Source organism: Harpia harpyja, chromosome 1, assembly GCF_026419915.1.
Source record: "Harpia harpyja isolate bHarHar1 chromosome 1, bHarHar1 primary haplotype, whole genome shotgun sequence".
In the NCBI taxonomy this organism is placed as follows: Eukaryota; Metazoa; Chordata; class Aves; order Accipitriformes; family Accipitridae; genus Harpia; species Harpia harpyja.
Genome location: NC_068940.1, coordinates 53,354,812 through 53,496,833, shown reverse-complemented (window position 1 = coordinate 53,496,833; position 142,022 = coordinate 53,354,812). Strand labels below are relative to the sequence as shown.

General features: G+C 44.1%; 4 protein-coding genes and 1 long non-coding RNA gene across 12 annotated transcripts; 2 read left to right on the top strand and 3 right to left on the bottom strand.

Moving 5' to 3' along the window:
- The first annotated feature begins 20,654 nt into the window (after positions 1 to 20,654).
- Positions 20,655 to 49,753, top strand: CDCP1 (CUB domain containing protein 1). The gene is made up of 9 exons (XM_052794625.1): positions 20,655 to 20,782; positions 34,205 to 34,408; positions 35,806 to 36,162; positions 37,510 to 37,878; positions 41,828 to 42,055; positions 42,838 to 43,218; positions 43,675 to 44,040; positions 45,348 to 45,429; positions 46,637 to 49,753. The coding sequence occupies exons 1-9, from the start codon at positions 20,707 to 20,709 to the stop codon at positions 47,082 to 47,084; spliced, it is 2,511 nt and encodes an 836-aa protein (XP_052650585.1). The 5' UTR covers positions 20,655 to 20,706; the 3' UTR covers positions 47,085 to 49,753.
- A 12,226-nt stretch (positions 49,754 to 61,979) lies between these two features.
- Positions 61,980 to 70,408, bottom strand: CLEC3B (C-type lectin domain family 3 member B). The gene is made up of 3 exons (XM_052794614.1): positions 70,153 to 70,408; positions 65,239 to 65,337; positions 61,980 to 63,937 (listed from the first exon to the last, which is right to left on the bottom strand). The coding sequence occupies exons 1-3, from the start codon at positions 70,256 to 70,258 to the stop codon at positions 63,537 to 63,539; spliced, it is 606 nt and encodes a 201-aa protein (XP_052650574.1). The 5' UTR covers positions 70,259 to 70,408; the 3' UTR covers positions 61,980 to 63,536.
- A 9,831-nt stretch (positions 70,409 to 80,239) lies between these two features.
- EXOSC7 (exosome component 7) lies at positions 80,240 to 105,240 on the bottom strand. The gene is made up of 8 exons (XM_052794598.1): positions 105,088 to 105,240; positions 103,923 to 104,024; positions 103,144 to 103,238; positions 93,505 to 93,670; positions 89,375 to 89,445; positions 84,588 to 84,711; positions 83,466 to 83,621; positions 80,240 to 80,375 (listed from the first exon to the last, which is right to left on the bottom strand). The coding sequence occupies exons 1-8, from the start codon at positions 105,142 to 105,144 to the stop codon at positions 80,271 to 80,273; spliced, it is 876 nt and encodes a 291-aa protein (XP_052650558.1). The 5' UTR covers positions 105,145 to 105,240; the 3' UTR covers positions 80,240 to 80,270.
- An 82-nt stretch (positions 105,241 to 105,322) lies between these two features.
- On the top strand, positions 105,323 to 141,796 carry ZDHHC3 (zinc finger DHHC-type palmitoyltransferase 3). 8 transcript variants are annotated; one of them, XM_052794565.1, is made up of 8 exons: positions 107,833 to 108,077; positions 108,267 to 108,457; positions 119,225 to 119,554; positions 122,243 to 122,367; positions 125,452 to 125,548; positions 127,425 to 127,506; positions 129,297 to 129,427; positions 137,864 to 141,796. In XM_052794565.1, exons 3-8 carry the CDS (start codon positions 119,249 to 119,251, stop codon positions 138,104 to 138,106), a joined length of 984 nt encoding a protein of 327 aa, XP_052650525.1. In that variant the 5' UTR covers positions 107,833 to 108,077; positions 108,267 to 108,457; positions 119,225 to 119,248; the 3' UTR covers positions 138,107 to 141,796. The 8 variants fall into 8 exon arrangements, with proteins under 8 accessions (XP_052650539.1, XP_052650491.1, XP_052650509.1 ...); XM_052794579.1 differs by lacking the exons at positions 107,833 to 108,077; positions 108,267 to 108,457 and adding an exon at positions 105,323 to 105,550; XM_052794531.1 differs by lacking the exons at positions 107,833 to 108,077; positions 108,267 to 108,457 and adding an exon at positions 107,041 to 107,130.
- On the bottom strand, positions 105,434 to 107,012 carry LOC128145026 (uncharacterized). The gene is made up of 4 exons (XR_008236308.1): positions 106,905 to 107,012; positions 106,254 to 106,329; positions 105,651 to 105,763; positions 105,434 to 105,540 (listed from the first exon to the last, which is right to left on the bottom strand). It is a non-coding gene; the product is annotated as an uncharacterized LOC128145026 (long non-coding RNA).
- Positions 141,797 to 142,022: the final 226 nt, after the last annotated feature.

Here is a 142,022-nt window from a genome sequence, read left to right as displayed (position 1 = left end):
GTTATCAGCAAGCCTTTCCTTTAATTTTTCAGCTCGGGATTTCAGAACAAACTCTGTAAATATGAGTAGGCATGGAAACATGCACAGATATTTCTGTCTCTAACACAAAAATAAGGCAACTAAAGATGACTGCGGTTAAGTGGCTTGTCCAGAGGGGGAAAAAAGGGAAGCATGAGGAAGCTGAGTGAGAAATTACGTGCTGTGATGACTTGACTCCCCCATTTAGCATCCTTGGCAGAACGTCATTGTTTCACTTCATGTTAACGAGAGATAAAACCACTGTCAGGCTCCTTTGCCACCTGCCCCTCTGGCACAGCAGAAAAAAAGAAAACCCTGGCAAATCTCGACATATGTGAGTCGTTTAACTCTTCTTAATGGGAAGCTCTAGCAGTAAAAAGGAGTGAGATGCAGTAATAGGAAAATTCAGCAGTTGCCTGTGATTTTCTCTGTGCACTGGGTTTTTTTTTTTAGCTTACATAATTAACATTTGTTTTCTTACCCAATGATTTTTTGTGTACTACAGTCTCCTCTCATGGGCAACGTTCATCACTTCTCCTGCTAGGGCAGGATTGCAGTCCCAGAAATGGGAGCAAACCATGTCTTGACTCTGGCTTTAAAATCACACTGGCTTCTACGAAAGGCTTTTCCAGCAGCTTTATGGCATGTCACCTGTAGGGACGTCCACAGCACTGAGGAAAGACCCTGGAAAAGAAGTCGGTAAGAAGGACCCTGTGGCACCCCTGCTGTAGTTCTCCAGGGCCTGGTTGAGAGAATTCGTGAATGCCTTCTCCTCTACACGACAGCTGCAGCAAGCTGGGAAAGGTCCTTCAGAGGGGGAGGAGGATTGGGGAAAAAATGTCTGTGCTTTTTTGGGGGTCAGAACCAAGCCCACAGATCCAAATCTTTTGCATTTTGATATGCAGGTTTGATATTTGCCAACGTGACTGCAGGCAGCCCCTGTTACTCTAGTGTGTTAGGCTGGGTTGTCAACTACATCCAGAAGGTGCAGACTGTAGATTTCCAAAGACAAATGGTTCACCAGCTGAGATATGCGTTCAGGATGAAGAACGCTGGCTCTCCATCCTACAACAAATAGCTAATTGCCTGCTATCACCTGCACGGAGATCAAAGGAAGGATAAGGGTTTCATTTTTTCCTGAGGGAAAGCTGTTTGAGGGGGAATGAAATAATGCACTGTATTACAATACAATAAAGAGATATCCCTCTTGGACTGACCCCAAAATCAAGCATTGTTTTTCACACGAAAAGAAAAGGCTGAGAAACTGTGTTTCAGGTTAAATAAAAAAATTTATAAAGCATTTAACAGAGGCCTTCAGCAACTTCTGCTGCAGCCTGAGCAGGAGGAGGTGGAAGACAGCTGGGAGGGAGCGAGAGGAAAGGTGACATTCCTGTTTCTTTAAAAAGTTCCAAAATCTATCAACATCTCAAATCATGCTTTATTGAAGAGAACAAGGATCTTGCCTCTTTGTTTTCACACAGGCTTCAGTTCAAAGCAGCTTGCCTGAGGATAGCATTTAATTGACCTCAGTGATGGAGCACGTGCAGGGTATCTCTTGCCTAGCAACAACGGCCAGGTAGGGAAGCTTTAATAACTGCTGGGATTTAGAAACCGGAGAAGGCTTTTGCGCAGCAATGGTGGTTTCTGAGCAGCCCAAAAGTGAGCCATCAGTGCAGGCTGGCTCCCCTAATACAACCTTAGACCAGGGAGGCTGGCTCGCAGTTCACGAGCCCTTGCATTTCACTGGCTCTCCAAGCACAGCTCTGCTCCCAGGCCCTAGCAGCAGGGTGGTCCCCATGCAGGGGGGGCATTGCCGGCTGTGTGAAGGAAGGTCGCTGCAGACGTCAAAAGGTTGCCCCTGGATCTAATGGCATGCCCAACCCTGCTCTGTCCTGCAAGCTGCAAGGATGCACACAAGGATAAGGTAGTTATCCTTCGCCCGTGAGCTGCTGCCGGGGCTCCTTGGCTCTCCGAGGGATGTGGTACAGTGCTGTGGCTTTCAGCTTTCCACAGACAGCTTGTAGGTCAGGCTGGCTACTTTACCCAAATGGCTTGCAGAGAAGTATGTGGAAGCTTGAAATTTCAGGTGGTAACCAGGACTGTGCCTCTGTGGTAAATAAGCAACTATTGCCTGGCCAGGGTTCATTTTATGCCATAATGTACGTTATGCGACAGACCAACCAAAGCAAAAAACATGGAGAAAAGGGACTGGCAGTCAAATTAAGTGTATCCAAACCATTTTGACAGAGAGCTTTTCTCTGCTTCTTCAGTTCCTAACAAAAGAGAGAATTTCCAAAGCCAGCTAACAGACAGGGTCTTCGCCCTACTGAGCCAATGTTGGGGTCAGGTCCTTTGTCTTTTATATAAAGGGCACTTTGGGAAATGAAGCTGACAAAGACAATATAAGAGAACAGTCAATATTTCCATTTACCCCCATTCCAGGTACAGGTTTATTTTGGGGATTTGCGAAGAACTGTGCTGCAAAGAGTCTGCGTGTGCTGCTAACTAAGCATTTCCCACATTTGTCTCCCTGCTTTCAGAAACGCCCTTCTGCTAATTTTCAGTAGTCTTCTATTAGTCATTTTTGACTGCTTGGGATTTTTAGATTATATATACGTGCGTGTGCTTGTGTCTGTGCGTGTATATAGCTCATACACCATTCTGATGGATTTTGCAGTCTAATCCGGCTTCTACACTTTCTTCCCCCCAGACCATTGCTTTTCTTGGTGTAAATCCTCAAACCAGCCATGACACCTAACGCGATAACTAGAGACAAGAAGCAAATCTGAGAGTTACTGTTGTACTCCTAGTCCTCCTCTCTCTTCCTCTTCTGAGCATCAGCATCCGCAGCCGCACAAGGGGATGCCATGTGAGAGGTGAATGGAGCCAAGCCTTGCTACCTGCTGCTGCTCAAGAGGAGAGGGTGCAGATCCACAGCCACAAGGGCTGAAATGATCTTTTGGGATGGGCTAAACAGGGGAAAAGAGGATTATTTGAACAGAAGGGCTGAAATGATCTTTCGGGATGGACTAAACGGGAAAAGATGATTGTTTGAACAGAGAGCGATAATACCAGAGAGTTCCCCCCAAGTGCTGAAGTATCTCACTTGGACTCTGTTAGCCTCCCTTGCTCTTTTCCAGCTTGTACCTTGCTGCAAAATCTGTTTATACCAGGAATCTGCCCATTTCTTCCCTGCCACCATCAAAGTCTTGGACTACAAATGTCTCAGGACTAAGACTTGCTTCACGTTGTTAGTCAAGCACCACTCATGCCTGTGGTATTCTACCAGCAAAATAACCGCACTGTGTATCTGCTTCAGCGTTGAAGCCAACAGCCCCAAGAATAGGGAGGCATGCCACAAACTGGCTTTGTCTGTCGAGGAGTCTTACCCCATGGCTCGCTGAACCTCTCTGGTCTGGCTCAGCGGGACCTTGTTAAGCCCCAGCAGTTTGTTTTGTGGTGTCTCAGATCAGGATAATCCTGTGGGGAGAAATTAAACCCTGAGCCTCTACTGCCTTGCTCTGTGGCTGTATCCTGACTGACCCATGCGAAGCTAGCCGAAGGTGTCAGTCTTCTGGTCCGCGCTTATTTGGTCCATGTCCTCTGCTGAAACCATGCTTTGGTGTTGGTAACAACCTGAAAGGTAGAAGGCAGAGCCTGCTGTACAGGTCTTACTCTCTGGGGTGCAGGAAAAGTTTCCGAGCTTCCTCTGCTTTTCTTTCCTGCCCTTTTGCCCAGGAATGTATCTCCGTGGGCTTTCGCATCCTCACGCGCCTGAGCTCAGCCCACGCTCTGAGGGTCAGCTCTGAGGGTCAGCTCTGAGGTGGAGGATGGAGAGCTGCAAGCTGCGTGGAGCTGAGTCCTGTGCGGAAGCACTGTCCTACGAGGGGCTGTAGCTAGCACAGGTCCAACTCTGCCCTAACCTGGCTGAGTTATTTCTGCCTGGCTCAGAGCACTACCAAAGCAAGCTAACACTTCCCTGCAAAAAAAGCATGTAATCTTATCGCTGGTTTGTTAGTCCAAGCGTCTTATAGAAACATGTTTTTCAGACATGTCTAGCTCAAATCTGGAGTAGCTGGCCATGAGATTTCAGGGGAAATTACATGTTCTCAGAAGCATGCTCCTTTTGGCTTTTCTCTGAGGCAAAAACAGAGGAGTGGATTTTGTTCTCTGCTGCCTGAGAGGGAGTTTGCAGTGATATTATGGACAGCAGTTGGGTTACTCTCTGTTTTTACCAGCTGAGAGTTGAATCTGGCCTGCAGTCAAGTCAGTAGGTCTCGTGGGATCTTATCTACACTGTTTTTAAAACCTATTTCTTAAGGAAAACAAAGGCAGTTCCCCCTTAATCTGAAGTTCATAAGGTTTGCAGTAATCCAGCTACCCGAAAACAACTCCCCCCCAAGAAAAACTCCATTAGAAAGGCAGCAAACAAGAGTCTTTCCCTGGTACCTTGCTGCTCTGTGAGAAGGACCAGCCCTGTTTTCTTCAGGAGAGGGCAGAGAGGCTGCAGTGCACGTATCCCTCACCAAGAAGGGATGGCTGAAAGGAAGGCTGGATTTGGGCTGGGGGGGAATTCAATCCCTGCTCTTGCACGGGTTGCCTCGTTGAACTCGAGCATCGCTTGGCTTCCGTTCCCCATCTGTCAGATGGGATTATCGCTCTGCATAGGCACTACAGGGATGGGGGCCAGGCAAGAGCCTGTAGCAAGACGAAGGCTCTCTGATCTTGCAGCTGCTGACATCTCTGCCTACACTGGTAACAAAAAGGCCACTAGTGTAGGTGGCTTTTTGATGTGGAAACTGCAATGAGACCTGAAATGAACTGGGACCACCTGCTTTTTTGTCTTAATGAAAGCAACCGAACCAGGAGTAGACCCTTTTTATTTCTGACAGGTTTGGTCTGAGAACAGGAATCCTGGTTCTCTGAGAGCTTAGGATTATCACTTCCCATTAATGTTCATGCTGCTCCCCGGTAATACCTTCTCTTGTCTTTTGCGTGTCTCCTTTCTTCCCCTTCTCCCTCAACTCCCTATTTGTCTTCCAGTGCTCCTGCTTTTCTTTTCTTCCATCCTTCAGTTCTCAGAGTTTTTTCAAAGCAAGGCTAACCGTTAAAATGACAGCCTTCTTTCACAAACTGTGACTCCTGCTCTGTGCTCACATTTTAACGCAAATGTATTTTTCCCATCCCACCTCTGGGTGGTTGAAATAAGCAGAATGCCTGAACACACCGAGGAGCATGTTTCTAAGGGGTAAGGAAGGGAGATTAAGGAAAATCAATAGCCCTGAGGCTCCCAGGGGTACTGGGAGCGGGTACCGCTCCTTTCCCCCAGCACTGCAGGTACCAAGCTGCCTGTTCTGGAACTCAGTGACTGGGCTTACGCTGATGTGATGGTGGCTATAGTCACACTGTAATCAACATCCACCTCCTGGCTATATTTTAAATTGGATTAGGGTGTGAGTTTCCTTCTCACTTTACAATCAACATGAGCAAATGCTTTGTTTATCAAAGCAATCTGAGCGATGCATAATGGAAAGCACTGGATCTATCCGCAACAATTATAACCATGGAATAGGTGCATTACAATAATGGGAAATCTATTCTGCTAAAAGCTTCCTTCAGGATCATTATCTAGAGACCTGCTAACCCTGTAATTGTTCCCTCAGCACAAGCACCCTCTTCAGAAAAAAATAAAGACCATAGCGGTCTGCTGCTGACTATGAACAGCCCGGCTTGCTGGTGCTCTGATGCACGCAGCTCCCCACGGGAATGCAATCCTTCCCTCCTCCAGATGAGAAAATGCAGACTGAGCGCTTTGCACAGGGATTTCCTTACTAGTGCAAATCCTTTGTGTTTAAAAACATTGGGGGAAAGAGTACCTCTGTGTCCAGTAGCCTCCTTGATTTCTTTTTAACTAAACAGAAGAGTTTTACCTAAATCAATCCCAAATGTACCTTTCCAAAGAGTGAGAGACTGATGTCTATGTATAAATTGGTGGTATCCATTTGTACAAAGCAGCATATTTACTGTGATATTTTCATAAAATTGTTTAAAAAAAGGTGCTTGCTTTCTTCTCCAGGTTTACTCATCTTATACACAGACAAGAAATATCTCTGGTATTGCAAGTGAATTTTTACTGAGCCCATCAAATGATTGCCCTATAATGACTTTTATAATGTTTATCACTTTTTTTATTTGACTAATCTTGATATTCAGAGAATAGTTTATGCCAACACACTTTATCCTCAAACTTCTTCACAAACTTGTGGCTATGGCTGTTGTGGCGTGCGTGGTAAAATGGACTCATTCAGCCTAGGAGTGGACATGGCTTGGTAAGAGCAGGGGAGGGAATGAGCCCGACCTTTGTCTCCAGCTGGCTGGAGACTCTGCCTTGGGCTCAGCCTACCTAGGTTACCATGGAGGTCACTGCTGGTCTGTCTCGGCTGCCAAGTGGACCGTTAAAACAATCGATACCTGAATATTATCACAGAAACCTCCTTTAGTTTATCTACTTAAACAAGCATTAAGCCTTTCTCGACAGAGCTCTGGCAATCACAACAACAAGTGCAAAAATAATAATGAGCCAAAATGAAAAAAAATGGACGAATAACAGGAGGACAGTCAGACTTGCAATGGAGATGATGCCTTGCAAGGCTGTCCTGCTTATCGCCCATGATTAATCCCAGGAGGCACCTCAGTTAAATTGGATACCCTTGGAAAGGCAGCGTGTAGTGAATAACAGTTGGAGGAGGTGGAATCAGAGGGGAAGTGCTTTATCAAGCAGATATTTGTGTGTGCTAGCAATAGAAGGGAAAACAAAGGCTGGGCAGGTGAGTAATATCTGTGGTGAAGCAAAAATCTGCAGAGAATGAAAGATAGGGATGAAGCCAGGAGAGAGCTCTGCACCAGTGGGGAAGGAGAAGCTGAAGTCAGGGCGGGAGCTCAGCACCCTGTGGCCCTTGCTTAAAATCCTGCCTCAAACACAAAGTGCCTGCATGCCACTGAGCTGGTCGTTTTGGGCAGGAGATTGCACTAACCATGGCAACCCACAAATCAGAGCTAAAATCATCACTACGTGTCTGCCTGCCAGCATAGCACCTCCTGGTGTGTTGCTCCTCTGCTAGAACCTGTTCCAGCTGTCCTCAAGCCTACACCTGTAAATCAGTGAAATTAAAACAATTTTGTAGCTGTCCTGGCTCTTTCACAGTAGCAAAGCCTCCCACCACATCAGTAATACTCAGTGTTCACAACAGGGTGATATGTGGCATTGCTATGGGCATGCTTTTGCGGAGATACTCCTCCAGCAAAAAGGCTTTCAGCATGTGGAGGGAGGGTTTCCCCATCCACAGTACCTGCAAGTTTCACACCAAAATAGGTTTTTTTGGTGGTATAGTTTTTGGGTTATATTATATTATATTATATTGGTTGTATTATTATTGTATTATTGTATTGTATTGGGGTTTATACATTTTTTTTTAGTAACATTAAGCATTTAACTGATTTAAAATCACTTGAAATCCTCACAAAGAACAAGGGTTAATGGTAATAATTATGCTTCAGCTTTTAGGAAAGCCTAACCCTTAGGTTTCAAGGCACTGTTGCTGCTATGACACTCCCAGGAGCTTCGGGCCATGATGAGAAGGTATTTTACTGAGGACTGATACAACACTAAAAAGCTACTGTCTCTTAAAGACCACAGAGACCTTGGGAAGGTAGGTACGCTTCTCCCTCTGATAAAGGCTGCACCTAAAGAAACGCTGATTTTCCAAGCAAGGTAACCATCTGCTAAAAGGAGCCAGGACAGGATCCATCTGCCACTGAAGTCAAAAGAAAAGCTTGCATTAAAGCAGGTCATTGTGGTCTGGCCACGCAGTATCAGGAAAGTAATTTTTATTTCCCATTACTGCTGTGGACTGGCTAAAGAAGCTCTTAAAATGCCTATCAGCAGTACAAAAGGATGCTGTTTATCTGCTGGGAATGCGTTAGAGGAAAAAAGATGCCAGAATTTGGAGGAAATAATGTCTTTTATATAGCAGTCTGATGCAGAGACCTGCATGCATCAGCTGCACTTGAAGGACTGGAAAACGATGTACAAATAAACAAACCACAAGCCAATACCCATTCGAATTTTAAATACATTCACTCTAGATGTGCTGTCACACCTTTTGTATTCATTTGCTTACAGATATGGGGGAAATTATGGTTTCCAAGTTCAAATAAACTCGGAAGAGAATTTTCAAAGTTCGTCTGCCTGACTATTCAAAAAAAAAAGCATTGCATTCATGTTTATGAATGTCTGTACTGGAAGTGGCTGCAGATTTATTCAGCCAGGGAATAAAAATTACATCACTTGATTTATTTGACCAGCCACTAGAAAACAATGTGCATATTAATGAATGTGAATAATTACTTAAAATTAACATTCAATCTACACAGCAGTAGGATCATTAAGATGTATCAAATAAACTTAACTAAGGAGTAAATTCAAAAGAAATTTGTGGTCCTTTGGCAGTTATTATATAAGTAGGAGAAAAGACTGCATTAATTATATAAATTATTCATTTTTAATTATTTGCTCAGCTGCGGTAAGTATTGATAATAACTTTCTGTCTCAGGGAGGGAAGAATGATGACAAAGAAATTTTGCTTATTCTCCTTACAATGGCAAAGTAAACAAAACTGGGGAACAAACCGAAAAGTCTGCGAGCGTTTCTAAGTGCATTGGGGAGATCTTGTTGTTCATTGTTTCTTCTTCTCTCTGCCCTTCTACACGGCACTAGTGAGCCTTTCTAGCAGGCATGTTTTTTGAAAACTTGACTTGGTTGGAAGAAGAATAACGCAAAATAAAGCAAGCTTTCGATAGCTGCCGATACGCAGTGGTGGTCCCCGAGCTCCTGAGACCTCTGTCCTGGAGGAGGTGTTGAATGCAGCGTGCAGCAGGAATGGTGCTTGTGTAAGTGCCAGCAGATCATCCTCCTGCTTTCTCCTTGCGGGGATGGGCAAAGCTGTGTGCCTTCCTCACTGGGCACCATTCTGAAGACAGAACTGCTGATCTCTGCCTGGGATTTTCTCTGGTATTTGCTTTGGGACCTGGTTGGATGAAATTTTCAGGTAAGACAAACTGTTGTAAAAAATGTTGGTTCCGGAGCATCTTACCTTGATTTACAGCAGCACTGCCCCATCTCCTCCCTTGTTGCCTTTCTCACGTCACCTCTAGAGTTTGTTGCCATAAGCTTGTTGGCTCAGCAAACTGGACACCTGAAAACTATACGGCATCAGCAACAGAAGCCAAGGAGAGCTTTCAGACTGCTGGAAATCTTGGAAAACCCTGGTCAGACACACACCATTTCTAGTTCTTGCTCCAAAGCATGTGAACAGCAGAGCTTTTTGAAAAAAACTCCTCACCATATTTTTTTACAGGTAATAAAATGATGAGTTTATTCGATCAGTTAAATCAATTTAGCTAGAATGTACTCAAAGAATTCAGGCTGAAGTAAATAGCTGGCATGAAAAATTTCAGTACGAAGCGTATAAGCCTACAAACAATCAAAAACAATTTTAGAGAGGGAAGCATCAGACAATCTTAATCAGAGGTGCCATTCCCAATCTGTAATGGGTGAATATCACATATCCCGTTAAATGCCACCTATGATATTATGGTTACCTCCTATGGTACAGAGCTGTTTCCTTGAATGGTGGTGATGATGATGATGGTGATGATGATGATGATTTCCTTGCTGTACAATTATATTTTCAGATATTCAGCAGGGAGTTTTATTAAAGAAGCACTATTCCTTCGTGCAAGAAGTATGACCTTGGCACATCCAGCATTAGTTTATACCACACCTGTATAAGAGTTTTGATGTCTGCAAAGGAACATATGTGCCGGTGAACTGTTGGGCACTAATAATTTTTTCTACTTTCAGCTGTTGTCTAGTGAGAAATGAGAAACTGGCTTTCCATTTAGCATAGTCTCCCTCCAAAATGAACTAGCCATCACTTTATGTAAGTTATCACTCTGCTGAAATAACCTGAGGGACACTCAGCCTCCACACAGTGAATGCGGTGTTCAGCAGAGCCATCAGTCTGAATCGCCCCGACAGTCTCTGTTCAATTCCAGAAAACCTGCTGGCCTCCCCCATTTCCCAGGGACAGTGTGTGAGGAATCACTGCATGAGCAGGAGGTACCACTGACATCATAAGAGGATGCTGTAAGCTGCGACATCTTGTGTAGCTCATAAAAAAGTGCCATCTGACAGCATGAAGATAGTCAAGAATATTTCAGGAGGCAATTAGCATCTGTGTACCAAATGCTCCCGAGTGGTTAAGTTTTAGGAACACTCACCAGGATTTTCAGCTGATTTTGCATCCCAGCTCTAAACCTAGGGAGTTTTTTTACATTTGCTGCATACTGCTGGGAAGGAGGGGACAGAAAAGGTGTCTCACCTCCTTGTTTGTCCCCACAAACTCACACTGAAAGCCTCTCCTGAACTGATGTGAACGTACCTGGCTACCCCCTTATTCTCCCTGGGGACTCAAGGATGCGACACCTCCTCGTGCTGCTCTTAGTACAGGTCCTGGTGCCTCTTAGCCATGTCAGCTCCGCAGCCCATCGGCCATAACCTCTATTTTGAATGTGTTGCAGAATCCAATGTGCAGAATTTGAAGTCAAGAAAGTTTAAGCTCCTAAGCAAGGGATAGGTATAAATATCGTGCCGGGACCTGCCCCTACTCTCTACCATGAATGTGAAATTCCCAGATGAAAAAAGCTGACAGAGGGCTTGGGCTCCCAGCAGGGGATAGACTTGTGCGTGATCCCTCTGCAGAGTGATATTTGCGTTCAGCTCACTTTACCTGTGTAGAACAGCAGGAATATTTGACAGCACAAAGGAAAAGTCAAATGAAATCAAGCAAGGAAAAGAATATAATTTAAAGAATACACTAAGGGCTTATGCTATGTCCTGTCACAGAATTAAGTGGGGACATTCTGCACCTACTTTTCTCCAAGTATTTCTCTGAGATGGAAGATGTGAATTCATGTTTTGCTAAATGTGGAGTGAGAGCCAACTGATTTTTACAATTAATCTGTGGTACAGATGCAGTGTCCTAGAGAATATGCTCTCTCTCCTGTTTTACGTACAGCTTTGCTTTGCTGGAGGAAGGTAGCAGGCTCAGTCTGTAAGGACTCATTTGAGAGGGCTCGGTGCCGTCTGCTGAGCTTGAATGCACAGGCAGTGATCAGGAAAGAAAAAGATGTTGAGCCTTTTCAGGCAGAAGGATCTTACACTGCCTGCCATCACCAGCGCCTTCTCCTTGTCCAATACATTGGACATTTTATAAGTAATATTTCACCTAGACTGTGTTTCTCCTAAAGATATGGTAAGCCTTTTTAGTATAAAGTAGATGTTTTCTGAAGTCCAGCTCTAAAATCCTAGGGGAGAAGTTCTCTTTACTGGAAACATCATTTGCTCTTGGAAAAGCTAGCATCTGTGCCAGGTAAATGCATTCTGATTTGCAGATCCCATGGTATTTTTATAATCACCATTGGCAATCTGTGGCAACTATCTTCCTGAGAAATGCTGATTTTCTAGTAATGACCGCTACTGTGCCTTTCACCTGAGTTTTGGTCTTTAATGTACAAGCCTGGGGATTCATGAATGTGTCATCTCTGTGGCAGAAGTACAGCAGCGTGTATTTTGAAGTTAGTACCCAGAAGAGCAGCGGGTGATCTGTGGACACAAGAATAGAGCTAGACCTCGCCCCAGGACTGTATGTTCTCGGTATTAACAGGTTCTACAGAAAGTTTCTGCTGATCTGTGCCCTTTCAGCATCCAGACTATATGTCTTCTGGTGGGGGGGGGTGTCGGCTCTTCCGAAAGCTGACTCCTCTCCCCAGAGGGCAAAGCAGCCTCTTCTCCAGCTGCTTTTGAATACAAGAGACCTACTGAAGTCCGTAACTTCAACCCACAGCACAATTTCTCACACTTGTCCAGTCTCCGTTGCCACAGCATCAGAGAACACCCCACCACCCCTAGTTTTGAATGGATTTAATCACTGATGAAAAGAGGTGTTGCTATTTCTCCTTGCTAAGCATTTGGCAACTGCAGCACAGAAATCCTTAGAGCAGCATCGGGAGCTGCTTGAACAATCAAAGTAAAGTGTAAATGCAACATCATCGGAGCACCATGTCCAACTCTCCAAGGCTTTGGTGACAACCAGACCTAACTTCAAACTTTTCAGTTCAAACAAAATAAGCTTTAACACTTCACATTATCCTGTTGGGCATAATTTCACTTTTCTGATACATTCCGTGTAACTTAAAATAGCTTCAGCATATGCTCGCTTCTTCCTCGTTAAACGTTTCCAAGAAAGTCTTAGCAGTTTTACATGTGGAATAAGAGCTTTAGCTTCAGTTTCCTGGACAACCTGCTGCGGTTGCACCTAGAACATCACCACAAAATCCCATTAAAGTCCACAATTGCCTTTAATCACTGACCTAGTCCTTTTTTTTCCTTTGTCCACCTGAGATGACAAATGTTTTTCCAGAATGGGACCACGTATGAGTGACAACAGAAAATCCTGGGATGCAATCCGCCTGCCTGGGAGCTTTATAAATCCATGATGGAAAGACTGTCAGTGCCAGGCACAACGGATGTCTGCGTGAACTGGATCATTTCAGTACCTAATACAACCCATTTAAAGGCAGAATATTATGCAGTAGGCACCTGATTCCCTTTCCTAACAAAGCTGTAGACCTTTATGAAGGCATGGGAATGTTAGACTTTGTGCACAACTCAAGGAGGAAACCTCAATGTCTCAAGCTCTTTCCAACCTCACTATGTTTTTATCGGAATACCTAATAGTGCAGGCACATCACTAATAGCTCCCATATATAAAGGACCCATTACACACGTGCCGGCATGAGACCCACGGGGAAGTGCTGGTCTCCCTGTGGAGTCCCTTATGTGACTCATGCTGTCTCTGCTAAGTATACATATAGGCATATGTGCTATTGGGTAGTGGTATCCTATTCTACAAGTTGCTTACCACACCTACTATTTATATCTGTTGTTATCAGAGCTTGAACATCTGTACCAGAGATGTCTGTGTAAACTGGCAAACAGATACATACAGTATGCAAGAAATAATCCTTAAGCGTCGAGGAATGTTCCTGCTGTTAAGCTGGTTTGTTATGATTCCACTTAGCGACAGATAAAGATGATGGAACATGACTTCTCCCTGACAAAAAATTGGGTTTCTTCCCAGAAGCTCAGAAATGCCCGAGCCTTGAGACTCTACTTTGCCTGTCAGTGTGATATATGACGAGCACTCCCTCCCTGCGCAAGCAGGTTACTCCTTTCAGGCCACAGTGTCTCATGTGGTAAGGCAATACGTTTTCTGCTGAACCACCCCTGGCCACCATTTGGGAGCAGATGGTTACAAACCAGCCAAAGAGCCACTCTGGCTTGCTGATACTTTTTTTTCTTCCCCTGCCTTTTGCATAGCACAAAGCCGAAGCGGGGGGCAGGCAGCCCCTCATGCAGTCCTGCTTCTATTTCTTTTCCTGGGTAAACTCCCTTTAAAATGCGGGCAAGAAGAAAAGAAAAACTTGATACCAAAGACAAATGAAATGCGCTGGGGGCAGCAATTTCTCTCCCACACTACTGTAACAGCACCGCATTCTTCACACCTGCTTTCACAGGAAAAAATTGCAAGCTATCTGTTTATTGACTGTCTGTGACCCACCTCCCGCTTCGCTCAGGATGCAGCTCCTCGCAGCCCTTCTCCGCTTTGCTGCTCCATCCAGCCCCACTTGTGAAGTCTCAGGCGAAAGATCGCAGGATAAGACCTTGCACATGTAACTTGCAATCTTTAAGGCAGCCCAATTGTCTAATCGTTTTCTCATCACTGCTATGATGAGAAAAAAGCCCCATGCTAACCCACTGACTGAAGGGTAACCAGGCAGCTGGCGGGGGGTGGGGGCTGTTTGTTCTGCGACATAAAATCATTGAATGAGCTGTAGCAAATGTTTCTGTTCTCGCTGTGCAGTGTACCTGCCAAGTCAAATCAGAGATATCAACAAGAATATTTGAAATGTTTTGGCAAGAGAAAACTTTCTTTAAGCTCTTGGGGTGCTTCGTGGGTATGTTTTCAGGTAACAAGCCCTGGCTCAAAGCCCTGCATTCAAGCATTGCTGAATCTCACTCACATTCAGAAACAAATCAGAATCTGTATTCAAGCGCTGCAAGCAGTCCCTATGCTTCCTACAGTTCATCTAACCACCATGAATAACTTGGAAATAATTAAGCTTTTGACGAAAATTATGTGCTGCATGACTTCAGTCTATGGAAGACTGCTTTGGCGACTCCAGAATACTCCATGGATCATTATTATAGCTGGGCCTAATTCTTTCCTCTTTTTTTTATGATCAGTCATGTATATATTACAACTGATCATGCAGAGCTGTATTGCTTATTAGCATTGTATGTATCCTTGTTACACACTGTAATAGAGTAGCTCCCAAATACAGCAAACACATGTTTTGCAGCACAGATACACTTCAACTCGGGAAACTCTTATTTCAAGAACAGCCTTAAGCCAGTGCCTAACTTGAAAGCAATGGAACTTAAGTACATGCAAACAATTCTATTTTATTGTGGGAAATTCTATTCTGTCCCACAGACATAGACTTAATCCTGTGTCCACAGGGTTGAGTGGACTACAGCCAGTGTCAGTACGACCCTGATCATGCTGATTCCAAAATTACCTAAGTGCATACCTACATTTATCAGAAAGGCCCTGACTTTAATGCACTTTGGCATTTATGTTAGCTCCCTTCCCTTGCTCCTCCTGAGTCACTTGCTTCCCCCGAGAAGCGGCTCACCAGACCTGCTCTGGGGTGCTGGGGCAGACTTACTGTGCGGAATCACTTCAGTAGAAGAATTTCTTTAGTAGAAGAATTGCTTTAAGAAGTTATCAAAGGAATGGAAATGTATGCATATGGCTTGCATTTTCACATATATACAGAAGACTGTGGGGGGCTGTCTGCCCGGCAGGCAATAAAAATCCCATCTCTTTCCATATTTGTTGAGGTAGTCATGAGTCTCCAACTCCTTCTTCTCCACGCAGCTGCCACAAACAGCGGGGAGATGTCACATCCCATGAGTGACGGATATGCTGTATTACTATAGCTGGATATTCCTGCTAGGATTGAAGCAGAGGTAACAGTGACTTTGGTTCTCTTGAACAGAGACAAGGGAACATAGAAAGTTCTTCAGTCTTTCCTTCGTATTAACCTGCTTTGTCTTAATTAGTCTGCTAGGATGATGCAACTATGGTACAGGGGAAATAGATCACTTTCATAAAGCATGGTAAGTAAAACCAGCTTAAAAAATAAATATGCTATTACACATTTTCATGCCTACCTCAGTCAGGAGGTAGCACATTCACTATATTCCAGTAATAAGCTTCAGGTAGTGAAAAAAATACACCTGGAATTTGCTAGGGTTGAAAAATGTGGTATTTCCTGTGCTCTTGCAAGAGATACTGTACTTCTTGCCATCCTCCTACCATAGTGAGCTGAGCTGAGCTTCCAGTCCGAGGAAGCAGATGCTGTGCATCATTGCCATTCTTAACTGTGGCAGAACTGGAGAGCCAGCGCGTAGCAATTACCCCAGTTCGTCAGATCCCGGGAAAACGTAGCTGCACTCACCCCTGTCTGGTGTGGACAGACACCAACAGCCCCAGGTTCTGCTCCCTCTAACATGTCCTTTTCTCCGTTATGGGCTTCTGCCACCTTTTGCTTATATATTTGCAAGCTCTGTGGAGCAAGGCTTGCTCTCAGTGTTTGCACTGTGCCTAGGGTGAAGCTGTCCGTCTTGGGTATGGTCTTCAGGCATAACCAGAGTATCTAGTCATAAAGCAGCTGCTTGATCTGATCTTTTCAAGAACAGAGGAGGTTAAATACTTGGAAATTCAGCTAGAATACCCAGTGAATGCCCTACTTCTCACCAGCGCAGGGTACTCATCTGGTGCTCTTCAGGCAGCTGGATGAGTGTCACACAGCTGGCCAAAAGCTGCTTTGGTTTACCCAGCGAAGGCAAATGCTATCTCATACAGCAGCTGTGTTTCAAGCACGATGAACTGCATCTTGATTACTCTTTTTGAGGCTGCATCAGCTTTTCTGTCACCTGCCTCATGGACATCCGCACTAAATACACACCCCATCGTTTCAGGATTCGCTGAGCTTGTTCTGCTGTTGAGAGTCAGAGCACGGTAGGAACTACCAACCTAAAAATTACTCAAGTGAACTTTCTCTCATTGGGACAAAGAGCACATTTACGTGGGTCTCTCTCAGTGTAAGGTTATTGGATATTTTCTCAGCAGAATTTTCCCCAGGGCTGACTGGGGGGGTCTGTGCCTATGTGCCTGTATGGTTATTACTTTAATGATTTCATTCTAGGTGAAAAAAAGTAGGGAGCGGAATCTCTCATTGACAACGATTGGTAGGAACACCACTGGCTCTGTCTTTGATGTGTTCATTTAGCTACATCACGTACACTGAATGTGGGGATAAAGAAGCTGAAGTGGGAGATTTGCTCCTCAAAAATAGTCTGGTTTAGAATCCTGTGCTTCCATGTATGGCTTTTCAGTGTGTTCTTGTAACTTGCTTTATGTAATTCATGGGGCGTTTCCAGGCAACAGGTATGATTCCCATAGACAAAGGAGAGAAATATTTTTGACTAACCAGCACATACATGTTTTTTCTCATTTTATCCCATTTTAATCTCTTCCCTGGATTCCCTTGCTAAACTCACATTTCCAAGGTGATTAATCCCAGCTCTTCCACAGAAGTGCATCGACATTACAGTGGTCAGCCCAGCAGTAAAGGTCACCACCGAACAATGATACATGGCCCATGTGAAACGGCTGCTACAAAGCACTTCAAGTCACCCGGAAGAAGAATACTATAACAATGACAAATAATGGTAACAAGGATTAAACCCTCTGATTTTCTATACCATTTCCAGCTGGACCAGGGCACTGTGCATTAAGCTAATGAGAGGCGAAAGCCAAATTAGCCGGTTTTGATGGAGCTTTCATTGCGTGTGGGCACACTCTGACTGCAGACGCAATTATTTCTCAATTCGTGGGAGCTTCAATCCGTAGACTTGCATACCACATTAAGCTGATCCCGTAAGGCTGGCCCCTAAATATGACCCGGCTGACTCTTGTTCTTTTCTGGGGAAATGACTGTAGAGCAGGGAGGAGGAATGTAAGAGGATACGTGCTGCTCTTGCTCGCCTCCAGCCTGAGATGGTAGGTCTGCTTACAAACACACATTTAACCCACATTAGGACCAAATCAGGATCCTTCCAGTCACTGTCAATATATAAGCATAACCAAAAAGAGAGGAAAACCAGAAATGCCTTAAGCACACACACAAAAAAATGAAGATGGAAAAATTTAAAAATACATCGTCTTCAGTAAAAAGACTGACTTAAGGAATTGTTCATCAGCTGCATCAGCCAAAATAGACACGTGGACAAATTGACAGTATCACAAGAGTATTCACCGTCTCAAGAAAATACACTGAAGTGAAAGTTGAGAGCTATTTCAAAGGAAATTTTGGTTAAAAGATATGTGGAAGGAGGAGGGTCTCTTACTCTTCCTCCAGTTTTCCTTCTTTCTTAATTTTAAAAACAAAGTTGAAGCAATTAAAGTCATAGCAAAGCAGATTAAGTTGCTTTTATGCTTAGCTTATCAACTCTTGTCACTAGAGTGATAATTCTTCACCCAGGTCCTCACTCTTTGCAGACAGAGAAGAGTCTGATTTTAGCAGGGCACCTGTTTAACAGCATTCACCTTCAGAGCATGCTTTCTTACCTCCTAGATGTTGGAGCATCATCACGGAGAGCGGTACACCTCCATTTGCACTGTACTCTGAGGGTCAGGGTGTTCTGGGGTAGACACGTGGAACAACTCTTTCACTTTAGCCCTGCCAACCCCCAGGACTTCGCTGTAGCATCCTGCCATGTCTAGAGAAAAGGTGTTGATGGAGATTGACTCCTTCATTGTAGCTGATTCTACAGCGACCAGGAGTGCTACTGCTGTAAGGCAGTGCATTAGCTGTGCAAGCCCTAATGAAGTCAATGGAAGACGCCTTCCCTTTGTGTTGGTGGTTTTTTCCCCCCCAGAGTTATGTGTACAGACAGGCAATGGTTTTTGACTTGAAGTGGTCATTTCTGCATGCTTTCCCATGCCAAATATTTTAAGCATCTTAATGCAGCTATCTACACTGTTTATGTAACAGTAGATGTCGAAATCCCCTAGGAAGTGACTCTCAGAACTAGCCAGTCCGTCACTACACAGCCCTCTCAGCCCTACGGAGGAGCACTCCCTCCCCATCACACCGGGGAAGTCATAGAATCATAGAATCATTTAGGTTGGAAAAGACCTTTAAGATCATCGAGGCCAACCATCAACCCAACACCACCATACCCACTAAACCATGTCCCTAAGTACCACATCTACATGTCTTTTAAATACCTCCAGGGGTGGTGACTCAACTGCTTCCCTGGGCAGCCTGTTCCAAAGCCTGACAACCCTTTCAGTAAAGAAATTTTTTCTAATATCCAATCTAAACCTCCCCTAGCACAACTTGAGGCCATTTCCTCTCATCCTATCACTAGTACAGACTGTCTGTCCCTCGGTCCATCGCCTCCAAATCAGAAGGAAGTGAACTTCGGTGTCTCACAGAGGTGATGTCCACCTGGCTAGCTGATGTTTATAGAGCTTACAAAGGAAATTAGATGATGATGTGCTCGTTTGGCAATGCTGGCGACCAGAGGGGCGATGAAGGAGAACGTTAGGGCAGCCAGACGGTGGGCAATTTCTGGTTCTGTGCTCCTACATCAGAATCACAAATGACAGAATAGTGTTAAGACTTATAACGGACATAAACTCACATCCATTTTAGGAAGTCTACCACGCTTTTTCCATGTTTCGATCTGGGAAAAAGGAAAAAGGAACTGTAAGGTAATATAAAGCTGACATAAGAATTACCTTCGGTGAGGAAGTAGTGAACTTGATGTGAAACTTGGTAAGACACAACTAACATAAACTAAAAGCTGTGTGAGTTGGCCAAATGCCTTCCTGTTTCTCAGGTAGGAAAAAACAAAGACCCTAGCCCTTCCTTATTTCCTTATGTTAATGAAGAGGCATCAGAACTGATTTGAGCCCCTAAGAAATCATTCTGCTCCTCCTCGTATGGCTGTAAAACTCCTATCTGTTCATTTCTCTGCAGTCATATAACCAGTTAATTACTTTCTTATTAACAGTGTCCATTTCTAAACACTGATAATTTTTTTTTGCCATACACATTTTCTTTTAATTGCATATTCTTCAGTAAGATGAGTAAAAAGCCGTAGTATGTGGAAGACCACTGAACAACAGATTTATTTATAAAAGAGGTGTGAAGATCTGCCAGGAGAGCTGAGTATCCTTGTTGCCAGCTGAAATCAGCACAAACAAAGGGTCTTCGGTCTTCTCCAAAGCTTGGTCTTAAATATGTAAAGGGCCTGGAACCTCTGCCATAATTTTTACTTTTCTCCTTCTTTGAACATGAATATTCCTGTGTACATTTCTGTAATAGCCAGGTGCTGTTGTGGACTGGTATGAATGTACTGGGTTTTTGTAACGATATTGCCAAAGTAACAAATGTTCCAAAGCAACCAATTCCTAGAAGATGAGCTGTCTGACGTTAGTAAGGTATTTACTCACCGGGCAAACATCTACTCCTGACTATGTCATGATGGTTTCTGCTCAGAGTTTTTCATTGCAAAGCCCCCAAACATTTAACAAGCAGGATACGAACCGCTGCTCTCTGGGAGGAACCTACTTCTGTGTGAAATGTGGCACTTCCCAACACAGAATCGTGGAATGGTTTGCGTTGGAAGGGACCTTTAAGGTCATCTGTCTACATCTGTTTACATCTTCAACTAGACCAGGTTGCTCAGAGCCCCGTCCAACCTGACCTTGAACGTTTCCAGGGATGGGACATCCAGAATTTCTCTGGGCAGCCTGTGCCAGTGTTTCACCACCCCCAGCATAAACAATTTCTTCCTTATATCTAGTCTGAATCTACCCTCTCTTAGTTTGAAGCCATTACCCCTTGTCCTATCGCTACAGGTCCTTCTAAAAAGTCTGCCCCCTTCTTTCTCGTCAGCCCCCTTTCAGCACGGGAAGGCCGCGGTAAGGTCTCCCCATCGCCGGATGAGGAGATGACATACCTGCTCAGAGATGCTTCCGCAGGCAAGGTGCCCTTTCCCCAGCTCCCAACGAGGGTGCGAGGAGAGCCTGCTGGCCAAAACCCCACAACTCTTTCGGTAGGAGCTAATAATGTCGGAAGTGCGGGGGAGAGAAGCGTCCGAGCCAGGTGTAACAGCAGAAATAACACCCTGCGGCGGCAGCAGCACTGACTACGGGCCGCGCCCCCGCCGGGCCGGGCCGAGCCGAGCCGAGCCGAGCCGCCCGGGAGGAAGAGGAGGGACTTCACCTGCCGCGGCCCGCCCCGGCCGGCCCTGCCCCGCCCCGCCCCGCCCCGCCTCTCCCCTCCAGGTGCGAGGTGGAGCAGGAAGCGGCGGCGCTGAGGGGACCTGCGCCCGTCTCAGCGCCGGGCCCATGCGGGGAGATGGCGGCGGGCCAGGCGCTGGCCGCGCTGCTGGCCGCGCTGCTGGCCGCCTCGGCGCAGCTCCTCCAGCGGGAAGGTAGGGACGGGGACGGGGCGGCCGGGGCTGCGGCGGGGCGGCTTCTCCTCGGCCCCGGCTCGCCCGGTGGGGCTGCCCGGGCAGCGGGGACCTGCCCGGTGTGCGGCTGAACCATGCCTTGCTTTTCTTGGCCGCGCCGTAGGCGAGAGTCTGGTAACTCTTGGGTTTAATTGCGTGCGTTGCTGCTCGTTTAATGAGGATTAGTTATTAAAGCGGGGGGTAGAACCGCATCTGTTCCGTTCAGGCGGTGCCCTATGGCACCGGGAGGAGCGTGTGCGGGTCGTCTTGCTCCTGTGTCGGCAGGCGGGGTGCTCGGGCATGGCTTATGAATAACCTTGAAATAGGGACACCCAGTCTGAACATTCCTTTTTCTTTCTCTTTTAAATAAACACTAACAAGATAAATGATTTGATCTTTACGTCCTCGCTTGCTAGAGTATTGATTATGGACTTCACAAAGTCCTTTTCCCTGGATGCCAGCGAAACAGCTGTACAGAGCCGGAGCTTGCAGGATCGTGCTCTGTGTCGGACAGTGCAGTCACGGAAGCTTTGAAGCGAAGAGAATTATATTATTTATATACAGCAATGAATAAACTGTACATGCTGGGAAACAGAATGGCTTGTGTGCCCAACTGGGTCAGATAGTTTAATGGAAGGCTGCTGCTCGCTACCAACTCTGGGTCTCTTGAAATTCCTGGATGCTTGATGCAATCCTGTGTATATTACCCGTGAATAATTTTCTTAAATCCTGTCTGTGACCCCAAAAGAATTCCGGTTATGAACACGGAGACAGTGTGTGGGGTTTTCCTCAATTTCCAAAGCTGCTTGATTGCAAAAAATGCCCGTCCTCAAATCTAAGCAGTCTGTTTTATAGCTATTAGTCCTGTTAAAGACTCTTGAAGTATGAGTCCTTCTAGGCAAAATAACCACCGAGTTACTTGCAGTGACTATGAATAACTTAAAGAGTCTGATGTGCAATTTGTGCCTTTTTAGTGTTTCTATTACCTTTAACCGTGCTGGTTATGTTGAAGTGTAGCTCATGGCCATTGTTATTATGAACAATAGAGTCTAAACCTTGGCCGTGAAATTGGACAGCACTGAGGCTTGTTTCATGCTGTGTAGCCTTTTAAATAAAATATTTGCATTTAATGTATTGCCTCTGAGTCAAGTGAATGACAGCTATTTACCTCTCTAAGCCTCTTCAAAGGAAAAAGAAAGAATATTATAATGTGGTTAATTGTGTGTTGTTTTCAAAGAAAACAAACTTTTAGAACCTTAGATGGGTCAGTGCTAGAAGGAGAGGAGCTAGACTTTCCAAAGATCTTGTGTTGTTGAAATCGCAAATGAAAAAAATCCTCAGCTGCATCTTTTTTCGTACATAGGTCTAGACCTTCACTGGGAGATGCAGCAGCATGAATCATACATTCACACATTATTCCTCACTCTCTGGTCAAACTGTATTATCAAAATCCTTTGTTCCTCTTATTCCCCCCCCCCCAATCTTCTTGATGCCTGACATTAAACTTCATGGGCTTGCTTTTGAGGCACAGTACAGCTCATTTTGAGCCAGTGTCTGATTTTTACTTATTGGCATCACCTGCTCCAGCTTCTTCCCCTCTGTCTTGTTTAAAACATCCAAATGAATTATGTATTCACGTTGGCATTTAAAAAAAAAAAGTGTATACCTGCTTTATGCAAGGTTGAGCCCACACCATTAGTGTGGTTGGGTGTAGTAGTGAGCAGGATACCAGCTGTGTGGTGGCAGTGGGTACAGGCTGTGTCCCTGGAGAGCCAAGCAAGTCTCCTTTGCGTGTGATTGTAATAACTCTTCTTGCGAAGGTGGCAAAACCAAATCAGATGGGAAGGTGCAGGAAGTAGAAGGAAGATGGCGAGTCTGACGAAGAACGTCTAGTCTATCCTTATTGTGCAAACCTTCCCTACAAACGAGATGTCTGTGTGGTCGGGGGCTTTCTTAGCTTAATCTAGAGGAACCGGGGAGAGAGAGCTCCCCAACCACTGGCCTTGCTCTCGGGCAAACAGTGAAGTTGCTCTGTAAAGCAAAGTTAGTAACAGTGAACTTGCACAAAACACCACTGGGAGACCCAGTGGTTTGCTGCCACTGATGGTGGTCCCTCTTCTTACCTCCTTCAGTCCCTTCCTTTCCAACTGTGTGCTTCTGCCCGCTTGTCCCTCTCCTGCACAAGCACCATGGCTCCTGTGTGCCAGGTCCTCTGTCATCCTGTCAAATTCTTTAACTCGGTGCCTTCTTCTTCTTTGTGGACCCCCAGCCCCTCCCCCCAAAAAGAGGTGGCTCAGTCCCGGCTGCATTAGTGGCATGGGTTGGCAGGCTGAAGGTTGTGATGGTGTGAGCAGGACCGGAGAGGGGAAGGGTGCCTTCCCAGGTTTGTTGGCAGATCTCGTGTGCACTTCATCCCAGCGGGAGTTGCTTTTGGTATTGCACAACCAAAACTGTAGTTGGAACATTTCCCCGAGCAAAGGTTTGTTCTGAAAACCCAGGGTAGTTCAGGTTAAGATTTTCCCCCACACCCCTATATAGTTTGTAATTTTTAAGGAGTTCCCCTTGCCCTGGTGCTGACATTGGTACTGGCTCTGCTGTCGCTGCGTTCTGGCGGCGAGTTGCAACAATCTCCCTTTCAGCGAGGCCAGGATCAGGTTGGGCATGCAGAACCACGCATGAGACGGGTATGAGGCACATGTGCCTCTTCTCAGGGACCGGTGATGCTCTGGTGGGACAGCTGCACATCTTGGTGCGCCTATCTCTAAAGCCGTCTCTTGTCATCCTGGATGAAGTCCTTTCTTTTCTCGCGTTCTCCCTCCAGCCTTTCCCAGCAGGTATAGTGTTATGGTGGTGTTCTTACTGTCCTATAGGAACGGGTAGGTCAGGCGTGGCCAGTCACATTGTCTGCAGAGGAGCTTGTGTGTTTTCTTCAGATGCAACTTTATGCATAATGTGAATTATTAAATGAAATATTGGTTAACTTAAAGGTGGAAAATCTCAGAAAGAAGTATTTGGTGTGATAGCTGTGCATAGACGTGGGAGTGTGAATGAAGTATCGCGTACCTGACCTTTGAAAATGTGTTTTCCAACTAAAAACATGTTTCTTTGAAGCATGAATAATGAAGTTAATCAGACTTTTATGATGTCTATGAAACATAAACAAATATTTCAGATTTAAAGTATCCTTATGTGATAAAATCTGCATATGTATTTTGGGGTTTGTCTTTAAAGTGGTGTTGTTATAATAAGTAAATTGGCAGATAATGCCGCGTTGTTTCTTGCTCTACCCTCCAGTTAACTTTTTCTTGGCAACTGACTGGTTTGAGTCCCACGTCAGTGTTAACATTTAAAGGTGCTTCTTTTAATAAAATAAGAAAAAAACCCAAGCTGTTAGCAGGGTCTTTCTGCTGTTCTGGCAGAATACAAATAACCAGCCTGTTTTGTGCTCTTCTGAAAGTTGGTGGAAGCTGGATTATTTCCATTCTGAATCGCTGTTTGCTTACTCGATCAAGACCTCTCCTTTTAAGACCACAACTAATGTGCAAGAGTATTCGGTTGTAACTTTTTTTTTTTTTTTGCTTGCCTCATGCCATTATCAGTCTAGAGTGCTTAGTTTTTACTCTCTAGAAAATAACATGTGTATAGTAAATTACTACTTATTGTGTGTCTTAGTGCTGGTGCTACTACCTTAAATTTTCCACCAGAAAATACGCTTAATTTTTTTTTCTCAATTCCAGATTTTTGCAGGTTTGAGATGTTTGTTTTTAACAGGTGAGCCTTTTCTGTGTGTGGTTTTCATTTGTTTGTCTTTTTTAAGTCTGAAAGGATGTAGAGGTAATGTGAAGGCCCCCGTGGGAATGTGAGGTGGTGGGAACATGAAAATAGTTGAGGATTAATACACTGAATTGAACTTCTTGTCCATAGCAGCACAAACGACCCCCAGTGTGAGTGCCCCCACCAGAGATCCTCAGTTAGGTCATGGTCTCTGAAGTCATGTGTGAATGATGTGTCTCCAACAGCTGTACTCTTGGTCGTGGGGTTGCTTGTATGCAAAACTGGAAACACCAACAAACGGTAGCCATTTGGCTAAGAAGTGGCCCAGGAGAGAAGAAATGTGATGTGGTGGGCCAGCTCCTGAGCCTGGCTCCTTAGGTGGCTGGTGAGTCTTTTCTGCCTGGGGTTGTCATTTGATGAGCTGCAATGGCTCATCAGCCAAAAAAGATTTAAGGAGGAGCAGGCTGAAAAGGATTATTTTTTGGCATTGGCTCAAGGCATGGGCTCAAAGGGCTGGCCAGGTGAGAAACGGGGTGGAAGGGTTGGAGGCTGCTGAAGCTCATGTCCAGGCTACCACCATGGACATGTGGCATGGAGGAAATTATTCTTTATCTAGAAGATTGCCCTCCTCTCATTTTTATTCTGACTTGTGTGCGTTGTCTGGCTACACCGTAACAGGAGTTTCTAGACAGAAATCAGGGCTTGCTTTATGAAATAAAGGAAGAACCTTTCCCCTACCTGATATGAGGTATCCTTTGGGTCAGTTGTGTTCAGGCTTGTTAATTACTTAAATGAATTCATCTTATCTATAAATAATATTGGAATAGAAAAGAAAGTAGTATGAAAGCTACTGAAAAAAATAAGTGTTGACTTGAAATATGTAGCAGCAGTATTTTCACAAATAAATATTGCTGGGGCTCAGTTTATTGGTATAGCCCTTATCACCCAGTTTAATTGATACTTATACATGTATATATGTCAAATAAAAACCTTTGGAATCCGCATCTGCCAAAACCTCAGTCTTAGGTAGAGGCTGAACAACTTTGCATTTAGTTCATTCCAGAAATGTTTCATATTAGAAATAGCATGAGGAGCCATCCTTTGCTGAGAACAAAGTCAAGATACTTTTGGCTTTACCTGTGTTGACTGCTACAGCTATGGGTGGCGGGGCTATGGTGAGTTTGCAAATTAGTGTAGACAATAGGTGAATGACTCTTTTCCTTCTTCACCAGTTTCCCTGTATTGATTAGATGTTCATTTGCTTTTTGTAATTGCTGATGGCAAAACATGGCCTTCTTCAGGTCCTGGGCAGTGATAGACAAAGGCGACTGGAGAGCAGTGAATGTGCGTGGAGTCGCACCCCTTCACGTTGTGGCCGGTGCGGGGCTGCTGGTGGTGCTGGGTTGTTGCTGGGGCTGTGTGGGGGGAAGCTGCGTGTTGCTCACTGCTGAACTGAGCTGACCGGCAATTTTCTTAGTGCAGCAAGGTCCTCCTGCTGTCTTCTGGGTGCTTCTTTGAACTCTCTCTTTGGATGCTTTCTGACCTTGGTCTCCATGCAAGAGCTCCTAGAAAGACTCAGCTGCAGCAAGGCATGTGTTAGGCTGGAGGATATAGGAAAAATGGGCCTTGGATGCCAGTTTTGATCTAACTGGGCTCTTTTTGGGTAACCCCGCTTTTCTTAAGTTTCTGTTAAAATCTTTTTACAATTCTACATCTTTAATAATTTTTATAATTTGTAAACCTTTGCCCAACTGGGGAAAAGACTAAACATGTTACCTTAACAAAGCACTTCCAGCAGTTTCTGGGCCATTTGCTGTCTCACTGATGCTGCTCGGGTATCCCTGTCCTGTCAAACTTCAGCTCTGGACTGGACAACACACCCCCTGCAGCGCGGGTTGATTTGTTGGAGGCAAACCATTCACCAGTTCCTGTAGAGCACCTGGTGACTTTTGGTGGTCTCTTAGTAGGATTCAGCTGATAGAGCCTGGTAACCATCCCTCATCTTGAAAACTTCTTGAATCTGATGGAGGTGTGACCACACAGATTCCTCTTGCTCAACATTTGCTTGTGCTGCCAGGGTGTGAAGGAAAGGACGTGGGTTGTGCTGTGCTTAGTAAACTGTTGACTGCTGTCTGTTTTGTCAGAACAAAATCTTGTGTTTCCCTGTTAGCTGGTGATGGAGGTGAGGGTTCACTGCCTATAGCTGAACCTGCCCAGTGTAGGGACCTCCTGGAAGACCTTCAGGAAGAGCCAGCTGAAGAATTGTGCCATAACGTGTGGTAGATGCATTTCACGTGTGTTAGTAAGGTCTAGTCTGCTTCTGAGTGCCCAGGCTGCCAGTACTGTACTGTGGGAAAACATATATATATATATATATATTTTTTTTTTTTTTTTACCTGTCTCCTATAATGGGGGGAAAAGTCTCACCTCTGCCTGTTCCACTGGATGCCTTTTAACAACCATCCTCAAGGGTGCCATGGGACAGCCTGCTTAAAGCTGATTTCTCGGGGAACAAAGTGAGCATGGTTACTTGCTGTCAGAGCAAACTCTTGAGAGGTACGATCATGCTGGCATTTTGGAGTTGGCCCTGGCTTTTCTGGGTCTGTGGGTGGAGCTGAGAGATTAGCATACAGACAGTGAACTGTGAGGGGTGAAAAAGGATGATCTGAAGCTCCTCAGAAGTGAGAGACAAAGAGCTGTCAGCAGGATGTTTGGCATGGGAGGGACCTCTGATTGTGAAATGTGCTTTTCCACCTTCGTTAAGCAGAGCCAAGACCGAAGAGCTGCTCAGGCATGCTCCAAGATGCTGTCCTCTCACTGGCTTACATCAAGGTAGGGATAAACTGTGCAAGCAACCACCCCTTTGACCAAGGGAGGCTCCTGCAGGGACTTGTGCGGTGTCTTAGTGTTCCTCGTGCCAGTGTGACATTTTCTCATTAAGTCGTGCAGACCCATGTATTGTACATTTTTGCGTGTTGTATGCGAGTTGGCGGTCAGCTTGCAGACAGCTTTTTTTATTTTCAATCTGAAGGTACTTTATTCCTGTTAGGCATTACAAATTATTGAATTGACAACTGAGTGAGCCACCTTGTTAGCCTGGGGTACTGAGAGACCTTCTCTGGTGAATTGTGCTGGGTTGGCTTGTAACATCACTATGCCAGAAATGTCCACCCTTCCCGATAAGGAGGAGAACGGGATGTGTGATATCAAACCTGCTTTGCATCGCCATCCTGGCTATCAGTTTAAACCATCAGTGAAGATTAAGGGGCTGTACTGTGGTGGCTGAGGAATGGATATTCTTCCCCACGTGCCCTCTCCTGAGATGTGGGTGGTTACCCTGGCATAATAGTCATTGGCAGCATCTGTAAGCGTTTACAAGCTTTGCAGATTTTAAGCTTTAATTTTCTGGGTGATGCCCTGAAAGCAATCCCTTTACAAAATATGGACCTCATATCCCACGCAAGCGTGGTGTTGGAAGACAGGGCCAAACATAAGGACATCATTGAGTGATGTCGGGAGTAGTTAGTTTACATTTTAAATGTAAACAGAAAACCTGTTTGCTTTAAAGTCCAACAGGATTTCAGCAGCTTGCAGCAAGCAGGGCTGACTGTGTGATTGTGCTCGTGACCTCCGTTTGCTGCTCACAGCACTGTTTAGTAGGTGAGAAGAGTGTAAACAGTGTATGGGTCCCTGACTAACTTTGGTAAGGGCTTGAAGAATGTGAAGGCAATTACCTGGATGGTCATTGCAGGTGGAATTGGAGGAGCGGGTGATGCTTGGGCAATTGGGTGCTGTAGTTAAACTGGAGAGTTGGACTCAAATTGACAAAGAAAGATTCAATAAGGCAGGTACAAAACGTTTGAGTCAGCAAAGCAGGGAGGTGTTTACTCTTTTAAATATTCTTTAACCTGTTGTTGGCAAATTTGAGTCAACTGTGCAGTGAATTGTGTTGGAGGTGATGGGGAAATGGATGCTCAGGTGCAACTGTTGGTGTGTCTCTTAGCTGAGCCATTGGGGTGTTTGGGGTGTGGAAGCTGGAGCCTGACATCCCCGTCACGCAGGAGACAGCCTTGAGGTCCCCTCACTAGGCGGAGGGTGTTTTGGATGGATTGGTTTGAACGTGTCCTGCTGATGCTGCTGTCTCCTGCACCGAGGCCATCCGTTAGATCGGGGAGAGGAGTTTGTATGGCTTGAAACTGAAATCATTCAGCTTATGGCCAGGTTACTGTGTTAGTGAGTCGTATCCCTTGCTTCCATGACCCTTGCTATAGATTATGTGTAGTGGATCAACCTGAGCAGGATACAAGCATGCCTGTGGGTCAGTATCCCTGCAGGGGCTCAGAAGAGGTGGTGAGCTTTCCAGGAGAGCCTGCTGAGCTGTAGAGGCAAACAGCACAGCGGTGCTATCCCTATTCTGAGGCGGTGGCTCGAAGCGCTGCGGTGGACGAGCAAGTTCTCCGGAGAGGTGTGTTGGTTGTGTGGGTTCAGATCCCCCTTGGGCAGAACAGGAGTTTGGATCCAGGTACTTCATATCCGGAGTGAGCGTTGCCGCTACTCGTCTTCTGCAGCAGCCTGTCTCCTCCAGCTGCCGCCGGCTCGTGAATGGTGTCTGAGTCAGCCTTATCCAACTGTTTTTTATTAAAAATGGCTGTAGTGGAACAAGCCCACGATTTAACCAGGATGAGCAAACCAACAGTTTTTGTATGTTATTTGGGACATGTTAACATCTGGGATTTTTTTTGTTGTTGTTTGTTTGGGGTTTTTTTGTTGGTGGTGACTCTCATGGGCTTTGGTTTCTTGGTCTGCCTGGGGTTTTTTTGATTGTTTTAATCCATCCGGTGAAGTCATGTGAAACAATCCATAGATCCTTATGGATAAATTGCTGCAATAAAATGCAACCCTTTAGCCAAAACTAGTTGGACTCTGTTCTAACTCCTGCTTTGTTTAGCAAGGCAAGTACGTAGCCATAAAAATTGCTGTCCTGCCAAGTCCTTTCCTTGTACATATGCACGCACGCACACACTCTTTGTGAGTGCCGTTGGCTCTACTACTCTCCAGCTGCCTTCTACATTGCACCCACCTCTTGTACAGGAAAAATGTCCTTTTGACATTTGTATATATGTATTAAAAAGTATTAGGAGATTAGTGTCAGGTGCAACCACAGTAGATAAATTTAGCCTAAACTCTGTAGAGTAATCCGACTTGTTTTACACTATGCAGTTTGTTTCCAACTCAAGTCGGAGAGCTCTGAGCAATAAAATTGATGAAAGGTTTGGAAAAATCATACTGTTGAGAAAAAGCTAGCCAAGGTGTGTTTGCGCAGAGAGGAGTGTTACTCTAATGATAAAGGGATGCTGCAATGAGACAGCTGTCATGAAGGCACAGTCCTAAACGAGGATGAGCAGTAGTGAAATGCAGTTGCAGCAGGGAAGGTGCAAACTGAGATTAGGGCGGTTGAAGAAATAGCCAGGGGAGGCTGCAAAACTGTAATTGCTTAGAGGAGAAAAATTTAGGGTGAGATCAGATGTCTACGTCAGCCTGTCAACTGGCTCAGGACTGGAGGCTTCACCTCTGACATCTTCTAGCCCAACGATCTCATTGTTGTGTAGACAGAGACTAGATCCAGCTTGGTAATGCTTCCTCCTGTTGGTTTGGATATCCTGTGTGTCATCCCTGTGCAGCACTAATGAGGCATGGAAATTCCTTCTTTACAAGAAATGTGTACAGTTACTGGTAATCCTAATAAAGGCATGCAGTGGGAATCATAGACAAAGACAGATTAGTGTGAGTCACGAAGAGACTCTCTCATGTTTGTAAAAGCTCTGCAATAAAGGTGCTTTTTAAGTAGTCTCTCTATTGTGCTGCATGTGTGTGGCTATAGTTTGGGGGTTTTAGCCATTTAGTAATTTATTTTTAGTGACTTTGGTGTCACTGGATATACTTTCTGCATGATTCTTTTTTTCTTTTTTTCCTATGAAAATGAGATTTGATAGTCTAATGTAGCTTAGCACATCCCTAGCAGCTTGCTGCTGTTGACATTACAGCACTGTGGTCTTATTTTTCGGCCAAAATTATTATCTGTGGAGTTTCAGCTTAGCAAGCTGTTTGTTTGTGTAATAATCTACCTTGGTGTCTGTCCTTGTGTGGGCTTCTAGCAGACAGCTTTGCTGAGCCTAATTGGGTATAGATCTGCATCCTTGTTGCCTGCTGGGATGCTGATACATTGATCATTGCAGCACTTCTCCGATTTTGGGCAGGTCCTGTTTTGGAAAGCTGAGGCATGGGCCATGTCCATGCTGGAAAGTGATACTGAGCTGACAATGATTTGGTCTTCTTGCAGGGAGATCAAATGAATCACGACATGGTCATGCAGTCTGGAAGAGAAGTGGGGGGCAAAAAGCCCAGGCAGCAGAAGTCAGGTCGTTCAAGGGCTGGGGAAGACGATGCTTTGGTTTGACCACTGTAGGAAGGCTTTGCTCATTTCAAAACACCATTCAAAATGTTGAAAATTTTCTGTTCCTTGGTTTCAGCTCGGGGTGTGTATTTGATTTATTTTAAAGCTGGTCATGTGCTTAAGGTTATGCTTAAACTTAATCCTCATGACTAAAAATGGTCTTGGAGCTGTGTGTGAGCATCTGGTGCAGAAGTGCTGGCCGTTAGTGGCCCTGGTGCGTTTCTCCATCCTGCCAGGTTGGCTGTATGGCTGTGCTGTCCCAGGGATGGGAAAAGGAACAGTGATAACTGTTTGACCAGAAAGTGAGAAACAGACTTTTCAGTTAATACTTGTAAACTGTAGATGAGTGTGACAATTACTGTATGCAAGAAAAGCCTCTCTTGTTCATAGTTATTAATTATTGGTATTATGCTATTAACACTTCATATCTGGATGACATAAACATCAGAAAAACGATGACTGTCATGGTCAAAGGGTATTTTGTGCACTAAGCGTGATAAATAAAAACCCCAAAAGAACTTAAGCGTCCAGTGGTGTGGAAAACAAAACTCTGGGCTAGGCTGGAAGTCGTTGTTTCACTTTCTCTTCTGAAACTGCTTCCTCCCAAAGAACAAGGAGGAGTAGCCCTGGTTGCTGGCTTTGCTTTACTCTTTTCTTCTCCCCACCCCACGGATGTTGCTTCTTTGATTGTGCCCTGTGTGCTTGGAAGATCATTGCACAAAGCAGTTCCTAGCCTGTCTTTTTTTTTTCTTTTTTTCTTTTTTTTTTTTTTCCTTGGGAAAACCCAGATCAAAAACTTCTGCAAAAGCATTTCTAAGGCAGAAATGCAGACGTGGGGTAGTCCCAGCCATTGGAAGAGGCAAGGGAATTCAGTGTAGGCTCTCAGGTCAGAGGACTGTCCTGTCACTTAAAAGCTGTAGGAAAGTTACTCAGTGACCAGGTTTTCACTAATGGTGTTAGAGGGTTGGTAAACTCGTCATTACAAGTACGTGCAGAAATTTGGCAAGCCTCGTGGTGTTTGAGGTTTTCATTTAAAGCCTTTGATCCTGGAGGCAAATAGGTAAAGCAGTTTCAAGGGCTTGCTAAGTCTTTTGACTCCAAGGTTGTGTAGAAAAGCAGGAAAGGCTGGAAAAAGGCTCAAGACCAACAAAACTCAAATAAAAGCATGATGGGGTATCTCTTTAAGTACTCTCTTCTGGCCTACTGCCCCTAGCAGTGAGATTTTCGATGCCTGGTGTTTGCAAACCTGGAGCTGCAATGTTCCCAGTGGCAGGGAAGAATGATAGCCCGTGCTGCCTGCACAATCCCCAGGGCTTTTGCAGAACACTGCAATGAAAGTCAGGCCCTGCAAAACCATGAGATTGCTGTAAAAATCAGGAGATTTTTAAAAGGGAGGTTTAAAAATATGACAAGTGGTTTTTGTGGGAAATTGAGTCACTAATGCAGTATGCTTCTCTCTGCAGCTGCGATGGCTAAAGTTTTGAGTTGGGTGGGTAGGCTGCTCGAGGGTCTCTGGTGTGCTTATCTGCCAGGAGAGGGCTCTGCCGACCAAGGGTTCCCATGGTGTGCTCAGCCCTGCTCCCCGCAGCCCTCACCAGTTAAGCCCCCGGGTCTCTGAGCTTTGGCCAGTGTCCTTACCACCACTGCGGCAATACCAGCTGACACGGACCAGGCTGGATGTTGAGGTGCTCAAGGGATGGTGAGCAGTCGGGCAGAGCCCGCGGCGCCCTGCAGATGTGCGTTTCTGAGCCAGCTGTTCTCCCATGCCGTCCTGGCACGCTGCCTGGCAGTGGGAATGGCTGCAGGGGCTCTCCCTGCGTGCTACTCTTCTGGGTTTGCTAAGGTAAATCTCCCTTTATTGGGGTTAATGAGCAAGAGGATTCCCAACCTGGCCTATGGGCAGAGCTTTGTCATGCAGCCCTGCATGATGTCCCACTCAAGGAACAGACCTTTCTGAACAGAACTTGGGGTACCCTTATTTCTAGATCTCTTTTTTTTTATATACTTTTTTTTTTCCCTAAATACTAAAAGCATAAGTGCTCTAGACACTGTGATTGTATCTTCCGTACTGAAATAAGGAAGGGAGAGTAGTGAAAACAAATAGCAGAAAATTTACTGACGTGTTGCCAGATTTTCACCTGGGGCTGGGCTCAAGCTTTGCTAAGCATCAAACTGATGCTCTTAACTTTTCTAGTCATCTTGAATCTCCAGTCAATGCTCCTTGGTGTCTTATATAGCGTGTGTATTTTTAGAAGACAGTCAGGTTTGGTCCATTTGTTGATAAACCGCTAGCCATAAAATAAGATTATTCAGCAAGCAGTTTATTCTGTGGCCCCAGTATTTCCTGTGAGAGCTGCTCCTGCATTCGGTAGTGCTTGAGGATGGTTGAAACCTGTGAAGATTGCTGAGGCTTTTGTGTATTCCCCAAAAGCTGTAAGTCTATGATGGTCACGTCGGGGATGGAGAGGAGGTATCCAAGCACACATGGTCTGTCCCAGGCCACAGATGCCTTCTGTGCTGCTGAGGGGCATTGCATGGATGTCCTGTACCTTCAGGGAATGAGTTGTAAAAGGTGGGGAGGGTGGGAGAGGGCCACGACCGCATGTATAAATGTCTGTTGGTATGTGTGTTTGGTATTGCTGGAATACCTCATCTGGTCTGCAGTAATTGTTGAGGCATACCCGAGATTCACCTGTTACCATTGTGTGCGATTAGAGTTGAGGCTTGCTTTGTTGTTTGGCTGCTGAGTAAACTTCCCAAATTGAGTCATGACTTCATGGGTGCCATATGAAATGAAGCAGATCGTATGATGGGCATAACAGACTGAAAACCAAAATCGGGACAACAGAAATTTGAAAGGAAGAGCTGAGCTACTTTTTAAATGTGAAAAAATAACAGTGGTGAAGGTAAACTGGAGCAGAACTGGTCCTACACAAATTCCATATACCTCTCTCTGGGCACATGGAGCAAGCAGATATCTGTGTCGTCTGTGCTGGACTGGAAGAGCCAAGACATTTTCTGTACGTCCAACACCAGAGACTTCTGAGGACGTCAATGCGAATATTCCTTCTGACAATGTGGCGTCTGTGGGGATGTATGGAAAGGCTGGTGATACTTGTATGTTCTAGTAACAAAGCACCTCTTTTTTTTTGTTTGTTTGTTTTTTTCTTTCTTAGCTTCCTTTACAATCTCTCCTCGTACGGCGGACAACATCACAGTTATGATTAAACTGAGACCCGGTGTTTCACCAAGCTGTCAAATTCGTGTTAAAAATGTCATCAGGTCTGAACTCAAGATAAAGCCTGGGGAGAACGTGACTTTTACCTTCACTTGTAGTACTCCAGAGAAACATTTCATCATGGAAATTCAGAAAAATATTGGTAAGATACAGGTTTTTGATTTGACAACCCCCTGCCCCCCATGGTAATTTTCCTCCAGTAAAGCCATGTATCATTCTTCCTGTTACTGTATTAAGGTATCCCCTATAATCTTGGGTGAGAAGAAATCTCTGAACACTGATAAATAACCTTGAATTACTGAAACTATGCAAGTTAAAGAAGTCTCTCTTTTGGCTGGCAGAATTAATGTTAACTTGGTTGTTTCAGAAACAGTTAAATAATAGTTTGTTGCACCAGTTCCTTGCTGTTTTCCCTTTTCCCACAGTTTATAAACCCATCAAAGAATCTTTTTTCCTATCAAAAGCCTCTGAGCACTGATAATGATATATTACCCGCATTGTTTGTTGAACAGATTGATTGTGTCTATAAGGACAACAGAAACATTGGCGACATGCACGTGTTTCCTTATATTTAATGAACATTATTGAAGTCAAGAAACCGAAAATTTGGAAGTGTTGTAACTAAAGCTTCATTTGCTTTGAATGTTATCTCTGGTGTATATATGTTAATGTACTCTTTAGTGACACGAACACATGCTACTTCTCAACAAGATCCCAAACTTCATTGGGCATTCAGTCTTTGGTAACATCTTTGTTATTTTTGGGGTGGTGTTCAAGGACAGTTCTCTTCATGTTTTGGAGTTTCAGTCATATGATTCATGCAAATAGTAATGTTCATGGTATTTCATGATATATTTGTAAGATGCACTTGTGATATTTCCTTGAAGTTGGAGCCTAGACATAGATTAAAGTTTGCTTATTTTTAGTGTCCAGCTTGAAATACCAGTAATCTGGATTTTTCAGAGAAAGGTTTTTCTAAGTTCTCCCAGGAATCCTGCAGTGGTAGTTGTTGTTATTCATCACTTCTGCAAAATCTGGGGCCCAGGTTATTCATCAGGGCACCAAGGAAACGAAGATACAGTTCATGGCAAGCACTAGAAAATTTAAAGATGAATGATTTGCCAGGAATTCTCTGGGTGAGATGGGTTAAGATCTTTTCTCTAGATCCATGATTTCCAGCTCTCCCGATATTGCGTTTCTCCCTTTTGCCCATTCAGCGCACTACCCTATTCACTAAATACCTTCTAAATTCTTCAGCAAACAAGGTGGGAATACCAGAGACAATGAATCCCTTCTATTAGTCAGCCTGACTAAAGCAGGTTTATCCTGTCTACTCTATGGTACAATCCTGTTTATGGTATAGTCCTGTTTAGAGACAGCATGTGACCATGTTATAGGAGTGTCTTTTAATGCATGTAGAAGAGAAGTTAAGTGCAACCTAAAAATTGTGAAAATAGCAATGAAGGGGGAAGTGTCAAATTCCTCGTTTACTTGAATGCTTTCCAGAGTGTATCATGGCCATTCTCTCTCTGCATTTAGACTGTGTGTCAGGCCCGTGTCCCTTCGGAGATGTTCATCTTTACCCACCGGGGCTACCTCGCCTTAACAGGACTTTCATCTGGGACGTGAAGGCGAGTACAAAGGCTGGACTTGAACTGAAATTTTCTACCCCGTGGCTAAGACAGATTGAACCAGGAGAGACGTGCCCAGATTTCGTTAGCTACAACATCAATAGCTGTATCGACATGGCCACGGTCAACATTGGCACCTTCTGCAGGAATGGCTCGGTGTCTCGTGTCAAGCTGCTGGGAGGAGTTGTCATGTCTCTGCACCTCCCGTGGGACTCGCCTCTCACCACCTCAGGCTTCAACATAGCTAACAGGGCTTCCATAAAACGTAAGTAGGGAGTAGTGTTTCCTCACCTGTAATCACCTCGTGCAGATTGCAGGAGAATTATTTAAACCTTTCTTCTCGGGTAACCTTCTAGTTTTGGTGCTGCTATCCCTAACTCCCTTCCACTTCATCTTTTCTAAAAGCTATTGTTGTATGGGTTTTAGTTTGGTAGCTGGTGCTCTTCTGGGGTCAAAACATCTTTGGTTAATAATTATGAAAACTGTTGTGTTGCTGCTTTTGGTGCACATTACTCATTTTCAATCTCTTTAAACTTTCTAAAACTTAAACAGACCTGCTCTGTTGTTTTTGTGTTTTCAGCTAGTTGAGACTAGATAGCATAATTAGAATGAGCCAAGAGAGTTATTTTCTGGTTGTGGTGTTTAGTTGGGTTTGTTTATTTTAAAATAATGCTTCCTTAACTTCTGGAGCCTCAAACCAATGCCCCTCTTCAGGAGAGGAAGGTGGGAAAGGGGGAAGCAGTGCCTAGAAGGCACATGAGGCTGCTTAAATAGAGCTATCTGTTTCCACCTGCACAGTAACATAAAACATTATGTAATAATCTTCTTAAAATACCTGGAATATTATATAGCAATCAGTGGGTTACTCTGTGGTCTCCTGACAAGCCCTCCCTGGGAGATGTTCTTGCTCTGTACTTAAATTCTGCAGTTGTTGCTATCAGTTATAAAAGGAATCTGGTCCAGGTTCGAGCTTCTAGAACATGAGTCTTTCTAACTCCTGGCACTCGTCGCAGTTGCACATTGTCGCTGGAGTCCTAGAACAGGACCATAATCTCTGTGTACCCAACTTCATGCTGCCAAGAGGCATCCAAGCACAAAGTGTCTTACACAGCCTCCATGGTTTGCATTCATATTTTATCATGCGTATTTGAGGCTCTTTGTTGGCGTGCTCTTGTTAGATCTGGGAGGTGTTTGGACGGAGAGCTCTGTGATGGTATAAAAGCTCACATCTTTTGTTTCCTGAAACCCAGTGAAACAGAAGCAGTTGTCAGCTTGCGTGTTTGCTTTTGCAAAGTCAGGAGCAGAAGTAGGAACTAGGATCTTTCCTTTCTAAAAAATAAAGGCTTGTCTGTCCACGTGCTTGAAAGGTCAACCCACTAAACTAAAAATGCAGCATTAATATATCCCTTACCTTTTCTGTAATTGAAGACAAAAGCATCAACTCAAGTATATGGTTTAGTATGAGGGTTTTTTAATAACCGAACCTGTAGCTGAAGTGGATGATCTCACTGTCAAAATAAAAATACTCTGCTGCTGGGGTGCTAGATATGCCAGCGTGTCTTCATTAATTGCAACTTGTTTTGTATGTTCTGCCCCCCCCACCCCATTTTAGGGTTATGCATTATTGAATCCATTTTGAAGGGGGAGTCTTCAATCACCCTGATGTCCCCAAACTACCCGCTCGGCTTTCCTGAAGACGAGCTCATGACATGGCAGTTTGTGGTTCCTTCCAACATGAGAGCAAGCGTGTTTTTCCACAACTACAGCCTTTCCAACTGCGAAAGGAAAGAGGAGAGGGTAGAGTACTACATCCCCGGCTCCCTCAGCAACCCGGAGGTGTTCAAGCTGAGCGACAGCCAGCCTGCCAATATCGCTGGCAGTTTCAACCTGTCCCTCCAGGGCTGCGATCAGGATGCCCAGAACCCAGGCATCCTCCGCTTACTCTTCCAAGTCGTCGTCCAGCACCCGCAGATTGATGAGAGTAAGTACCTGCCTGCCCCTTCTGTTGCTTTTGCTTGCAGGTGCCTGGGCTGAGCACCACAAGGAAGAGAAATACTAGGTGTTTTGTCACTTTTCTTGGACCCTCCTTGAGTTTAAGGAGGTGGGTTGCCAAGCAACGCTGAGGCCTGTTTTACTGCCCTGGGTACCACCGGTCATTTTTAGGGCAAGGTGGATGGCAATGCTAAAATTTGCAATTTGCAATGGAGTATAAAGCTCCATCATAGAGTTTACACTGTAGCTTGTAAATGGAGATTCCTTTCCTTTTCCAGCACCTGCATCGTGTAATTGAAAAATGCCTTTAACACCTGTGGTATCAGGTCTTGCATGTTGTATAAACAAAGCTAAGCACCAGCTAGCCTTTCCTTGTGGCTGTGTTTCCTCTGGGATCCCAGTCCAGCTATTGGGCAAGGACTGTAACTGCTTGATCAGAATTGTCTGGGCTCACATGTCACTGCCTGTTGTCCATTACAGAAATCAAGTTCAAGCTTATTTGGACAGTTTTATTTTCAGCTGTAGGATTCTATATTTTAAAGATAATTCTTAAAATGTGAGCCCAAGTTTCTGCTCTGTCTGTAAGCAGTCGCGTTTAGCCAGGTGAAACCTGCTGTCGTGGCTGGTCAGGATCCATAGCATGAACTGGTGAAACTGGAGGTGTAAAATTGTCTTCATACTACTAATTGCATCGATATGCATTTCTTTCCTTCCTTCCTTCCTTCTTCTGAGTTTTATTTTGCTTCCTAGGGAAGCCTGAACATCTTCTAGTGTGAAGAAGTCACACTAGACATGGAAGGTGTCAATAAGATACTCCAATGATAATATCCCCTACGCATTTGGATGTTCTTTGGGTTTCTTGCTGCTTGTTGCTACACTAAGAAAATTTCTTTTTTCTTTTTTTTCCTGGGTTTTTTTTTTCCTTTTTTTTTTTTTTCTGTTTTCTTGCCCCAAATTCAGACAGGCTTAACACAATGACTTGTAATACCACAGCATCTATCTAAAAACAGAAATAAAAGGCCTGGCTAGGTAATGAGCTATGCAATAACTGATTTATCATCTGGCTGCTTAGCTCTGACCTCAGTTTCATGGTGGAGGATAATAGTCAAGGTGCCCTCACTGCAGAGGAGCTGGTGGAGGGAAGTATGCCCTCTGGACTATCACTGCAGCAGGAGCTGCATCTAAGTCATTTTAGAGGGAGTGAAGTTTGAACGGCCTGTACCTTGAAGTCACGTATCCAGAAAGGGTCTGTAGCATCTCACCGCTGTAATCCTTAGTTCTTTGTCTAGTCTGTCTCCATTCATGAACAGCAAATCCTCCTGAAATTGTTAATCAAGTCATGTTTGCTTACATTTATTGTGTGTTGCACCTTGGAAGCCAGACAGAGTGAAAACATTGTATTCAGTTAATCAGCTTTATCTCCCTTCTACTTTGGAAAGCATAGAGGAATTTTAATATATTTATGGCCAGTAGACAAGATGATAATCACCTAAAAAATAAAAAACAGGTTGTCATTTATTGAATGAAATGCAAGTAATAAACCACTTGGATTTAAGAGACAACAGGATTTACAGGTTTTCATGAATGATTTTGTAGTTATGTAAGTTCCATCAAAGATTCAAATTTAGCCCTCAAGACAGTATTGAAACTATTATTTAAACAAAAAAACCCCAAACCAAAACAACCCCAAAAATGCCATCTGCAGTGGGTGAGTTAGACATGGCTCTTATTGAAAATGTACTGGTATCTGTATATTCTCAAAGATTCCCAAGCATTTGGGTATTCCACAGCTGTCTGTGGTGCTTGTCATTAAATAAGAGGAAAATATAGCTCTTTCCAATCAAAATTTCTTGACCTAACCCTCTGTGTTTAGCTGCCGCAAAAAAACCAAACCTCTGAAGAATGAGTAACCTTGTGGTAGAAATCCTAAGTTCTGTGCTTGGTTGTGGCAGTGACTTGGAGATTTCTGCCTGTCCTCTTGCATTTTTGTGTGTCTGATTTCCCACACAGGAGAAGGCTATTTTATTCACCTTTTGTTTATGCCTTTGAGATCCATAGCTAAAACCAGAAAATTAAGAGTAATAATAGTGTATATATTTTTTTTATTTTTTTTAACCTGTCCTTTATAGAATCAAAGAATCACAGAATGGTTTGGGTTGGAAGGGACCTTAAATATCATCTAGTTCCAACCCTCCATGGGCAGGGTCACCTTCCACTAGATCAGGTTGCTGTCTTTGACATCAGAGACATGTGCCTTTGTTAACAGCATACACTGCAGACCCAATGTCTATCTTTGCACATGATAGTTAATCTTTGTGAACTAGGCTACAGCCATAACCTTCAATTTTTTTTTTTCCTCTTTCATTTTGTGTCCCTCTTCCAGATGTTGCGAGTATTTGCAACTGCTGTTAGCTTACATGGGAGGTGGTGTTTGTCATCCCTGCTTACCCCTGTTGTTCTGATTTTCTGTAGCAAGTCATCTAGGATATCACAGACTTGCAGAATGGCTGAGGTTGGCAGGGACCTCTGGAGATCATCTAGTTCCAACCCTCTGCTCAAGCAGGGTGAAACAGAACAGGCTGCCTAGGACCACATCCAGTTGGGTTTTGAGTATCTCTGAAGACTTTACAACTTCTCTGGGTAACCTCTCACAGTGTTTGACCACCCTTGCATTATTTATTTTTTTTTAATGTTTAAGGACATTAAACCACCAGGACCCTCAGGTCTTTCTGCAAAGCTGCTTTCCAGCCCCAGTCTTGCAAACTTGAGGGTGTGCTCTCTCCCACTAGTGAAAATGTTAAGCAGTTTTGGCCTCAGAACATATCTCCTTAAGCAGATCTTTGAGCTGAATCTCACTATTTGAGAGAGAGTGCCAGGGATGATGGTCACTGTGCACGCATGGGCATCTCAGCTCCAGCAAGCTCGGAGGGCATTACAAGGCTTCGGGCAGCAGCCTGTGTGCCGTGGGGTACGTGGAAAGGGGCGGAATGCGAGAGAAGTCGTAGCTAGTGTTGAGGAAGGGGAAGGCGCTCTTTACTTTTCAAGGTTAACTCTGCCAGCTCTCAGGCTTGCTTTTTACAGCTAGTCAGAAAATATTTCTGGAAGAATGCTTTTGAGCAATTAAATGGAAGAGCAGTGTGATAATTCAGTCATGCCATTGAAGGAAACCAAGCAGCCTAGCAAGGCATGGTCCTCAGCCTTCCCACCAGCACGGTGACAGACTTTGATAACCTGTGATAGTTTTCTCTGGATGTTTTGAACTGCCAAATGGAAAAGGCTTTTAGGAAGCGTTTTTGAAGGCTCTAGTGACCTTCATAACAACTGCCAGCACTTCTGCTGAAGTACAGTACTTGGCAGTTTTTTCACTTTTGAACCATATTGGTACTTGCGTTTAAATTAGCTTAATCTTTAACTGACTCCAGACAACCAGATGTGCTTAATTACTGACTTTGGACAATTTTCTTCAGCTTGGCTCCAACAAACCTAAACTGACAAAAAGTTAGCTGAAATGGAAATCTAGCAATAAATACGAAATTTGAGAATGGAGAACCTTTTCCTAATCAACTGCTGTGTGATCGGTAGAACTGACTTTAAAAGAAATACAGAAATCTCTTAGGTAAAACAAATCTAACATAGTTGGCTGAGCTCCTTACATTATAGCCTAACCTGTTCACAAGGGGCTAGTGTACGTGTTACCCTGTTACAGCTGGCAAGTGGCAGGGAAACGGGGTTTGTGTGTGGAAAGGCTCAAACCTCTAAATTAGAAGAGTGATATGATGCTGCCTTTCCACTGATGGAAAGAATAAATAATATTTTCTTAGCTAATATAGAAATAGCTATAACAGCTGCTCATCTGATGGGGTGAGAAGAGACGGAGGAAGTTCTGCTTCACGCCACGCTTCTTGCCAGTAATTGCTCTGGGATGTTTTTCTTTGCAGATGTCACCCATTTGGTCGACCTGAGCAAAGAGTGGAATATGACTGTAACGATACACTTTGAAGGGTGGCCCAGACACATCCCGCTCATGTCTGAACCGATATGCCTGATCTGTAAGGATCCTCGCACCTGCGACCGCGTCTTGACTTTAGTGTCTGGCGCAGTCTACAAGATCTCCTTTCTGTGCAAGGACTTGTCCCATCTGAGGATCACAGCTGAAAAAGGCATAAGTATGACAAAAGTGTCTTAATGTTGTTTTCTAGGGAATGCTTTTGCCTGCTTTTCCCCAGCAGTCAGCCAAACCTTCTCTCTTGCTTGGGCTTTAAATAGAGTGTGGTTGGAAACCAGGCATTGGCCAGTGGCAAGATGGGTACAGTGAATCTGGAGATGACCTTGTTGTTCGCTATGTCATTCTACCTTTAAAAATAGAAACTGCATAGCTATCCTGGAAGGGAAAGGACAGAAGGCACCTAAGAATCTTCTTGCTGAAAACTGCAAAGTAAGGAAACGGAGCAGGAGAGCCATAAATCTGCCCATGAAAATGCAGGACCAAGGTGGCCATCAGGAATGCATCTTGTGCCGTTTGCACATCCACTTGGTGTAGGATTTTCCCAAATGCTTTCAACTACTAGTAGAGAAAGAGTTTTAAAGTATATATCGGGACCTCAGTTAGTCTGCAACAGTGTTCCAGTCAACAAGTGACATAGCAAAAGTAGTATCGAGTGATGGATTTTGAATATGTTTGTATCTGTTGGTTTCTTTGGTGTCCTGCACCCTTTCAAGGAAATATCTTTAAATATAAATGATACGTGTTTGGGTAAAGGTTACTAAGAGAGGATAGTTTCTCAGGTAGATGCTTATCTGGGTCTGTAATGCAAAACTGACAGCACACTCTGCATGTGTGTGTGTGTGTGTGTGTGTGTGTACTCTGGTCCACAGGAAAACTTGCTTTTCCTAGATATTTCCTCTGCAAGAAAAATACAGCCCTTGGTATTTGTTTTTGTGATTGCAGGCTGTGTCGATCTTCGATGGTGTCAGAGGAAGATCTATTCCCTTTCAGTGCCCAAGGCTATTACCCAACTGCCAATTCGACTGCATAAGTTTATTTGGAAGCTCTTGGCTCCCGATCTGATCAACATAGAAATTACATCTCCGTCGTTAAAACTTCAGCAACATGTCCCAGAGCAGAGGTGCAACACAAGCTACAGTTACAGCATTGCTAGTGCCACCCCAGAGACAGAGTTGAATGTTGGTGTATTCTGTCCTGGTGGATCCATTGAAAAGATTCAGATGAGGAATAATATCACCATATCCTTAAAAACATTTAGTAAAGGATTCCTCAATGAGTCTAACCATCAGGATCTGAAAATGTCTTTTGTGCCACATATTAAAGGTAAGGTAGTGGTTTGTACTACTTTGTTGTACAGTGTTGGATCTCTCTATGCTTATTGGAGCACATATGGATAAATAGAAATAGGAGTTCAATTCTTTAGAGTCTAGTCCTGGAGCCATTGCTAGGATCAATCTTTATCTGAATCAGTGCGGTGTTTTATTCCTGGAAGAAGGAAGGAGCTTTGTACTCCAGGTGGTAGATAGTTGGTTGTTGGAAATTCTGCCGATATATCTGTGCTAATTGTGATAATTACTGATGTGGAAGGTATGAGAGGTGAGTTGTATTGCTGGTACTGAGATGCAGTTGACTGTATAAATTTGCTGGTCACAGGTATGAGTGGTGCTTTTTTTATTATGAAGAAAGACCAAATAATTTTATGTGCTAAAAGAGAAAGCTTAAAAAAAAGTAAGTTTCAAACCTAAGTTTTCCTTCCTTTATTCTTTTCCTTTACTACAGATGAGTGCACTTTCACTGTGAGTCCAGATCCAAAAGCTAAAGTTTACTTGCAGACTCCCAACTGGCCTTATGGTCTACCTCCTTATGTCTCCATATCCTGGTACATCCTGGTGCCCAGCAAGCAAGTTGCCCGCCTCGGGTTCTCCAAGGACCGCATGGGCATTGCTTGTGAGACTGGCCGTGCCTATGTCAACATAAAGGAAGAGACGTTGGGGGCAGAGGAGACCGTGTGCCGTGAGGATGAGCTTCTGCCCGAGCCCCGAAATATGTATCACAACTTTTGGGTAAATGTCTCCAACTGTAAACCTGTGGATAAGACGCAACTGACCTTGCAGTTCTGGGTGACTTTTGCGGACAAGCAGATAGGTGAGTCCTGTAAGGTTGTGGTGGTTTGCTTTTTGCTTGTTTCCTTGCTTTCCCTTGGGGCAACAGTAATGGGTGCTGGTCCTCCTTGGGTGTGGGGTTTATGAGATCCCGGCCTTTGGAAATACCTGTCCCTCAAAAACCTCTGAGAGTTACAGCTGGGTACTTCTAGAAGCTGGAAAGGAAGGAGGGGCTTTAATGTGGTGGGTTTTTTGGGGGGTGGTTTTTCGTTTTGGTTTGGTTTTTCTGAGATGGGGGATTGCAGGGCTCTGGGGGAGTAAGACTAGATTTTATTTTTTTTAATTTAATTTAGCTTTTTAAATTGGACATCACAGCCAGAACGTATAAGAAGATCAAGTGATGTTTTTCCCTCCCAAGGTCATGGACCTGGTGAACGACCTGGGATTTGATTATGCAAACTTATTCATCCAAGTAGCCCTTACTTCATGTTAGCAGTTCGATTAGTCTCAGTGTTTGCGTGAGCAAGAAATCACCCCTGGGACAGGTCTGGCCATTTAGTGGAGAGTGCCCTGACTGCTAACAGCAAAATCAGCATTCTTGTTGTCTTTCATCTCCCTGAAACATAAATAGTTTAAAAAAAAAAAAGGGGGGGGGGGAAGCATTTTTAGGGTAGGCTTTGCTTATGTAAATTTGCTTCACATTTGTACTTCCTCTTCACCTGTGGGAGACTGCTGTCTGTAGAAATATTGGCTACATAGGCTAGAACTGAAACAGTATCAAATTAATTTCCAATTTGTCCTCTTTTTTTTCTTTTTTGTAATGGATACTTCTTTTAAAACACGTGGCATTTTTCTTTCCTCACTCATGGACTTTCCTGATCAATTTTGCGACTCCTAGAAAACCCCAGGTCAACACAACTTGTGTATTTCAGAGGAAAGGATGGTATTGAGGGGAAGTTGGTGAAATGTCACTATTTACTCTGTTGAATCCCTCTCTGTCTCTCTCTGCACTTTCTTCTCTTCCCTGCCTATTCATCCAGAGGCACGTGAGATGCTGAGGGTAAGTTTAGCAGTGCATGAGCTGTATTGAACTCTTGGAAGTGGGGTGGATTGGTTGGGTTTTTTGGTTGTGCTCCACTGCTAGCAGCAGGAGTTTGTCATTGCTTGGCCTCCAACCTCTTGGAAATGGCTTGTGTTGTCCTGTGGTGAGAATGACTCGGAAACTCCTGTTCTGCGGGCAGCTAGTATGCTTAGAAACCCTTGAGGAAGTTCAAACCCAGACAGCTTTTAGGAGAAAGCTGGGTGTTTTCTCTCTCTTGCTCAGTGTCCTTGTACCTTGTCTGTTTGCAGACCTAGGAGTGATACTTGCTGTGGTGGCTGGGGCTGGAGTTCTTGCAGCTATTGGACTGACTGTGTGCTGTGTTAAGAAGAAGTAAGTTCATAGTTCAGCGTGTGTAACTTAGCAGTTCAAGAAGGCGTTTTGGGAGAGCTGCTGGGCCCTCTGTTTCACGTGTTGATACAGATCCCTTGAACAAGGGTCTGAAGCATGAGGTAGGCAATGGTAGTGGAAGTAATGTGACTCCGGGAATGCTGCTTTACTCTAAATTGACTGACTTGTAAGAGCAGAGCAGCATTCCCGGAGTCACATTACTTCAACCCCCAGTGCATTGCCTACCTTGGCCTTAGCACAGGCTTCTGGCTGTACTGTACGGTATTGGTTGGACTTCATCAGCAATTCCTGCAAAATGAAATTGCAATGAATGTGGCTGTTGTGGGTTTGATTCTGGAAAAGACTGTTCAAACAAGCTGTAAACTCACCCAGATACACTAGAAGCTATCTTTCGTCTACACAACACAACCTCCAGCAACTTCTCCTGGAGTTTGCACATCACGTGGGAGCATTTTTCTGTGACATGAGCCCTTGGGGAGAGAACTAGGTTGTGCAAAACAAACATGCATAGCATTACTCATGCAAGCAGAGTCTGAAGTCATCAATAGCTTGTGGTTTCTGATACATGTATGCTTAGTGCTGGCAGGGTGATTGGGTCCTGAAGCCGTTGAGCTGGAATGAATTTATGCAGTATGATGACTAGAGCAGTTATAAGCACACTTCTTTTGCCACACAGGAAAGACTTTACAAATACAGGCTTAAAAATCTTCAGTTCAGCCTTTGGTCTTTCCACTCTGGGGACAGTCGCTCCAGAAAGTGCAACCAAGAAAAGTTCATTCGACTTTCATAGAGGACCCACTATCTTACTCGTCTTCAGTAACGTTCAGCCTTGTTTTGTGAGGATCTGATGGCCTCTGGGTCCTATTAATGTCCGTGGATATTGGGAGACTTGGTATGCTGCACAGCTGGGACCCCTGGTGCTTGGGAGGCCATTGGCGTTAATCTTGTGACCTTCAGGGTCAGCAGAGCAGCAGTAGGTAACCAAATAGCATGAAGTTATTTTCTGCTCTGTTAAAAAAGCATGTCTAGACTTGGGAGTTATTTTTCCTAAGACTGCAAGTAAAGCCTTCAATCCAAGCAGACTGCCTGTCACTGCGTAGCTGGGATGGGTAAACAGAAGCTGTGTTGAGTTCAAATGCACCAGCTGTGTATTGTTTCTGACCTGTTAACAATTTCAACTCTGTAACAGGAAGAAGAAAAACCAGAACCCCATGGTGGGAGTGTACAATCCTAATGTGAATACCCAGGTGCCTGGGAAACAAGGCTTATTCACAAAAGGGAGGAAAAACAATGAGTCTCATGTCTATGCAGTTATTGATGATGCTATGGTCTATGGGCACTTGCTGAAGGAATCCAATGGCTCAGTTGCTCCAGAAGTTGATGTATACCGGCCTTTTGATGGACCCATTGGTAGCTTGCCACCTTCTCCACCTCCATTATACTTCAGAAAAGACGTTAAACGCTCTTCTAATGCTGAGGAACCTCCACCTTTGACAGACACAGACCATGACACTTACACATTTGCTCATCAGAAATCAGGGCAATCAGAGGACAATGGAGATACAAATGAAAAGAATAACGGAGATATGAGCGTGTCCTTGCTGGAAAATAAGGAACAGGATGGTTTAGTGGAGTAATATTACGCCAGGTATAGCAGTTTCCTGTGGAAATACAGGTGTAAGGACAGGGGTCTAGGAAAAAAAACTGAAGAGGAGTGTTATTTTTAAATGTGTTTTGATGTTGTTTTGTTTTGTGTGTTGTCTGTTGTTTGGTTTTGTGGGTTTTTTTTAAACTTCAGCTGTTGATAGCTTTCAGTTTTAGAGTGAACGTCTAGCAAACTCAAAACCAGTCAAGACGCTCCAGGACTGCCTGCACTTCTGGTTGCGAAACAGGTGGCAAAGGTACGCTTCTGCTTTTTATTATAAAGACGTCAGGCAAATGAATTCCTAACTGCCAGCTTAAAAGTGTGGCAATTAATAGAGTGGGGAGAGTGTTTTGTCCAGCATTTCCTCCTCTCACAAGTCATTTGTTCCTGGGTGTTGGTTGGTGAATCTTGGAAGATGTAGGCTACATTGCCGTCTCAAGGCAGCTCCAGGTTGCAGAGATGTCTAAGCAATCTGCTGATGTCTGAGCAAAGGAGGGGGACGCTGTCATTTCTACCACTTGCTGCTTGAAAATTCATCATATTTAGGATGTTGGTGGCTATTAAGTGTAGTGAAAAACCATTTATGCTGCCTGGAAGAGCTCAGTAAGCATAACTCAGTGTGAACACTTGAGCTTGGGCTCTTCTAGTTCGGAAGTAAAGGTACAGGTTTTCTCTAATTTCCAACTGATGTTGTTATACTTGGATAGCACTGTGTGAACCTACACCAAAGACTGTATTTTCTTTGATTTTTTTATAAAAACGGTTTCAAAAGTCTAAAGCAATTTGCACTTCTGTTCAGATGCCTGTAGCATTCACATTTTACTAATATCTCATGCTTTTGGTTCAAGTAAGAGTAACGATTCAGTGAAGAAATGATGGTGTGATAATCCAGCTGTTTACTAATGCTTTTCACTTCACCTGTTAGAGATACTTGGTTATTTAATAAGGATTAAAAGAAGGGGTAAAGAAAATAGTTTGTTTCCAGCAGGCGGTTTCTCTGAAATGCAAAGAATGAGAGTGAATCCATAAGGAAAGCCTAGATTTTTTGGCTTTTTTTTATCAGTCTGAAGTTAACAACCATGTTGAAATGATGCTGGGGACAGCTCTCGACTTATAGTGGGACTTACACTTCAGGTGTCTAGCAGCCTTTGAAAGACACCTCTTGAAATCAGATAAATAATAGGTCTCACTTTTAAGTGCAGTAGTTAGCATGCCCCTCAGTTTCTGTGGCTTTTGAAACTTGAGAGCCAGATCTTTGTGCAGAGGACTACGGCTGTATGAATAAAGTTGCCTTTTATATACAAACATCTGGCTTGTCCAGGTGTGCAGTTACTGAGGATGTTTGCAAATTTGCGTGCAGCACTAGACTTGATGACTTGAGAATTTGTCTCCAAATGTCTTACCGTGACTGTTTCTTGCCTAGTGATACACAGGTGCCATAAAAGTTTCAGACAGTGTTGCATGCAATAATGTTAAACATATAATAATGTCTAAAATTAAAATGTCTTTACTAGAAACCTTGCTGTTTACATTTAAAATAAATGCGGACTTCTTCCTGTGTTAACTATGCTGGCATTGCAAATTGGCTATTTATGGTCAAGTGTGTGTATTTAAGAGAGTATATCATTGTACTGCTTGGACTTCTGTAAGATTCAGTATAATGTCGTATCGGTCTCAGTTTTCCGTAGCATATAGCAAAATGCATGCCAGCTAAAAGCACCTATTAATTGTTTCAGGTATTTTCCTGCTTATGTTTATCACTTTTAATATAGAAATGTGTATTCCTAGATATCTGGCTAGTCACTGGAATTGCATATTTCAAAGTGTACTGTGTCATTTTAATGCCATTTGAGAACTTAAAAAGATTTCTGCAATACCGATACCTGTTTTTCTCAGGTAACTGAATTACCACAGTGCATTTTTATCAGAGTAGTCCAGTTATGCGTTTGGTCAATGTTTCTCACTTCTCTTTTATTGAAAAGGAATGAGAAGTCTGCAAGGGAAATTCAAGGCTGTCTCATCTCTCTAGCTCAGTTTCTGCAGTTGCTTAGATGAAATTTTTTAGTTCATGTTCTTTCTAACCAACTGAAGAAAACGTAATGGAGATCAGGCTTTTGTTCACAACTTTTTGATCTTTGAAGGAACAATATGATGCTTGTTGACTGGTATTTTTATTTGTTCTATTTTAACTCAGCTTTTGGCATGGCAATATAAACTGTAGTTTACAGTTGTTTCCAGTCTAAGGTTGACTTTCACTGTGCATATTTTGGTATGTTTAGAGTAAGAGTTCAGACACAAATTCCAGTTTGCTTTTCATTAAGAGAAAGTTGTGACTTTTTAAAAAAATAAATAAAATATAATCATACTACCAGCTGGAGTAACTAGTGCATGTCTTTCTCATGTGTGTGTAAACTCAGCCTCGAGTATTTTGACGTCTGACTGTTGGTAGCTACGCCATCTCCCTGGACGACAGAAGCTGGTTTCTAGAGAATCTAGTTTGCTGGGATAATATACTGCTGACTGTGCATGTCCTTTTTCTCACATAGTCTGTGATATGCCATTAATTGCTGTTTTTAAAGGCATGTGTTTAGATCGTTGGGGAGAAGGGTTGTAAAATATTTGAAGCTTTCATATGAAAATAAATGGCTCAGCGGCTTCTCAGTAGGGTTGTGATGTTTGTAATTTATTCATGCCCAACTGACACATACAATTGAATTCCAAATTAATTTCTTTTCAGTGATAATAGCATAAAAGTACATTTTATGACTCATCCTTCAGCCCAGAAGAGACCTTTATGAAAATGTGTGAAGCCCTTTTTTGTTCTAAATTAAAGTGCATGGAATCAGTTCATACTGACTGCTTTCTTGGTTTATTTTTGTATTTGTTTTGAGGCAAGCTTAATGCACATAGAAAGTGATGTTTGAAATCCTCGCTACTGAGGATCCCAGTAATTGCTGGGAATGGATCCTAGGCTGAATTAGTCATATCCACTCTTGGAAGGCATAGGAGACTCAGCAAAGATCAGCCAGTCCCTAGGCCCTCTCTGAAATTTGCACTTAATATGAATGTAAATGAAAGTACTTGTCATTTGGGTCTTCACTGAGATTGTGCCATCCTGGAGTAGTTCCTGTGCAGTGGTCTTTATCTAAAAATGAAAATTTCTAAGTCTAGTCAACCATTAATTGAAAGGTGGGTGTCCATAGGAGGACAGCAGTTCAGAAACTCCTGAACCGAATGAAATTTGCTTTTGAGGAGCAAAGAGAAGTGGAGGGTTTTGTTGCCCAAAGCAGCAAAGCTGAAAAGATACTTCTTGCTTCTTGGGCTTGGATCTGTGAGGTTTGGAGAATCTCGATCTATCAAAACACTCAGTAATTGCTTTATTTTTAAGCACGTATATGAATAGTCTAGTGCAATTTCCAGATAAATAAAGAGCCAAGTTATTAGTCTTTGGATTAGAGCAAAACTTGTAGAGCACCGGTAAGGAATGAAAAAGTTGGGTTTGTTGTTGTTGACACCAGACTAATATTGAGACTTCAACTCCTTGACCTTAAAGGGAAAAAAAAAAAAAATCATGTTGCTCTGAAGAAGCTATCCTGGGATACCTGTGAGTGTGACAGAGAATACATTAAAGTATGTGACTGTTGCTGGGGGACAGGGAGGAAGCAAAATGCTGAATAACCCTCATCCATGTGCACATCTTCACCAGCCAGCATCTAATTGCAGGCTGCAGTGTACACAAAGATGGGAGCAAATCTGTCTCCCCCAAAACTTTGAAGCCAGAAACTAAAAAAAAAAAAAAAAAAATAAATTATAGGATTCATTCCTTCAGTATAAATGGCTTTCTACATCCAACTTAGTGATTGGTTTATCTTTCATAAAGTATAGCTTCCCAGCAATTAAGTAAGCATGGGTTACCTAATTTTCTTTGAAACTGAGGAATTCTGCCGTGGAAAACTGATCCAGCCTGGAGGAAGGGACAGTCTTTTTACAGGGACTTAGAAACTTCTGGCATGTTGTTCCATCAACACAAGTGAAGCATGGCAAATTGTTTCAATTAGCAACACTCCTAATACGTAAAAGGGTTTGGGTTTTTTTGTGGTTTGGGGCTGCATCCATCTCTTGTGTTAAAGAATTGCTACACTGCTGCACACAAGTCAGGCTTTACGCTTCTGGGCAAGATGAATCTTCAAAAACTGAAGGAACTGCTTTGTTTCTTGCTACGTTTGTGTGTGTGTGTGTGTGTGTGTCTCTTTTATATAAAAGATATGTGTATTTATCCTGGTACAACTGCTATGGTCGCTCATAGCTGTAGAAAGAGTGCCATGATGCATCCTGCAAAAATGCTCTAACAGAGCAATACTCCGGCAGCACACAGTGCCTTTTCAGACATGAGGCTAGAAAAATGGCCTTACTTTCTGAAAGGTGTTTTCTCAGAAGAAAAATGAGGGGAAAAGTTCTGGTGATCTTTCCAGCAAAACTATTTTATTTTTTTCTAACTGGAAATGATTTGATTTCAGGAAGTATTATTTAGAAGAAACGAAATGGTCTGTGTAAAGTATGTACTCCCTTTTTTTTTTTTTTTTTTTTTTAATTTTATTTCATTGTCAGCATAGAGCTGAACTTTGATATTGCTCACCAAGGAGAACATCTGTCCTACACACATGGGTGCAACTCCGTGTTGAAGGGAATGGTGGTCTGCTGGAGGCATGGAGGAGAGTGCCACATGCCGCTCTCAGGAGCCCTGGGCATGGCTTTGCCTGAAGATGCTATCGGGATGTCCTGAACCTTTGCCACTTGCCACTGTGGGAAATGTATCCCTGACTTTGATCTTTATTTTGAGGGCAAAAAATGACGGACAGAGCCCATGCAGACAGCTTCCTCCTCACATGAGATTAATCATGGCAAGGCACCTATTAAGTACGTGCGTATAAATCTAGTTTTCTGCACAGAGGAACCTGGCCTTAAATGAGATTCATCACTTGGCCTCAGGAGTATGAACTGCAGGCTCCTGAGCCCAATTGTTTTAGCATCTGCTTCAAATTCATCATCGCAAATGCTTTTTATTTAAAAGGGTGATTTTTTTTAATTAAAAGAGAAGCAAATTAATGGTGCGTTTCTCCTCTCAAAATGCTACTTTCATTGAATTGCTGGATTCTGGAAAAAGTAACCCCAAAACAAGTACACATGGATGTTGTTCTGTAACATATTGCTAACTACAAAAGCAAAAAAATGACTGCTCTACAGTTTAAGCTACTAAGTAGAGTTTTGTTCATACTAAACTCCACATTTGCACTTTGGGGCATGATTGCACGAAGCTTTCAGCTTCGAAGACCTGCACATCCACTGGTGCCTTCTCACGCGGTAGAAACTATCAGAATTATGCTACTTAGGAGAGTAACGTGACTTCTGATGCCCTCAAAAGTGAGGGCTTTAAAGATGAATGTTGTGATAAATGTTTTTCTATAAGAATAATCATCTTAGTAAGATGCAAACCCAAAAGCTTGAATCTTTAGAGATTTCACGTTTCCACAGTAAATTAAAACTGTTCCACATCCTGCTGAATCAAACCTGTTAATATACTTGGTAATTACTTTCACAGCTTAATGCTTTACCCATTCAAAATCGTGAAGAGGTTCATATGTTTTCCCTTCATTTGTTTCCTTAAGTTAATGAGAGTTTATTTAGTAAGTGGTAAACCCTAAAAAGTAAGCAAAGGCATGATGAAATCTTCTAGTATGATTGTTTGGTGAACATTTTATAGCTTTCAGAGCAATTTAAAAAAAAAAAAGGTAGCAAGCCATTAGATCTTCCTCTATTTTCTTTGGGTTAACAGAGAACAAGTTTCTTAAGTATCTTAAACCAGCCTAGCAAAGCATATGGGTTCATGCATATGTCCAATATCCCAGAAGACAATATTTCTCCTTGCTAGTCAAATATCTGAGGAAAATGGGCAGTTTACTATATACTTGTGTATTCTGACATTTGATTTTTGGCTGATTGGTTCTGCAGGTCAAACTCCTACATGTTCTCCTTAGGTTTTTGTGGCCACCCATCTGGGTTAAAGGACAAGATACAGCTTCAGCTGAAAGATGCTGGATTTCTGTGACAACGCTTCCCAATACTACTTGTGGGACTTGATTCTTAAGGAATCTGTGCCCAGCTTGTAGCTGGGAAGGTAGCACTGCTGGAAGTAAGACAGCTCAACCCGGAGAGGTTGAACTGTGTGTCAACAGAGTTGCTCCAAGCACCACTGAAAGGCGGATTTTTGTCATCACCCCCCTTTCTTTTCCTACTGTTGTATTTTCATGTCTTGTCTTCCTTTTTCCCCACACTCCCAATCAGCCAAATTCAAGACAGAAGTCTCCAGAAACCACTTTTTTGGTGAATGTTCTCTGAGGTTTACACCCAGCAGCCAATGCTGGAGTGAAATACTTTCAACGTCTGTCTACAACATATTTCTCACTATAGCCACACCTGAACCTGCTTGGATTACAGCAAAGCTGCTGGGTGAGGTTTGCTGCAGCAAGGTCCCCAGGTTTTGCTGCCACAAAGCTGCTTCAGCATTGAATGAAGTGGCAGTACTTGAAGTAGTTGTTTACATCTCAGCTGGAGAGGTACTTGGGAAAACATTAATATAGGTAGGAAAACTCAAATTATTCTGGAAACTATTGCTTCTGTTGGCATGAATGACCTCTCGTATGAGTAATACCTAATTAGACACCAAATTAGATGGAAGTGTGCAGAACAATAAGCCAGGTCCACGAACAGTGCAATGAATCATGTCACTACCAGTAACCTCTTTCCAAGATATGCTTTACAAAATCTGTAATTGCTTCACTAACATTTACCATAGTAAAAACGTCTCTGCCAGTTCATACTTTGCTTTAGGTGATGCAATGGTGATGACTCCATGGCTTTCTGTCACCAGGGAATGACATGGAGGAGCCATTCCCCTTCCTGCTACCTTGAAGTAGGAAAAGGTGGTGAGACTAATGCATCCCTTTGCTTTAGAAATATTACAATATGAAGCTCAAATACCAATTTTAACTTTAATCCTTAAGGTGAAACTTATCCCGTATTCTCAAGGTGGGTATTTTCCTGTATCCTACTGAGATGTAAACCTTTTCTTGAGGGTCAGTGTGAGGCTAGGCTTTAGGCTTGTCCTCATCCTGGTCCCACCAAAACCAGGGGAAAGATGACCACCACCCCTAAAGGGAGCCCCTCAGCTTCCTTCCCTAGATACAGAGGCAGTTTTAAGTAGTTCGTTTCCTTGATTTATTTCTAATAAATAGAAATAAAATCAGGTGTGAATGCCCATCAGGTGGATGCCACCTGACTAGTGTGGGAGGAGGGAATGGATTCCAAATTTGAAACTCCCCATGGGATGGGGCAGGGGTGAATTAAAAAAATGTTCTCCCAGAAAGTTGAGGTCATGAAGGGGCTGAAAGACTGAACAGTTTGTGCTGTGCCATCAGCAGTTTCTGATTGGGATGCTGGGATTTCTAGTTTTCAAGGCAGTGCTGCAAAAATGCAGGGCACATGGAGATGAGTTATTGAATGTGGCAAGTGGTAGCAGCTAGTGGGTTTGAGGGATGCATTTGTTCTCCCGATACTTGGTAATAATGGCTTAGGCCCAATGCAGAATTTTGGGGGGTTTCTTATTGTTGATAATTAATAGTCTATGCCAAACTTTGCATTGTCTCACATCATTGTTGTGAAGACACAGACGCAAGAGGGGGATCCCATTTGCCATGGCAGAAGCTGTGCATGAAGCTTGCTCTGTTCCTGGAAAATCACAGCCCTCTCTCTTTCCTGCCAACATCCTGGAGATGCAGCGGGTAAGGCAGGCTGTGCTGTGCTTTCGGGGATGACAAGGAACAAGTGCTGCCCCTGGGCGTTCCTAAGCCAGCATTTGCTTTTGAAGGCGTTAGCTGAAGTTAGCACCCCTCTGACTATTAAGTCTCGGCTCCTAGCCATGATATTTAGTTAAATCACTATTCTGCACTAACCTTTGCCAGCAGAATACCTTTAGATAACTTCATACAACAGTAGGAACATGAGGTATTACTTTTGTCAACATTGTGATAGTGGACCCTAACTAGGGCTGGAGCCCACCCTTTGGGTTTTGGCTAAGAAACTGGTCACATCTAGGTCACAGCTGGGGAAGGCAAGGGAGGGGGGAGGAGCCCTCCTGCACAGTGGGAGGGTGCGCTTGTGCCTGGCTGCTTAAATTTCATCCTTTTCCACAAAGCTACTGCTGTAATAGCATTTGCTGTGGTTACTGCTGCTGTTATGCTTGCAGTAAATGTACCGACTCTGCTATGAAATTACTGGTACAGCTGATATGTGATGATATAATGGAAGAAGGCTGTTGAATCAAGGTTTCCAGGTGCCATTAATTTTCACATTTTCCTGGTTTTGGTTTTTTTTTTTTTTTTTTTTTAAGGTCCAGGGCTTTACAGTCTTAACGTCTCTTCCTTTGTGGGGGGGGGGTGTGTGTGTGTGTGTGTGTGTGTGTGTTGTCTTTCATTGTGCAGAATTCAAACCTGAAGTCCATAACTGCAACATTCATAATCCTCAGGTGCCTTCTGCATCATGATCACAGCCCTAATGCGGATGTCTCTGGGTGCACTTGGGTACAGGTGCCCAGGAGCCCTGCCTCGACCCAGCCTGTGCCTCTAAACCAGCTCCCCACAGCAATGCTTGCACAGCCCGGGCGCCTTTCCCGATAAATAAAATAGCATTAGGATCTCTGGGACGTGAGCGTGGCAAGAGGCTGGAATATAGGTGTTATGACCTGGTAGTCTTTTAAATTTTCTCTCTCCTTTGGCAAAGCTGGATTTTCCCTGCAGCTCTGCTACAAGCAGCTGGGGAGCAAGTCGATAGGAGCTTGTACGTGAGATGGGCAGGAGATGAGAGGGGTTGGCTGCTGTGGTCCCTGCCTGTTATCTCTGCCTGGGGAGGCTTGAATTTAACCAAGAGCTTGGTTCCAGATCAAGCGTGGCTTGAGGCTCCAGGCACATGTAATTCCTTGTGACTCCCATTAGCTGAAATCCCAGTGCTGCGTTTCTGCACCTCAACACTATGCTAAATGTCCCGGCTCGCTCCATGCCGCAGGGATGCAGCTGGGGAAGTGGTAGGCTTGCTGTGAAATATGACGTGTGCACGTAAGCTCTGACATGCTGCAGTTCCTGTGTACAGGTAACTGGTACGCAGACTGGGAAACTGGCAGATCACGTGGTGATTTTTTTTACTAGACAATTTTTATGCGACTTCAAGTCCCTGTGCCTGGAACAACCAACTTTAGTCTCCAAGGACTGTGAATTCAGGGCATTGGGAAAGGGGAAGGAGAGCAGGAAAGGAGCAATGTCCTTGGCCCCGTGGCTGGCAGACACTGCTTCTCCACGGCTGGGGGGAGGTGAGAGGGTGGGTGATGACAAGGCAAGATCTCGGGACCATGAGTTCTGCCTCAGACCTTTGTAGGATCTAGAGCAAGGTAGCTGCCACCCTTGTGTCCTTCTCCCCCCCAAGAGAAGGAGGTCAGCTGGCTTCTCAGTTTTCCTGTGCCTTGGGGCCATCTGTCCACTCCAGGGATTTTGGCAATGGCCACCTTGCTTCATCATGCAAGAACTGGTAAAAGAAGAAACGAAGGGGTAGATGTCTCAGGAGGGCCTGGCAGCTTATGGACATCTCTCTCGTTCATCCCCAAATAGGAGGGGAGCAAGAAAACTACCTTGCCCCTGGTACAGCCGGTTCTTGAGACTCAAGACAGCGATTTTCTATGGACTGCTGGGGTCATCTGGACACCCTGATAGCACATGAATGAAAGGCTGAATCTTTGCATTTGGATGCGCACGTTGCTCACTGCAGTTTGGCCTCCAGGGCTGTCTGCTGTCTTTTTAATGCACATTTATCACCTGATAAAAGCCACGAGGTCGTTTTATATCCGACTGGGGACACTACCTACATCTGCACTTCTAGTAGGCTTAAAAATGGGCTACTCATTTAGGCTGGCATAACAATTTCTGCGAATGTTGAAAAGGAAAAATTATCAGTAATGATTTTTTTTTTGTTTGTTTTCAAGCTTTCCATGTTTTATATGTAAGGTGTTTTTTTTCCCCAGTACCATGCTTTCAGGTTTGCTTATCTTACCTCAGCGATGCACTACAATTACTTGCTGTGTTTGCATCCCTTTTTGGTGCATGCATTTTACTTTAGGAGTAAAAAGTGCTGGTGGTTGTTCTGCTTAATTTTTTCAAAGCAAGTTCAGTTTCTAGGCCGTGTAGAAAACTGTCAGTCACTCGTCGTAGGTACACAGCACCCCACCCACACAGCTCCTTCCGAGTCCTCACTCTTCAATGGAGCCAATTGTTCAACTGTGTTTATAACCAGTGCTATTTCTGGAGCATTTCCTAAAAGTTGACTGTTTGAAGGTCTACCCGCTTGAGCGTTTGGCTTTCTGCTCTGACATTTTATAGAACAAAGTGCAAGAGCTGACCTCCATGGAGGTGTGTTGCAGCACCTCTGCGCTGGTGCACAGGCAGGTAGGACCTGTGGCATCGCCCGTCTCCCAGGATTTGGATCCCCATGTCAGCGTGGCTCGGCACTCAAGGGGTTTGGGTTTGGATCCAAGCCTTCCCAGCGATGGAGCAGTGTCCATGTTGCGCGTGAATCTGGATGAAATTCAAGCTGCCCATGGACCATCCTGCTCGAACAGTAAAGCAAATTTGTCACTGTGGTTGAGCTGATTCACAACTGCAGCTACCCACTCATGAATTTTGTGTTTGGACTGATCATTTAATACAAAAATACATTTCATTTGCTTTTTGGTGCTTTGGTGGAGTTTTTTTCAGTTTCCTTTTGGTTGAAAAGCTATATGAACTTTCAGCTCTTGTCTTCTGATTGCCCTTTGCAGAGCAGCAAGACCTAGTAGCTAGAGCTCTGGCAACGTTGCATCCTATGAGAGATGATTTTATTGGCTTTCTTGATAACCTTTCTCTGTAGGAAGGCTTTTACACGGCAGCTCATCCATCAGATGCCTGAGGTCACCGGTCTCTCCCCAAAATGCCTGTTTTTCTCCTGTGACTGTAGAAAAGGAACCAGCTATGTAGGTAGGAGCCCTTGCCTGGTGTCCATGTCTTCATGGGCTAACTGAGGTTGGCAAGGACCCCTGGAGATCACCTGGTTCCAGCAAGGTCCCCTGGAGCAGGTTGTCCAGGGCCATGTCCAGTCAGGTTTTGAGCATCTCCAAGGGTGGAGACTCCACAGCCTCTCTGGGCAACCTGGGTGAGGGTCTGACCACCCTCATGGAGAAAAAGGATTCTCTTCTGTTTAAGCAGAATTTCCTGTATTTCAGCTTGTGCCCGTGGCTCTGTCTCCCCTACCCACCCCCATCAGGCATTTAAACATGTGGATAAGACCCCCTGAGCCTTCTTGTCTCCAGGACACTCTCAGCTCTCACTCTGTCCTCACACAACAGCCACCCCAATCCCTTCATCATCTTGGTAGCCCTTCACTGTGCTCACTCCAGTACGCCTATGTCCCACCTGTACTGGGGAGCCCAAAACTGGACCTGGCACTCCAGGTGTGGCCTCACTGGTCCTGAAAAACATGGAAATGGGGTATAATATCGAACGCCAGTGACCTTGCTTTTGGGATCCCTGTCCATGGGTGTGATATAAGAAGTTAGTGCAGTGGGAAGCTAAGCTGGCCCTAGGGCATTTCTGCAAAGCCGTAGGTGGTGTAGGTTTTATTTCCCCTCTTGCATTTTATTTTATAAGATGTAGTGCTTCCCAAACACTGTTTTCTAAACAGCTTCTTGAGACGTGTTCTTCATTGCCAGCCTGCAAGGTTGGCAGGCGGCGTGTGTGTTTCATTCCCTTCAATGGGCTCAGGGTTAGCTTTCTAACAGGGCTGAAGCGAAAGCAAGTATTTTCTGCAATTAGCAGTTGGCCTCACCTCTTGGCAGCGTGGCCATCCGTGGGTTTTTGTTTTCTTCCTGGAACGAGGCTGGATGTTGAGGGCACAGCACCGGTTAGCGAGCACCCAGGCTGCAGGCGTTGGGTGCTTTACACTCGCTGCCAGTACCGATGGCCCCAGCCGCTAGCACAAGCGTGTGTGGGGGAGGTTGCAGGGAGGTGATGCAGCCACCAACGTGGTTACACAAGGCAGGATGGAGCAGCGAAGCTGCTGGGTACGAGTCATGGCAAAGATCTTTGCGGTTTTGGTTTTAGCTGTATTTGCAATAGTGCCCAGCTGTTACCTTTGGAATCCCTCCGGGTACTTTTATACCGGAGATAAAGGGGATAAAGCCCTATTTTTTCGCTTTGTATGCTATAGTCTGATATGCTCTCATCCCCTGCTTTATCTTCTATCCCCGAGGAGATTATTTTTATGCTCCCCATCAGTGTAGTGACCCCCAGCTGTTCTATATTCATGCTTCCATCAGTTGTTTGGCTTACCCTCGTTTGCTGATCCTCACAGATCCGTGTTTCTTCCCTGCCTATGGCAGCTTCTGAGCTGGAGAACTGTAACTTTAACTTAGTTTTTTAATTTTATTTGCAAAAGGAGAGACTGAGAGGTCAGGTACAGAAGTGGGGTTCAGTGCTTACGTAGGAGTGGGACCAAAGAGTAGAGCCTATAGGAATAACAAGGCTCGGTGGTGGAAATGCTCCTTCCCTTTTGAGGTGCATCCTACTGACGGCCTCATCCCACAGCCAGGGGTGGGAAGTGCCCTCCCCGTGTGGCAGGCAGGAGCAGAGGTGGTTGGGGGCTGTTCCTTGCCAAAGGTGATAGGGAGAGGGTATGCCTGATGTGGGGAGAGGCTCGGGTCTGAGTAACCCCCAGGCTGAGCAGGCAGGCACAAGGAGCAGTGGCGTGGAGTTGGGTTGCTTGTTCTGAGTGTGAATCTTTGCCCTCTCTCTGCTTGGGGTTCTTTTCCCATGTCATCGAGCTCTCTGGATCCAAATTCACCGAGGACTGCTCAGGACCGAGTCCCACAAAAGTGTTCAAGGCTCAGAACAAGCTTTTGACTCGTGACTCCCAAATTCTTACCCACCTTTGCCCACCTGGCCCTTTTACTGACTGAAGCCAAAAGCAACCTGGCTGCTGGCTGGGGCGCTGATGTGTGTTAATAGTGGGCTGGTCTGGCCCGCCCCTTGCTCGAAAGGATACTCCAGAAAGGTATTACCCATTTTATGGTTAACCATTTTACTTCTAACCATTTAGTCCTTTGCCTGTACTGCGGGACCTTGGTGAATTGGGGTCGGGGCAATCGGTTGGGTAGATTGGCGTAGCTCTGCTGAAGTCAGCTCTGGTCAGCGTAGTACTGGGGTAATGCCTTCTGGGGGCTCACCTAGCAACTTTTCTTCTTTCGTTTATATAAATATATGCACGTTTCCTGCTTTGTCTTTCCTCTGCTGTGTTACAGAGCCGCAGGCAGCTTAGCGGCACCATCAGTGGCACAAGATCTTACGCAACACCTCCTGTTTTAATAACACGAGGTTCATTTGAGATTGCAGGCATCACAATACATTGGTTCAGACACGAGCACTTCCACATTTCTTTTTCTGGGGGGAGAGCTGAGGTTTCTTTCCATGAGTCTGCATGCCTTTGGTTGAGACCGCACTTTGTGGACAGCAGATGTTCCTCTCGGGCTTGAGTGCCAAAAAGATTTAGTGGAAGAATCAAAAAAGTAGTGCTTGTCCCAGCTCCTAGCAGATGGACTGCATCTGCTCTGGGCTGTTCCCATCGGGCCCCTCTGGAGTGGAGGCAGCCAGCATCCCCCGTTCAACCCCTCCAGCCCAGCATTCGCTGTGAGCATAAAATGCGGGGTTGGCCACAAACAAATGAAAAACTAGCTCTGTGGTAAGCAAAGATGAGGAATCTTCTAGAATTTCTTTTTCTTTGGCTTTCAAGGAAAATTTGTAGTTCATAATGTACGGTAAGAAGCAGCATGTGGAATTATATTAAACTCATAAATGCAGCTCTGAAACTGCAAGGTCAGTTTTGGCATTCTGGACCCAACAACTACAGCAGGAGCAGAGCCACCCTTCCCTGTGCTCCTCCCAGCTTCAGAAGAGCAAAACATCTATGAAGAACGGTGCTGGCAGGAGTGTAGCTGTGTGAAACTGGGGAGCAAGAGAGATACAAGCACAAAATCTGCTGAGAGCAACTTGTTATTCTCTGTATTTTGACAGATTGACTCTTTAACGTCCTCTCTGGGAATATCCTTTGGCATCCATCTCCATGGCTGTTTTTCAGATTCGCACTCCACGCAGAGATGGTCCAGCTGCAGCACCCACTTCTTCCCTGAAGCTCAGCATCGCTGGGGTCTGTGGCTTTCACCTCGCCCCTCTTTAGTTCCTGGGCTCCCATAAAAGCCCTCTGTTTATTTCTTTGACCACCATTTGTGTTTTAAGACCTTGTGGTTTACGACCAGGCAGGATCAAAGCCAGCAACGCTTCCAGCTTCACTGCTTTGCATTCACGTGTATCTCAAAACATGGAGGGATTGTCTGCCAATTTGAGACAAGCTGACTTGTAGGGTGTAACCGTGACCTACAGCAAAGAGCCTTGGAAACCTTCAGGATCAGGGTCCAGGGCTGGCTCGTATTTCAGAGTGAAATTTCCCAGCAGCAAGGGGAGGAAGGAAATCTTATTTTCCTATAAAAGGATTCCCTGCCTGTATACCCCATATGGCATGTGACTGGGATGATAATGGGGGGGGGGGAATCCTATAAACCGTATCACCGGGTGGGAGGCTCTCGCTTTCTGGTTTTCCCCTCTGCCTTTGATATCTCTGACCCTCTGACAGATCTCTGGAGCTGCTCTGAAGAGAAATGCAAGGAGAAGAAAGCACTCCAATCACATTGACACAACTCCATTCCTTCAGCAAGCTATATATATATTTTTATTTTATAGTCATTTGAACAGCGGAGAGTTTGGCAATAGTGACAGCCTTGGAAGTGTACACTCTGCATTTGTGTGTGTTTCGATCCCTCCAGCTTGGCTCCCACTCCATGTCTTGGAAGACCCACCATCGTGCCATTTTCAACAAAGCAGCAGATTGAAATACCTCTCCCAGGGGCTCCCCAAGAGCATCATGTCTTGACACTCCCACCCTGGCAGGGCAGGGGATGTGACCCGAGCTGGAGGGGTTATTACCAAGCTCCGAACTGCAAAGAACCGCTGATACCTTTCAGCCAACAGCCAGCAAAGCTTCGTTAAGCTGTCGGGGTGGCCTGCACTTCTTTCCCATCATTGCTCTTTATTTGAATTTATTTTTGTTTCTTTAACCCTTTTCTCAGCAAAAAATTACTGAGGCCAGACCTTCAGCTGGGCATGACTTTATTGGCACAAACGTTTGCTGAGGACTGTGCCTGGACCAACAAAGATTGGACTCTTTCAGCTGGGTTTCCATCACTTAAACAGGTCAGAGGATTCCTAAAGCTGCTAAAGTGAATTGTCCTGGGGTTCCTTTTCAACACACAGTTGTTTTTCCTACGGCAGCATATTCCCTAATAGCGTTACATTTGTTATTTACATAATACTTTCATCTTCTACTTCCAAGAACATATTTGACTGACTATGCTGCAAGTCATCACTGCTTCCCCCAAGCTGCTGGAGCATAAATAAAGCTTCCAATGGGATTTTTAAAAAGATCTGGCAGTGGGTCTCGCTCTCCCACTGAAATCAGTGAAACTGGCTTCTGGCTGATGAGAAAAGGACCAACAAAACGGGGAATGCTTCTGGAAAGGACACTGTCCTTCCCAGTAAGTCAACCCACGCCTGTTACTTGCTACTTTATTCATGCACGTTACTTGACTAGTCGGACAACCCGTTGAGCAGCTGGTACTCAGCCAATAAGCCCAATTGTATCTCTCAATGCAAAGCAGGAGTAAGTCCCTCTGCTCATCAAGACAGGATCTCGATCCCCAGGAGCCTGAATCAGGGCACTGTGAGGAACAAGGAGCTCCCACGGATCGCTGCCAGGGCTTATAGGGAAGCAAAACAGGAGAAGAAAGCAGGAACTAGCTATGCTGGTGTCCCAACAAAGCTCAGCGAGATGGGAAAGGACACTGCAGAGCGGCAGCCCCGGGCAGCCGAGGTGGCTGTTGGCCAGGCTGGACTGCTGCACTGGTTCTTTGCCAAAACAACCGAGCTATCCTAATAAAGTCCCTGTGTAAAAAAATATATCTATAAATCATGCCTTATTAAGAATGATGCAGCTGCTAATGGGGCTGGATGTGGCCAAACAAAATGCTCTAATGCTCTCTAATCCGACACCGAGCTGTGATGACTCCTCGCAAGGAGCGACTCTACTTGAATGTGTGTGCGTGTGCATGCCTATGTACGTGTACATGTACACATACCTATAGCTTTATAATCCTGCTGCCAAGGGGGAAGACCTGGGTTGCGGGTGGGCAGGGGGGGAACCCCCGCCGCTACACGATCATGAACTGGCAGATGTAGGGCAGCTGGTCTTTGCACCTCTTGTCAAACCACTTGCCGATGGCAGCCCCTGACAAAGCTGCGCAGTTTTCCAGCTTGCCGCCATCGGGCTGGGTGGTGATTTCAGTCTCCCAGTTCTTGTAGCGGACAGGGCCGCCCGTCATGTCGACCCACTTGCCCTCCGCCGCCATGTCGTTGAGGCCCAGCCAGATCTCCACCTCTGAGCCAATGCTCTTGCGCATGTAGTCGTAGAGAGCATCGTTCTCCTCCCCGTTCTGGGGGGTGCTGAGTGTGCCACCCTGCGAGATGCAGTTTTCGCTGGCCTCGTGGTACGTCTTGGTCTCCGAAAACGCAAGAAAGCATTTTAGGTGAATTTTGGTGCCTTTCAGGCAAACTGAGCGGTTACCACACAAACAGAACAAAAAAGACAGAAAGGGAATCGGTTTTAAAAAGGGTGCCCAGGAAGAGGCAGCAGCAGCAAAGGCAGTGGCCAAACTACAAACTTCATTTCTCAGGCCAAGCAGCGACCCTCGGCAGCGGGGGGGCCTGGCTGTGCCCTCCCCATCTGCAAACCGTTGGGAAAAAGGGACCTCGGGGTGCCCCTGCCACCCTCCTGGGCTCTGCCGCTGCCGGAGCAGAGGCATGGCGCGGTCCTCCTGCCCCTTCCCCTGGCCTTGCTCTTCCCCAGCTGCTGCTACACTTCCTCTGATGAGTTTGTCGGAGGCAAGGGTTGCAATGAGCACTGCCGAATGCTGGAATGTTTTGGAAAAAAAAAAGTCTGCAATGCCAATTCAATCACCTTAATTGTGCAGGATGAAAAGAATGTCTTTTTTAATAAGCTTTGATCAGAACTGTTGTGTTTGTGTAGCTTGAGGTATTCAGAGGAAGTTTCTACTTCCCTCTGATTTTGTTGTTAAGAATAGCAATTTATTTTATTTTTCTTTTAAGCTCTAAACCCTGAGAGTGCAGGGTACTCTAGCCAAACAATAACTAATCAGAGCCACGCATTAATATCCAAACCGATTACATCTCGATGAATGTGAGCTTGGAACTAAAGCCTTGATTTTGCTTGTGTTCCTTTTCTTTTAAGGAGAAAACTCTCCTTAACTTGCATTTTCATCTCATTTCTGTTTCGTGTTCTGCAAATCCCTCTCCTGTCGATGTTGGTGGACTTTGCACAGAAGAACTGTGGAGCATGGCTGGAAGATGGACATTTTGGAACTGCCCTCTGTATGTGTGGGACTGACGTCCAGTGAGGTTCCCTGGGCAATACTGGGGTATGTATAAAGACCAGGTCACCATTTCACTGGAGTTCAGACAAAAGAGTAAGCTCCATTTGACTAAAGCACAGACTAATCCATTACCCAGCCCTCTAACTTGTAAAGGAAAATGAACATCTGGCTTAGCGTCATAGAAATATCCATAGCTTTACAAATGGAGAGCTCTAGCACATAAAGAGAGGGGGCCACATGCTGTTCAACTCATGTCATTAACTGCCTGAGGAGTTCCATCTGCCTGGAGGAACTGCAGCGAGCCCACGCTTTGCTTTGATGCCCCAACCTCTCTCCCCATGATGGACTCCTTGTCGCAGGCATGTGGGCATCTCTTGTCAAAACACATGGAGCAATCGTAGCCACTTTATAAGCAGCTCCACTCTCAAAGCAAAAGCTGTGTCTTCTTCAGCGAGTCCTTTACCTGTCTGGAGCGCTTGCTTTTCCTTCAGTAGAGCAACCTCCTGAGAGATGTTGTCAATCATGGCCTTCAGGTCTTCAATCATTTTAAGGCTCACACCATCTGTGGGAGAAATCAAGGGAAGAGCATAAACATCGGTGGCAGGCCCAGGGGAGGCAGCCGAAGCTGTTCCTATCATCAAAACTCCCTGGTTTTTTCTGCCCTCAGAGAAAGACAAACAAGAGGCCACAAAGTCAACACCTGTGTCCCCTTGCACGTCCATCAGAGTGAATGTTTGCTCGCTAGCCTGGTTCCACCACCAACCCGGTTTTCCCAGCTGGGGTTTCGGGGCTTTGCACCCTGTGGGGCTTGGCTTCGTGCCACAGGGGTCTCCCCTTGGGCTGCCGCTGCACTGCTGGGCTGGGGGGTCGTGCGTGTGAGCATTGCAAGGTGCAGGCTCGTCTCTGGAGCCCCTGTGTAGGGCACTCACCTGGGGTGGTGCAGCACTGGGGTCGACCTCCTGAAATGCAGGAGGACACCATCTGATGCTGCCCTGTCCAAGCAGGAGTCTTGCCACACATGAGTGTTTTGTGGGGAACTTACTTAAAAGCTGCTGATGAATAGGTGGGTTTTTGGTTGGTTGTTTTTTTTTTTTCCCCCAGTTCCTCAAAAACATGCCCTCCCTCTCTCTATTCGCAGCACAGCCTCCTGGCTTCCTTAAACACCCTAATGCATCATTTTTCTCTGTACGCATGCCTTGCTGTGCCCCTGTGTTAGTCTGCTCTCATGGGTGCATTGGCAGGAAAGCGCTTTGCTCGCCAGGCTGATGCTCAGCAGGAAGGGGCTGGAAAGGCTGCAGTACCTCCCCTAGATCTGCCCCTGCACCACCAGCCACCGCAGCCCTCAGCCCACCAACCACACCATCCCTCAGGCCATCACGGCTGCCTCTGCCTTCAGCATCCCCAGTGCAGGTACCCAAAAACTGGCCAGAGCTGCTCTCCTGCTGCGAGAAGATGCCTCCTCGTCTGGGGAGTTGGTTGCAGCCTGCTACTAAAGCCTATGTCTTGCTAGGTGTGTTGCCTCCGCAACAGCTTCAACCAGCTATTAATCGGTACTTGGATTTCTCCTGCCTAGGAGCAAAAGGACCGTTACGCTTTGGAGGTGGTGGGAGATTGGACATTGAGGCATTTGTATTCGTTACACTATCTTTGCTGCTCCTATTGCTTTACCTCGCCTGACATAAGCATGTGGTAGTCCTCATGGGGGTGAAAGGAAAGGGGACAATTTGCCCATGAATGCAGTAGGACGGGCTTCCTCGAGGGTCATGGAGATGGGGAGCCGAGGCACGGAGGCAGGCAAGTGGGGAAGCAGCTTGGATGCGGACCAAAACCACCAGCCCAAAGATTACAAGATGCCATGAATATGAAAAGCCAGACACATCAAGAGGAGGGCATCAAGCTGCTTTACTCATTGCTCAATTAACTATAATGGATTCACTTAAGACTGAGGCACTAGTTATTATTTTGCTGCCTTTGATGAAAACACTTTCTGGGAAACAGCTAATTAATGCAGGTGTTTGTTTTTTTTTTTTTCCTGTGCAAGCTTGTCTTGCAGTAGACCAAATGTCGCTTAGGTTTAAGTAACATCCAAGGGCCATGGCACGACAATGCCGATGAGTCCTGCTGGGGCAGCTCCTTCCATTGTTCCAGCCGGGTTTGCCGGTGGGTTCCCATCTAGAGGGTCCCTGCCACACAACGTGACATGTCTCCTTGTTGACTACCAAAGCACCCTGTCCCTTTTCACCACCTGATTTCCAAATCCCAGGCCACAAGATGTTCCTACAGCAGCACATTCACTGGGGTGTCGTGGCAAGCACCAGGAGCAGTTCATTTGCACTTCAGCTACAAAGGGAGCACCGCGGCTATGTCAGCAGGCACCGAGTTTTCTATTTTATTGCTAGAGAGTTTTGTCTCTGTGCTGTTGTTTCCTCAAGGCTCGCCTCCTGAAGCCCATCATCAAAGCTATTACAGCTTGGGTTTGCTGCGGCTGAAGCCAGCGTGGGGGTTGCCAGTGCTGCCTGTGGGAGCTGGAGTGGGTCCTTGTGCAGCTAACCGTAAGCAGCAGGATTAAGCACAGGCAGAGGCGAGATGAAAAGGAGACTCACAGAAGGATGTAGGTCGCAATAGTCTGTTGGGTTGAAAGCCTGGCCAGCAATGTATTTCTTCCTGCAAATGGGAGCTCTCGCCCGGTTTTCCTTCTTCTAATTATATGGTGAATAACAAACAAATCCCTCTGTACTTAATTTTGATTATTTAACTATTCCCTTATGAAATCTGGTTCTATATTTGGGTTGCTTAGCTTTGCCTGGGCAGCCATCATCTGGTTTGTTCCCATCCGAACAGGTTTCTGTCCCCCCTGTGGGGTGGGCATCGCCCTGGTTCACAATGTCTGTCATCAACCCTCCCCCACCGTTGGTATTTCTTCTGACATGAGGCATTTCCAGAAATGTCCCAGCCAGAAAAGTTGGGTTCCATATTGCAGTCTGTTCCCTGGATCAGAGGAGGGTACTGAACACACCTGTGCTGGGTAAATGTTCATGGGCATTTTCAGGGAAGAGCACCCGGATGACAAGATTACACCAAAATTTTGGGCAGCAAGTCAGTCCCTATCCACCCATTTAAGCACCTGGACTCCAATTTCTGTCTCCAATTACCTTAAAAATAGATGTGAGAGCTAGACAAAGATGGTCTGTCCCATGCCCCCAGCACCCCACTGTGGCTGTGACCAAGGGGACCCCCCCCCCCAGGGCTGGTGGGTCCCCAGCCTGCACCCCAAAGCAGGGGAGTGCCATCACCCACCTCCCCCAGGCACCCTTCTGGGTGAGACCCCCAGGCCCACCAGAGGAGGGCAAATCCCACATGCCCCCCAAGCCGTCGGGGTTCAGGGAGAGTTTGCTGAACCACTGCGTCTGGAAAAAATCACCGGGGAGCAATTTGAGGGGGAAAAAAAACCCCAATAGCGGGCAAAGTGAATGTGCTGTCTCAGGATTTTCTAAATGCTGCGGTTTGGCTTTTTCATGTTGAACCAGCACCATTTGTGTTCTGAAGCAGATCCAAATGTAAGCAATAATTAAAAAAAAAAAAAAGAAAGAACAACAGAAAAAAACAAAAAAAAAGTAAAAAAAAAGAGAGGAAAACCGTGGCTCGGATCATCGTTCTTCTTTTCCAACATTTGTGGTTTAGCTTCACAGATTCAAAAAACCCATAAATCCAGCCAAACACCCCAACCCTGCAGTGGCTTCCCCCTGCCTGGCCCTCCCTGGAGAAGGGCAGGGGGTGAGCCGGGCCGGGGGTGCTGGGGGCCTGGGATGGGGATGGGATGGGGCCATCCTGCCCTTGCCCGTGGCAGGAGCGGCTGCGTCCCCGGCCCCTGCGGTGGGTGGGCAGGCAGGCTTGGACGTGGCGAGGGGCTGGGGGCAAAGAGGAGCCTCACGGGGGGATTTTTAGCACTTTCCTCCCTCTTGCCCCAGCCGCTGGCATTGGTAAAAAATCAGAAAAATGTTAACCAAGAAATGCCGGAAGTTTCCAGTAAAGGCAGGGCAGCCAACCCGCTGCGGGGCTGGATGCGTCTGGCCAAAAAATGCCAAGTTGTTGGGTTTTTTTTTTCCTTTTCCCCACAGAAAACTTGACCTCTCCTTTGAAATGAAACTCCCAAGCTCTCAGTAAAAATTGCCACCAGCTGTTCCAGATGGCTTGATTTTCAGGCCACCCCCCTCAAATGTTTTTAAATCAGAGCCCCATTTTCCTGTTGAAAGGGTGATTTTTCTCCCACCTTCTTGTCACCGATCAGTTACAAACAGCAGTTGCAGTGATATGGAGAGAAAAATAAGATTTCTCTGAGAAAGGTATCTCTCTATCTCCTGGTACCTCCTGTGAGTGCAATGCACGTATGTACCCTACGTGAGCCCAAGGGGGTATTTTCTGCTCTAGAAAACAGCCACAGACTAGAGGTGCGGAATAAGCGGCTATGCCGTGATTTCATAGAAAGATCTAATGGGAGAAAAAGGAAAAATTTCTTGAGGATGGTATCTGACGAAAATAGCCACTGGGTGAGCATAGTGAGCAGCCTGGCCAAGCGAATTCCTGGGATGCTTCTTCCTCGCTCCCCGCTTCGTTCCAAGCAGGAAAGCGCCCGCCAGAAGCAATCCAAGCCCATGCGACTGCAGTCGGACCCGTCAGGCAGACGGGCTTACACGCTGCAAGGCAAACCACTTTGTTACCTGCATTCTCCTGTAATTAATGTGCGTCGAGTCAGAGGGGGAAAGGATGGGGCAGTAGCAAAAAACACATAGGAGAAAAAAACCAAAAACCACCAGGGAAAAGAAAACTTGGGCATCTTTTTGTATGCATTACCCTCTGGTAAGCCTGAGTAGTCGGAGCTCGTGTACGGCTTGACAAACACCCGGGGCAAGTGTTACAAAATGAAGATCCATGTTGATATTTAATGGATTATATATTATCTGCCTACTCATGTCTCCAAATCTACAACAGCAGTCTGTCATCTGCCACTTATTTGCTTCTGAAAAATGAATGAGGAGGGGTAGGGGTCATAGAAATGGAGATTTTAGTAGAGGAAAGGTTTGGGGCAAACCTTAGAGGTACGGTGGAAAATGCGTCGCCCTCTGACATTCAGACCAAGCTGTCCCATCAAATTGATTCAAGGAAGGAACTCACCAAAACATTTCAATATCCTCACTATTTTACAGAAGGGCTACACAATCATTCCCACAGGGCAGAAAAAAAGACACTTTATTAGGTTCTTGGATGCTTTTAAAAAAGTTTCATTAAAGCACTGCTAAACGCCTGAACAACCGGGCTAATTGCATCCCCCCTGAGCCCCGCAAGGTCTCCTTGCAGGGAAGGTGCCCCTGCTCCTTACCTTTCTTGGAAGCCACCGGTTTTGGCCGGACCTTGCCATTTTGCTGGCTGGAGATGTGGGCGAGGGCGAGGAGGCAGAGGAGCAGGCAGGGTCCCCGGAGCGCCATGCTGCTGCCGTCCCGTCCGGTGCTGAGCAGAGGTGGAGCAGCTTCGCTCTGCCCTCTGACAGCCCGTTTAACACCGGCTGGAATCAGAAATGACTGTCCCAGAAAGCTGCCCGCTGAGCCCCGGCCAGAGTCAGCCTCCTGGCCCCGGAGCAAGGGGGGGGGTTCAGGCAGCTCCAGCCAAGGCTGAAAACATCCCAGCGGGTTTGCATTTCTTAGCACACTGCTTGTTTTTGTTTAAAAAAAAAAAAAAAAAAAAGAAGGGAATGAATGTACTGAAAGTCTGCTAAGCTAAATGTAAGGAAAGGCTGCGAGTATAGTGGGAATGATTTCCCATGGCTTTTAGCAAAACGCCATGATTTTGATCTCATGTGTCAATGATGACAATGACAACATGAGGTGTGAAACGGCGTTTGGGTGGCTGAGGGAATGGAGAGGGGCCAGCTCTGCAGCTCTGCCCGGGGCTGCCTGCAAGGGATGCTGTGAGCACCCACAGAGGCAGAGGGAGCACGTGGGGGGACCGAGCGCCCTGGTCCCCGCCATGGCATGACACAAGGCCCCGCACGGAGATTTCTGATTTCTCCCCATTGCAAGGGGCTGCTATGATCCCCACACAACTGCAGCGGGGGGAGGGCAGAGGGCTTTTTCTTTTTCTAGAGTAGTCTGCTCAGAGTGTAGGACAGCTCTTACACCTCAAAAAACCAGTTCCACCGTGGCCTTGGCGGGGTTATCCTGCCATCGTTGCTTCTCGGTGAGAGATGAGACTGGTGCCTCATGCCCACCTCTTCCCAGCTCTGCTCAGGGTCCCCTCTGGAGGGGACACTCGTTTGCAGGGTCCCTGCAGGGACTTCGGTCTGTGCCCATGCAGGGTGGCTTGGTGGCATCCCCCCCACCCAGGGCTGGGGGGGCGGCAGCAGGGCCTGACATGGTGTTTGCCCCCGCTTTTCCTTGCACTGATGGCTGGGGATGGAGGGTGGCTCCCAGCCCTGGGCTGACATGGCTGGTTCTGGAGCATCTCATGGTGATTCCCACCCACGGGGGTGAGGACAGCCGCATTGGCCATACTGTCCCCTGCCCCTACGGCAATTTTGCAAGGACAGGGGTGGTCAGTGCTGTGGGGCTGCCCGGCGGCAGCAGCAGCATCACACTGCGACCTCGGAGGCACCAGACCTTGCGGTGGCTTCACGTGCTTTTCGGTTTTTCCAAAACCGCTTTCGGTTCTCTAGGATCGGAAACCAAACAACAGCTCCAGAAGTTTTAACCAAACACTGAGGGCTGCTCATCGTATTGCTCTTTAACTCTTTCCATTGCCCTGGCTGGGAGCGTTTCGGCTCTGCCTCACCCCACCAGGCAGCGGGAAGGGGAGATCTCACCCTCTACACATTTGTCCCCAAAGTGATTTGAAAAGGGACTGTGTTTCGGCAGGCCTGAGCAAAAGCATGGATGAGGAAAGCTGGGAAGATGTTCAACCTGCTGCGGATGTCCCACGAAGAGGAAGGCTGCTCCATCTCCATACCAAGTGCATTGCATCCGCCTGGCACCGGACCACTTCCCTTCCTCTTCTGGCAGTACTCACGCCTTTGAGAGTCAAAATCTACAGCTGCGCTTTGCCCTTAGGAAACCTGGCACGTGCCAGGGTCGATAATCCAAAGTATCTCGTGGCTGGGTCTGTCAAAACACCAAGACACTTCATGAGGCACGGCGGCTCTGAAAAGCCAGTTGGTGCTTCACACCCACTGCCCTGGAGTCACACTGAGTACATGAGGAGTACTCCTCCTCCCCGGGGCCACCTGAGTGGTTAGGCGACCAAAAATACTTAGAAATTTGGGTCTTCTCTCAGTTTTGGGAACATTCAGGCTTCTAAATACCCCTAGAGCTGTAATAGACAACTAGGATGAGCTGGACTCAGGATGGGGGTGGGGGACAGACAGACACGTTCCACAAAAAGCCGTTCTCCCTGAGACCGCCTTGCAGGGTCCCAGCCCTGCAGCCTAAAGCAAGACCACTGCCTGTTTTTTGGGGTGCTGCGGTTGTTCAGCAGCTGCAGCACAAGCGGGTGAGTCTTTCCTGCAGGAGGAACAAGAACAATCTGAGCAAGTTGAGGAAATTCACATAGAGAGAGGAGGGACAGGCATTTTGGAGAACAAAGTGCTCCGGACATCAGCCATTAACCTTAAATCTTTTCTGAAAAATTAAGGCAAGATGCCACCCAGCACAATGTGAACCACTGGAGTCACAGGAGCATAAAAGGTCCGAGATAAACAGGGCTGTGGCTGGAAAAAGAGCTGCTGTTGATTTAGGTTGGCTGCAACTGTGTTACCCTGCCTCACACTTCTGCTGAATAAGGAAAACCCTGCCCTTACATCCTACCTGAATAGAGCTTCCTTGCAGTCCAAGCTTTGAAGCCAAGGAGGAACGGGTTTGATTTTCACTCCCCTTTACCACACAGACCCAACCCCACTCAAATTTAAGCCAGAGAATATATATTTTGGGGATTTAGCGTTCTCTCACCTGGACTATCCCAAAATGGGATGGAGCCCAAGAGACGCCAGACACCTACATACATGTTCCCTTCTCTTGACACTCGAGTAGCATTTACCTATCCAAAGTACTTTTGGTAACTCAGCAGCTCCCAAGTTTTCCTTGGCCCCAGATTTGCTCACCTGCCTTTGCTTTGATTCACATCCTGCCACACTGGGGAAAAAATTAAATGCTCTCTTTGCTGTGCGGGAAATGGATGGCTCTGGTGTGGAGTCTGACAGCGATCCCTAACAGCTGGTTTCAGGGCAGCCTGGGACCCACCAGTGTTGCATTTCTCCGATTCCCCAGGTCAAACAAGAAGGGCAGGGCAGCTTTCCATTAGCCCCTGAAGGACAGGTCTGCAACCAAGGGGGCCTCTCCCTGCGCCAGCCTGCAGGTCCCTGTGCTGGATGCCACCATCGTTTTTCTTGAAAAAGAGAAAAATGAAAAGAAGTAGACTCAAAAACCTTGTCTCTGCCTGTAACACCTATTCACAGGGGGCTTTGCTCCAATTCTGCAGACTGAAAAAAAAAAAAAATCCTTGATGTTATAACAGCTCATAAACACCCATGAACCCACCCATGACGCGTTGCTACAGCGGGTCCAGAACGGGGATGCTACGGGTAACGGCTACCTAAAAGCTGGAGAGCCCTTGCCCGTACCCAGCCCATCCTCTGCCTGGGCTCCTGCTGAAGCCTGAGGCTGCGGTTCCAGTTAAATAACGGGGATATCAATGGTCCTTTGTAAGTTGGCTCTTTGGGCAGACATCATGCTTTTGACATCCCGATGATTCACGCTTCTTATGTAAGGGAGGCGTGGGAGGTGGGTAGAGGTAATCCTTTTTATTAGATGAACTAACAGAACTGGAAGACGGCGGCAAGGTTTTGGCCTTCGGGGCTGAAAGAGAAGCAGCAAATGTCAGAGCTGAGGAGAAACAGCTGGGAGGCTCGTTGGGCACATATAGCCCATCAGAGAGAACAGGAGCAGGCACTGGAGGAAAGAGAGCAAGAGCTGATTCATGGAAGGGTTAATGAGAAGTAGAAAGACTATGATTATGCCAAGAAACAAGGGGTTTGTCTTTGATTATTTAAATCTGTGCAATTATGGATTTTACTTCCCAGTAAAAGCACTTCACTCCCTGGTTTCAAGCCCAGTCTCCAGGTCAGACGGAGAGTAGCTCCTGTTAGCTGAAAGGAAACTGGTTTGAGATGAAAAAAAAACAGACGGCAGAAGAACCTGTGCTTATGGAAACTGTCCCAGGGCCATAGGGAAGCAGTCAGAAAAGTTTACGTGGCTTTGGGAAACCCAGTAAGTACACTGCGATGCTGAATTTGGAAGGCTTTCAGTTAGCAAAACAAACAGTGGCTGGAATAAGCCCATGAAAGGAAGCTGGATGCTCCTGGCAATGATGCAGACCTGTGATTTCGTGCCCAGTTAGGCAAGGAAATGGGCAGCGAGATCAGAGGCTACTTTGATTCGGCTCCTAGGAAATGAGCAGGTATCGCCAAGCCAAGAAATGAGGCAGTACCACCACACAATGGCTGGAAAGTGGAAGGGTGGACTAGATAACAGTATTCACATGGTTATTACCAAGATCAGCAATTACCAGACCTGGCTTTTCAAGGCTAAGTTACCAGTTCAAAGGCAGGCCACCACAAAGTTGAACGATGCCTGCTCTTTGCCTGCAGACCCCCTCCTCTGGGAAGGCTTCTGCCTCCCCTGCTGGCGCTGACAGCAAAGGGGAGACCAAAAAGCATCTTTATGTGTGGGGCCATGGAACTCGGTGGCTTGACCCATGGCTGAGGCAGCACGCTGGGTTTCATACCTCTGCTGCCACGACCAAATCCACTCTGCTGGGGGAGGATCCGTGTCTCGGCAGCACCACGGTAACCTCAAAGAGGAATAGGAGAGAAACAGCCGTGGACAGTAAAAAATATGCTGCGAGGAAGTGGGGCTAACAGAAGACAATCTCTGGTATTAATTAGCTGCTGCCCGAACTCGTGCTGGCATCGTTCCTGATTTCCACCAGCACAAACAACATCAGAACAGGTTGAAATGGAAAGAGCCAAATCTATGGATCATTGTTTCTGAGGCCAATTGAGAAGAAATGCGATAATAGTTCAGGAAAGGGTGGTTTTCATAAGGACAATAATGGGGAAAACCAAGGAGGCAGCACTTTGTCAAAACATTATCCCCAGCACCAACGTTAGGAAATTGGCTCTGAGCCTAAGGAGGGAGCCTTCCCATCACATCCCACGGCAAGCAGGGCTCACATCCCTACCCCACATTCACCAAGGGTCACAGGACAGAAGGCTCAGTGCTAAAGGAGATCCTCAGGCCTTAAACCGGACCCAAATGTGGAGAACTTGAGTTCAAGTGCTATCAGCTGCTCAAAATCCTCCCATTTTCAAAAGGAGCTGCACTGAAGGACTCACCCTCCCTTCTGTTTGGAGCATGCAGCTCCTGTGGGCTGGGGGTAAATCTGGCTGTCTTCCCTACTTTGCTTTTCTGCCCATCATCCGTGTCCCACAGTCCAACCAGCCAAAGGAAAACTGTAGTCTAAATCTAACACCAAAACTCTGGAGAAATTCCTAACTGTGTAGGTTCGCTGAGCAGGCTGCACGAAACCGCCTGTCTCGGCATCAGCTCAAGTGAAGTCACCATTGCAATTAAAGGCAGTATTTTAGGACTGGCAAGCAGACGGTGGTTCTGCCAGCTTATGATCTTGTTGCATGTCATTCTCACCTTTGAGCGACTGGTTTGCTTTCATACAGCGGTGGATGCTGAATTAGGGATTGTAAGAGAATCTCAATGTCAGCCTCATGAATTCCTTAATTTTTTGAATTCAGAGAAAAGTGTGCATGATCAGACAGCAGGAAGAAAGCAATCCATGCCCTTGAAAAGCCTCATCAGGTTAAAGTTGGTGTCTCTGGGGGGAAAAGAAGAGAGGTAGGATTTAAATCATGTCTTTTCAACCCATAGGTTTCCAACCTTGGAAATACCAAGAGTTACCATTTGCCAAAACACAGTGAGAATGCGCAGTGAGAGAGCTCCTCTGGTAGGGAGGGCCTGCGGGCTGGTGGCTCCGAGTACCTCCAACGCCCAGGCATAACTGGCTCAGCTGCAGTCCCCGCCATGCCAGCTGGGTGGAGAAGGGCCTCAGTATGTCAGAAAGTGGCTGAGATTTCATTTCCTTTATCCCCTCCGAAGGTATTAGCTAACTATTTCTCAGTCCAAATCAGGGAGATCAAATCTGATCTACAAACGGTGTGACGTGAAAACTCAGGCATGCCTGTGCTGCTGATTTTACTCTCATCTTGGGAACAGGATAGGAAGAGATGTTCATAGAGCTTGTAAGATAACCACAGCCTTATTAAAGTGTTCCAGTCGATGAAATTGAGGCTGAAACCATCACCAGGAAGTCACTAACACCAGTACGTTGTTTTGCAGGAACAGCAAAAAGGTCTTTGTTACTGGACAGCTAGAAACGCAGCTGACCGAAGGAAAAACCAAGGCACCGCAGTCTCTGTGGTGAGACGGGTACCAAAGTGCCCTGCTGTGGCCAAGCACTATCACTGGGAGTCTGGGGCTTCGCCAAAGGAAAAGGAGTGAGGGACCAGGCATGTAAAGTGCCAGCCTGAAACCAGCTGCCTCCCTGACAGCAGGGAGCAGGCAGGCGACACCTGCCCTCTGTGAGGCACAGCTAACAGCAGCACCCACATTTTGCCTTAGAAGGAATAGCTGTCTCACACCGGCGGGGAGTGCAAACTGGCAGCAGTAGAAGGAATAGCTGTCTCACACCGGCGGGGAGTGCAAACTGGCAGCAGTGGAAGAGGAGACGAGAGGTCAGTAAGCAGGGAGGAATAGCACAGAGGCTGACACCTGAAGAGCTTCGGTCCCAGTTGCAGACTGCTGCTGAGGAGGGCAGTGGCATCTGCTGAAGTTTAAAAGAAAAGCTGGAGGCAGTCCTAGCAGAAGGTGGTAAATCCCAGTTAACTCCTATTTACAGAGAAAATGCAGAAACTCCGTATTATCTACGTCAAATCAAGGTGCTGAGTCCCTCAAAGACAGACTTAGAGACTTGAACACTCCAGTCTCACGGGAGCCATGAGCAAGCTCTGGCTCACACAAATTTGTCTTTACAACAGGCTGTGCTGAAGCAAGTTTTCATAAAGCCTGACTGCAGGTGGCATAGCCCCTCTCCTCCCCATTGCCTCCACCCCTGCCCCCAGAGCAGAACAAGCTCCCCTCTCCTCACCAAACTACACAACTGCAATGTTGAACCACTACTGTAGTTGTGAAACATTGGCTGATGGGATTCCTGGGCTTGGTAAATCTGCTGTGCATCACCCTGAGTGTAAACACAGATCTGGAGGAACATGAGAAGCAAACCAGCCAAGTTTGACCGACCTACAGCCTAGCCCTCTCCTGCTTCAAGGGGACTGTCCCTGTCAAACAGACCTTTAAGCTGACATACGTGGGGGAAGGGGAAAAAAAAAAAAAAAAAAAAGGGTAAATTGCAGCTGGGTGCTTTTTAGGCAATGCAAGTAGAAGCCTAGACTCCTCATCTCTAGTACACAGCTTTCAGCCTCTCGACACTCCCAGCAGAAGCAATTAATTTCTGGGACAAACAGAGAGCTATCCCGCTCCACAGATGTTTCCTCTTAGTTCTACTGGACTCGAGTCAATGAAAACGTGGCAGTATCTGCACAGCAACACATGGAACTTTCCGCCAGCCCAGATGGGAACGGGAGCAGTCTCAGTTGAAGCCTCTATTAAAACTCTAACTGCTATTTTTGTTTAGGATAGAAGGGAGGGGTTAAAGAGAGCTAAGAAAATAGAAATGGGCAGCATAGCCCTTAGCATGCCTGAGAACCACAGTCTCAAAGATTTCTTGGCAGATGTTGTATCAACTGGGAGAGCTGTCGACCCTTTTACCTCTGTCAGAGCTTTGTTTATCCGTCTGGGACATGAGCTGGTAGCAGCAAACCTCCAGGGGCAGCTGAGACCAACTAGCAGCTGTGTAATACTTTTGGCCAGGCTCATTATTTATATCTCAGGGGTAGAAGCAGCCCCAGTCTGAACTGGGGTCACACTCGACCCCACTGCTTTTCCATGCCAACAGATGGCAGGTAGCAAGCATGGAAGGAATAGGACCCCTTGAAGACCCCCAATTCATTCTGTGCCTGCTTACACAGCTACAGAAGACCCAGGGGGAAGACACACATGGTTAGAGGAAGCACTGCAGATACTTGCACCATGTTAATTTACAGTGATGCTCTCAAGAAGTGCTTGGTACCAAGTATTTTGTGACTGGGGTAGCCATTTTTGTATACACAGCAGCTCCACAGGTTTCCCTGTGCTGGCAGCAGACACAGATGCTCAGGTTCCAAGAGTTTGCTTTTTAGGTATCTTGAACACATAGCCTAGATCTCAGATGGGCTAAAGATTTGCCAGAGTAAGAAGTGGAGAGGGAATGCACATATACTCTCCTCCACAGAGCTGTCCATTAACACGCTTGAAACACAGTGAGGTTTCTCTGCCCTACCTCCAGCTCATGTAACAATCAATTTAAAATTAAAAGGATCTGGAGAGGGGACAAGAAGCATCTTAAATGATGTAACTTGCAAAACACTTGGAGATCCTTCAGCTGAAAGGCTATGCAGAAATACACTATTATTACCATGTTACAAAATTCACCCTGGAAGTAACTCTGGGCAGCCTTTTGGTATCCAACCACAAATCTGTAATAAAACAGGCAACGACTATTCAGAGAATGGCTGTGATTTAAGACTTGCAATCTTCATTTAGATTAACCATTTTCTGAAACATTAAACAATACATGACCAAACAAAAACTGCCTGTGGTAAGTCTAGGGTACTGTAAATATTTTTTCTCCCTTCACTTTTCTTTCTACATTCTTACAAGTAGCCCTGTGTGGCAAGGAATGGAGCACAGCTACTGTAAAGCTGATGCCAGGTTAGTCTTTGCCTCACACAGAATAACTCTACTGGAGTGATTAAAGATAATACATATATAATAATTGTCACTTCTTGCCTGTGTTACTACGTAGCACTACCATAACCTACCTAACCCATTACTTAAGGTACTGAAAAAATCCCACCTCTTCAAAATAGACATCTCGGGCAAATTTTGTGGGACAATTTACTTTTTCTTTTTTTTTTTGTTTTAACCTGCCTGCTCGTTATAGTAGTGGCTACACATATCTGAAATACACAGTAGTACTGCAGCCACCTTGACTAATTATGTGAGTGAGCTCTAGGAAAAGGGCTGAAGAGATCTGGGGACCTTCAGTACACCACATATTTTAACGTGATCACGATTATTAGTTTGAGCTGTAATATGTTTTGTCCTATATCTACAGCTCTTCTTCAGCAAAAACCTTCCCTTTCTCCCCACCAGACACGTTCCAATCAAGAGAATGTTCTTAATCTGATATTAGGAAATTAAAACAGGACATTCAGAAAATGCTGCTTAAGTAAGAGCTCAGTGATTCCTGGATTATTGTAGTAACTTTTGCCATAATGTTTGTTCAAAATGATCCTTCTAACACTTGCAGCTGAAACATCAACTTCCAGAAAACCAGCTTTTTCCTTTGACTTCTTCCATCTGTTGTCTCTTCCTATCCTGCCAAATAAACAGCTCTTTGCTGGGTCAGCCAATTGATGTAGGGAGGGAATCCACTGCTTTGAAGACCTGGTGATACAACTTGATTGCATACCTTATCTGCCATCTTCTGTCTTTCCCCATAAAGGACCATTACTGGCAGCCACTACGCTTTTCCAGCTGAGTTATCAAACTCTTAAAAATTAACTTATTTTCCCTTCTACCTTAGCCATGCCCCTTCTCCTTAGCCAACGTGAGAGGTTTTGGCTAGATTACTATTGTGCCTGTTGGCAAATGGGATAGGCAGAGCTCTAGTGAGCAAAGAAATCTTGGTTTAAAATATGAATTGGAAACTTGGGACCATGTTGTATTTATAGTAAAATCTAACCACACTTTATTCAAAGAAAAGTAAGATAATTTGAAGGAAGATATCCCCCAAGTGCTGTTCTCATCTGGCTGGTGAACAAAAAAAAAATTTCAAGAGGCCCAAAACCTGGCTTGTACCATACCGAGGCCAACCCCATGTATTCTCTAGAACACAGCAGCTGGTCTGCAGAAGTGGAACACATGGAAACAGAATTAAGTGGAACCTACACTGGTCACTCCTGAAAACAGACCCAAGACTTCCCAGGCAACTGCATCAATTGCTGCTGGTGCACTTCCTACGTGCGGACAGTTACCCATATGGAAAGCATCTCAAATTCGCTTATTCACATTTAACTGTAGCTTTCTTTACGCTCAGTAACATTTTAAAAGCCTCTTAGCCAGAAGGATAAAAGTACTGGAACAAGAAAATATCCTTTTCCTATATACAAACTGACAAGATTGCACAACCAATTAAAAACAGTTTTGAACATTTAATAAAAACTCATCCTAGAAATCCAACTTTCTGCCGTGAGGTCCCCAAACTCTCTTCTTCATCCAAAATCTTCTGAAGGGCTATGTGCAATGACTTGCCTACTCTTCTTCCCATCTGCAATGCAAAGAAAGCAAAACAAATCTGAGACATATGCTTATTAACAGGAAGATGACTCTCACGGAACACTTCCTTTTGACAAATATTTTCCCTTTAATGATTAATATACACCAGCTGGTATAATAAAAATATGCTTTTAATTAAGAAAAATAATGGTGGTAGAAGTTTCATTTTAATTTGATTAAGTTTTGGAAAAATGTACACATAAAGGCAGTGCTCCCATTCATTAGAGAAGCATTCCATGATCATTAATACCGGATCTGTGCACCGCTGGATCACCCAGGAATATAAATTAAATTCACATCAGGCACAAGCACACATTCAAATTAGCCAGCACATGCAGTAAGCAGCAACGTTAGCTGCCAGAGGACACGAGATACCTGACCAGCAAAGCAGCCTACGAATACAAAGTTCAGTAAACTCTTCTGAATGTGCTCAGAATCAGCAGGTTGAATTTAGACCAGCTCAACACCCTGTCATGTGGCCAAAGAAGCCCAAAATGCACACTGGCTGCATCACCACGTCAGTCTGTGTGCAGATCCTTCATTATGATCTGCAATTCTGTACTGTCCAAGGACCTTAAAGGAGTTAACAGAAGGTTTTCTTTACAGAAATAAACTCCAGCAGTGGAAAAACACCAGGATTAGCTCCGATACCAGCCTCTACTCTTCTCACATGCACAATTGTATCTGTGGAAGCTGCAGGACGGGGAAACATTGGGCAATGCTGAAATAAAGATCTTAAAGCACTGGTGCCTATTAGAGCTTTCCCAGGGTTTCTCTAAATGACCTGAAATACTGACTCCATTCAGAGATGAAGAGAGCCTACCTGTCCCAAAAGAGCCAAAGACAGATTATATTAAACTGAGTTTACTAGGTCCTGATCTATGCAATGAAGCCTATGCCTGCCATACAGCTGACCGCAAAGCTCTCTTTCACCTGTTGATGACAGTTGCCAACATTGTGGGCACACAAACCTTAAAATAAGGTACATTTCTAACCAAAGAACGAGGTGACAGAACATGGCCCATAGTACCAAATGAAATCTGGGAAGAGCTTTGATGCAGCAGGGTAGCTGTCAATGCTAGACACTATGAGTGACGGTAAATAAAGGGGGGCACACACAAGAATTTTTACAGCTCTGCACTGGGACAAAGATCACAGCAGCAGTCCAGAGTCCCGAGGGCTGATATACTTTTTGCATTCTCCTCAAATGTAAGACAATATCACTCACACCAGGTCAAAGTGAATGGGAACTGTGCAGAGCTTTGGTATTGACACAACACTGTTCTTATTTCTGCTTGCCTCTCTTACGGGTTGGATCATAAACTCAGTAAAAAAAAGCCTAATGCTAGCAGCTTCCCAAAACTTTCCCATAAAGCTGCCTTCCTAAGAGATAAGTCCTACAACATCTGTTCTCTACCAGGCAGGGAAAGCTGAACACTCTCTGACCTGCGGCCAAATCATAAGGGAATGGAGGTGTCAAGCAAGGGCTATGCAGCTCTTCCACTGGACATTCCCAGGCCTTTTTGTTTTTCTTGGTATCCTAGTCAAGCAGCTGAGTTTGAGGCAGGGCCAAACAGATAATCTCTGACCTCCCAGACAATATCTTGGTTTCCTCCGATCAGCTTTATCCCTCATGCCTTCAAACTGCTCACCACCCAGGAGGGAAGACTTCTTCCAAAGCAAGTGAGAGACAGCACAACTCCCGCGGTGATGAGCTTAAGCTTTTAACTCCTTGCACCAACAAGTAGGGACAAGTTCACTAAAGCTCTTAAGAAGAGTAGGATGATTTGAAGATTTTCCATTATTACCTTCCATACGCATCTCTGATTAGTGTTTAGATGATCATTACATAATCCCAAGCACAGTCTTTGGGGGTAGGCTATACAATGGAACTGCAGAAGTTCATTTCCTATTTAGGGCTCAATGTAGAGCAAAATTGGTTATCAAAACAGAGGCTTCGGTCAAAGCTTTGTGCAGATAATTTGCACAGAGGCCAGCTTCTACCATGAACCTGTATCTGACTTAAGCACCCATCTCTTTGTAACAGCCCTAGACCCAAAACCTCAACCTTCTATGACATTTATTTAGAATTGGACTCAAAATCCATCAAGGAAGACACATCACATACTCATGGGAAGTTTGGTTTCTTTAGGATGCTAGATTAGAGATAACACCTCTCTACCCAGATAAGGGAGGTAAGTGACGTCTTTGAATGCACCTAAAAAGCCCACTGGTACCACCAAGATTAGCACTCTGGATTGATGTCATGAAACAGTGAAGTGCCATATATACTCAGCATGTAATTTCCAGTTGAGACCAACTGTTTTCAAACTTGGCTCCAATATCTGCATTCCCCACTACAGCCATGCTGAAATTAGTTCTGGATTTCTAGGAAACAGAGCCAGTTTGAAATATTTAATTTTCATTCTGACTCCAAGTTCAAAACCCATTTCTTTCTCATGCTGAAGGCCAAACCCAGGCATGAGGGTTTATACTGGAGGACAGATTTAAGAAGAGCCTGAAGAAAGGTTTAAAATGGAATTCTTATGCGGATGTGAACAACATCCAAATACTAGTATTTTCATGGAGTAGGGACAGATCAGAAACCCAATAAAGGAGTGAAGAAAAACAACAGTAAGATAAGAACAGTCAGTTTATCACAAACCAAATGAGTTGTGCTAGAAGAGAACACCATGCACTAGCAATTCAAAGTACCATCTCTACTTCTATAGGGACTTTACCATGTTAGAAGTTTTGCTCTTTCAGTCTTTAAAGGCAACAATGAGAGAGGGAACATGTTCTTTAAAAATACTCTCAAAGTTTATCAACTTAAGCTTTACAGTCTTACAGCTGTGAAGTACTTGACTTAAACAAATGTGAGTACCATACATTTCAGGTTTCTAAAGTTTAGGTAACATCCATTCATTTCAAAGGAACTGTCTGTAACCTTCAGCAAGTCTCTTGTGTACCTAATCAAAGCACCAAGATGTCTGCTCTTGAAGTCCTTACTGCAGCTTTTCATATGCCCAAGTTCCAGCTCATCCAGTATCATCCAAGACAGTAACTGCTCAAAACTCCTTACCTCCATCATTTCAAAAATACTCTCAGGATCCAGGCTACCCTTCCCCACTTTCTTCATTGAAGTGAGGGCACCTTTACTGGTCACAGAAATAAGCAGGCTGGCCAAAGAACAGGCTTCTTCCTGAAGGGTAGCATCCACCACATGCCTATATCCAATCTGTAAGTTAGTGACAAAATGACATAGTATTTTGCAGTTGTCTAAGCTCTTCATTAAGAAGTTAAACTGAGCAGTAGCTCTGTTAGTTATCTACAGCCTCCCATCCTAATATCGTGTGGCCTTTAGTAGTGGTCAGAGACTGACCTGACAGCACAGTATTTCAACAGCCTCTGACCCCAGATTGTGTGTACATACATAAGAGACGTGAGATAATCATGTGACTATTTCTAGGGTTTTCCTCTCTGACTGTCCTTTCATCTGTATGAAACTCCATATTCCCCCTTCCCCGCAACTCCCAAGTGTGGACCTTCTTCCCCGCTATGTGAAAATTACACATCCCAAGACTCAGGTGAGCCCCCACTTCAGTGATGGCCTTTCTACTATTTATGCAACTTGCTTAAAAGAAATGTCAGACAAACTTGCAGGTAACTAAATAAATCACTAACTCTTGCAATGGAAAATGCAGCATCCAGCAAATCAACTGTGCTAGCTGTGTGCTCTACGTGGAAAAGGAAAACAAAAACCTGTTTGAAAGGAAAGGACAGTACTGCACCCATGAAAACGGAGTTCTGTTCCCAGAAACAAATACTCGTGTAACTCCAGGCAGATCACACAACCTTTGCGCCTCACAACAATGACCATTTGTTTTAACATACTGAAGTATCTGCTGCTCTGGATGTTGAGCAAGGAGTAGACAAAAAGTAATAAACAACTCTTCTGCATGCAAGAAGATGCATTTTAAGAATGCATCTAGTAGAAACCTGCAAGTCAGAGGTGGAAAAAACCCCACCTTATTCAGTAAAAGTTCTTCTTAATTAGGAGGCCAAAGATGAGCAACTATATACATAGTGGACACTGACCATTTCTGTAACACAAGTTTTATCTCTAGGGGAGAAAATAAACGGCAGGTGAAGTTAATAGAAACTGAAGTCTCTAGGTAGAAGGTCAGAAATTTATCAGGCTTACTTTGCTTAGTGTGACGATGCAGGGCACATCATCCACATTAAGTCGAATACAATCATAAGGGTCATCAGACAGCTCAATCTCTTTAGAGCCTTCTTCATCCTCCAGAACACGCACTTTGGGTATTCTGTGGAAACAAAATGTGTGAAATCATTGCCAGAACAGATAACAAATAGAGTTGTCATACAGCCGCAACTCCAGGAAGTGCCCTTTCCTCTAAATGAGGCTAAATGTTTAGAAAAAAATCCAGAATGTTATCAACTGTATTAACAACTCACTCACTGACACTAGGAAAAAACATTGTAAGAGGGAAGATATTTAGGATAAGATCATCATGTTTAAATCATTCAAACCGTTAGAATTTGAACTGGTTTCTACACTAATATATGGGGAGAGATTCTTTTGGCATTTGCACGAATCAGTTCTGAACAATTCTTTGTACATCTGCCTGGATGTACAGGAGAGAAATTACCAAGACTGAAACCTTTTGTACTGTGGTTCCCAACCTTGCAGACAACAGTAAAGTTGTCAGAATTACAGCAATTGCATAGCTTGGCGAAGCTGCAACATCAGTAGCAAATACAAGTAGTAAGGCTGCTCAGGAAAGACTGACACGAACTAAGGAGCCTTGGGGTAAAGGGAAAAGATGACATTAGTAAAATCCTTTCTCTTTAGCAAGATGGGAAGATTGGCGAGATATTCTCATTCTTTAGGAAGCCAGAAGAATCTGCTGTTCTAAGGACAGATATACAAAAGCAATGACCAGCGATAAAAAGACCCAGGCAGAAATCCAAGAAATGCTTTCTTCTCGATTGTGAGTGACGAGCTCTTTCACAAATGAGCTATACAGGCTCCTTATACTGTAAGAAGTATCACAAGTATGTATATTGTATCTGTGCTAGCCATTTAATGGGAGTTTTACAGGATGATTTAGTGCAGTTTTCTTAGCATAATGAATAAAGTAATTTAAAACAATTTAGTAGAAGATGGTATCTCAAGCCACCAAGAACATCAGCATCTTATATACCCTCATTTATTCAGGTGCCCACTAGGATGGAGTACTGACTGAGAGACTGTGCTTTACTGGCCAGTAAAATCTACACACAGCTCAACCATAGTACTCTCACTTTCACACATTTGCATTTGAAAACATAAAATATTTCAAGACGTCCCTAGAAAGCTAACTTCAGTAACCATGTGGAATGTAACCACAATCTGTTTTTATATTAGTACTTTTACAGTAGCGTTGTGTGTTATAACTAGACTCTGGAGGTTACATTCTTTTACGCATTCTGTACCATATCTCTTTTAAAATAGAAGCAGATAGGGACTGATTTAGTGAACATTTCCCCCATCAACACAAAGTGATTTTTGTTGTTTCCTGGAAGAGTATTTTAGTTATTTGTGGTTAAGAGTCCTAGAGGTGAGTACTTCACAACAGCCAACCCTGCTTCAGTGAGAACAAATTCCCTACAAGAACACTGGCCTGAGCCAAACTAAAACTAAAACTTTCAGTAAGCAGAACAACTGCAATGTGTACTTTTTCTTGAAATGGAACTCAAAATGCTTTGCAACTCATTGGAAACGCATCAAATCCTATTTTCAAGTTAAAAATGCTCCATTAAAAATTGCTGGAATAAAGGCACAAGGTGACTAACCTTCAAGCTACAAAGGACAATGGACAACATTGGACAACAGCCTAGACAAGAAGTGTACATGCCAGAGCAGTGTTTAAAAAAAGAAGGAAGATTTCAAGAAAATCTGTGAGTTAAAGCAATTTTTAACTCCATCCTAAACCCACTAAGAAACCAGAGCAATGTTTGGTCTGCAAGAAGAAGCTGCCAGAATGAATACCTGAAAAATGCCTGCAAGGAGCTGTTTTGGCCAAGCACAGATGACAGAGGTACAAATTAAAACTACTGCAGAGGCAAAAAGACAGTTGATCAGATACAACCATCACAGTTGCATAAAACCAGGGTATATACGCACAAAAACTAGGCAAAGAGTGTAGCACAAAGCACTTCCAGAAAACTGGAGATTTCCTCTCCCAGCTTGTGAAGATTTATCTTAAGAACTAGCTGTACATGTATATTTGGCAACTTTTATTTTTCTGTTTTGATTCCTGCAACTAATCACGGCAGGGATCTGTACAGCAGGACTTAGTCACATAACAATGCTCTCTCTTTTCTGTATGCTGCAGGCCCAGATTTCACAACTGCAAAACCAGTTCTACCCTTGCAAGCAGGCATCAGTTCTGCCTCTACCATGCTGTCCAGCACAAAAAACATGACATCTGCAAGGCTATTGTGTTATAAACTCTATAGCTTTTGTAACTTGCCTAGTTTGTTGCCCTGGTTGCAAGTAGGCACATTCCACAGGATCAACTTTAATGCTAAGTCCTGACACAGTAGCTACTTGCACATTTTGCAATATCTACTTCCATCATGGATAAATTGAGCCTTAAGCACCCTGGAGACACAGTTAAGAAGAAAGTTTGATATCTGCTATATTTTGCACATGATATTGATATAATTTTTAGAACACAATGAACAATACAAAACTCTGAGAAGTAAATGTTCCCCCTAAACCAGTCATATTGTCATTGTTCCATGCCTGAAGGGGATACAATGAGTCAAGCCAGACATACAAAGGACTTAAATCCCATAATTCTTATGCAAAATTCCTTAAGTTTCAATTTTGGATTTACTTAGCCCTAAAGAAAAATGTGTCCATAGCTATTATAAAAATGGTTAGAGCAAGATTTTAAGGATGAAGTTGGGGTTTTCAAATGCCTATCTGGATATCTAAAAATTTGTAGCTTCAAAGAAAAAACAACAGCTTGAGCTCCCTACTCTTCGTTCCAAGGCTGCAGTCAAGGCTGACAAAGATCTGAAAACACTTAAAACAGAAACCTTGTTGTAAACAGATTATGAAAGGCAAGTAAGACTCAGAGGGACACACATGTCACGAGAAGTTCAGAACACTTAATCTGAAGTGATCTTCAGACTGACATCTTGTCTTGCTTTGGACAATAATATTTTATTGAGAGTGGGCAGCTACTCTAAACAACCTTGTGTCAATCCAAGGAAAACTTAGTAGATACCAAGGGAAAGGGAGAGGAATAGTGAATGAGGACAACAGGCTTTCACTTTGAATTTCACCTCTCGACTTTCTGAGCTCATATGAGATTAGACGTACTAATACTCCCTGCTCAAATCAATAACAGGGTTTTCACAGGTAAGAAATCAACAGGCTCTGCATTATAGCATACTGTACCACATTTTCATTTGATATCCAACTTCCACAAGACTGTGGATGCTTGCCCACAGATTAAAGATTATATGAAGGATACAGTTGTCAGAAGAATAAAAATAAAGCAGAATCATTAAAACAATTACACCCTCCATGTTGCCCAAAGTAACATATTTTCTTGTATTTATTTATTTATTTAAATTACTTTTTGTATGACCTGCCCTCTTTATTCAGAACTAGGATTCTGGTTGAAATAAGAAAAAAGACAGTTATCTTGTAAATAAAGTACGTGCCTTGGATCTGTAAAACAACTCTCATGGGAGCAACTCTTAACTATACGACTTTTGCATCCTGGCAGCTCACACACAGAGACATAGACATTTCCTCCCTTCAGTGTACTGTCAACCCTTTTGTGAGCCATTATGTTTGTGACAGTATTTCTTAATGCTACAAAACCAATCTACTGTTAAAAGTTACTGTTGAGAACTTGATTAACAAGGGAAATTTCTCAGCAATACATACAAGTTGTAGTCTGAGATGGATTCTCCCCTTATCCCCTTATAAAGTGTTTATAACCTGATATACCGCCTGTCTTCAAAAGCATTTTTTCCTCCTCTTCTTGCACGTACTTTTCCAGCTCTAGTACTGTGCGCTGATTCCCTGATGAATAAGCCAGAACTATACCAGTGACTTTAGCAGATCTCTTAATTTACAGCCAAGGAACAATTTGAGATCCACTTTTAAAACATTTATGCTTGTAAGAGTCTAACTTTTGCACCTCTTCCAGCTACTTTTACTACATAAGTTTTTTAGCAAAGCCATTCACTACTTTCTTTCTAAAAGGTGCTACAAAACTCTGTATTCCCTTTCACCTATAGATAAAGAAGAGAAAAACATTAGAAAAAATATTGAATGTTAACATTAAAACACACACAGAGCACTTGCATCATTCATTCTACTAGATTCTGTTCTTCCACTCTTTGAATTAAAACACATGGGGCAAAGTTCTTTTAAAGACATATCATTTCCCCCGCCCCACGATCTCTCCCCACCATTTTTCCTCTTAGTTTTAAAAAAGCCTCTAGACTAACAGTTAATGGGAAATAACATCAGCAGTAGCAAATCAGGGCTAGTTAAAAATCAGTAGTCACATTGACAGAGGGCTTCTTATTCAGGAGAATCACATATCAGTAAATACTTCTTACTTTAAACCCACAAGGCATCAACACAAAGGCCTCCAACTAATTGCAACAAAACCATATAGTCAAGACAATTTTTTCTGGATCTTGCTACAGAACAAAAGTTATATAGTAAGCCTGATTGTGGATATAATGCAATATGATACTTAATTATTAGTCATTAAAATCATTAGTTCATGTTGCCTGCATGCAAATGGACTGCCTTGTATCTGAATGCAAGTTGCCTTGGGTATTTCTTGTTTAAATAATGAAGCATTAAAAATGCTTAGCTCCCAGAGAGTACTTCTCTTCCACTTCCCGTACCACTTTCACTCACATGAAATGAGATCTGTGCTTTACCTTGTGTTAAAGAGAGCTGCCTTCACTGCGATAGAGATTGCATCAAAGAGGTTGCCACCACATTCCAATAACTGGAGAGGAAAAAAAGAATCTCTTTAAAAGCACATCAGGCTAGTGCCTTTAAACCAAGTCTTTATTTTACTTAAATCTACTTGAAAAGGCACAAAATTAAGAACCAGAACAGGTTTTTAAAAACCAAAGTTGTCTTTCAAGCCTATCTATGAAAAGAAAGAACAGATTGGAAATTAAGATTTCAGCTAACTGTATTATACATGTAACACAGAAGAGTTAACATACTTCATAATAAAATTAATGATAAAATTTAATAATAGAAGCTGAAATGAAACCACCGCTGTTCTTACTCTTCTTGTGCTAAGGCTCTGAACTAGACTATGACCAGAATACTTTTTATAAACTCACCACATTCATTCTTTAATGTTAAATCAAGCCAATCCATTTTCTATACTTTATTTCAAAGAGGAGTCTTTTTTAAATATCAGCTGGACAAACCCAACTGGTAGAATTATTTTCAAAGAAGCGATGCAAAATGTCACCCAGAACGGTATGAAAAGCTAGTTATAAAAGGTATAGTTATGAAGGCACATCGTGATTTTTTTCTCTATTCTTTATGGAAAAGGAGTCATCAGCTGGTTTGTCTTGTAGCTGAAAAAGGTCTAAGGAAATCCTGATGTCAAAGTCTACTTGTTGATAATACTATCATTTGAATACTATCAAGTGTGTGGAGGGAGTCTAGCTTAGCTTTTTCCCATGAAGATCAGAAGAACAAAGAGAAGAACAGCACTGCATACTAGATAAAAAGGCAGGTCTCCCATAACCACTAATACCTTCTGCAGGCTGACAGACAACTCAAAGATGTATTTGGCCATAGTCTAGCATTAGCTCTCTGACAAGCTCCGCTCCTAGCTGCCAGTACTATTCTATGAACACACAAATCCCCAGCAAGCATTTGAAACTACTTCAGTGAGAACATATGGATGCCTCTCCATTACATCAATCTATGCTGTATGATGACAGCAAAACAAGTTTTGCAACACTGATCGTGTTGATTCTCTTCAAAGTCTATTGAAGAATGAGATAAACTCCCGCACTGGGAGCAAATCATAAATCAGACATTCTGGAAAGACAATTTATTTTCATGAAGACAGACTGAACTGTGTAAAAAGAATGACAAAAAGTTGGGATAGAAAGCTAAATACAAAGGTGATCAGATTATTTCTTTGCAAACAGCTGCTGGATACAGAGAGGTTAACTTGCCACTTTCAGTCATTATTGGATTTTACTGGATAACTCAATAAGCCCCACAATATCTTTCTTATTAAAACACGATAATGGGATGTGCCTGTACTGTTGCTAGGCTTATGTTCAGGCTGCTATTCTAAAGCCTTATCTGTATTACAGTGGCACCTACAGGCTATGAACACAGCCTGTATCAAGCATGGTACAACAATTCCTCCAAAAAGAAATGAACACTCTCTTCTCGGCTGAAGCACCTTGTACTGAGATCTGTGCCCCTGCCCCCGCACCCCCTTTTTTAAGGGCTAAGAAAGTCTGCACAACTGTGAGTTGTGGGAAGCAAAGGAGTCTTTAGAAAGGACTGCTTTTAATTTACTGATACACAAGTGAAAAAGTGATTGGGAGTGGGGAAAAAAGAGAAAACATTGTAGACCTTGCCTTATTCAGAGAAGTTTTTCCTCCAAAAGGACTGATTCCTATCGGGAGTTCTTTTTCCAAACTGGGTGGGGGACACACAAAAACGATGAGGAAATCCTCCGAGGAATGCTCAGTAGTGAATTGCTAAAATTTCAACAGAACCTCATGCACGCCCCCAACACAGAATGCACTGTGATTGAGTAGGGAATGAAAAGAGATTGCACACTTTGATTCTCCTTGCTCAGCACGGCAGGCTGCTGGGGCAAATTATGTGGAGAAGGCTATACATGTATCAAAAACACCCTCAAAAATGCCTAAAAGCTTATTTCTGACATCAATTACTTAGAAGGTGAAAGAAATTGAGGGAAAGGCAGAGAGGGTGAGAACAGGCTTATAGTTTTGTAGTCCTGCGTATCTCCACATTCATGAGCTACTCTAGAAGTGGAGTGCCTTCTATTATTAAGAAAGAATGCATGTATTTTGAAAGTTCAACGTATATATTCTTGATATTTGGCACATATCTATATGTGTCCATATGTCTGCATCTTTGTGGTGTGTATAGTTGAAGTTATTTTCTTTCCAGTCTGACTGTACACAATTATAGTACCTCCCAAGTACACTGACCACTAGAAAATATTTGAGAGATGTTTTTAATCGATAAGCTGCATGCCTATGCAAAATATAGTATTTTTTCTTTTGAGGTTGCATATCTCAAATTTTGTTTACAGATAGGAGGTGAATATAGATGCTTCGATCAAAGTGCACATGGCTAAATTACATAGCAATGGAGTATCTCCAGGTTTGTAACATTCTTTCTGGGTTTTTGTCTTTTGGAATGAGGGACTTGAAGACAAGTACCTTCCCACCTGACCACAAGGTACCGGTATTTTCAGGCTTATGACAGATTTAAGGCTTTTTTTTTTCCACTCCAACTTAACTATACAACACAAACACGAATGCAAACAATTTCCAGGAATTCTGAAGGAAAACATCATCCAAAGGACTCTCAGTAAGTATTGTTATTATATTTAGAATCTGACTCCCTCAAATGATGAATAATATGACTTGTACCTTATATTAGCATATATTATTAGAATTCTATAGGAATGAATCAGCAAGAGCAGCTTCAGGAAAATCCGTAGGTTATCAGGCACCTACATCAAGTATGAACTATCACATTATACATGTCTTCTATTTGGAAAGGAAATAGTACAAATACCTGGAAAATGTGAAAATACAGAGGCCTGGGGTGGGAGGAAAAAAAAAAAAAAAAAAGAGGGGGGTACAGAATAACATTAACAGTATCTTGTTGTAAATGTACCAGCAGGTCTTCAGTGGCTCACACACAAAATCCCGGCAGAATATGACATTAAAAAGACTCAACAAGTTAGAGTCCTAATTATGAACCTACAACAGATTCTTTATTGGCACTGTAAACAAACATAAACATAAAATTCATCTCTCAACATAGGTTTTGACGTTCATAATTCTGATACAACTAGTAGCATAAAAATACTAAGGCTGTTTTTCTCTGTAGCTGTGGTCAATCAACAAATTTGTCCAGGAAGAATCAAGTAATGACCTGCTTTTTAAACAACTAATGGACTAATTTTCACATTTATTTAGGTCTTAGTCTAAACGTTCCTGTTTTGTTTAACAAAACTCTGTATTTAATTTTTTTGGTAATACAGCTTAACATTTTGCAAATCATTTAATAGACATTAATGGATTCCTGTGAGTAAGATCCCTCAACATATTTTCAGTTACAAATTTGACAAATAGAAACTCAACTTTGGACCAATAAGAATTGGAAATAAAGCTCAGGAGAGTCTGACTTGCAGACTTCCATTAAATTCCCACAACAGAGTGCTTTAAATACAGCATAGTTTGGAAATTGAGCTGCTGCATGCACAAGATTTACATGCACAAAATTCAGTTTCCATTTTTTAATGGAAACAAATATTCAGTTTCTCTTCTACATTCAATATATGTATACAACTTTCATCAAAAAATGCCTAGGCCAAAAGTTACCTTACTGAATTAGTACTGGTAATAGTGCAAACAGGACGGACAGTTATGTTAGGGCTAACGTACACCCATGCTAACTTACATTCATTAGAACAATACATTTGCTGTTATACCTAGCTTGGAAAAACGTTTAGTCGTCTTTAGTGGCAATTTCCTCGATCACTGATTTTTATCTGTGACAGATTTGGAGTATTCAGTGTTTTTTATTAGCTCTGCAGTGGAGCAGTGGCATCAAGAAGAGTAGAAAAAGAGCAAGCTGGAAATAGTGATTAACTATTATAAGTAGATTCACAAGAAAATGGCCATCCATGCTGTGAAGCATTATATCACATTATGAGAAGCTTTTTTTATATGAAAATACACATGATTATGCTAAGTCAGTCAGCACCCTGAAAAACCTCCTTGAATCTTAGTTTCATTTCCTTACTTACCAATACATCAACGTAGAGAACCCAGCAGTGCTCTCTGGGATTAATGCAAAGTGATTTCAAGTCTATACTGCTCTCACTGCTAAATACTCTGTAGAAGATACTTGCTATCTCTGTGCCAAGTTCTTCTCCTCCCCGGCCTTCAAATTCAGGAGTAGCATTTGCAGAACTAGATAAAGAAAGAAAAAATACTTTCACTTCTGAAGCAGCCAATACCCAAGAACATTTCTTAAATATAAAGCATTAGAAATATCTAAGGATTTATTTGTACAAGAATAAGCATCCTATCTGTAAAGAAATTATTTGCATTTTGCATAAGTAAATGTCTTGATGCAGATAATATACCTACAACTTGCTACAAACTCTGATAGTATTTAAATTCCACTACTATCTTCAGTTCCCAAGTTACAATATTAAAGTTGGTGAATTCTCTCTGGGATTATTTCTTAAGCACTCTCATCTTCTGTCACCTCAACCCTTTCAAAAATAATACTAAGTTCGGAACAGCTAACAAGACAGCCTGTTAGAGTTGAACGTTAAATTAATAAGAGAGTGGCTAAGAGAATGATGTGACAACATGACAAGTAGAATACACTTTTTTTTTTTTTTAAAGTGACATGACTGCCTGACCTTAATTGGTAATTTCTTTACTGAGTGTACTCTCTGCTATCAAGCCACTTAGAGACAGCAGCTCATGGAGGGGAATGGATACAGTTCCCTGCTCGGGGAGGCAGGCAAATCCCCTCCCAGTCTCCCTCACCTTCCCAGTTGCCCCTACACAACAGGTATGGGGCTCTGGAACTTGAGGACCAGGCCAGTGAAGATCAGGGTATAGATGAACCCCTATCTAAGGAGGTGCCTAGGCTCAGTCAGGCAGCCCCACGCATTCTCACAGCCTCTGAAAAAAGAAAAAGGAGGGTAATTGTTGTAGGCGATTCCCTCTTAAGGGGGACAGAGGGCCCAATATGCAGACCTGACCCATCCCACCGGGAAGTCTGCTGCCTCCCTGGGGCCTGGGTGAAAGACATTACCAGGGAACTCCCTGGTCTGGTTTGGACCTCTGATTATTACCCATTGCTGGTTGTGCAGGTTGGCAGTGATGAGATTGCAGAGAGAAATCCAAAGGCAATCAAAAGGGACTTGAGGGCCTGGGGCGATTAGTGGAAGGATCGGGAGCACAGGTAGCGTTTTCCTCAATCCCTTCAGTGGCAGGGAAATATACTGAAAGGAACAGGAAAACACACCTGGTCAATACGTGGCTCAGAGGCTGGTGCCATCAGTGGAATTTTGGGTTTTTTGATCGTGGGGAGGTTTACATGGCACCGGGCTTGCTAGCGACAGATGGTATCCAGCTATCTCAAAGGGGTAAAAGAATCCTCGCTTGTGAGATGGTAGGGCTCATAGAGAGGGCTTTAAACTAGGTTCGAAGGGGGTAAGGGATAAAACTAGGTGCACCAGAGATGAGACTGGGGGCAGCGTGCCGATGTTAGGGGTGGATTCGATAGGCCAGCTCAAATGCATCTATGCCAATGCACGCAGCATGGGCGATAAACAGGAGGAGCTGGAAGCCATCGTGCAGCAGGATAGATATGACTTAGTTGCCATCACGGAAACATGGGGGACGACTCCCATGACTGGAGTGCTGCAATGGATGGCTATAAGCTCTTCAGAAGGGATAGGCAAGGTAGAAGAGGTGGTGGGGTGGCTCTCTACGTTACGGAGTGTTTGGACTGTACAGAGCTACGTGATTGTGATGACAAGGTGGAGTGCTTATGGGTAAGGATGAGAGGGAAGGCCGATAAGGCAGATATTGTGCTGGGAGTCTGTTACAGACCACCCAACCAGGTTGAAGAGACGGATGAATCGTTCTACAAGCGGCTGGCAGTAGTCTCAGAATCGTGTGCCCTTGTCCTCGTGGGGGACTTTAACTTTCCAGACATCTGCTGGAAATACAACACAGCAGAGAGTAAGCAGTCTAGGAGGTTCCTGGAGTGTGTGGAAGATAACTTCTTGACACAGCTGGTGGGTGAGCCAAACGGGGGAGGAGCCTTGCTAGATCTATTGTTTATGAACAGGGAAGGACTGGTGGGAGGTGTGATGGTCAGAGGCTGTCCCGGGCTTAGCGACCGTGAAATGACAGAATTCTCAATTCTTGGTGAGGCAAGAAAGGGGGTTAGCAAAACCACTGCTATGGACTTCTGGAGGGCAAACTTTGGCCTCTTCGAGGCACTGGTTGAGAGAGTCCCTTGGGAGATGGTCCTGAAGGGCAAAGGGGTCCAGGAGGGATGGACATTCTTTAAGAAGGAAATCTTAAAGGCTCGGGACCGGGCTATTCCCACGTGCCGCAAGTCGAACCGCCGAGGAAAACGACCGGCCTGGCTCAACAGGGAGCTTTTGCTAGGAGTCAAGAAAAAAAAGGAGAGTTTAACATCTCTGGAAGAAAGGGCGGGCAACTTGGGAGGAGTACAGGGATCTAGTTAGGTCATGCAGAGAGGAAATTAGAAAGGCAAAAGCTCAGCTAGAACTAAATCTGGCCACTGTCATAAGAGACAAAAAATGTTTTTACAAATATGTTAAGAGTAAAAAGAATCCCAAGGAGAATATCTATCCTTTAATGGATACAGAAGGGAACATTGCCACCAGAGATGAGGAAAAGGCTGAGGTACTTAATGCGTTCTTTGCCTCAGTCTTTAATAGCGAGACCAGTCATCCTCAGGGTACTCTGCCCCCTGAGCTGGAAGGTGAGGATGAAGAGCAGAATATACCCCTCCTTAATCCAGGAGGAGATAGTTAGTGACCTACTACGCCATCTGGACACTCACAAATCTATGGGACCAGTTGGGATCCATCCAAGAGTACTGAGGGAACTGGCAGAGGTGCTTGCCAAGCCACTTTCCATCATCTATCAGCAATCCTGGTCAACGGGGGAGGTCCCAGAGGACTGGAGGCTTGCCAATGTGATGCCCATTTACAAGAAGGGTCAGAGGGAAGATCCAGGGAACTACGAGCCTGTCAGCCTGACCTCAGTACCAGGGAAGATTATAGAACAGTTTGTCTTGAGAGTGCTCACATGGCAAGTCCGGGACAAGCAGGGGATCAGGCCCGGTCAGCATGGGTTTACGAAAGGCAGGTCCTGCTTGACCAGCCTCATCTCCTTCTATGACCAGGTGACTCGCCTAGTGGATGAGGGAAAGGCTGTGGATGTTATCTACCTCGACTTCAGCAAGGCCTTTGACGCTGTCTCTCATGGCATACTCCTTGAGAAGCTGGCATCTCATAGCTTGGACAAGTGTACTCTTCGCTGGGTGAAAAAACTGGCTGGCTGGACGAGCCCAGAGGGTTGTGGTGAATGGAGTTAAATCCAGTTGGCGGCGGGTCACAAGTGGTGTTCCCCAGGGCTCAGTATTGGGGCCAGTTCTGTTTAATATCTTTATCAATGATTTGGACAAGGGGATCGAGTGCACCCTCAGCAAGTCTGCAGGTGGCACCAAGTTTAGAGGCAGGGTCAACCTGCTTAAGGGTAGGAAGGCTCTACAAAGAGATCTGGACAGGCTGGATCAATGGGCTGAGGCCAATCGTATGAAGTTCAACAAGGCCAAGTGCCGGGTCCTGCACTTTGGTCACAGCAACCCCATGCAGCGCTACAGGCTTGGGGAAGAGTGGCTGGAAAGCTGCCCGGCAGAGAAAGACCTGGGGGTGCTGGTTGACAGCCGGCTGAATATGAGCCAGCAGTGTGACCAGGTGGCCAAGAAGGCCAACGGCATCCTGGCCTGTATCACAAATGGTGTGGCCAGCAGGATCAGGGAAGTGATTCTTCCCCTGTACTCAGCACTGGTGAGGCCGCACCTCGAGTACTGTGTTCAGTTTTGGGCCCCTCACTACAGGAAAGACACTGGGTTGCTGGAGCGTGTCCAGAGAAGGGCAACCAAGTTGGTGAGGGGCCTGGAGCACAAGTCTTATGAGGAGTGGCTGAGGGAACCGGGGCTGTTTAGTCTGGAGAAGAGGAGGCTGAGGGGAGACCTTATCACGCTCTACAACTACCTGAAGGGGGGTTGTAGTGAGGTGGGTGCTGGTCTCTTGTCAGGTGGCTGGAGATACGATGAGAGGAAATGGCCTCAAGTTGCAGCAAGGGAGGTTTAGGTTGGATATTAGGAAAAATTTCTTTACTGAGAGGGTTGTCAGACATTGGAATAGGCTGCCCAGGGAAGTGGTTAAGTCACCATCCCTGGAGATATTCAAAAAGTGCGTAGACAAGGTACTCCAGAACATGGTTTAGTGCGCATGGATGATGGTTGGACTCGATGATCTTGAAGGTCTTTTCCAACCTAAATGATTCTATGATTATTTTCAGCAAGCGCAGCTTATGGAGAGCAGCAACTAAAGAACATTTTTTTCCAGAAGGGATCTGACAGAAGTGTGTGGTCTTCCCTCCCCGATTCCAACATAACAAACTTTGTTTATGACCAGTCATGCAAGAAAAGTCCTTGGGTGCTGGGGCCTTGTACACAGCCAAGAACAAAATTCTAACAATAAAGGAAAACAGGCCTACAAAAAGAAAAAAAAAAACCAACAACCCCACAAACCCCCCCGCCTCCAAGTCACAATGAAATAGAGCAGAAATGTCTGGGGATGCATATACAGCAAAATAATAAACAAACATTCTGAAACCAACCTCTGGTTTATAGCAAGGGCAAGAGCATTCTCAAGCAGTGGACCTGTAGCACACATTGCAGATCTTGTTTTTAAATAACTTAGTCACACCTTCCCCAAATTAATTTCTCATTGCAGAGCACAGGAAAGAAGGTGGTTCCACAGAAGTGGTTTCAATTCAATATGTTCAAAATCTATAATAGCAAAGCCTTGTACTCTCCTGGCTGGGCACCTCCCAGTGCCAATGCCTCATGTATGTTTTGTGTTTATATGATGATACAAAATCTTAGCTCTTCCAACAGGCACACCACAGGAATATAAACATACAGCAGAAAACAAAGTCTTGGAATATAATCCCTTCAACTTTAAAAAAACAACAACTAAAGATCCACATTATCTAGGCATGACTTAAACCATCAAGTCAGCTCTATCAACAAGACTGCAGAGTCTATAAGCTCACATATAATTACCTATTATTCTTATCTATAAGAATTACCTCACAGTAATTCTCCCAACTTGTTCTTTTGCAGAACTGATGAAAACTCAGAATGCCAGGAAGACCTACTGGATTTTATAGAAGTTATTTGCTGCTACTATAAACAGACAGCACTATACATGCTCAAAAAAACCCAAATTAATTACTGCCAATCAAGCACTGACCTATGCTTCCAGACTATGTTTGCCATACGAATAGGCACTGCAAGTGTGACACACAATATTATTCACAGTTGCATTAATATTAGACACCAATTTTATAAGACAGGACCATATCTAAATATAACTTAATTCTGGAAATATGATGAGTCAGGTCTTCAGGTCATATTACACAAGCACTCATCCATGGAAGTAGCTTTTGCGCAAGTTAACTAGATCATTCTGTTTAAACCATTCTGTTTAAAGTGCAGTTACCCAAGCACTACGATTCTTATGGTAAGTTGAAAAGAGTTATACAAACCTCAATCTATACCTCATTATGATTTCTAAACACAAGTTTTATCGAATGTCATATTTTAAATTATAAACGGACACCTTCTTTGACAGCGAGTAGAAAGAACACAAGACTCAACTGAGATATCATTGCAAGTTTCACTGCACCTTAATTCCATTATTATTTTAACACTTCAGTTCCTTACAATTAAAGTGAAATAAAGAAGTAAGGCAGGGTACTATTATAATAACTATATGGTAAATACTGCCACCTAATGCTCACAGACTACTGCAGTAATTTACACTGGTAAAGTCTGAAAAGGGGTTGTCCGGCACACTAGTAAGAGAAAATGCCAAAAACCCTGTTTTTTGGAGCACAGAAAGAACTTAGTAGTGGCCAGGCACAGCACAGAATTTCTACTCCCAAACAGAAAGGAATTTTAAAGACTTTCAAAACCATTTCAGCATCAGATTGCCTAACGATCAAGACTCCTCCTAAAGCATAATGACGCTTCTACCACAGATTTCTACTTAATTTCAAAACCCTTGCTGTTACCAGCCAAAACTTTTCTCTCACAGTAGTTAAGTACTTCCCATCCATTGCTCAAGCCATTAATAGAATTACATTGTAGATTATAGTATAACAGAGATAAAATAGTTAATTGAACAAAAGCTTACAGCTATTTTCCTGATATACAAGGACTTCATTACACAGAAGATATTCTTCACTTAAAGCTGTATTAACTTCAAGCAACCAATACCAGATTTCTATTCTTGCACCAAAGGAAACATACAATCATTTAAAACAAGACGACAGATTCACTGCTTTATAATCAGCAGTAAGTTAACCACCTCACTAATATTCTACTCTTCCGGAAAGCAGCCAGGAGACAACATGTTTATGACACATCAGGACTACCAAGGCAGTCCCAGAAATAGATAGACCTGAATTCAGGTCCAGATGCTGTCTAACTGTGTTAATATGATTATGATGATATTCAAGCTCAGGACCCTATAAAGAATTGGGCTAACAAGGTTTTGAATTTAGTCTAGTCAAACTGGTAACTCTACCAACACGAATTTACTGATTCAAGGTCTTTGCCCGGTCAGGCACTGTCACCACGCTTCCCATTCAAAAGAACATCCGTTTATAGAGTTTGAAACAGTTTTACTCAAGCATCAGATAGTGTTTCTCTCTGAAAACTGAGCTCGATCCCATCCAGTACAGACAGTACATCTTTAATGGCAGAAGTACCCTAAAAAAATGTAAAGGCATTTCATTCTTTCAAAACTACTGAGTTTGCCTCTTGCCTCTGCAAAGAAGAGTTGCCATGATAATGGGTTATGGTAGGAGAGAGAAGGGGAGGAAAAGTTCCTTTCCTGCAGCCACCATTCAAGTGATACCTTCAGTGACTGCACTGAAAATTAAGTTAACATTTTCCCCACAAAACACAATGGAAAAATATCTGAGGATCACCTAAGAGCATGCTGATGTGGCTGTTTTGCAATACTGTCATCTCTCGTAATTTGGAGAACCGCTTTCCATCTATAAAATGTAAGATCCTATCTCATCCAGACTCCTATGCAGGCATCAAAAATAGGCCCACTCTCCCAGCTGGAAAAAAAGCATGTCTGGCCTTCAAAGTGGAAGAACAGATGGCCAGACTTGGGCAAATCTATTCCTTGCTTCCCTAATTCCACAAACAAAACCTAATGCATTCAAGGAATTCAGATGTCTGTTTGGTTGGTTTTTTTTTTATTTCTTACTCTCTGAAAATGATAAACCTTTGCTTCAGTCAAAAAACAACCCCCCCCCCAGACCCCCTAACAAGTCAGTATTATAACAGCCCCAAAACTCAAACATGAGAAAAGCAGACACAGCAGTCTTTCAACATCAGTGGCCAGGACGACTGTCTTCTCCAGTGCTGATGGGCAGTAAGGACATTACATAGGACATGGACTTGGTCTAGGATAATTAATTTCTAGTATCACAAATCAGTGCCCCAAAAATCATCTCTTCCAGAGCCTTGCATTGAAGTCTGCCTCAAAAATGGGACTAAATGCGCTTCTCAGATTTTAGGTTAAGGACTCTAAGCAGAATGAAGAGAAATGGAATTTTGGGGCAGAGAATTATATACATGATCCAGCAAGTTATTATTTTCAGCAGTAAAAGAAGCCATGAAGGTTTCAAGAAATAAGCATTTTAAGATAGCAAACACTGCAGCCTGAGTTTTTATTATTAGTTTCAACAATATAAAGGCCAAATGGAACATACAGGAACTTCACCAGGAGGTGCAGTGTATCCAGCTATGCTCAGTTACTACCACCCAGTGGCAGCCTGGAAAAGCATGAGAATACTATCTCATTTCCCTTTACAGAGAACAAGCTGCCTCCACTTATTTTGTTTTTTGGATCTTTCTGGAGGCGAGAAGTCACCCGTCCCTGGTGGCACAAGCATGTGAGAAGTGACGACCCTTCTCTAAAAGTTAGGCTTTTGGTCTATGTTGTCACAGAAAGTAAGGATTACCTATTTCTAGAAATGACAAGATCCACCTTGCACAATATTGCTGCATATCTCCCTCCCATCTTCTTTATGAAGCAGAGATTAACAGAAAACACAACCTAACACTAATGAGTTGAACCTTTTCTAACATTTATTTACGTACGAAAAAAGTGTCAAAGAATTGCAACATCCTCATTTGTTTTGGTAAAGAAATGTCCATGCTGTCAGTGGAATTTCTTCATATAGAAGCCACCAGAACCAAGTGGGTACTATTTAGGGTATTTCATACATGAGTTTTATAAAGCAGTCAAGCTCAGATCCCCTCTAATGGCAGGACCCCATTTGAGAAGATCATCTTCCTGTCTGACATTTTTTTGAACAGTAATCATAGACAAACCATTATTTCATAGGTGAGTACTTCTGTCTACAAACTGTAAGTTTCCACAGTTAACTAGTACATTGTGATGTATAGAGGCAGTCTTAGATAAGGCTGCATAATGCGAGACAGATACAAACATTAAGGCAGATTTAGTCAGTTAGGTCAGAAAGATTATCAGATAGACACTTATTTAGTAGCTCTCATACCTTAGCTTTACTAATGGTATATTGGTTTAATGTGAGAGTAGCAACATTTTTTGTTTTTAATAAAAATAAAGGTCACATGCAAAACAGCTAACTTGACAGTGCCAAGGCTTTTATGAGAGGTTCCCAAAGCATGTTATTTCATAAAGAACAGTTTTAGGAAGTCTGCAAGACAGGGGTACTGTGGTTTCAGACAGCAGACAGTCTGGAATAACACTGAGATGTCACTATGCTATCTCAGAGCAACCTGAAAAAAGAGCTCTCTGTTTTCTTCCAGCTTCCTTCATAATTCAAGCACTACAAAGACTGTAAGGCTAAACAATAGTCTATTTGTAGCACAAAGCCAGGAATATGATTAAAAACAAATACCATTTTAGTTAATGAAATACTGATTCACTGACAAATATAACTAAATTTTCTAATTAATTTTTGCATCTGAAGTTTACAGTGAGGATTTTTCTTTTTTAAACAGATTTGTACAAAACACACTTCAAACTTTTTCCACTGCTTTCACAGGGAAAGTAAGCAAATCTTTAAGTACAGTTAAAGTACAGTTAAAGTACAGTCTGTATCAGTCAATTCCTTTCTTCCAGAATACTTAATTTTTGAAAGAGATTTTCTCTATTTTATCATTGTAAAAAAGACAACTGACATTGTAGTCATGAAGTCATGTTAAATGCATGTGTAATTGAACCATTACTCTCCTCCAGCTGCAATGATGCTATGCAATTTGGGATTGTTTTATTTAACGTGTTTGCGTTCTTTAACTCCTATTGTTTTGCTTATTTTGGGTCTGCAGAACCAGCAGAAAGTTTCTGAACATTCACCACTATTGAAACAGTAAAATAACTTGTTTCTATTACTCAGACCCTTACAGGAGGTTAGCGGAATTAAGGTATAAAGTTCAGGAGAATGGTGAGATCTGATTAGTCATTTATTCCAAATATTACATCTATTTCCTTCTCTTCTTGTATACTAACCAGTCAACAAAGAATTCCAGGTAACCTTCATCTGGTTTCTCTAACTTTGGTGTCCCCATTTCAGCTTTTACACCTACCAAGATATCAGTGTGTCCCTGTGAAAACAAAAACATATTGCACAACTGGAATTATAGTCACAGAACTACTCGTTTAGTTCAAATGCCTACAGTAAGCTGACATTTCTACCCTTCAGTTTCATTCTATCAGAGTGAACTTAAACTAAACCTTAGGTTTTTTTAAAAAAAAGGAAAGGCTTTAGAAGGACAATGTTAAACCCAATAAGATTCTTCAAATAATTACCATTCATATTAGCTTTCTCTAGATTAAAAAGACACTTTTAATGACTACTTCTATCATGTTCGTTCTGGAAACAGCTATTTCTGCAGAACCTATATAATATTGCACAGTATATTTATCTTCTTCACAGTCAACACATGGCAGAAGTAGTTCTGCTTCACTCTAAAGGAATAGAATTATTTTTTCCAGGTATTAAGCACAACAGCAATTTCAGTTTCCAATATTAAATGTTAGATTAGTTCAGATTGAAGGCTGTCCAGGTACTTCACAGTACATCTAGATCAAGCAGGTTAAGCCAGCCTGAATGAATTATACATCCTGTCATTATTTCCTTAATGCATAGTTTCAGTTAGTGCTATACACACACGTGTTATTACACACACACAAATCCATCTACAAATAGCCTCAGCTTATCTTAAAACCAGCCACATAAACCAGAAATTTCATCGGCAAAGTACACAATCCCTAAGAAATTTACCTACCAGCTTTACTCTTGCAGATCCACTTGTGTTTGATACAACATCTGTTTCTACTTCTGCACATCTGTAATCTTCACAGCCACGACCATCTACACGAAGGTCCTCCTAAGTAGAAAAATCAATATATTGTGCTTAAGGGAATCAGTAATGAAAAGTAAAAAAGGAAAAAAAAAATCTGTGATGTTAAAGTTTCCTTTTCCTATGCCAAACACAGCAGTAAAAAGGATAAAAACCCAACAGCTCATAGTTTCATCACTTTCACTTAAGACTACAACAGAACCAACTGTGCTTTTCCATTTACTTCTTATTTACCTAGAGCTTACAACTAGCTCTCTGCAGACAGACATGAACTGCTACACTAAGTCCCTTCAATTCCAAAAGAGAGCTTCAGACTGCAAAAGTGTAAAGGTCTTTGCTTTAAAAGGTACTTTACCTAACACAGCACAGGTCTTTCTTGGGATACTCAGGTTCTATGCTTTTATATATGTAATTAGGACCCAGCAGACAAAAATAACCCACCAGATTCCCAAATGCTTTCGTCTGTATTTCAAAACCAGATATTACACACCCTCAGATACCATACAGCTCATCCCCATAAAGGTAGATTTCTCTGCAGTAAGATAGTTTCTGTACTCTGCAGAAAGTACAGTCCTTTTATCTTTGGCATTTCTCCCCACACGTCCTTCACTCCTTCTCCTCGGTCCACTCACCCTTCCTGAGCTTAGTGACAGGCTGAAACTCTATGCAACGGCAAAAACTTGAGAAAGGACAAGGGAAGAGGGGGAAAGAAGAGGTCAAGCAATGAAAAAACACACCCACGTCCTGTTGCCAGCCTGCTTTCTCTTCTGATGCTCTGTTCTCAGTGTGCTTGGATGATTATTACCTCGGAGATTTCGCCCCGAGACACCAGGTAACAGAAAGCTCCCTCCCTCCTCCCCAACCTACACTGTAACCTGTTCCCACACACAGGGAGCCAGCCCGGAGGGGCGGGGATAGGCCCTGCCCCACGCCTCACAGGGCAACGCTACCACCGGCCGCAAGCACGGCCAGGCCTGTCCGAGCTGGCCCGAATGACTTCCCGCTCCCCGGGGCGGAGGTTGCCGCCTCCACGCCGCCCCAGGCTAGCGGGACCTCCCGCAAGGCACCCGCCGCCGCCGCCGTCGACTACCTGGATGCCATGTACGATGTAGAGCTTCTCCGCCTCGCTCAGCACCACGGACGCCATGCCTCCCACCGCCAGACGGACGCCGCGCTCCCGCCACTTCCGCTTCCGGCGCCCCTAGCGCCGCCGCTACTGGCAACGGCCGCCGCTACAGCGGGGAAGAAAGGGCGGACCCCGCGCCTGCGCACTTCCCCGCCCCACGCGCCCGGGGCGGGAAAGCCCCTGGGTGGCCTCAGCCACCGTTCCGCTCGCCGAGCGAGTAGCGGACGTCGGGGTCTCCCCCCTCTCACAGGCCAAGTGGGGCGTGACAGCAGTTAAACTCCCCACGGAAGGCTTTCACAGGGAGCAGGCGCGGCGCTCCGAGTGCCCGCGGAGTGCCCCGGGTCCCGAAAAACGTCTCCTCCAAGAAGCTGACGCTCCTGGTAGACCAAAGGGGCAGTGCCCGGCTCTCTGCCTGCCCTGCGCCAAGGTAAAAGCTCCTGAAGGAGGCTGTGGAAATACCCCAGTGCTCGGGAAGGGCTCGCGCAGTGATGAGGAAGAAAAATGAGGAAATGCAGAGGTTTTTTTACCTCAGAGAAAGGTCCGAGCGAGGTGCGGTGCACAGGGCAGGTTGGTGCAGGAGCAGAGAAGACACCCCAATGCTCTCATTAAGAGAGCGCTGTTGGTCCTGTGCCAGATATCCCTGGGAAAGTAGCATGGGAAATGTAATTAAAAACTCATGCTATATATTAAAGCAGTAATTAAGGGGTTTTTTTGACAGCCTTAAAGGAAAGTTTCATAACGAGTGGTTCATGCTGTAAGTTTCACACTTTTTTTGCACAGCTCCTGTGTATAATTTTCAAATTATTTTAAAAGTTGCTGTCTGGCTTCACGTTGATGCTTGCTTGGGTGAGATTGACCCGTGGTTTATGAGGGTTCCACAGCACACTGCTGGAGTTCACCTGGTGAACTGCTTCTCAGCAGGGAGAGCCAGTGGTGGAGCCTGACTGAGCTGGGAGCTGAGGTTTGGGTAGCTCACCCAGAGGAGGTGAGCAGGGCCAGGCTGCCGTCCTGGGCCAGGGGAGTGCCAGGCAAAGGCAGTACCCGTGCAGAAAAGGGGCCTGGTTTGTATGTTCCCCCTAAATGGCATCTGCCAGTGCTGCTGTCCAGCACACATGTACCCTTCGTCTGACCCTGCAGCGCGGTTCTTGTGTCCTCACATTCCACATGGCAAGGAGAAATCAGAAACTCCCTTGTAGAAGTGAATTCCTGATAGGGAAAAAAGGGGTTAATGCAGGGGCACCCTATGATTCCCACTGAGAGCATGGGGAGATGATATTCTGGCTCCCTGTCCTGCCTGTCTCAGGGCTTAGCCCACAGCAGCTAACGGCTCCAACTGCAAGGAAAGAGCGATCTTTTTTTTTTTTTTTTTTTTTTCTCTGTTTCCCCCCCTCTGCCATCCCAGCCTGGGGTCTACCTAACGTGAGCCGAACTCTTGCACACTCCAGGGGCTCAGCTAGCAAATCCTGTTTACATGCAGACAGCAGTTTTCCACAGGCTGGAGAAGCCTGGGTCTGGCTCGTTTTTCCTCTGGGTTGGCAGAAGGCATCCCCCTCACTCTGAAGAACGCTTCCTAGGGCATTCAAATTCTCCACGCGAGGCAACTGTGAAGCTTATCAGACAAAAAGGATGCCAGTTGTTGTGTGTTGGGGTTTTTTTTTGTTTTTTTTTAACAAGGACAAAGCAATGTCTTTTCCTCTAACCTCATTACGGCAAACGGATGACACGCGTTGGCTGAAATAAAACCAGCCTGAGGGAACCACCTGGAATGCAAAAATTCACACCGCATGATTAATGCCTGGCGAGGCCTTCAGTGCTGGAAGCAGCGGCCAGAGACGAAGAGTGTCAAGTGAACTTTGCCGCCGCTCCCTCTGCCAGCGACACCTGCAGCGATACGCTCCGTCCTCCTGCACGCCGTCGGATTTTGGATACCTGCACACCAAAAATACCCGAACTTGTCTGGGGCGCTGGGGTACGCAGCCTCTTCCCCATGTTTAAAAAAAAAAAAAGGTAAATTTTTTTCCTCACAAAACCCGCATTTCCGCACCACCCCCCCCCCTCGCCCGAGACGTCAATGCGCACTAGGCACAGGCACGCCCCGGCTACACGGGGCCCGGCGGCTGGGCCGAGCCCCGCCGGTGCCCGCCCGCGGGCCGGGCCGGGCCGGCGGCTGCGTTGCCTCCCGCCGCCGCTCGCTTCCTGGTTCCTCCCGGCGGCCGCCCCACCTCTTCGCCGAGCCAGCGTAAGGGGTGGCGAGGGAGGGAGCGCGGGTTGGGGGGGGGGGGGCGGCTGCGCCGCTGCCGCGCGCGGGCTCGGCGGGGCGGATGGGGCGCGGCGCGGGGCAGCCTCGGCCGGCGCGGCGCTGCGTGGCGGCGTTGGCGGCGTGCGCTCGCGCGCGCGGCGTGGGGGCGGCGGGGCGCGCGCCGGACCGGCGGCGGCGGCCTATGGGGTAAGTGGTGCGACTGACGGCGGCGGGGAAGGGGGGGGACGGACGGGCCGGCCGACCGACCGACCGACGGCGCGGGCAGGTGTGCGCTGGCTGACGGGGGGCGGGAGCGGGCCGCCGTCGCCCGCCAGAGAGGAGCGGCCATCCCGTCGCCGGGGCTGAGGCGGGGGCCGCGCCTGCCGCCTGCGCCGTGCGACCAACCGCCTCCCACCCCCAACCCTGCGGGGCCCTGCCGGTGCCCGCTCCCGCGCAGCCGTGCGGGAGCTGGGAGAGGCGGGGGGGGGGGGACGTGTTGTTGGCGCGGCCGGCCAAGGACCGGTCGGTGCCCCGCTTCCCTCCGCCGGGGCCCCGGGCAGGCGCTGGGCGTGCTGGTCAGTGGGTCGCGTCCCGCAGCGGCGTCTCCTGGAGCTGTCGGCATCGGTCGGAAAAGGGGAGGTGGGCTGCCGCTCGCCCCTCGCCGCCTGCTGATCCGCTGACTTCAAGTGCTGGGCTTTAAATACTGCAAGGCTAAGTACGTTAAATAATACCGGGCTAAAGACGTGGTTTGGGTCTGCTCCGGGGGCCGTTCAGAGCAGTGTAATGTCCCCTTCGGCAGGAAATTCAAACTGGGAACCTCCAGCCATTCCGCCGGGGTCTTGAGAGTCTGTTACTGGATTGTGGTGACGAACCGGGGGTCCTGTAATCTCTTAATGCGTTGCAGTGATGAAATGTGCCCATCGGCGAGCGGCTGGACAGTGGAGCGGACCCTCTCGCTTCAGAGGTGGCTGCAGTCACCCGGCGTTTGACTGCGGCTGTCCCATGGCACCGTCGGGCTGTTGCGACTTCAGCATCGGGAGTAATCTGTGTTGAAACCATGGCGCTGTACTGTGGCGGGTTTAGTTGGAATGGATGGTGAGTTATATGTTAGTAGGAAGTAAGCCGGACTGTTTTTAAACGGCAGCTTCTAAGTATTACTGGAGTACTTCTGAAAAGTGATTTTTAAGACAAAGCAAGAGCTCACGGTGGCTCATTAGAAAACAATCTTCTGGAAAACATGGGGTCGGGGGAGGAGGAGGCAGCAGTCTGGTCTCTGATGTGCTCTCCCCCTGCCTGCGTGCCAGTGAGGGATGCCGGGTGGACACCAGAGCTCGTTTAGATCTCCTTCCTTTGATCCTGATTCAGAAAAGATAAACGATGTTTTTCAGCATGCAAGAGGGAGATTGTGCGCCAGCCCCCTGACACAGCAAAGGTGTGTGATGTTAGATTGGTAGGAAAGGAGCCCAAATTCAGGTGGTCGTTCTGATACAGCGGAATCTCAGAGAAGGGGCTGGCAGGGTGCAGTGAGTGACTGCCTCTGATGTCTGGTGGTGTAGATAGCAAGGCTTTAGTGACTACCGTGGTTTTCTTTGCTTAGTGAAAGCAACAAATAAGTCCTTTGTATAGTGTCATAGGTGTTTCAGTGATAAGAGTCATTATAAGGGGAGCCACACGTTAATTCATATGTCTTTAGAAATGCAGCCCCACATGCAATAAAGATCCGGTCCTTCAAACACGACGACTCTGTCAGATAGCTCTTAGTGCTGTCTCACTGATGCAATAGTATTTGTCATACCAGTGGGAGCTGCTTGTGGTAGTAAGTTGTGTCTGACTGAATGCTCATTGAGAGTTAGAAGGAGCGACCCAAAGCTCCATGTGGTTACAGGTTTATAAAAGGACAAATGTAAGGTCTGCCTAAAAGCTAAAATATTTGTTGCAACATTTTACATCTATTGGGTATTTTTTGTGTATGTTTCTGCTTCCTTTTTAGTTTTCATTTTAGGTGGTGTAGTTACAGGCAGAGTGTGTATTTCAGTTTGAAATTGCTTGTTTGGTAGTAGACAAAAATGTAAAAATGTAATTTAATCCAACTATTGGGAGCAGGTTGCAAGAAGTTGAATGCTTAATTCCTCAGCAGATGCAGGTCTGCTGTGCCCAAGTAGTTATGTGTCTCTCCTGGGCAGTTTCCTTTGTGTCAGCAAAGAGGAGCAACTGATAGTCTTTGGCAGTATGTGTGTAGCCTGGGCAATGGTAACTCAGCTTTGGTGAATCTCTTTTATCTAAGGTGAATTTACTTTTCTTGATGGGTGGGTTGCTGTGCATCTCCAGTAGAATAGGAGCTAACCATGTTGCGTAGTCAATGCAGTTTAAACCCATGTGTTGCGTTATTTCAGGGAAATGTGCTTGTGGAGCCATGAAGCTTGCTCCTGCAGACATTTCCCATACATCTATAATGGGATATCTCTCCTGTAGAGGAGACTACAGGGTGGGTGATGGGCACCCACAGTGGCGTCAGTCTGAAAATGGCTTGGCTGTAGCTCAGCCAATCTCTGCAGATGTTAATTGACTGAGCTTATGGTTTTCCCTGGTCCCTCTGCGGTGTAGACATGATCTTTTTCTTAGGGCAATATTCTGGAATAGTTTTTCTGCCTTCCTGAGAGAAGACAGCAGGTAGTGTAAAACATGACAAGACAGAAAAGCTTGTTGTCAGTTTTTATTTTCCCTCTCCTGTGCTTAGCTGGTTGAAGCAAACCAGATGTGAATGGTGGTACCAGGAACATCATACTTGACTTGTACATGTAACTAATCTGAAACTTAAGGTTGCGTTAGAGAAAATGAGAAGTTAAAGCTTTCCCGTTTAGAGCTGCGTATTTTCTGGGTTGTGCAGACAATAAGAAAAAAAGATAGCCTGTAACTTCACTGGAACTGCAGTGCAGCAAGATTGCCAGTAACACTTTACACATCGTCCTTTTGAGAGGGAGTCCAAAAGAGCGAGCCAGCTTGCCTCTGCAGGCTGTGGGTGCCAAAGACCTCCTCATACAGCAGTAGTTCCCAGCTACTGAGGTGCAAGGTGTTACAGGCAAGGTGCAGCTAGGTGCTGGCTCTTACTCCACAGGAGCACTGGCATGTTAACTCCTTTCGCCTGCTTCTGGCTGTGCCCCCAGGGTTGGGGGGGGGTGCTTGGGAGTGCTTCGGGAGACTGGAGAGAGATTTATCTCGGCTTATAGCGCTGTATCTCTGCACCCCACCAGGTTACAAGGTGACCATATGGAACTGGTACTGTTAAAGAAGAAGGAATAGGAGTGCAAGGAGGAAAAAAATTTAAAAAGCAGAGGATAGGGATGGGAAAGTAGAGAAATGAGAAGGAAGGCTAGAGCACAGCTGAAAAAATGTTGGGATTCACTGTTCCAGGAGCTGTAATAGCAAGTAAAACAAGGACACAGAAAACTCAGTGTTAATGCCCTTGGACAACAGAGGAATGTTGAATGGGAGGAAACGCGAGGCCCTTGTTGATGTTTTTTGCTGCTAAGCCGGTGGTGGATGGCGTGTTTCTGAAGTTCAGCTTTGAGTTTTGCAATAACGCAGAACTGACAGGGGTGACCAATCAACGGTGGTGCGGCATGCAGAAGTTAAAACAAATGGGCTCAAGTTGAAACAATAACAGTGAATAAAGGTAGTGTGAAGTACTATGCTATTTAAGAAAAAAAAAAAACCAAAACCTGAAACATACAGTCCTAGTGGGAAGGCAGTAGTACCATACCATATATACAGAGAGGGCTATAGCAGGTGATAAAGGGAGATAGTAATGCGATACACATCTTTGTTCTTTACAACGACTACTTGAATTACTGATGTCCAATATAGCAAAGAATAGATAAGCAATATACTGTGTATTGCAGTTAGTCTGGTCTCCAACTCTGTGTTTTGAAGGATAACAGAATTAATGTTTACGCACAGAAACTGTATTTTTTTATGGAGACGGGGATCCCTTGTGCTTGCTAGTGCAACAGTGAGCGAAACAAGAAGTACTTAGTTTGCCAACACATGAGTTCTTTACTACATTTCAAAAGCTTTAACATACAGCAGCTTTGAACGTGCAGGTTTTTCCAGTTCTCTGAAGTAGCAGCATAGGCTTCTTCTAGGCTAACTCTTAACATCACAAAGGTGGATCATGACAGTCGTGATTTTAACTTCAGGCCTTTTCAGGATAGAGGTGATAAATTTTTGGTCTCTGTTTTATTAATGTGGTATTTTAATGTATGCCCTGTGTATTTTCTGTATTTGGTCTAGATATCTGCTTAGGTGTAGTATTTGGATTTAAAATCTAAATGCCTTACAGCCTTCATACCTGTATCTTCCCTACACCTATATGGTAGGGAAGAAGTGTAGACTACAAGCGCGGGAAAAAAATACGGAGAGACTGACTTGTTCATGCTTGTGAAGGGGGGGCTGTAGCAGAAGCGGGTGAGAACCAAATCCTGGGTTAGACCATCTGAGTGAAAAGGTATCTCTGATAGTTAAAGTGCTCTTTCTGCCTTGAAAGGTAATATTCAGAATACTTTTTTAGACTAGGATGGTTCTGCCAGCTTCTTATTATGATCAAAACTGTAAAGCTGCAAGTCTTCTGCTTCTCTGGAAAATACATTCCTTATGCCATGAAAGCAGTGTAGTTTTTAAAATAGATGCTAAATATAATACCAGTTGTATAGACAAACCTTCCCCCTTAAATTTTTGTCTTTCCTTTTTTTTTTTTTTTTCCCTAAATGTTGATACAGGGCAAATTTAGAATTTACATTCCCTTAATCCAGTGGCTTGCTGTTTTAAGTCCTGAGTCAGCATCAAAATTGCAAAGCTGTCTAGAAGACTGGGGCAACTTCTCCTGTTTTGTCTCTCATAAGGCTGGCTGTTCAGGATAACTGCAGTGCTGTGGGAAAGCATGACACGACACCCCCATTTGTTGTTTTCTGTTTCCCAGTGCAGTCCCTTCTGCAAGACTGCTCTTTCCTTCCGATACTTAGTCCAGATAGGTGGCAATGCCACAAAGCTGGTTTGTATTTATATGTTCAGGATTAACATTTCTCTTTTTACATAGGTTAAGTAGCTTGCGTGTATTTAGTCTATTGGGAAACTGTAAGATTGAAGTGACAGAATTTCTCTGTCGCCATTGCAGCTCTGATAGTTAAAAAGTTACCATAAGTTATTTTGTAATGGTTCATACTTAATAACAGTTTTATAAAGTGCCTTCCATCTCTGATCAAAAGCTTATTAAGATCACTAACTTTGTGATCGACCAAGTCAGATCCAAGTCTGACCGTAATCTCTGTTGCCCTTGTGCCTTGTGTCCTGTTCCTAGATGTTGCCCCAATTTTGTCACTCATCCATCGTGGTCCAGTGTTTATGTACCTTGGACAGTAACTTCATTGTCTTTGTCTTCTCTCCTTTGCTCAGGCTAGCAGCTGACAGGCCGTGTAGGTGGGGGTGCCATCACTTAACAGATAACTCAGGCTCTTAGGTCAGTCTTTATTGCATTATAATTTATTTATACAATACATATCCATTAGTTAAACAGAAATGATACAGACATTAACCAGGAAGCTGTTACCATCTGTCCTGAGAGATGGTGTACCACAAACATTAGGATACCAAAAAAACCATGTTTTTAATTGAGAAAACGTGGCCTTATTTTCCTTACAGTTCTACTAATGGAATTCCTGTGGCACTGTTGAAGTTGCTTTTTGTTTAAACTGATGTAAATGAGAGGAGAACTGTGGGGTTTGTGCCTTATGTGGCTGCATCTCCCTTGAGCCTGTCACTCTCAGCCCAATCCAGGCCCTCAGGATGGAGTTTCTAAATCTGACAGATGTCTTTGAGGTAATTTCCACCTCCCCCTGCTCTCCTTAGGGAGAAGTTCCCTCTACGTATTCATACTCACGTTCAAAAGTATTCTTCAGAAATGCAGCACTTCAGTTGAATCTTCCCCTCTAATAAAGATGATAAAAGTATGATTTTAGTGTGATCCATTTTTACTAAGGTCTTGTTCACGCATGGCCTCTTCAAAACAATAAATAAAAATAAAAAATAATAAATTATGATTCATCAAAATAGTTAATGATATAAACAGTTTTCTCAACTGTGACTATAAAGCAGCATTGTAATATAGCCACTTACTCCCTTTGTGTATAGAATAATGTTATAACTGGGTTACCATCTGGTTTGTGTGCTCTCTTTCCAAGGCAGGTAATCCAAGCCTGTGCATTTAGCCTCAGAAAACACATATTTGTTTTAAGCCTTTTAATTTTTTTTTAAGATTATTTTAAATGGATTTGATGTCATTCACTTAATGATTTCTTTATGCCGTTTTTCTTCAGTATGGGATCTGAAACTGTTGAAATTGCATGACTTCAGTAGCCAAAGGTTTCAGGGGAATCAGAGACCTTTGTCATACTAAAAGCAAATCCATAGCTGGAATGTAGTACTTAGGCTGAAACTGTACTTCTTAACATGGCCTGAATTTCCAGAAGAAAAATGAAAATTTATTTGTGCTGGGCATAATCCCGTTACCTGCTCCTGGGGGGCTGGAGTAGGGCTAGCAGTACTGGCTTTGCCCTGTGATATTTTGATCTGAGTCATCAGGTGTCCCGTCAGCACAGCGTTAAGCTCCATGCCTGATCCTTCCCTATTGCTTTTGCCATTTTAACCCAAGAGGAGTAGTTTTTGACCTGTTTGGGGTTTTGGATTTGGCTTAGGTTTGTTTTGTTTGTTTGTTTGGGTTTTTTTAACCATGTGTGGAGTCCTGAAAATATTCCAATCGAAGTACAGCTCTCTATAGCAAATTTAAGCCTGCTAATAATAGGCTTGCTTTTTTTAGCAGTCTTTCACAGACCTGTTGAAAATGTCCCACTGACCCTCCGAGTTTTGTAAACCAGGGGTTGGAAACTGCCATGTTGATGGATATCTGGATGCATCTGCAGGAGGCTGCCAAAAATTCTCAGCATAGCTGGGCTGTTTTTTTACACTCCTGCTGATCAGATAAAGCTTTTTAGGCCTTGCAGGAGCCATTAGGAAAAAATATATGAATACTAATATCGCCTTATTTTCCCTGCTAGAACTTGTTTTAGTAAGTTTTGACAGGCTTGTTGTTAGATTGGGCTGTATGAAAGTGTGGCAGGAGAAGCATAGGTAAATACCCTGTTAGTTAGAAAACACACTTTCTCTCATTTCTGTTGCAAAGGAAGATTAAATATGCAGTGTTTTAATCAAGGCAGTTTTATGTACAGAAAAATGAAACAAACTTCAAAATGACCTCTCTTGCAGTTCCTATCGATCTGGAGTTTGTTGGTTTTATTTAAAGGGACATCCTGTCCTGTGGATCTAGCTCGCCTAGTTTAGCTGTCATGAATATAACGTGACTGGTTATGTATGTTTGCTTCCTTTTGATGACAGTAAAAGTTAACTTCGGTGTTGTTTGTCAGCTCTCAAAATACTGTCAATGAAGTCTGTCTCATAAAAGCTATTCTGAAGTATCTCTTTAAAGTATATAAAACCCCAAACTGAAAACCTCAAAAAATGCCTGTGATCTGCCCTGGTCTCACTCTTTTTCTTTTTCTTTTTTTCTCCGATTGTTTTCCTGTAATTGGCAGAACTTGAAATTCACTTAGTTCATATGACAAAATGTAACCTCTTCCCAAACTTTAATGTTAATAGACTTCCGATAGAGGAAATGGTTGCAATGTGCATAGTAATACTGTAGTTTTGCAAGTCATACCCATGTGCTTGACTTTACTTGCATGAGTAATTGCATGAAAATCAGCAGGTTGACGATGGCATTAAGCTTGGTTTAAGTTTTGTAACATCAGAACCTCAGTTAGCTTTCACGTACACATTGGGTGAGGGCTCACATCATTCATTAGTTCATTCTTAATGCGTTCTTTGGCAGTCACAGGGCATTAAAAAATAGATCTTTTACATGGCTTATGGCAGGTCAAAAGACAGTTATTTAGTTTATATAGGGTGTAATAGCATATTTTAAGTGTCCATTGTAGCAGGAAGTGGATTTTAATGCGTTTTATTTGCATTTCTAATATGTGTATCATGTTTTTTTTATTATTCCTGTAATGCCAAATGCCTTCCAGATAAAAAAGAAGAAAAAGTCTTTGCTCTGACATGTCGTTAACCTAAATTGATGTGTGTGTTGTCATTGTATCTCACACTTACCTAGTGGCCTCTCTTGTAGCCTGACACTGTGATTAAGTCCTTAAGCCCTTTGCCTTCATTGTTTACATATTGTTTGCTCCAGAGCAGGAGGAACTGACATATTCCATCTGTGTGTTACAAATTAAGTTCATATGCGGCATGATTGAAGGCCAGACCAGTTAGGGCAAGTTACTGCTTCCTCCCCCCACAATCTTTTTTTTTTTTTTATTGTTTATATGAAAATACCAGGTTGGACAACATAAACAAAAACAGATGTTTGTGTATGTTAAGAACAGGGAATTAAAAAACCCCCAAACCTAAACAAATTGTGTAGAAGAGAGGCTGAGACTCTAAGCTGCAGTAACTTGACTCTTAAGATAATGTACACTAAAACACACACATATTTCTCAAATAATGAATGGTGTTTATGTACTGATTACTGATTTTTTCATTTTGTTGTCTGATGATGCCTCTAAAGCAAGCATTAAATAACAAAGGGCATTAAATAACAAATTTGTCCTCCAGCCGGAAGTCCGAATTGGAGGCCTGTGCTCTATCCTCTTAACTGCTTCCTTACTGCACTGCAGAAACGAGTCCTCAGACTTTCAGGCTGAGGTGTCTCAAGGCTCCTTCCAGTTTCTCCTTAGACAGTTACACAGCAATAGGTTTGTGGGGGTTTTTTCTCCCTCCAATTCAGCTCAATAATATTTCTGAGAGAGAGCTGTAGAACTCTTACTAGAGTGGAACCACTTCCTGCATTTGCAAGAGAGATTAATTTTTATTTGACTGCTGAAGTGTGCTGTTCAGGACTAAACCCACAGTTTAATCACTGCGTATTTGTCTAGCTTTCAGTCAGTCTCTACTAATACTGGCCTTAAGGTGACTTGTCAAACTAATTCCTCTGTTAAATAGGAGTTTGCTTTTCCTGTGATTGTTTCATTCCTTTGCTTTGGGAAACAAAACCTCGGGGTGAGGGTGGAGAAAGGCTCACAGTCTAGGCAAAAAATCCTGAAAGTCTGTGTTCAGGACTATACCAGCTTGTTACTGCACCTGATGTGTCAAGTCGAAGACTTCCGTTTGAAAATCAAACACCTAAATTACTGTTTTCTTTCGTATTTTTTAATGCAATATGATGTTACTGTCAAATAAACATTGTTGCCAGGCATGAGTCTTTAATTATGTCAGCTTTATTTTGAGCTGGCAAACCAGCATAACAATTTTAATAAGATTATTAAATAATGCAATGAAGGTTAACCTATTTCCTTGGGGGAGGGATTGAGTCTTTAAAATACTTGTTAAGTCTGTGTGAATGTGAATACCTAAGCGTCCTCAGAGAAATTGTGAAAAACTGGGGAAAAGGTATGGATTTACTAGTAGGTATAGATATATCTGAACTTAGACCACCAGATTGTTTGGGTAATCACTGTTTCTGAAAATTATATAGCTTGTCTCCCTAAGTATCAGGAGTCATGAGGCTAAATTATAGCTGTGGTTAAAATACAAAGTAATTATAATGTGGTATGTGAATTTTGTGATTGAGGAGAGGTTGGTTGTTTTTTTCCTTGCCAATGTAAATGAGATCCACACGTGCACATTTTTATCCTGATTTTTCTGTTCTGTGTGATGTATGTATAAGTGTAAGACTGATATGCTTTACCATTAATCCATGTGACTTTCTTCAGATTCATAAAACATCTTAAACACTCTCACCTGGCAGTATACTAAATGCTAAAAGCAGAAATATAAGAAAATACCTAATTCTCCTAGTTTATTTATACCAGTTATGTTAGAAAACAAATATTGTAAACGGTCTAATTCATCCACTTCTGTGCACCTAGTAACTTTGCTCTCCTGGCTTTTGCCTCTCACTGTGGCAATAGCAGTTCCAGTCACCTCTCTTCCATATCACTTGCACTAACATGCACAAGCTCATCACTTCTGTGCTTGTATTTAATTAATCATCCTGCTCATTAATAACCTTACTCTTTGGCTATGGGAGGCTAATTGTCCTCTTATGAATTTGGTCCTCTTGAAATAACAACTAGAAAGCAAACTATCATCTCCTTTGCTGTCTAGGTAGGGGCGATAGCATCTCAGTTTAGGTCGGTGTTATGCAAAATAGAGCTTTCTCCTTGTACTCAACAGAACTTAGCCATAAAAGTTTTGAGAGAAGTTTAAGGTCCTAGGTACTTTTGTGATCCTCTCACTGTGTTTTCTGTAAAATTTATCCATTTTGTATAGGCAACAGTGGCACTTTTTTAACAATTAAACACAAAAATTGCTTTAGTATGAACTTTTTTGGCAGAAAACATAATTAACAGTGAACATTGTCTCCCTTTCTCTGAATTAAAATGGAAAAATGCGTTCTATTTTTTTTGCAAAGAAATGAGAATAATCCTTACATGTTGAAATAGGAGGCTGAACCCTTCTGTTTAGGTATATGCAGTTCAGTGTATTTGGTAGCAAAATTATTGTATCCATTTTTGAAGAAGGTGGGTCTTTATGTATGGATTGTATTGGTTTTGAGCTTTTGGAGCATTGTGCAAATACCCTGTTAAGTGTCTTTGGAAGAAGTTGCTGGGTGTATAAAGAGCCGCTTTTAAAGCGCAGCATTCCAGGTGTGCTCTAACATTGAGTGGTGTGTGTTCACAGTGCAGGTTGACTGATTGCCTGCCAAAGTCTTATGAGCACCTTTTTTGTTTTCTCAAATGCCTGCGTTTGGTGGGAGTTACACTGAAACTACAGTAAGTGCTGTGCATACTTGGAGTAGTACAGTTTCTGGCTCAAGATGGACCTTACCCTCTGGGTAGACAAGGTGCCTGGCAGAGGCAGAGAGGACAGGGCAATGGCAGCAAGTGTCCTGTTAGTGCCCTTATTACAGTGGAGTGGAGTTGGCTAGAAGTGCTAAAGGGGAGCTAAAACAAATGCCATTGAGAGATGGAGCAAAGGTGGTGGGAGAAGCATGGCAAAGCAGAAGACTTACAAGGGACATAAGGCCGAAGGAGGAGGTGAGAGTGGGATAGCTGTTGTTCAGGAAGAGCATCCTCCAGCCAAGACTAGAAATTCCTGTCAAGATCTTTGCCTGGGTTGCTTCTTCAGCAGTTCCTGTCACTGCTACTTCACAGTGGTTTGGTTTTGCAGTTACCCCAAAGCCATGAGTCAATGGTTAAGGAGAAGGGAAACCTCTTCCACTTGCTAAGCTTCCCAGTGTCTGTAGGAGAGACCCTTCCCTTCCCCAGGTCTGACGCAGAAAAAAGGGACCCTGCCAGCTGTGCCACGTCTTTCCTTTTTTCCTCATGTGACAGTATCCAGTTCTTGCTTCAGTTCCTGCTGTGGCAGCTCCTGTTGGCACCTACCTGACCACTTTCTCTGCATTAAAATGCTTGTTGCCTTTCCTCTGGAGGGGTGGAGGTGGCACACAGGTGGATTTAATGTGTAATTAAGCAAGTCTTAAAAGCACTTAAAGAGTCTTCTGAGTAAGAAGTGTTCTGGTAAGCGCAAGAGTCTGGTTTCCAAATGCACTATTTTGTGTTTGGTTTATTTATCTTTTCTGCTTTTTCAACTCACTTTCTGCAGTTTGGAATTTCCCATGGGATCCCCATGCCATTATGCGAACAGAGGTCTACATGTCTTGCAAAGCAGTGATCACTGTTTCTGACTGTCTTTCAGATGCAAGTATGGACATAATAGCCTATGATGATTACTCCAGTCCACCGCTTCAGAGATATTGAAAGGAAACCTGAATACCTCCAGCCAGAAAAGTGTGTTCCACCTCCTAGCCGCGCTTCCCTGGGAACAATGTGGTTTATTCGAGATGGCTGTGGTATTGCATGTGCTGTCGTTACCTGGATGCTGGTGTTCTATGCCGACTTTGTGGTCCTTCTTGTCATGCTAGTTCCATCAAGAGATTATGTTTATAGTGTCATCAATGGCACACTGTTCAACACCTTGGCTTTCCTCGCTTTGGCTTCACATTTTCGTGCTATGCTGACAGATCCAGTAAGTATATCTCTCTCTGTATGTCTCGGAAAGAAACAGGCGGTGTTTTTCTTGTCTGCTAGATGTTGGGTAACTCAGTTGCTGAGTGAGTGGCAGATTTAAATAACTTTTGTGTGTCAGCCTGCTGAGTGAGGGTGCTGATGTGGTATGCTAATTTCTCATCCCACTCAAGTCAGATGCAAAGTCAAGGACCCAGCTTTAGGTTCCCATTGTGTGAGCAGCTCCTCTTTTTGCACTGGGAAGGAGAGCATTTCTCTGACGCTGTTTGCTCCCCAGTGGCAGATCTCGTGTTTGTAGCCTGTTGTGTCTTGACAAACAGGAAAGCTGGAAAAGCTGGTTTTGGTTGTCTGCCTTGGCAAGTATTGCTTCAGCAGAGTGGAGCAGAACATGTGTTGTTTTGAAAAGCCATGTTACCATCTCTCAGACTAGTGATTTAGTTGAGTTTATTGAACCATGCTGAAATAAATACTATGCGAGCTTGCTAAGAGCTGACAGTTCTTAGGCAGGTGGGAAGCATCAGAGTTGTAAGACCCCCTTGTATGTCTCTGTAAGACATTGCTTTATGAGAGATCTGGTCTGCTGCTTTCTTGTCTTTCAGCTAGTGAGAAGGTAGAGTTTAGTACCATGGTGCTTATTCTGAGTGAAGTGTGATGGTGTATTTTGTTTATTAACCTCTGGACAGTAGAATCAGTTCAAAACCCCTACTCCACTTGTCAGTGGAAGGAAAAACAAGCTTAGACTCACTCCTCTTGGCTCCTTCCTCCTGAGTTTTCTTGTTGCTACTGGGAATGGTGGTGTGCCTCTGATACTCTATTCCTTCCCAATGTCATTTCCTACTTGAAACCTTGTTAGGTGCCATTAAAAATTCAGTGTAATCTTTGTTTCTTAGTTTCCAGCTCTCCCAGAGGCCACAGCACTGCAGAAATGGCTTGATTTGGGGTAATTTCACAGTTTATGGTAAAGACTGATTCATTGCACGCTACTGCTGCTGGGCAGAACTGTAAGCAGTAGCTGAGGCTCTGAAAATTACGGCCGGTGGACTTGGGAATACAGGGTTGCAGCAATTTGTTATATAGTTGATATCCTAGGGGTTTTCATTGTTGCTGCTGTTACTTATTGTATGCTGTGTGGCTTTAATGCCTAGGGACCTTCAGGTCGCTGGAATTATTTTGCAGAGTTAGCAGGAACTCATTTGAAACAAAAGCTGTTTTCTGAAGCAGACTGGGCAAGCAGTGTTGGAGAAGCAGATACAATCTCTATGCAGAGTAACTGGGAAAGGATACATTAATTCCTAGCGTGTGGTGGGATTTTTGTGTGTCGATGGTGAGAGCCAGTCCGATTTTTTTGTTCTATTCTTTGTAGAGCTTTTTATGAGGAAATCAGCTAAACAAATGGAGGAGGGAAGATAAAGTGAGGGGATGCAGCAACATCTGGCAGACAGTGTGAGTCAGGGATGAAGGAGGCTGCCAGGACATGGGGAACCAGGGACACATCTAGGATCAGAATGAAACAGAAAGCACTGCTGAGGCAAACAAACAGGAATTCTTATTATAAATAAATGAACACCTGAATTCTTCAGAATTGGTAATGTGTGTCATGCTTTTCAGGAGCTGCTTCCTGTGGATTCTTGCCAAAAACATTCCTAAGGCTTTGAGCTTTCCTGTGTACTAAAGAGAGAGAACATCAGTTGTAGCATTTTGTGGAAATTGGTCTTGGTAATTTTTAAATTGATCAGGCCTGTTGGGAGGTTTTTGTGGAAAAACCCAAAGACTGCTCAAGAAAGCCTTATAGTAATGATTTAATGTGCAGTTCTCTCATTGATGTGTATTATTCCTGTTTATTGCTGTTGGGAGGTTGTATAGATGTGTTAAAAAGACCGTTCCATCAGAAATCTGTTAAAATGTTACAGCCCTGCTTTTATTTCAGTATAAAAGCCTTAGATCCACAGAGGTGCATTTGTGCCAATGTACCAGCACCGATTTAATACAGTATGTTTCATGACCTTTGGTTTTGGGTTTTGGGGGTTTTTTTGAGCCCTAAAAGGGCTAGAAACTCTTGAACTCCAGACTCCTGCAGCAGCAATACGTTACCTGTTTAAAGACATGAATTTTAAAGTGGCAATTGCACAACTAAGAAAGTTTTGCCTAGTCTTATTCAGGTGGGAGGTTTCTTAGTGTTCACTGTTTGAATGTTAAACCCTAATACAAATAACAAATACACAATGGAAGCATAGCTGTAAATACATGAGGCGTTTACCAGCAACTTAGTGTACACAGTGATACTTCATAAGTAGCTGCTTCTACTGGAATAAAACATCTGCGGTTTCTAGTTTGTGATATGAAACACTGGCATGATAAATTTGTTGATAGATGTGAAGAGAGGGATGAGGATTCTTAAATATTGTAAGGTTACTATAGGATTACAAAAAACTGATTGCTTAAGTGAGGATTTGCTGATGTTTAAAAAAAACAAACCACCAAAATAATGTTTAAGTATGTGGTTCCATATACTAGGACCTCATTTTAATTTCTTTTTTGAATCTTCTTGCTCTTCCCGAAACTCTGTTGATCTTAGAGAAGTTTTTATTTCTTTCTCTTCCCTCCCCTCTCATTGTTTTATGTCATCCTATTGTTCTTAGCACTTGTAATGTCCACAGGTTAATCTTCTGGTTTGTTTTTTTTTCTGCAGGGTGCTGTACCCAAAGGTAATGCCACAAAGGAGTTCATTGAGAGTTTACAGCTAAAGCCAGGACAGGTGGTTTACAAGTGCCCAAAGTGTTGTAGCATCAAACCTGACAGAGCACATCACTGCAGGTAAAGTCTTTTCTGAGAATTGCTCTTTTGTCAAGACCTCAAGAATTACCCAGTGTGCTTTGATCTAAATTGTTATTGGAGTCTCAGACTGGAGTGGTTAAGTTCAGAGATTGGCATCTGAATTCTGTTGTCAATAGTGCCAGGCACATTCAAGCTTCTCTGAAAAAATCTCAGGCCTTTTCTGAGAGAAGTTTTCGTCTATAGCAGGCTGGGCCCACTTCTTGCGAAGTGAGAAACACTTAAAATGAATGCTTCCTTGACTCCAGACCTGTAATTGACATTGCATAAATCTTCATGTACATGTGACTTAAAAAGAGACATTATATACCAGAATGCATAGAAATCCATAAAATGTGATGTCTCTTAAAAGTTCAGTGTCCTTTCTATTTTTGTTTTTATTCACAAACCCATTTGTCTAACTGTAGATTCTGTTTAGAAGTTATATTTAAGTTAAAACTAAAGTTCAGGTAACTGTAAATATTTTTTAAGAGTTCTGACTTCCACATTTTCATTGAGTACTGTGACTTTGTTTTGTGCTTTGTGATAGATCAGTATGGCTACTGATCTGTCATGTTCTTTGTTTTTCCGGTGGGATAAACTTCCCTGAAGAGAGTAACTGGTAGTGAGCTTTTTAGTACTAAAGGCAGTGAGCAAAAAAAAAAATAACCACTTCCTAAAATTCTCTTCTGCTTTTCAAGCAAGCAAACCTGCTTTCCAGAAAAGTAGTTAATGAGTTTGCACTGGTGCCCCTTCCTTACCTACTCAAAAACCAATATATCCTGAGAGAGTTCGTATCCAGGTTACTGCTGATTGTGCAGGGGTCTTGTGGGGAGAGAAATATGTGGTACTGAGCTGAACAAACTTGTTCTGCTGTTTGCATTTTTCATATTTATTTTCAGAGCTTTAGTTTGCAAATGTTTTGCTTTTTTTGTTGGGTTTTTTTATTTTAATCAAAATCAGGAGTTGGTTTTCAGCAGGAGCAATGTGATCATGCCTATCACTTATTAATGCTACTGTAGAATCCCCTCTGACACTTCTTCAATTATGAATGAAACTTCGCATCTAAAATGCTGTCTTGCTGATGACTGGCAGTGTAGGTGAATGAGAGAGACTCTTTGGCTAAACACAAAACGTTGTCTCCATTTTTTCTATGCTTTAAGATAACTTTTTAGACATTAAGATTTGGGAAACTGATCCACTGAGTACTGATGCTGTTGAGAATCTTCAGTCAAACCTTTTTTTGTGGGGTAGGGGAATTTATTGGACTTCAACACATCAAGGCTGTGCATATGCATCAGCAGGAGATACTGCTAGCTGTATGCCTGAGGGACCAGGGTGCTTTTTGATTCATAGGCTATTTTGTGAGTCTCCCATGCCCAGCAAACTACTCCTGCCAGCGTTTGGAAGCTGCGTGGTTGAGCAGGGGGAGAGTGTCTGAGTATGGGCAATCCCTGCTGCCTATAGTTTTCAGTCTTAGTTTCTGTGTTTCCTTTTCTACCAGCTAGTTTTGTGTTCTGCCTGTCATCCAGCTGCTTTTGGTCCATATGCATGGAATAAAATCTCTCAGCCTTAGCGATCTCCTTCACAGATGTCGTCTTTGGCTTGGCTGCTTCAGGTTGTCCCTCTGGGGAACAAGGATCTAGGAGCAGTTGAAGGGGTTGCTTGGGTACTTACCTGTTTCAGAGCCCAAGGGAAGCGTGTGCACATCTGCATGCAGTAAATTAGACCACAGGGAGACAGACATCCTCCTGCTTTACACCACCTGCCCTGCCTCCCCCCCCGCCTTTTTTTTAAACCAGTAATTTATACTTGTCATATGAAGTATGATGTTATCTGGCAGATAAATTTTTTACTGTGCCAGCTGATTTTAGTCCCCATGTAGCTCAAAAATCATTTCAGGCTGTTTATCCTAGCGAAACAAGGCTTTTCCTGTTTTCCACTGGACCTGGGGCTGGCAAGTAACAGGGTGCCTGTGTCTGCCTGAGGAGAAGCAGCTCCTGGTCTGGCCCCATGCCAGGAGGCTGGGGGACTGCCTGACCAACCTTTCATTTAGGATCAGGGCTATAGCAACTCACTTGTTTTTCAGGCATGGCATGTATCCTTGGGGATTCCGCCCCCCCGCCCCCCCCCCCCCCGCCATGTGGAGTGAGTGCAAAGCTGTTCTGACGGAGAGGTTTTCTATTATTTATTCATACGTGCTCATAAGAACGTGTTTATGGTTTTGTTTGAGTTTCCCTTAAGCATTTGGGTGTTGAAGTTTATTGTTCATATTGAGGTCAAAATATTTTTTGTTACAAGAAGAAAAATAAAATTAGCAGAGCCCTCGATCCTTTCTGTTTCAGTGCTGCCAGAATTGTTCTGGAATGGCTGTTTCCTTTCTGGGTCTATTGTTTGTTTGTTTGGGGGTTTTGTGTTTTTTCATATTTGATTTCTGTGCTTGTTTGTGCAATGTGGTATCAGGAGACTGCCTTTCGTCTCCTATCATATGAGGAAGCGGCAGAAAAAAAGACTTCCTTTATTATGTGAGTTGAAGCAGTTACTGACTAAGCAAGAGAATGATGTTCAGACAAAGTAATAATCTTTTAATTATTTGACTTCTAGCCACAATGTGCGTGCTGCCAAGAATTTGAATTTTGATTTTATTAGTCTGGTTTTGTGAAGTGTTTTAACATCTAATTTTACCTTGAATGTATATTGTGGTACTGTCTTCCTGACTGACTGCCACAGCTGTTTTATGCTAGTTTGTGGCTTACCTTGATGTCAAGAATCTTTTCTAATGCTTTATTTAATTTTCCTTTTTGCAAGTTCCTGCTACCAGCTGATGTTGGTAAATAAACCTTAGTCTGTTATTAACAACTCTGAAAAATATTCATTTCTGCTTTTCATATCTTTCTGGTTTTTGTTTGGTTTTAATTTGTGGACATTTTCATGGACCAAATAGGTTAAAACTAAATTAAATCACAGATTTTTTTTTTTTCCATCTGCCTGAATGTATTGTTCAAACCATATTTTGCCAGAACCACTGATGTGAATATTATGCTAAGGAATGAAATGTGCTATAAATAAAGACGTGTATTCTTTCAGTGTTTGCAAGAGGTGTATTCGGAAAATGGACCATCACTGCCCGTGGGTCAATAACTGTGTAGGAGAGAATAACCAGAAGTACTTTGTACTGTTTACAGTAAGTATTTTGCAAGTGGTGTTTGAGGTTGTCCAATGGGCAGGGCTGAAATGCTGTGTGTAGTCTGTGAAACAGCTCTGAAGGCTGGCTTTCTCTTCTTTCCCGTTTCAGAAGAACTTTACAGGGAACTGTTGCAGACTTTTGTTTTGCTGATTAGGAAACAAACACAACATGACAACAGGAAAAAGGCATCATAGGAAGTATTTGCCAGGGTTTTGTGAGGTTTGCGTTGACAGTTGTTGGGCCCCTATTTTGGAATGTGAGTAGTTTATCGTGGTGTTGAGCTCTTTGAGGCGTGGGCCATCCTTTTACACCGTACTGTGGCTGGTAGGGTCCCAGGCTGTATGTAGGGTTCCTAAATGTTGTAGTTGTATGAGTACCTTTGTGGAATCATATAATAAGAGCTGTTGCCGCATCTTAAGTGAGGAGTGGGAAGCCTGCATCCCCTTTGGCAAGAATTATCCACCTTTTACTTGCAAGTGGTTTATTTGCATACTTGAAAATCAAGGAGGTGTTTGACTTTTTGTACTGCATCTGTGGTATCACGAGTAAGAAAACAGAAATGCAAACCTGAATACTACGTATTTCTGAAAGGGTTGAAATCTGTTTCATCAAAGCGAACTGCAAATATCCTGTGGGAGTAGCGTGAACATTACATGGCTGAGTTTCAGTGATGCTCTGTTTTATTAATAAATCTTTTGAGACATCTCTAGGTTCAAGGAAGAATGTTCTCAGATTACCAAGTAACAAGGGGTTTTCAGTTAAATGGAAAGGCTTACTGTTCTGTGGTGTGGTTTGTTAGAATGTGGATTACAGAACAAAACAAATCCCATTTCTTTCCCTTGAGCAAGGGTTTTTTCACCCTGAGGAGTGAGCTAGGTGTTTTAATTCTGTCAAAAGGATTTCTGTTAAAACTGACATCTACTTTCGAGCAGACTGTATTAAACACTTAATGTAGTTGAGAGAAACAGAATAAGGGTTGCTGGTTTTGTTCTTGGTTATTCTTTTTGAGACCTGAGGAGGCGAAAGAATGGCAGCATGCTCAACTTGCAGGGAAAACCAAAATACTCTCCTGTCACCTTTAACTGCTTCCACAGGGGTTTCTTGTAACAAAATCTCTCTCCCTTCTAATATCTGCTGACCTTTGTCAGAGCCTGTACGTTCAGGAGAGTCATCTTTTTAGCCATGTCTCAGTAAATTGTAGTGTATGTAGCATTGTGTATAGTGTAAAGCTTTTTGTTACAAAGCTAAGACCTAATTTAAAACAAAAAGCATTAAGTACAAAGTATTAAAGCTTGAGAGAAACTTTCTGTGCCAGTATCTGCCTCAGGGGAAAAATACTTACTGAAAAAAAAAAAAAATTTTTTTTCTGAAACTTGTGCTGAAAAATTGATGCAGTGCATTTTGTGGCTAGCTGTGCATTAGCTGTTGTTTCTCTGGGAATCTAGTGCTCTCAAGAGCAAGGATGTAAGCTTTGACAACATGGTACCTCAATGTCAGAGTGTTGCTGTTCTCCGAAAGTTGCGCTGTACTCAGCGGAGATAAGGACAGTAAGCTGTGCGGAAGGCCACACTGGGGCACAGGAGGCTGGGTTTTGTGTCCGGCTGGGTTTTGTGTTCAGGTGGCTTTGAATTAAGCAGTCTCCCTCGTGTTCACTCAGAGCTGTTAGTAAGGCCAGAATGAGTCTGTGTAGTCTTGGCATTTGTGAGCTTCAGGGTGCTTTTTTAGGGGGGATGGGAGGGCTTGGTGGTTTGTGGTTTGGGTTTTTTGTTTTTTTTTTGAAGTCTTAACACTTTGATTTATTTAGTGTTTAGAAGATTTAGCATTTTGGTCTTTAAACTTACCTGATACCTATATTACATCCTTTATTTTTCAGATGTATATAGCACTGATTTCCCTGCATGCTCTAATCATGGTGGGATTTCACTTCTTGTATTGCTTTGAAGAAGACTGGACAAGTGAGTACTAACAAAATGCCTCATTAAAATACCAGATTAGCCTACGAATAAGACCTTATAATGCAGTTTGCTTGTAAGGCAACCCCTTTTATGCTGGTTTCAGAAGACTGCTATCAGGGCTCTGCTCTGCTACCTCTGCTGTCTGATTTTTTTTTTAATGGTCAATCCTGGAACTTCATAATTCTTTCTGACCTGCTGGGATCTCTGTCCTGAAAAGTCCTGTTTCAACTTAAGCCTGATACTGCCTAGGGAGAAGCTGAGATGTGAAGACACCTAGATAGTATGTGTGCAATAATCTACTGTTGACATGAACGCAGCACTAATCTCCTGAATGCCAACACAAGATAAGAAGAATGTGTATGCTTTTTTTAAAAGGGTAATGTGAATCATTCTTGCAAGACTGCCAAGAAGACATGCTAACTCAGATCCAAAAATCCACCCTCACGAGAACAAACAATTCCTTTCCACAAAAAACCCCAACCCAAACCCAAACAAACAAACAAAAAAAACCCCCAGCCCTCACTCCAGAGCCGCCAGTGAATAAATTTTCACAAAGCCAGTTGAGATGTGTTTTTAAAAACAGATGGATGTAGGAAATCTTCTAGGTAATGCTGAGTCAAACAGCAAGCTGTCAAAGAATGTGTGTGCAGATGTATATGCTGCTTGTGGATTTTTTTTGGAAGAACATTACCTTCATTTTTCTTGGAGTTTCAATTGTGTCATTCAATATAATGGCTGGTTTTAGTTTATAATACTGCAGAGGACGGGTACCTTTACACATATGAACTGAATTGACAAGATTGTTCTGCGGTTCAAAGCTTTGTAAAACAGCTGCCAGCTGTCACTGAGAACATCTGGATTTGACTACAGTGGCCAGGGCTATAGGGGCAGGGTACATCAAAAGACAGAGTTTCCTTTGCCCTCTTTGTCAGAGCCTGTATCTGGGGGGTAAGCACTTTTCTGGCCTGTTCCAGGTTTAGGTGGCAGAACAGAGCTGTTAAGAGAGATGGATCTGTTCCACCTGCCTTGGATTTGTGCTGATTGTGTTAGCCCCTGATTATGGTGTATCTGTTAAAGCTTAACATCTCATGAGAAAAATAGGGGGTTTTGGTGATACTGGTTTCTTGGATTTCAGAAAAATCTGGAGGTGTTCTGACATTTACAATACTCAGCACTATGATTTTTGCCCTATAACATTTTTCTTCCTTTCTTCTGCTCCTCTTTTATAGTTACCTCCTCAGATTTTTTTTCAGCTCTTGCTTGAGTTTGTACTATAGAGTACGAGGAAAAGTAAGAATTTGGCTTAATATGTCCTTCTTTAGGTTATGACTTAAAGCAGTTATGAAAGGAAGCATACTGTGGTTTTATGTTGGTGCTACAGAAATAATTATCCTTGTGTCCTGACTACCAGCTTGAGATTTCTAATGGGCTTTATCACTGTGGAAAATCTGTTAAGATTAAGGTTTAAGGGAGAAGCTACAGGTGAAATGGAGCAGAGTAGAGTCCTAGCCAGTGTGCTGGGGAAACACCTAAGTGGAAAAGAATGTTGCATTCTGCAAGCATTGCAGGCTTTTTTTGGTTTTGCTGTTTTTTTAAACTTGCAGGAGTGATCATTTCATTGTTGAATATTCTCAAGAATGTCAGACCTTCCCTGTGCACCTTTTTGAGAATGTGATCATATAATTTATTTTGATAGTTTAAGTATGGAAAACTCATGGCTTAGCAGGTGTTTTGCAGCTGCTGCACTACCTGATCTCTCCCCTTCCAACTCTGTTGTTTTGTCTTCACAGAATGCAGTTCCTTCTCTCCGCCAACTACAGTGATTCTTCTCATTCTCTTGTGTTTTGAGGCTCTCCTATTTCTCATCTTCACCTCAGTTATGTTTGGGACCCAAGTACACTCCATCTGCACTGACGAAACGGTGGGTGTGTTGCACACTCTCTCCTTTACCCCCTGTCTCTCACCGTTTGTAGAAGGGTTTTACCTCATTGCACGGGGACTTCGTGGATGTGTACCCTTTGAGGAAAGATCCAATGTAATAAACTGAGCTCACACAGTGCTGGATTGTGCTCTCTGAAGGTTACTGTGAGAAGTAGTGTACACCTATGTATTGGCTGGGATGCTGTGTTGGCAGTACCTCTGATAAGGTAGGCATTGCTAATGGATTACTCTGTAGAGAGTATTTGTCCCTGCAGATTCAAGAACCGTTTTTCTTTAATGAAGTGCTTTTACATTGGTATTGTCTGAAATTCAGCTGTGTGTCCCCTGATGTCACTATTTACAGCTTTATGTGCTGGAAAGCCAAGATGAGTAGGTGGGGGATGGATAGATATAGATATACACACACATGCATTTCTTTTAGTCTAGAAGATTTCCAGTTTTAGCTGCTTGTTAAACAGTTCAAAAACTCTTGCCAGAGAGAAAAAGAAAAGGGAGTGGAGTAGGCTTATGGAAACCTGCTGGGTGCAGTAGAGGTTACGTAGTAGTGTTGCAGTCCATCGTATATCCCTGCATTTGCCCACTTCTGTAAAAATGGAGCTGGTGACTCCTGGGGATGTTCCCACCCTTGTGAATACTGCCGGCCTTCACCAAGCATGCTCAGATATCTGAATTAACTGGAGTGGTTGAAGAGAAGTGATAGTCTTAAAAGTGTGACAACTCTTATTTCTTCCCCTGCCTCCCCGAGTTTTCTTTCCCCTTCACTTGTTTGCCCATGGCCAGTTGAAGCTAGAATAGGTATTTTTGCTGCTGTTGGAGACCTATGGGTGGCATCGTAGACTGTAAGAGCCCATTGCTGCCGAGTCTTTTTTTAATGCTTGGCTTCTGCAAGAGGCCGATGTTCACACTGTGGTTCTTCTGTGTTCAGAGGAAGACTTCAGCTGTTCTTTCTGCTGGGGAGAGCCCCAGGAAGAAGTACAGTGTCATACAGAACAACAAGATCCTGTCGAGCTTGAGTTTACCAATAAGTGTGTAAATTAACAATGCTGCCTCTGAAATCATCTGAATTTCTCAATCTTTGAAACTTGTCAAGTGTTTCTAGAAGCTGCTTCCTACAGTTGGGCACCCAAATAAGTCCCCTGATTTTCCCTTCCCCTCAAATTCTGGGAACTCATAGATGTTAGGGGAACAATGCCACATTCTAAAATAAAAAATGAAATATGGTTTCCCCCTGTTGGGTTGTGGGTTTTCATTGTTGTTTTCTTTTTCAATATGTACCCGTAAGGATTTTGCTCTGTGGAACGTCTCATTGTTGATTTGCTAGCATTGAAGTAGCTGTGTCTGGCATGCAATCTGTTTTGAGCAGAGGAGTATTTATTTCTAGGTGAAATTCTTCCTGGTGTGGTCTTTTGCAGTGTTTCACTTCGCATTTTAGAGGCAGGGCTGTGTCTTGCCCTTTCTCGTCTTCCTCTTCCAATCACTGGGAGACCTCATTCCCCATCTTGTGTCCGCTGTCCCACCGGGATGGTTCCTTTCTGCCTGAAGGGACCCAGAACCCTAGTATTTTGCTGTTGTCTCTCAAGATGACATTTACCAGGGATCAGCACAACTCTTGCAGTTGACCCATGTTGTGTTCTGCAGAGCTCCTAGAATCAGTAATTTGAGACACACAAATGTATTGCAGTGCATTAATCCATAGCATGGGAGAGACATGTAGGTCAGGAGAAGTTTACCTTGCAAAAGATCTGAAGTTAAAGAACAGAGTGATCTGCCTGCTGCTGCTACCCATGAAAGAGTAATGCTCTCCAGTGACTGCACTTATTCATTTTGTTTCTGTGGCAGCCAGGCATAGCTTTCTGGAAAGACCAAATTCACTTTGTGGGTTTTAGACACAATACAGATAAATTTTTTTTTTTTTTTTAATGATTGACTAGTGAATGTTTCAGCTGATTGCTTGATGGCTTATTTTTTGTTCTCCCTCTAACCTTTACTAAACAATGCCAATGATCTCTCTCAAATCGATATCTTATTTAACCCTTTCTCCCTGCTGTCAGCCCGTGCATGTTTTAGCAGTGATTCTAATGAAACATGAAGAAGCACCAGGTAGACTCAGCTACACTGAGCCATGGGCACTTCCTGAACTTGCTTGGTGAATCTGGGAGCATTATAAAGATTATCTTTGGGTTTGTGGGGTTTTTTTTCTTTTTTGTCTGCAAGCTTATAATGGTTTCCTCTAAAACTTTTCCATCTGGTTAGCACATAATGCTTTCAGCCATTAAAGCACATACTTTTGTTTGGTTTTAGGTGGTGGGGTTTTTTTTAACTGACATCAGAGGCAATTGGATGACAGGTCTTAAAAGGTTTATGAAATATCTAGGCCTGAACAAAATGAAAGTAATTTTATTTCAGAGGAATACTTTCTATGCTTAGTATTTTTTTAATATAAAACAATGAGAAGGAAAGGAAAGGCAGTATGGATGCATTTTTATTTTCTTACTCCATCCTTTGGATAAGGGGTAACTGAGAGTAGACCTTTCCCCAAATCCAGAACTACAAAATCTGAGTGTTTGACTGAAAATGTGATATTTCTGTTTTCAGGGAATAGAACAGTTGAAAAAGGAAGAGAGAAGATGGGCTAAAAAAACAAAATGGATGAACATGAAAGCAGTATTTGGCCATCCGTTCTCTATAGCATGGCTTAGCCCATTCGCAACACCAGACCAAGGAAAAGCAGACCCGTACCAGTATGTGGTCTGAGGAATTCTTGACCAGCATTTCCACTAAAATAGAAACATATTACAGCACTACTGTTATAAATTTTCCATGAATGTTTAAAACAAAAAGCAAAACAAACTTTTTAATGTCTACTAAATGGCTGATAATTGCAGAGAAAAAAAAGCCCTGTATTCCACAATTTTAGATAATTCTATATCTCTGGCTGAAACTGCTGCTGCTTCCCCCCCCCCCCCCCTTCTTGTTTTTGGTTTGGTTTTTTTTTTATCTTGTTAACTTTACTGGCCTTTGTTTCTCTCTGCTTTCTGTATGGCATAACTAATGTGAAGGGGATCCTCTCTGTTGTGACCCACCTCTTCCGAGTAGATTCTCATGCTGTCTCCTGACTGTGATGAGCTCTGTCGAAGACATATGAGTGCCAACAGCCCTACACAGACACCTTTGGACTTTCTGAAGGAGCACATTGCTCTTTCATAAGTGAACTTGAACGGGGAAGCAGACACTTCACTTACCAAAAGGTGCAAGACAAGAACGCAACACAGCAAGAGAGCCAGTTGACCTGGTGATCGCATACAGTTAAAAGTACTTAAAAACCATTGCCAACACCAATTCCCACCCCACCCTCCGTTTTCCTTCCAGCCACAGAACTGATTCCATCTTTCTGGCATTATTTTGTCTGTTCCCTCCCTTGTGTGCAGGAAATTGTTGCCCTCTTAGGATAACTGTGGCAGATTTAGAAGACTCTTTGGGTTATTAAATGCCTTACACTTGCAGGAAAGAAATCTAATTTTCAAGTGTTTAGAATAGCAGAATCATCTTGTTTGTGTGTGTTTGTCTTGGTAAATGACTTGTTAGAGCAATGCCTGCTAAACAGTGTTAACGTGAAAAACTGACACGAATACCCAGATTACTATAAAGACTAATATTGACAGGATGTGTAGGTGTACCAGGGTGATTGATTCTGTATTCTTAGCATTGCTCTGGTTTAGAGCTTTGTAAATCCTTTCTCATATTTATGCATACATGTGTATGTGTGTAAACACACACGTGTATGTGTAAGTGTTCTAAATTGGGAAATATTTATGGTAAGGAGCATGCATACTGTTATGAACTGTGTGGTGATGAAAGTGGGAGGGACAGAAGGCATTCCAAAAACAGGTAGCGCTAAACCATTCATAACTACAACTGACATCTTGTGTTCAGGAAGGAATTTTACTCTATTTTTGGATCATGATTCCCATGGGCTCATCAAATGAATTGCAAACAAAGGAATAATACAAATCAGCTGTGTCCATGACTTCCAAGGAATCTTTTCTTTCCTTGGTTTAAAAGAAAATGGTATTTTTTTGGAAAATGACCTGTTTAGACTGCTTCAAAGCCATGGGGAAGGGAGGGGAAATCAGGGAAGGAGAAATTTAATGGATGTCTCATTTTGGAAGTAATGTGAATGCTGCATCTTTTCAATCTGTCAATGCTTCCATATGGAAAACAAATGCAATAAAACTTTTCCAAAAACTTGTTTTCTGTTCTTATTTTCTTTCTTCACTTCAAATGTTGGGGAAAAAAAATCTGTAATGGTTTTCTGAACTTTCACTTCTGTACACAAGCAGGCAGAAGCATATAAAGGTTAATTAACTGAGCATTCAACTTTTAAGTTTAAAAATGACTTAATCAGTAATATACTGATCTCTTTCTCAGTGGCTTTATTTCGCCACTTGGAAGAGGCTGTTAGTAACTGCTCCGCTGTGTAAGTGGGCTGTTTCTGCAATCCTGCTTGCTCAGGGTTAGATTGTCAGGAGTACGTTGTGATCTCTGCTGCAGGACTGCACAGAGCGAGCCACAGGCTGCACTTGTGCCTCGGTGGGCAGATTCTGTGAAGGAAACGTGGCCTTTGCGTATACACTTCCTTAATTGAAGAAAAGTTCAGGAAGAGTTTAGGTTTTGCTCTTATTGTGCTGATACTGCTGATAGTGGAAGGCTATTGTAAATAAATATGTAACTCTGATTTTAGTATGCAGTGGGGTTTTTCAGAGAATGCTCCCAGCTTAGTAGTTGAGGGCTGGATCTTTGGGCAGGATCAGCTCAGCTGGTGAGACTTGTGCAGGTGTAACTAGAATTGGTAGAGAATCCGGCCCTAAAGCTGTCTTGACGCAAAATCAGGTGTATTGAGGGGAGAGGCTTTAGTCACCTAGGCAATTAACAAATGAATGCATCTCTCTGTAGAGTTCGTTGCTTTAAAAATTGTTTTGATTACAAATTCCACTGGTGCACATTCCAGTTTTGGTTTATTTTAATTACCCTTATTCACTATGCATTTTGGAGGAAGATTGGTTACGTTGTTCTGGCGTTTTGACCGTTGTGAAAAAATGTGTAATTACTCAGTTTTTCTCATTTCAAACAATTGCAGATTGTCAAACAGCATTATGTAGTATTGATATTTGCAGTCAAACAGTTTTTGTTTTAAATGAGGCGTCATCAGAGCTTGCAGAAGCAAATGTCCATTGGTACCTGTCGTGTGTGTGGGTCCTCGGTTTTATTTGGCACTGTACAACTTGGCGGTGCAATTTGATGCAATTTGAATGATACTAAATCTAGGTGAGTATTAATATGAGAAAGACAGACTTACCGATTTGCTCATGGAAAGTATTTTCTCGGGCAGGACTACCTGATTTCAGGTGCTAGTTCTCTTTTAGTGTGGCCAAGAGGACAAACTCGACCAGAGGCAGAGTACTTCATTTTTGAAAAGCTAAGGGCTGCTCCAAGCAGGAATGAGTGCAAGAAACTGCTGTAGGGAAAGTCTGCCTTAATGGTGATTTCTGACAGCGATGCTTCCCGTGTCTTCCCCTTAATGGACAAATTGTTACAACACTTGCCTCTTCTGTTTGATCTTTCCTTTTGGATTTTAAAAGTGTATTAAAAGAAATTAATGTATGTATTCTAACACCCAAGAGCTGTCCTGCAGATCTGGCATTGCAGAGGAGCAGATACCGAGGGCAATGGTGGGAGAAACAGGGTATATCCTGCAGCATCGCAGTGGTAACAGGTCGACCTTCTCTTACTGTCCCCATGTTGGCAACGTTTTACCTCTTACTGAAATGGGAGTGTCCAGTATTTGGTATTTCTCTGTGTATGTCTTCTCTTTTCAGTATTTGTTCAAAATTATGTAATTTGGAATAGTGACAGATGATGCTTTCTGAGCACTTTTTTAAAGTGAAGTAGCTGCATGATGGGAAAGAGAAACAGGTGTTTGTTTAATCTGAAATACAAAATTCTCACCTTCTAAAATACTGGTGAGAGATTTTGGGTAAATATTTAAAAAAAAAAGTTTCATTAAACAGTAGTGAAATGTCTTCAACAGTTGTGCATTCCTTCCATCCCCCTTGAATTTTTTTTAAGGCAAAACCTCACGCCCCACTGACCGTGGGGCAGGCAGCCAAAATTAGACCAGGATACAATTTTTAAAACTTCGGCTTATTTTCAATACGTGCCCTGAAGGGATTAGTGAGGTCAGGCTGGGAGAGAGAAAGTATTCCCCTGCCTGCTCTGATTAACTGCTCTCTAATCTGGCATTAGTACAACCTCAGCCTGACCTTGCTTATTGCCTTGGTTAGCAGACACTTCAGAGCAGGTGAACGATGTTTTTGGGGGAGGGAAGAGAGGGGTTGCTGCCCAGAAGTGTTCAAGATGCTTATTCCTGATGTAGAGGGCAGCGTGGATCAAAACAAATGACGCAGCTGGCTGAGGGCAGGGTTAAAGCTTGTGCCGGGGAAGGGTTTAAATGCTTGGTGTCTGTTTCTCCTCCTGCCCCGTGCCACTTGTTTTCCCTCTCTCTAGATACTCGTGCAATAAATGCCGCAGCCACGGTGCCGGTTTGTTACTAACGCATTAGAAACCTCTGCAGTTTGCTAAGGAACAGCCGACAACCAAAGGTCGTCTTCTGCTTTAAGCTGCAAAAGCGTCTGCCTCCTGGTTGCACAGCTGCCGGGTGCTGGAACCGGAGTATCCTGGAGGAAAAGGACATGGTAGTGCCAAAAACCTTTGCCGAGGCTCCGCTCTGCTGTGCGCGAGCACTGCTCCTCTCCCGGCGTGCCCAGCGGGGAGGTAAGGACGGGCACTGGCCGCGGCAGCACCAAGCGTCGCATCCCAAGGGGCCAGAGCTTGCAAGGGATTTTCCCTGGAACAGTCGAAACCGCGCGTTTGCAAGCTTGGGAGCAGAGCGAAGGAACACGTGCCTGTGCTTTGCGTTGCAAGATGCACGTTTGTCCTTCAGGGCTTGAGTTTTTCCCGAAATTGCAACCCTGAAGACTTCAGTTTTGGTATTGCGTCATTTCTTTCTGCAAATTCGCTGCTGGATTTCTCCTACGTCAGCACAAGAAACAGGGCATGAATGAAGCTCACAAAAGCTTTGCACGGTGTTTTTGTGGTGTGTTTTCTCCCAGGCCTGCTCATGCTGACTCAATGTTGTTGCAAAACCAAGCTGCTGCTGTATTAAAATGTCGTGTTATTTACAAGGCTTACACTGAGTGCAGCTGTGGTGCCGCTGAGCTGTTGTGTGTATTTGTTTCCCCCCTGCAAAGCTTTGAAATGTTTTGTGGGTCATTAGGGAAGATCTGCAGTATTAGAATGTGACGAATGTATTTTTCATAGCTCTTCTAAAACTGCTCTTTTAAATGGTTTTAACTGAATTTACTCAATTTTCCTTTCCTTGAATGTCTCAAAACTTGGAACCAGTATGCTTGCTTCTCTAAGAACAGAGTTTCTACATGCCATCATGAGCATATCATATGCAGCTGTAGATCTGACTCCTCTCTATACATGATACAGAAGGTGGGCATAAAAAATTGTGCTCAATTTCACATAGCGGTAGCCTTAAAAAAAAAAAAAATTTTTTTCTTCATTCTTTATTTCTACATGGAGAAGACTACCAAAAAAAATGTCACCGCCCAAATTTGATGGATCTGTTATTTAAATATAATCAAAATGTTTGCTTTACTAAAAGTGGTGTTCTTGGAGGGAGAATGAATCAGAATATTGATTGACCACGGCTCTGGTCCCATTTTAAAGCCTCCACTTCCACCCGTACAGATTTCCTCACCTCCCAGCGGGTATCCAGCTTGCATTGTGATTTGTCTTTGACAATTTGTTAAATGGAAATTGCCTTCTTAAGTATTTGCTCTTAATTAGCACAGAGTAAGCTTGTTCTTATGTCAGCTTCTAGTGACAAGCCTAGATATGGCTGCGGTAAATTCCTGATTGCTGGAAGAAGTTGCAGTATTTTGCTTGCACCTGAACTATTGTAAAAATGCCCAAATAAGGTGAAGTTTTAAGTTCTAATTGTATTTTGTTACTCCTTGGAGGGATTCAAAAAGCAATGGGAGAAGAGGTGCATGTTTCCCAAAAAGGATGGCCTTTCAGAAGCTGTCTCTTTACCATAAAAATAAATAGCAACTGATACTGAAATAAGTCACCGAGATTCAGATTGTCCATGAATTTGGTCTTGTTTTAGGGTTTTGTTGTTAAATTTGGGGATGAAACTTTCAGTAATGCAGGACGTCCATCTTCACTGTTAACTAAAACTTGGGTAACATCCTGGCTATAGATAGGCAGTTTTGCATGTGCTACAGCGGTTGGTGCCCAAATACCTGCTATAAATGTGAGACGAGCCAAAACTCTTCTCTTCTTGCAGGGTATTGAGCGTCTTAAGAATCAGAAGCCAACTTGGGAGAAGATCAGCGGCTGGGAAGGAATGAAGCTGGCATTCGGTGGTGCCTTCTCCTTGGCTTGGTTCAACCCTTTTTCGAACCTGAGCTGCAAGAGCCCAGCACCGGCCGAAGTGGTGGCAGCAGCTCCCGCGTCTGCAATAATGACCCAAGAAGAAATCGAGCAGTTTCTCGCTCGAAATGTTGCCACCCAAGTGTTACATGAATAAGCAAAGCATCCTTCACAATGTCAGGAGCAGCTTTCAGGTTGTTTTTTTAATAACTACTTGTGCTGGAGATTTAAGGGGTTGTTTTTTAACATACTTTTGGTGCGTTACAAAAATTCAGGAGTATTTATCTGGAAGCCAGGTACAGCACTAGCAGAAGCAATGCAAATCTCCAGAGAAAGCTTTGTAAGTGATGAAATTCATAAGCTCCTTTTTGGACCTGCATCAACTGCTTTACTGAGCTTTTCTTACTTGGTCTTTAAGGAAAGTTTATGATTGTCAAATAGATTGGTCCCAGCTCCCAGAAATGTGCAGTCCTAAGGAGTCTGGTTAGTCTTTTGTTCTTGCAGCCTTTTGGAGGGCTAAATGATAAGCCCCGCACAATGGCCAGATTAGCCCGGCTCTGAAGTTTTTCTTTAAAAACACGTCCTTTTTGGCTCATCCCATGGATGCTGCCTCTGGATTGTGAAAGCTGCTGGTGCTCAGGTCTTAGCAGAGGTGGGATACGGGGCTACGGACGCAGCAGATGGGTGAGCTTGCCCTGGGTGTAATTCCTTTGGGCTCCAAAATATCTCTGGGTGTAAATTTTAACCCTCTGTGCTCATGGGGCTGCCCAAAACTGGTGGTGCTTGCCTGAGCAGCGTCCGAGCTGGTGGGCTGGTGGTGGTGCCAGGCCAGCGGAAACGTTTGCCCGTGACCAGCGCAGCCGAGAGCAGGCAAATATTGGCTGGGTTGTTGAGCTGCTGGTGGGGGGGAAGCTTTTGCTCTGGGGCTGTGGTTTGTTAGCAGGTAGGATGTGTGGAGCGGGAGCTCCCTGGCCAAACTCTGCAGCCTGGAATGCTGGCAGCTGGTCTAGGCCAGGCACCGGGGCTGTTCCTGTGGTCAAAGAAGAGAGGGACATGTGAGCACCCTGGTGATGGAGGTACTGGTTCTCTCCATTTGACTTGTCTAATTTAGATGTCTCTCTTCTTTTCTTTTCTTGATAGCTAGAGTTAGTTGAGAATGAATATTGCCTCTTAATCTTACTGGGGTTTAACGTTGTCCTGTGAGTACTTGCCATTACACAGGGTTTCCTTACACTAATTTTGCAGCCAGCTCCTGCTGAACATTGGTGAACCTGTAGAAGGAACATACATCGCTCAAGGAAGGCGTTGCTGCAGGCGGCAGTAGTTGCAGCAAATCAGGCAGAGGTGACGCTAGCTGCTGCATTCAGATACACTACAAACACTTGGCATGCTCCAGATGTCAGTGTAGTTTTAATTTAGACTGTTTCTTCAGATTTTTTTTTTTTCTTCCTGTTGTCTCCCTTGTCAGTAGATTTTGTAGGATATTAGAGAGGTGCTCCTGGTTTTCCCCCGACAAGACCTGCTTGACTTTATCTCCCCCTCCCCTGTAACATGGACCAAAGATAATGCCTTCCTCTCGAAAGTAAGAGACACGGGTTTGGGGGATGAAAGCACGGTATTGTGAAAGACCTGTATGAAGTTTTTATTATTTATAGAAACAGTACCAAATGGGATTTGTGCAAGATTTTTTTTTTTCTTTTTCCCCCAAAAAGCATCTTAGTATGTATGAGTGGTGTGACATTCAGGGCTACTGTGGAGGCATGAGATTCTCTCCTGGACTTGTCCTCTGCCACAGCAGTCCCTTTCCCTGGCAAAGGGACTGGGAACAAATGGAGTGCCGTGACTGAGGAGCACAGCTTGGCTAAAACCCAGGGGGTATTTCCGAACAGTCGTCCCATCCCCTGTCCCCTCTGGATGTCTGCTCTTTGTCAATGAAAAATAGATATAGAAAAAATCATTAGGAACTGTCTATTTATAAAAACCTTTTAGGTAAAGGGAAACACCCTGCATTTGAGGGGAATTGAGGTGTCCTCTCATGTCATTTAGACATGAGGTCTTGAATGTCTTTGCCCTGTGCAGCAGTGTCATAGTGAGAGAAGAAGCTCTCCTACTTCTGCACCAGCCTACGTTCCTCTCTGTCAGCGTTCCACAGGAAAGGGACGTATGCAGATCTATAAGGGATTTCCTATACGGAGCAATAGGGGTGTCAAAGGAGGAAAAGTAAGGGTGCCCTTTTTAGCTCACATTTTCTAATTTTGGCTTGCTGCTCGGCCTCTGCGTCCAGTTAACATCCCTGCCTCAGGTGCCGTGTCTGCAGTGGAAATGGTGCTACAGGGTCCTGCGGGGAGAAACTAGTTAATGGCTGAAAATCACCTTGAGGCAGGCGCATGGGGCCGTCAGCCTGGGAGAGACCCCCTCATGCTGCGTTTCGGTGATGCTTCTCAGGACGCGGACCCCGCTTCCGTGGCTTCGGGTAGGCACGGATGGAGGCAGCATATTTCCTCCTCCATTCTCAAACCTGGTTCACCTCATCACGACGACAGGCGTCCTTTGCTTCTGTTTCCCACCTCTCGTGGTGTTCCTCAGGTACTGGCATTTCTGGGTTTGTTTTCTGAAGCTGGAAAGCAGTGTGAAGAGGAGGGTGAGAGCCAGAACAGCTGTCTCCCTTTCTCCCACAGTGCAGTTACGGTCCAGCTGAGAGATGGGGACACGTCCCTGTGCCTTACGCAGAGCTGTGGGCAGCCAGCCCAGCCCTGGCTCCGATGCGCCCCCCAGACCCAGCCGGGTGACTTCCTACGTCCAGCAAATCTGGTGTCTCTTGGCTGTCGGTCTCCCTCGTCCCGCTCTTCTTCTTCCCCCCTTGAAGTCCCAGTACCCCTCAGCGTATCTCCTCTCTGTCTCCGTATAGTGTGGCAACTGTCAGAAATTGCAAAAGTCTTCATGAGTTGGAAAATTCTGTTTTATCCACAGCTCTAGTATAAACCTCCTTCTTTAACGACTGCCTGGTAGCTTGAGACCAAATGTGATTTTCAGGAAATTGAAACCAAACCCACCATGTTCCTTCCCTTCCCTCCATACACTCCTTGCCCTTGTTAAATCGTGCCTTCAGCTTCAGGCCATGCTGCTATGGTTGCAGCCGGCTCGCCCCGGGCCCCAGGGAAGGGGACCCTCGGGAGCACGTGGGGGGTCGGGGAAGATGCTCCCCCCGCGCTGCTCAGTGCGATATGGTCTGCTGGAGATCCCATCACTGCTCCAGCATGTTAATATGTGATGGACAGCGTTGTGGCAGACGTGGAAAGCATTCTTGTGCTTCTTATCTGGTGTCTTCTACAGCAGGTTTTCTATGCAAGTAAAGAATTTACATCTCTTGAAAATATATATATCTTGCTGTTTGTAACTCCTTTTTATGCCTCCTGTTGCTATTGTACTTATTAAAGAACTAATACTTCATCTGCCAAGGACCACATGCTTCTCCCTTCCTGGCGGGCACCACACACACGGACCCTGCGCCCGCTCTGCCTGCGGAGAGGGGGTCCTGCTCCCCAGCGTGCCACCGCAGGAGGTGGCTTTGTGGGGACCCAGCTCTGCCGCAGGGTGCCGGGATGCGGTGGGCAGAGGGGCAGTGAGGGCCGGGGCAGCCTTGACCACCTTTTGTGGCCCAACAGCCACCTGGGTGCTCCTCCAGGTATTCCCCAAATCTTTGAAACACAAGGGAGTGGTCAAACCCCTTGTTTTTTCCTCCTCCCTTTTTACGGGCTTGCACATAACCGTTTCTTTTTTCCACTCTACAGCCCTAATGCTTGAGCATTTGCCTTTTAAATAAACAAATAAATAAACCCCTATCCTACTGTGAGGCTCAATTTCCCTTTTCCTCATGGAAATGCTGGAAACCCCAGTGCCTGACTGCTGCTGGCCACGTTGCGGCAATGCTGTGGGGCAGAGCAATCCCTTGCTGCCGGCAGGCTTGGGAGGTGCTGGGGTGTGCAGCGCAGCAGTGGCCTCTAGCTGTGCACAGCTGTTGTCTCCTTCAACACGACTATGGCTGGAAGAGCTCCAGATGTACATCGCTGTCA

Excerpts from the sequence above, each read along its gene's own strand:
- CDCP1 (XM_052794625.1), top strand. The coding sequence starts at position 20,707 with ATGGCGGCGGGCCAGGCGCTGGCCGCGCTGCTGGCCGCGCTGCTGGCC. Across the intron at positions 20,783-34,204 it reads GCAGCTCCTCCAGCGGGAAG|CTTCCTTTACAATCTCTCCT; the intron begins GTAGGGACGGGG and ends TTTCTTTCTTAG. Across the intron at positions 44,041-45,347 it reads TTTTGCGGACAAGCAGATAG|ACCTAGGAGTGATACTTGCT; the intron begins GTGAGTCCTGTA and ends GTCTGTTTGCAG.
- CLEC3B (XM_052794614.1), bottom strand. The coding sequence starts at position 70,258 with ATGGCGCTCCGGGGACCCTGCCTGCTCCTCTGCCTCCTCGCCCTCGCC. Across the intron at positions 65,338-70,152 it reads ACCGGTGGCTTCCAAGAAAG|ATGGTGTGAGCCTTAAAATG; the intron begins GTAAGGAGCAGG and ends TTTCTCCCACAG. Across the intron at positions 63,938-65,238 it reads AAAGCAAGCGCTCCAGACAG|TTTGCCTGAAAGGCACCAAA; the intron begins GTAAAGGACTCG and ends GTAACCGCTCAG.
- EXOSC7 (XM_052794598.1), bottom strand. The coding sequence starts at position 105,144 with ATGGCGTCCGTGGTGCTGAGCGAGGCGGAGAAGCTCTACATCGTACAT. Across the intron at positions 89,446-93,504 it reads TTCTCTACGTTGATGTATTG|TTATTGGAATGTGGTGGCAA; the intron begins GTAAGTAAGGAA and ends TTTCCTCTCCAG. Across the intron at positions 83,622-84,587 it reads GCATCGTCACACTAAGCAAA|ATTGGATATAGGCATGTGGT; the intron begins GTAAGCCTGATA and ends ACTAACTTACAG.
- ZDHHC3 (XM_052794579.1), top strand. The coding sequence starts at position 119,249 with ATGATGATTACTCCAGTCCACCGCTTCAGAGATATTGAAAGGAAACCT. Across the intron at positions 125,549-127,424 it reads AGTACTTTGTACTGTTTACA|ATGTATATAGCACTGATTTC; the intron begins GTAAGTATTTTG and ends TTTATTTTTCAG. Across the intron at positions 129,428-137,863 it reads CCATCTGCACTGACGAAACG|GGTATTGAGCGTCTTAAGAA; the intron begins GTGGGTGTGTTG and ends CTCTTCTTGCAG.